The sequence below is a fragment of the Lepeophtheirus salmonis genome, chromosome 11 (genome assembly GCF_016086655.4).
Source record: "Lepeophtheirus salmonis chromosome 11, UVic_Lsal_1.4, whole genome shotgun sequence".
NCBI classification, from domain to species: Eukaryota; Metazoa; Arthropoda; class Copepoda; order Siphonostomatoida; family Caligidae; genus Lepeophtheirus; species Lepeophtheirus salmonis.
Window position 1 is genome coordinate 6,249,757 of NC_052141.2, and position 144,179 is coordinate 6,393,935.

At 33.1% G+C, this 144,179-nt stretch overlaps 1 protein-coding gene across 1 annotated transcript; it reads right to left on the reverse strand.

The window, feature by feature from the left end:
• Positions 1–33,116: 33,116 nt before the first annotated feature.
• On the reverse strand, positions 33,117–104,864 carry LOC121126102 (uncharacterized). Its single transcript, XM_040721405.2, has 3 exons — positions 104,512–104,864; positions 41,077–41,644; positions 33,117–33,731 (listed from the first exon to the last, which is right to left on the reverse strand). Exons 1-3 carry the CDS (start codon positions 104,673–104,675, stop codon positions 33,282–33,284), a joined length of 1,182 nt encoding a protein of 393 aa, XP_040577339.1. The 5' UTR covers positions 104,676–104,864; the 3' UTR covers positions 33,117–33,281.
• Positions 104,865–144,179: the final 39,315 nt, after the last annotated feature.

Sequence of the window (144,179 nt, forward strand, 5' to 3'; positions counted from 1 at the left end):
AGTATAAAATTCTAATTTATCTGTTTACTTCATATTAGTGATGGGACGATTAATTGGGAATAGGAGAATCGGGTGTGTTTTCTCGAATCGAAAATGGGATCTTTATCGGGAAATTAATGTTTAATCTGTAATTAAACATTCTTTTGTATTACTATTTATTAATTTTCTAAGTTATAATAAATAAAAATAGCCACGCTCCAAATTAAGGAATTTTTGCTTATTTGAAATTTGAAATTTTTCTCCTTAAATTTATTTTTTCAAAAAATTTTATATTTAAAATTTAATTTTTAAATGTTTTGACAAAAAAAAATATTTTTTTATGAACAGTTGTAGAATTTGGAAATAATTTCCAATAAATAAATGTTTTAACAAAAAATTTTAAGTTTTGGAAAAAAATTTAAATTTTTAATTGTACATTTGAAACTTTTTTTTAAAAATTTAGTAGTATAAATTCTTTTCCTACAAATTTAATTTTTGGATTTTTTTAAAAATTTTTTTAATTTTTGGATTTTTTTACAAAAAATTTTTAATTTTTGGATTTTTTTACAAATATTTTTTAATTTTTGGATTGTTGAAAAAAAAAAAAAAATCCAACAACCAAGCCTACTCTAAAATAAAATTCTGTGGATGCCTCTCATATCAAAATTCGTGTTTTTAAACTATTATTTAAATTATTAAAGAATTGGGTTAAGAATTTTTTTGGAATCGCCCCATCACTACTTAATATATTCATATAACCCAAAATTTTAATGACGTATTTGAGCCAATTATTAGCTTAATATTCAAATTACTGGAATGAGTTGAGATATTCAAGAATTTTATCTATAGTTTAACACCTTTTTAGACTTAAGAGGCTTAAACATACCGGCCAAGATATGATCTTTCAAAAAATCAAAAATAATTGATTATTTTTTCACTGTGACGATCAATTTTTGCCTATTATAATTGCAATTTAAGACACATCCAAGGGGTTCATCAAAATAATTTGTCAATAGAAATCGACGAATATTCGTCTTAGAATACAAATACATATAATCCAGACGCAAGAAGCTGGCTTTTGTGATGACAGACCATATTTTATTTACATTAGACCATATATCTTTTCAAAGTATGTTAAATTGAAGGTTGAACTGATGGTATCATCATCCATTCCTTCTGCACTCAATGAAAAATATTTAATGATATTAAATTCCGTGAAATAATTGAAGCATAAATATTTCATGACGAAATGAAAATACATAAAATTTATTATTATATACATGTATTATTACAACAACTACTAGGGGCGGTAACATGATACAGTATTTAAAATTTTGTATCTAATTTTTCCTAATTGATCCTTTAATCATGGTTATTGATCCTGTATACATGATCTAGACTGCACACTCAAAGAGCAATACCCTCAAATTACACTTAATATTACGAGATATCATTTTATTGCAAAATGTACACCCCCATTGTTTTAATATGAACCATGTTTAGATATCAAAATGCGAGATGTGACAAGGTTATGACTTTATTTACCAATATCATACATATTAACTAATATTGGCGTTCCGTCTGGAAGTTCCAAGACCGTTTTAAGATTTGATGATTTTAGTGGGCTAATTAACAGCTATAGACTGATTCAGGATTGTCGTGTACATATAAATAAACAGCTGTTATGCGAGTATGCTAAAAAAAGAAAGTGAAAATAAACGTGGTCACCCAGTCAGTTTGAATAATGTTTTGGAGGAGATCAGCTAGGCTTAGCTTCACTTTACGGAGTGGAGATCCCAAAATAACATGATACATTATTTCCTATACATTATATCCTCTTTTTTTTTCTTTCCTGATACCGTATAGGTATACAGATATACATCAAGAAAAACTATCTACAACGAACCCTGCCTACACGCTCGATGCTTCATGCAGAAAGCCTGCGATATTCCATCAATATAACTATATTGTTAATTCTTAAATTAAAAAAACGGTGCACCCGGTATACTGTCATAATGTTTAATTAAATTATCTGCAAGTAGCTATGTGAACTACTTTGTATCTAACAATAACTTAGGCAGAAGAAACTCCAATGCCAATCGTCAATTCCACTCGGAGTTAAACAATTACTTATTCACCATAAGCAGAGATTCTAATAATATAAAATGTAGATATAAAAAAAAAGAAACGGAAAATTAATGTGCTCACCCCCCTGACAATTTGATGAAAGTTTGGTAGGAGAACAGCTTACTTGTTATAATGTTTCATTAAATTAACTGCGAGGAGCTATGAAATGGACAAAATACACACAAACCCTACTTCGTACCTAACAATGATTTAGTCAGGATTGACTCAGACGTCGATCTTCAATTTATTTTGTAAAACTTTTATTACAAAAAAATTATTACTTATTTAATAAAAATTAGTTCTATAGATATTTGTCTATAAATAGAAGTGGTAAAAAGGTCATATCAGTTGAATTTTTGGGCTGGGATAACCTGAAGAATAGACAGATGGGCGGAAAGTTCCATTTTATTTGTCTATACTTTTGAAAAAAATAAAAGGAATTATCATACAAGTTTATAAATTATTGTTTATAGAAGTTCTGTATATAGCTATTTTTTTGTATTTTTTCACAAAAAGCTGTAATATGACCAAATAGATGATATCAAAACGAAAAACCATTTTTTCCCCTACAAAAATGAAACATTTCAAAACTTTCGAGCCGTTGAGCTACCTCTTAATATTTTCCAAAAAGTTCAAAGCTTCCCAATGATATCTACAAAGTATACTTAACTAAAAGGAACATTTTGAGACCCTATGGACTTTGTATATCACACATTTAATTAATAAGCTCCATTCTGAGAAACGTAGCTGTCTTGACGTTTCATTCAATCATCTGCAAGTAGCTTTGAGATTAAGAAAATAAATAGAAAGCTCATTAGCAAGAACATAGACAGATGTGTAGCGATAGCTTAAAAGCAAGCTGTGATACTTTTTTTCAATATAAACGTGTCCGTTGTTATGAGTACTATGATCTATATTTTTTATTATAAAAGTGATCAAGTCCATAGGAGCCGCGGTTTTTAAGGCTAACTGAACCTGATAAAAATTGATTATTTGGTAATACTGATTATAAAAGATATTGAGACGTCATATCGTCAAAATTATTCTTAAAGAAGAGCGTTTAAGTATTATATTTTCATTGAGTTGGTAGACTAACAAAGAAATTAAAGGGGTTGACTTGTTCAGAGCATGCACCACCAACTGAAATTGATTATATTAATGATATCAAAATTCGATTTAAAGCTCAAATACCTCACGATCAAATTGACTGAACTTGTATATAATTTGTTCATGTCAAAAATATCAATCATATTAATAACTTGTTGAAGAGTTTTTCAGTGATTTAATATTGTATTTGACTCTTGAAAAATCCTCTTTGGTTTTTCATTGAAGTAAAAAACTTATAATGCTTTTTTCTCTGTTTCATAAAGAAAATCCCAGCTTGCTTTTATGTTACCGCCACACTGATATTCTTCCATGTCAATGATCAATTTTATACCAAGTTCAACAAAGGCTTTATACTTGTATCTCAAAAAGCCCCAAGATGTGGAGTTTCTTCCAATTATGATGCAATTTATGACCTCAGTGAAAATGTTCTAAAATCTGAATTAGTGTGATTTAATAGACTCGTACTATAGTGGTACAAGTCTACTGAATAATGGAAAACTGTATTTACATGACGTACTGCGTTAAACTCTTCTTGATAAAAGAATGAAATTATTTATTATTATTAGTTAGTCGAAAAAGTATCAAAAAGTACCGAAATATCGGTAACTGAACCGGTACGAAAATATTGCAATAGTGACTACACGACATTGATGCAATTTTTTGGCCTTTTTTTATTCATCCAGCCATTTGATGAAGTTGAATCAAGATCATTTGAAATTTTGTTCATTTTAGTTAGTAAAAACATCAACAACTTTTAGGCCCAATAATATGCCTTTTTTAATTAATGGGAAATTTATGTCATCAATAAAAAGGTTTTAGTAATGCTGATATTTTTGACTTTGTTAAGTATAAGTTACACTGTGATTTGCACTCCGTGCCTCATTTTAAGTTAAAATACACAGAGTTAAATTATCCGTAAATACATAATGAAAAAAAATAAGTCATTTTAATATATCAAATGAAGTAATTTCATTAATGAATAGTAGGTAATTAAAATGATTCATAGTATAATTGTACATATGTATAGCTTAATGAGTCGTAGAAATTGATATTTGTACAATCTGCAGATTAAGTATCAACTTATACAGAGATTTAGTTTATAATTCTGTATTCATATTGTGTCAGTCAGTTTGTCTGTATGTGTCCTTTATGAATGGACATAAGATGGTGAAATTTTGAGTGGGTGTCTCTTTTGATTCTTGTCAAGCCTAATTTTTGGGTGGCTGGGGGTCATATAAAGCGGTCTTATTCTACACCCAAAAAGTTGAGTTATAAATCAAAAAGTGACTGGCATTTTAAAAAGCAACTATATGAATAACGTCGTTTTCTAAATTTATTCACAATCAAAAGAGTTATAAGCTAAAAAAATTATCCGTGAAAAGTGCTGTTTCGATTTTTTTAGGTGATAAAAATGGATTTCCAATGAAATATTGGACTTGTAGATCAAATAAAGGTTGTAGAAATTTGTCTGGAGATTCGTTTGTACATAAATTTGACCCATAAAAATTTTATGAAACATAAATATCTGTCATGATCTGACTCATTTTTTAATTTTTTCCTCATTTTTTCATCAAACGTCCATTTTCAGTTTCTAAGTAAATATACCACAATACAATGCTTTTTGGGAATACAATTTTACACTCTAAAAGTAATGTGGAGTATTTTTAATTTCTGGAACATTTAAAATACAACTTTTTTCAATATTTGCAAAAATGAGCCACTTATCAAAGGTTATTTTGTCGACGACATTATTCTTCATAACTTGTTTTCTTTTGCAAGTACGAAAAAAATCTTTGTAGGTACGTGTTTTTCTTTATAATTCCGATGATTTATATTTTCTACTTTTTTGCAAAATTACTGCAGTTTTTTTGCAGTTTTCTTTGCAAATATCAATTTGGCTATTTTTGAAGTAACTAAAAGATGCATTTTTTTTCATGCAGATGTTCATAAATATGGGTATGTTATTTGAAGTTTATAACACTTTTTTTTTTAAATTAATGATAATAAATGTATGATCGCTTGTACAAAGGGGTTCTAAATATTACCAAGAAATGACCATTGTCTATGTGACTTCCCGCTTCTTCCTTATCCCGAGCGACGCCAGGTAAAACATTGCTAGTAATACATATATTATAGTCTTCCCCCGCGCTGAAGACGTCTCAAAATTGAGAAGAAATTACCATGTGACCATTCTCAAAGTGATTTGCCACTCCCACCTTGGCTCAAGCAACCTTTTCTAGTTCAATACAAATTTATTAATTAGCATAAACTTTTGTGAAAATGATCATATTGAAGTATCAATTAATTTAACTTTTTTTTGTTCGAAATAGCCACTCAATGACAGGATAACATATGACAGAGATGAAGAGGCACTTGGGCAGAGACAATTGACCATAGAAGCCATCCACAACTCCCAAAATGACTGTGTTTTAGTCAAGACCATGTGAATAAAACCTCTCCCGAGCGTTTTCCGTAGCCACTAGACATGATCATAAAACCTTTGAATACCAGTTGAAACGCTACATTGTATCTTCTAATCTTCAATGATGCCCTCCCTGGCGTCCACGATGGCCCCAAAACGCCTACTGAAGGCTTGTCACGTCTTTTCTACGTATTATTTGGACATATGGGCCCAGTATTTGTTTGCAGTGGGCTTGATGGCCATGATGTTTCCGTGCATAAGGGTACATCCCCTGAACTCGAAACACGAATAGAAAGGTTTAGTTCAAAGGATAATGGAAATACGGAGCCGTATTTCTTTTACCCAGAAATTGAAGCTATTGATCAACCATCTTTGAGCATTTTCGGGGAGTGTGGGTAGTAGCTCCTCCGTATTGTTGCAGAACCGTATTATCATTCTGGAAGTGAGCCAAGCCCACGCACATTTTAATTATCCTCATAAATATAAAAATAAATGCTTTAAAAATTATATGAAATCAATTGAAGTTAATATATGTTCGATAAATCAGCTAAATACAACATAAATTACTACTGCAATTGTAAAACTCAATATATGTCAATCTATATAGTTTTGGCCGCTTTTTAGGGGCATAAAGGACTATGCCACGGTAGGAAGTGATCCTTCAGATTTATTTCCTGCATCAAGAAGCTCGCAAATTTCCATCCAAATGTCACGTTCATACACCATTTTCTTGATAAGTTAGAAAAAGATAAAAAAATGAAATTTCTACAGCCTAATGCCATTAAATGTTCAACGTCTCTGAAAAACTCACCAGACCTTCTCAATTTACCAATAACCAAGCGGTCAGATTTCAGCGTAGAAGGTGGAGCAATAAAACTAAGTTTATCTGTGTGTATAAATCTATCTTGGGACCTTTGAAAAAGGCATGTTGGATCTAGGACATAAAAGTGTAGTCATATGAATATATCATTGGGTGTGTATACCGGATGCACTGTATAAAGTGCTCCCTAATGTATATCATACACATATTTTTTATCCAAGAAATAACAATTAATGAAATAACGCAGGCGTTTTGCATGTAGCATCGAACGTGTAAAAAGAGTTCATTAAATATAGTGCTCCTTGATGTATATTATATACTTCTATTATCCAAAGAAAACAACAACAACAAGATAAAACGGGTTAACCCGTTTTATACGAGAAAACAGTTTTATACAGGGATTAGTGTATAATATTGCTTTCTGATGTACATCATCATGCATCTACATGTTCAGTATATGTTAAGAATTGTACAAAATATGATACCCTGGTATGTCAAAATAAATGAAATCTTGGAGGCGTTTAGTTCAACTAATACTAAAAAAAGAATAACAAGAGGGTAGTACTTTATATGTATACAATTAGGAAAGTTACTTTTGATAAGATTGAGCAACAAGTTAAAGTACTCACTGGGTCATCAAATCATATATATAGTTTCAAATTTCACGCGGTTACTATTTTATTTATTCGTTAGGAGAAAGGGTCTAAGGATTGAGTAAGTAGCTACGTGTGAGTTTGCTCATAAAAAATGGAGAATAACATTGATGATTCTTCGGGGAGTTTATTTTTACTGAATAAAATTTTGTCTGTTTGTCAACGCCTAATAACTCTGGGCAATGGCATGCACTACTTTTAGTTTTATATAATATTAGACTGTATGTAACGCTTGGGCTAAAAATTCCACAGCTTCCTACTTAGATAGAGCTATTTTTTTAAAATTCACTTCATTCTGAGTTAGTGGGAACCTTCAAAAGACAGTTGTTCCTTTGTTTGTGAGTTATTTTGCTAAAAAGTGAGGCTACTTTTGTTCTTTCCAAATCAATGGATCAAAAACAATTTTGTGTTTTCATCCTACACTGCTTCTTGAGTGGAAAAAATACCTTTGAAGCTAAGCAGTGGCTTGAAAAATAAAATGGGGACTCCACTCTCTAAAACGAATATAAATAATAATTTACAAAAAAACCATTTTTGAAAGGAAACCGTGTTTTCTCTGTTAAGCCCCGTAATTTTGAGCCCATGTTTTACCTACATATACAAAGGGGATGTTTGTAAAGAAAAAAACTAAGTGTATCGATTAGAAAAGGAAAAAAAATGGTGTAAATTGATCAGCCGTAGTTCAATTTAGCCCTCCAAAATCATATAAAAGAGAGCTGATATGGCCAAGAGTCCTAATTCAGGTGTACCATATGTATAGCCCCCCACCTTCTCCTCGTGCTCATACAAAAAAAACCATCTCTAACTTTGTATAAAGTAAAAAATAAATTGAAGTTTTTTCCTATTCTTGACTTTTGTTCAAGAATATGTTTTTATGTTGACGTACAATCTATCTCTACAAGTATCCTAATTTCAATATGAAGGCCTGCAGTTAGGGTCACCTTCAACATGTCCACCATCTTTTTACTTCCTGTATGAATATTATTGTAGCATATTTTGTACACATATACAAAATGGAGATATGATAATTAAGATACATTGATCGACTGTCAAGGCTTGACTCCTTTTGTTTGTCAGTGCCTGATATATGATAATTTAGATGGATATATTTTTGATCGACGGTATATCCTTATGCTTGTCAACCAAGTATACGGCAATCAAATTCTCTCAGACAAATAAATACAAGGGGTTTTTAATATTGTTCTAAAATTTAACTATATAGGGATATTTCTCCCAGATGGCTGAATGTACAATAGGCCAGATAGTTTTTCAACATTTTTTGAATTTCGATTACGGTAATTTTGGAAAAGTTGGGATTTGATACGGCAATCACATATGCAAAATTTCATTCTCCAACGACATGATCTTTATTCGTAGTTCAATGTTTGAGTGGAGAAAAAAGTATACGCATATACGCATTCATTCTTATCTGACATAGTATTCAAATAATTTGATGTGTGTGTCGGGATATTCGTCCCGCTTATAAAAAAACATGATAAAAACAAATTTATTTCAAAAAGAAAGACATATACCGATTTTAAACATAAAATAAAAGTTATTTCAAATTTTCAGTTACGTACGTAAGATTAAGTTTCGTTCTGATCAGACCAGGTTTACTGGCTCTTGAGGGCTAGTTTGTTTTTTCGCTAGTAAGTTTATTTTTTTCATAAAACAAGATCAATTCCCCATGTTACAATGTTTTTTTTTAAGGTATGCCTTGGCGGTTCGAAAATGCACCAAAAAAACAAACATAAAACCAAAAAATGAATGATTGCACAAACAGAAAAAAGGAAGAACGTATATTAAATACGAATTATAAAAGGGAATTAGGTAAATGACGGAAGAAGAGGATTAGTAAGTGAGTCTTAGTATGCATCTTCATTATGATTGAAGAAAGAACACGGCAAACTAGCAATGACAATGAAGATAGGTCATTGATTTGAAAAAAAAAAAAGAGCTTAGGTTTGAGCAAAATCAGTACTTTCACATGGTGAGTTAAATGTTGCATTTTCAAGAGTGTTTAAAGGGGGTGCAGATTAGATTATATTTATATCAAATGGATAAATCCCAAAATAAACTTGTATAGAAGGAGGTGTTGCAATAGAAATGTACCTATTAAATAATTATAGGTTATAGTAAATCGTTTTAGTTTAGAATTTTAACATAAATAATCAAAAATAAACAAAATCTTTTTAGTTTTTTAATGGCAATTTTTGATATAGGGTGTTCACGCTAATCCTGCATAAAATAATGAGGATAGATATTTTTCTAACCTATAATAAACATTAGTAAAGTTTTTATCTAAAGCCACGCTTTGGAGCAAAAATTTTGATCGTACCTTTCTGAAAATGTAAAAAAATTGCTGATAGTTTGATTACAACTTGTACACGACATAAAAACATGCATATTGTAACGTCACATGGAGTCCTCACGATTTTTGCATGTATTTGTTTATTTTTGCAGGCACGTGCAAAGACATTATTAATGCAATGGTGAAATAAAAATAATTTAAACGTTATATAAATGTTCATATATGTATATAGTTTGTGCTCCTGGTTCCTACGTTATTTGACCTTGATTTCTCCTTCAAGAATGGGTGCCCTACGTCACACACAAATAAAAGTGATGTCTGGGGATGTTTTGATTTCTTCTCCCTTTTATATTGTATGTTTACTCTTTGGGATGTTTGTAGAATTTTTAAGGTAGAGGTTCTTAGTTTTTGAAATTTTTTGAAAAAATTTCAAATATTAAGTTTTTACGAAAAAATACATCCATACGAAATCCACAAAAATTTACAAAAAAATAAAAAGTTTGGAAAAAAAATCCAAATTACATAGTTATTCTTAAAAAAATAAAATTTTTTCGAAAAAAAAATTCCAAGTGTCCATTACTATTCACAAAAATTTCACAATTTATAGCTATTCACTCAAAAAGCATCAAAAATCACCAGCTGTATAAATAAATATAATTTTTTGAAAAAAAAAATTATAAATTTATATACAAAAAATTTCAAAAATATAAGAAATTTAAATTTTGTTTCGGAAAAATTTGATTATTTATAAACAGCTGTGGATATTTGATATTTTATTCCTATTAAACTTAATTTTTTGAGACTAGTCATGGGTTTTCAAAAAAAAAAAAAATCCCAAAAGTTTCATTTTTTGAGAATAATCAAAAAAAAATCCAAAAAGTGTCATATTTGTGAAAAACATAATAGTACCAAATTATACATTCGAAATTTAATTTTTTCCCCGAAAATTTAATTTTCCAAATTTTTTTCCACAAAATTTCAATTTTTGATTGTTTTGTCTTAAAACCAAAGTAGCCTCCTCTCCTTTTTGGACGCCCTGATAGCAAAATTGCACTTTTAAACTATTTTTTTAAAATTATAAGAAATCGGAAGCGTCATTGAGATTTTTTTTTGGAATAAAATTGTAATTAAATAATACATTTGGTGGACGAAGAAATTGCAACTTCTACAAATTGCTTAAACAAGTAGAAACTTCTAGAGACATTGCAACTTTTACAAGATGAAGCTCTGAGCAAAGAAGTTCCTTGTATACATATATATATAGCTCCATTTCTTGAGGTCAATAGCCCATCTTTCATTTTCTTTGCTTCCTTCCCTCTCAGTCAACCACATGGTGCAAGGAACACCCTCCTTCAAGCCAACAACATCGTCGTCTATTCAATTGGCTTTAATTTATATTCTTCCTTAGCCTATTGGGAAGGGAAAAGGAACTTAAAGTATTTATGTATAGGCCGTCATCGTTTTTCAAAATGCATATTTTTGTTCGTTCACATACACACATCCGGAACTGTTGTATCTAAGCTAATAAATACCTGTGGTGCGTCTACATAAAAATAATCATGAAATAAAATCAAGACAAGAAGAAAATCCAGGAGAAAAAGTAATTTAATTTCCACCGCTTTTTTTAACTAAGTTTATCTTGTTCATTATTGGGCACATGGGATCATACGATAAGACGCTGTCAAGATGTGGTTGTGTACTACAAATGCATTATGTACATTATTGAGCTTAGCCCGCCCAGTCGTGAATTATCGTGCGTTGTGTTCTCAAAAAAACATATTCGCCATATATCCATTTTAGCAGAAAGGGAATGAATCTTCAACGTGACCAAAAAAAATTCCAATGTATACGGGCCGATAATCATTTCGTTCGTGTTACACAACAGTGTTCCAGAGATTATTTTGCAGCTCAATTCTCCCCTATACTGTGAACAAATCGACATTATGAATCTGACGGTGGAATATAAGCGGGTGGTATTAGGGAATAGGAGACAACAAGTCATCATGAAGACAACCTTAGGCCCCACACATCTTTGATTACACGCCAGAAGCTCTGGGTTCTCGAAAGGGAAGTTTTTATGTATCCACCCTACAGTACAGATCTGGAAGCAAGTGACTACGATGGGTTCATGTTTATACCCAACGCGATTGGATGTACAAATTTGGTCTCAATTGATATGCCTGTGAAAATTGGTTGTCCAATTTTTTTTCTATTTAGGACGAGAGGATTAATGAATTTGGATTCTCGTTGACAACATGTTATCAAACATAATAGGTGGTACTTGGCTTAAATCAGATGATTAGAACACTTATTTACAAAATTAATTTTTCCTTTACCTATTACATACGGACAAATATTTCATAGACATACATATTTGAGTCGATTATGGGCTTAGTATTCAAATATATGGGATGGAAAAATATATTCAAGAGTTTTATCAATAGTTTAGAGCCTTTATTTGATTTAAGTCTCTTAAATTGTTTCTGATATTGATCCTTTCCAACCTGAAATACATATATATAAATCCAAATGCTGCTTGTAATTTGGCATTAAAGTATTAATTAACTACATTTCAGATCGTAGTAAAATATTCGTCAAGGAATACAAATGAACACCAGCCTCATATTGTAGAAAAATCATGCTAACTTGCTTTTCTGTGGACAGGCCACATATTTAACATTGAGATTATAAATTTATGGGCCACTTAGAGTGTAATTTAACACACATGTAAAGGATGTAGATTAATAATGCTTTGTTGATAGAAGTTGACGAATATTCGTCTTTGTAAAATCCGGACTACATTTTGATAAAAATCATTCTTTTGTGTTGACGGGGAAGTTTTTACTAACTTTCTGGGATGTATTCAGATACCAAATACCTTTAGCAATAGTTTAAAAACGTCGTTTTACTTCAGATACTTATATTGGACCCGATATAGCCCCTTTTATTGGGCCGATGAATTTGGGTTACCCTAAGTGGAATTTGTCACATACTCAAAAGATGAATAAGAAATTGACGAACATTATGTAGAATACACAGAAATACTCTTTTGAGAAAAAACATTCTAGTTTACTTTTGTGTTGACGGGCCCGGCCTATATTTCTTCACCTGACTTAAGGATACTATTAATAGAGGGGATAAAAAATAAGACGAAAATAGTTGCATTCCATTTCAGCTTGGTTTTTTCTCTCTCCCTTCAACTATAAATATTATAAATTGTATAATATATATTTTAAAAAAACCGTTGGAACTTTTTTTTACTTTTTCTTCCTTCATTTCTATTGTTGCTATAATTTGGGGTGTGTAGCTATAGGTAGGGTTTTACCCTACCTCTTTGAAGGTCAAGGAACTCATTGGAAGGGGTGGAAAAGGACAATACGAATGTGTGTACAACTCTTACGCACATATTACATACATAGGTGGTATTGACTCCAGGGAGGGTTAAAAACGTTGTATAGTGTTGTACATACATACTTAATGAGTAAATATATGGGACGGGCCTTGTACCCGGATCCGAAGTAATTGTCTCCTTCCATTTCGATGGAGCCGACATCTTCCATCTTATTTAGGATTTCCAGAAGGCAAAATGACAAAAAAAACAAAAACTGCCTTTTCTTCATTTAATTCTGATCTCCTAATCCCAGAGACAACACAAAATTATCCCATAAGGTCCTCCAATTTAGACATAAATTATAATGTGTTCCTCAAGCTGAGGTGGAGATTTTATAAGTATTTTCATTTCTTGATTTATTTTCGTGACACGTTCAGTATGCCATATCTTTTACAATTAAACATTTAAACATTTTTTCCACCATTTCAGAGTGTTGCACATCTTTTTTTTTATGGGGACACTTCAAAAGCTTGTTTTTGCTGCTCTTCCATCAAGATCATCATCATTGTCATGGTTGGATCATCCATATTATTTTCATCAACCGATGTTAGATTTCCTTCTAACATCTTGACCTTCTCTAACAAAATTCGGCGGCATCTTTCACCAAGATTGGGCCCTCCTCAAGTTGTGTAAATTACTCAGATATTATTAGGCTGCAACATCCCTTTCTGGGACAAGAAAATATGGGCACAATATAGTCCAGATATCAATCCCTTCGACTACAGCATCCTTTCCCCAAACGTTGAAGATATAAAGGCCTCTGTCGACGAGGAGTGGGATGCTATGAATTTTAACTCCATTTGCAATATTTGCATCTATTTTTTGCAAGAGGATTGTCGCCATCTGTGAGGTCAATGGTGCCCAAATAGAATATATCCATATGACATTGCCTATGTACTATCAGACAAAGATGAATAAATATTATTTTCTTTGAATAATTAATGAATGACCGTATATATATGTTTGTTTTTTTCCACGTGTGTAATTATCAAAGTTCTACACGGAATGTTGTGATTCATCTACTGATTATTTATGTATACAGGTGGGACTGACCCACCTTAGGATTTTTATAAATAATTTTCTCATCTGCAAAGAATATATATATATATCAATATAGCTCTTCAAAAATTGTAACAGTCATAGATCGGTCTAAGATTTTTAGAACACCGCCCAACACTAGATGGTGCGCTGATCATGCTTGCATATGTAAATAAATGTTCAGACATGTAGAATGAGCATATAAAAAAATCAACATGGTAACCCTGACCGAGAGATAGAATAATGCTCGTGAGTGACACCATTTTAAAAATGCTTCATTAGATCAGCAATAATCAGCTGTGACAAAGGAGGAAGGAGAAAATGACATACAGAAGGACATTGCTATAATTATTCCAATGTCTATCCCCAATTCTACTCTGAGTCCAACAAGGACTTAGAATTATATCTCCGAATAAAATCGTCAGGGTTATTCTCCGTTTTTTATGAGCACACACACGAATGTTCAATCAGGTTGTGAATAGAATTGAATATATTTAGGAAAGGATGCCCACTACTCAGGAATTAAATAATAATGACAACTGGTAAGGAAAATCCATTATTCAGATATCAAATGAATATAGGCTGATTATACCAACAACGAATACATTATTATTAATATTTTAAATATTATTTGTGGTCCGTATAAAATGTCATCATGTGCCATACTTGGGCTGCAATTCCTGTTGAAGATATACAAGTATATTTATATCTTTATGGATGAAAGTCAGACAAAATGGGTCAACTATTGGTATAAATAAAAACGTTTTAACTACGAGCTACCAAATATTTTTATGTATGTATGGTTTTTTTTTTTGCAAGCCATTAAATAATAAAAAATAGATAACGATGCGAAAAGATAACATATGAGCTATTTCAAAGGAAAATGATTTACAGGTCCTTATGTACACAATGGTATAGGTGTTTATACTATGTCTCTACTGGGTGTTTAAAAGTTGTATCTACTGAGTGTTTAAAAGTTGTATCTACTGGGTGTTTAAAAGTTGTATCTACTGGGTGTTTAAAAGTTGTATCAGCTATTTAGGCCAAATTAAATACTCTTAAATGGAAAATGGAAGCTATCAGAAAGAAGGTTACCGTTCTACTCCGCGCCGATCACACCAATATCAACATCAGTATGTATCCAGACGGTCTGGAGGGTCAGAAAACGACTTCAAGCTAGAAATGACATTGAAAACAAACCTAGAAGTGCTCAATCAACCAAACTAACTCCAGAAGCTTCCTACAAGTCCTTTGGATTCAATCCAAAAACGAAAATGACATTGCCGGGCAAGTGAAGAGTCATTGTTATGTTTTGAGCGTCAACAGCTGTACAAATTATAGGTTGCAGGCTCCTAAGGCTTTAGAAACGATATTTACTGGATGATGTCTAAAAAAGCAACAACACTTGTTCCAGCGCTGTAAACGTATGCTGAATGATCTTAAAAACCATGAAATCAGAATTATTTTCTTTAGTAACGAAAAAACCTGACCTGTAGATCCTGTTTTTAACAGGGAAAATGATATATATTATAAGGGATGATACTGATTTTTTTTTTTTTCCACTTGCGTATATCTCAAAATTTAGAGGCCTATTTGTATAAGGATCCACAATAATTAAATTCTATTATGTCTGTAAGTGCATATGAATGGCTGTTAAGTACTTTTTTGCTTTATATTTTCAGTCATGTTGGTTCTAAATATATATCCATAAATATCATCAATGTATTAGGACACTAATTCGATGATAACCCTTGATAAATCCCGAGAAAACGGTATCGCAGGAGATAACCCCATTTCCTGACCCAGCAAACAGTCAGGTTGCTGACTAATAGGATATTTATGATGTTGGTATGTGACCGGCTCGGACTACAATAGGAACTTCCTTCCTTTTGCCTTCCGTTTTTCCAGTAACGAGTCCATAAACTGACCTAAATAGATGACTTTACTTCTAAAAATATCACACCCAAAAGTTCGAACCGGATGTTCACAAAAAACCCTACGAAGCCTCTTAAATTTTCATTTTAATAACATTCCAAGACTTTTTGAACACCTAGTACATACTCTGTATCTCCTTTGAATGAAGAAAATCTACGCCTTGTAGGTAGATATATTTTTCTTATTATTTAAAATCAAATCAAATTCTGCTAATATTATAGGCCTGTACATGAAACTCCCGTATTTTATTCGTAAATATATAATCAAAATATGAGTCGAAATAATTTTAACTACAAGGGAAAATTAGGCATGACTTGACTGATTCGTTTCTATGTACTGTGTTTATTTCAAGGCTTCATAATAATATGCTCCAAATATCGGTCTACAAAAAAAATGTATGGATTACACTTGTATTTATATAGGAATTAGAGTCAATTTCTTTCAACCAATTACATTTATTAACCCTTTAGAACGGTTGCAAATTGCACTGAAAGCCGGAAAAATTGCTAAAATGGTTTGTCACTGTCGAATAATTTGATATATTTTATAATTGAAAAGAGTCATATTGAGGATAATATAAGTACGTTAAGTCAAATTAAGACTCTAATCGATAGCTAAAATATTTGGGTATCTGAACTCATCCAAGTAATTTATATAATAAGCCCATAATTTACTCAAATAATATGTCAATGAAATATTGGGCTGGATTTATTCATAAAGTACGAAAATAAATTGGGACTTTCTCCTTTACTTAATTTTTGTTGAATAATGTTTTTATGTTGAAGTACAGAACTTATATGATAAATGAGGTTTATTTAATGCTCTCTTTAGACACGAGTATAAAGCGTTTTCAAGTGATGTCCGTATTGTTGATGTTGAACATCTTGGGGGACTACAGAACAATGTTAATTAAGAATAATGTCTTTTTCCGAAGTATATTATGTAAAGTAGTTGTGTTGTGTACTTGGAAGACAAAATGGAGTTGCCAATTAAAGGAATTAAACCTTTCATGTCTATCGAAAATCCATCAATCTAATATGATTATAGCAAGATTGCTCACAGGAAGATTGCCTTCAGAGAGTTGCCTACAATTACAATATATAGGGTTTATCTTATCGTGTTGTACAAATTTTATTATTTCCTATTTTTCAAGAGTAAAATGTAAACAGGAGGTTTTGTGAGGACATTTATGAAACAAAATCATCTGAAAATAGTGCTCGACACAACTTTTATTTTATATGTGAGCTAAAGGCTCACATGATTGCTTCAATATAAGACCTAAATCCATTGCAGACCTTCATAATTTAGTCAGACTAGAGGTTTTTCCACTTTTTCTTGATGGAAGAACACCCCCTCCTTTGGATGTGCCTAGATAGATTAGTACAAGGGACTCACGTTTGGAGAGGAGGGCGCCACATGTTGAGGTTCCAACAGTCCGGAAAGTTGTCTCTCAGGAAGATCTGGATGTTAGCGGCGCGATGTTAATGAGATTTGTCTTGAGTGGAAACAAAGTTGTCCCCGAACTTTTCTCTGGCAAAGGTCCTTACCAAATCCTCTTGGTAAGGTGTAAAACCTCTTTTTTTGTCCCTAGTTTTGACATGATCCAATAGTTTATTATTTTTTTCTTAATATATATGAAAAAGTGTGTTGTAGTCTTATTAAAACTGAATTGTTTAGGCTTTTTCCAAAATGGCAGACAATAATAATGCTGACGTCATATTAAAACGCTCTAAATATCAACTATTCAATTTTTAACGAAACTGAAAGTACACAATTTGTACTGGGCCTGATAATGATATCTTGTGTAAAAACAAGGACTTTGTAACAGTTGTAACTTGTACAAGTAAATTGATCAAGTTGAAACTCGTTGAAAGTTAAAAAAAAATACGGTAGAGTTACATTTGTATTTTGATGTTCCTGTTATGTTTTTATTTGATAATTGCTTTTATTTCTTCCAATATTCAGTATTTCTATAATAGATTGTAGAAGAAGTAATTGTTTGTTTTATTTCAATACTTTAAAAGAAGTGTCACTAGATTGATCAAATTGAAGTTAAGTATGCTCCGTTCTGTTCGAAAACTTGTTGCCAACGAGAATCCAACTTCATAAATGCCTTTTAGTAGAAACTCTGGTCCTATATGCAAAAAAAAACTCGGTAAAACAATTTCACAGGTCTCGATTGAGATGGTAATCCCTTGTTACCAGGTCTGGACTGTAGGGTGAATGTATCAGAACTTTCTATTCGAGCTCCCAGAGCTTTTTACGCGTCATCAAAGATGTGTTCGGCCTGATGTTGTCTTGATTGTGTATTTTTTCTCATATTTGCTAATACTGACCGCTTCTGTTCAATTGGCAGATTTTTTTTTTGCGAGTTGTTCACAAAATATGCGGTAGAATTTAGCAGGGGGAAAGGAATCGCTCGAACCAATGTCGTGCAACACGAACGAAAAAAGTATCGTATACATTGTAAATTTTCTTGGTCGCCTCGATGCGTTTCTCCCTTTTATGTTGTAAAAATGTAAAATATGGAGAATTTCTTCTTCTTGGACCTCCATACTCGACGCACAGTAATTCACGACTGAACTGTCCAAGCGTAATACTGTCCAAAAGCGTTTGTAGTATACCCTCGCCCCTTTAGAACGCCTTATTGTATTATTGGATGTAACCAATAATGATCAAGACATACTAAGCTTTAAAAAAAAGGGGATGGAAATACGAAATTACTTTTTCCCCGACCCAATATGTTTGTAATAAATAATATATTTACAATATGAATAAAGATCTTTATATTTAAAAAAAAGTTAGATATGGATTCAAGAAAGATGGTTTATAAGAACTTTGATTTGCCAAGTTGGGTTATCACATGATTTTGAATCGTACGCATTTGAATTATGTAAAAAATTCTGAAAATTAACATGGTTATCCACATAATTTGAAGAATCCAGAATTTTTAAATGAAATGCAAATTTCACATTTAGATATTAAAACTTATGTGGTCGCCTACAAAGTAATCCCTATTGGGCGCAATACAGATATGCCAACGTTGTGTTTAGCCCTTGAAACATTTTTTATAGACAATTCTTGGCATGGTCTTTAGCTCCTACCATGAAATTTTGTTTTATGGATTTAATACACTCAAAATGGATTCAACAGAGTGCCAATTTAAGTTCGGGGAACAAAAAAAGTCACATGTAGCTAAATAAGAATTTATTGGGTGTTTGGGCATGAATTAGCTCATTATCGTGGGATTGTCCGATGGCACGTTATCGTCGTGTAAAATCCACGAATTGTTCTTCAATAATTTTGCACGGTTTTTACTGATTTTCTCACGCAAACGCGATTGACGATTTTTCAACATAATCGATGGACAAAGGATGTCTAAAATGTGGTATGTCTTCCACGATCTCACAGCCCTTCTTGAACGTTTTATAGCACTCATATACATGGGATTTTGATAAAACTGATTCACCAAAAGGTTTTTCCAACATTTTCAACACGTCAGCACATGAAATTTCGTTTGCAGCAGAAATTTTAAGGCAAACTCTTTGTTCGATAATTTCGTTCATTGTAAATATCGTCGATCAGTAGTGAGGTGGACTGAATAATCAGCTGATTCAACAAGACTAGTCTACAGATTGTGCTTAAGCTTGGCATGATAATGACATACAGTGTTGCCGACCTAGAAAAAAATGTTTTTATATCCTTTCAGCCCAAGCAATTTAAATTAACAATTCCCCGTGCTTTTTTGACAGAGTGAATATTAATTTATCATTATTTTACTGTAAGAATCCATTTTGGCTACTTTGAAAGCAGACCAATGAGTTAGTAAGAATAGTTAGTTGATATTGATATTTTTGGGAAAAAATTATTCGAGTTTACTTTAGTGTTAATGGCCATATATCCTACGATTATTTTTTTTTTTTTTTTTTTACATCATGTAGATGTACGCGTATTTAATATTTTATACTTTGAAAATATGAGATTATTTGGTTCATTAATTTTAGATTGGGATATGGGTGTCTAAGGATAGCAAATATTTATTTTCACATTTAAAAAAGACAGTGAGATTAAACTACGCCCTCACTGAAACATCAATGACTACCTCATTTTTTATTCAATTATAGTTGGAATTCGTTTTTATATTAATTAAAACCTATTCATTCTATATAAGTACATTTATTGCTTATACAATAGAGTAGTGCTCTTCTGTCTGTAAAGAGGGTTCTGATCCTTTTTTCTCAATCTATTTTGTTCATAAAAAGCCACATACAAAAACACAATACCATACCCATACAGATTAATGGTACGTTAACTAGTGCCTCAATGTTTAGTTCCACCTTTGAAGTGGAGCAGTACAAATCAGATTCAAGGTCAATCAGGCAGTTTCGCGCCTTGATTTTGATCTCAATCATGCTCCAATTGCTGACTCACACATACTTTTCCCTGCACAAACAGCCTTTGCTCTAGCATCAGGATAAGAAACTTGTCTTCGATGGCTTCTGCTTCCTTCGGAAAGTTGTCAACATGAGAGCTGAAGGGATCCCTTGTGAACACCATCATTGGGGAGTCGCTTGTGAAGTACAATAATAGTGGTGAAACTTGTCCAATGGCCTGTTGAGGTTCCTGATGGGTTTGTTCTTACATTATCTGACGTCCCTAGCACTCTCACTAATTTGCAACAACGGTTGACTCAGTCTCGAACTTGCCTCGCTTTTTCCTGGGTATTCATAAATCCTAACCCTTCTGTCACTACACACACACCCACTAAATCAAATAACCTTAAGGATATATAGATATACACGTATGAGTATTTAATTAATAATAGGAACTCGGTTACCCACCTTTTGTATTAATGAGAGACGCGAGAGGAGTGGTTTGTGGGGACCTGCTGTTCACATTTCCAAACACTGTTACTTGGGAGGGGACCTCCCAAGCAACAGTGTTATCCTTTAACTTATACATTACTTACTATACCTCATACTTTGGTTGTTTTTGTAATTAAAACAGTCTGTAAATGGTTGTGATTTGAAATTTGGTTGAAAGTTTGGAAAATTTTGTTGATATTGGTGAAATTTTGAGACAGTCTGTCCAACCGGTTATTCCCCCCTTGGTAAATTCGACAATCTTCACCGTTTGGTAATTCCCCAGAGATTAAAAACCATTGGTCTAAGAAACACTATTAAATGGCGTGTCTTTGACTTATTTATTAAATTTCGATACTTTTAACCAAAATAACTTATTGTTAACAATTGGCTATAGAAACTGTAATGTCAAAAAATAAAAGTAATAAGCCAAGCCAATTGAGGAATAAAACGTCATAACCAGTAATATTGAGCAACTCAAAGCTACAACTCTTGAGCTATCTGTCCGTGGAAAATAATTATTGATGGTGATCAGAGATCTCTCTAAGTGCTGGGTTGTAATTATTCTTTCTTGGGTGGTTGACCACGAGAAGCTTCTACAAGGTCCAAATCAAAGCAAAACAGAGGCATTTAAAGTCCCCATTAAAAGCAAAAAAGGGAAAGTGACCGTCAATGTCCTTTCTCTTGAATATGACAGAAGCCAGACCACCATGCACCGCATGGGGAAGCAAAACTTAAGCCTTAACGTTTACAAGAAAAATACTTGCACGGTGTTGAAGCCTTAGGGTTAATGAAAGCGGTGATCTACTGTAAAATCCTCAACAAGCTTGAAACTCAAGATTCTTATCCTCTTACAGCTTCAATGGTTCCCCCTGGATCTTGTTATTTTCGGACACATCAAGAGGATATTTGCAGGAGTCGTTAACTTGCGAGACGCCCAAGGGAAAAATACGAACAATTTATTGATATAAGTGAACGATTATTGCCCGAACAATGCAAATGAATTCCATACTCAAAACCCAGACAAGGCTCTCTCCAACCACTTTTTTGATAGCTCTCTGGATTGTCTGTTGTGAAACCGTGATATCTCTTAAATGGGCTCTCATGGACTTGAGGGGATTGGCCCAGGCTTTTTTTACTCCCCGGTCCAGTGCTCCCTTTTTGACAGAGACCTTCTTCCTCTCGAACATTTCGGATTTGCTGTCGTAGTAGACAGTGGTCTTGGAGTGCGCGTATGGAAATTCGTCGTTCAAGTGTCATTTAATGGACTTGTACGTAAGATAGAGAGTTCAGGTTTATTTTGCATTGTAACAAATTGTTGATGCTTTGATATATCGAAATATGAATCAACTTCAAGTTCTCAACCTTCTTTTATGACTTAATTAGTAATTGTTCATATTTTAATGGACCACTCCGGTATGTCACTCAATGAAGTATCTGTTGGTCTGTCCCGAGCTTCATACATGCCCTGGAAACTAGAGTCCAATTGAAACTATTTCATTCTAGGAGGATGGAGTCGATCATGAACTTTTTTTGTGGTGTGAGGAATTATGTTGACCATTTAATCAAGGTAGCTCTAGACAAAATAACCAATCAGATTTTGACCGGGGAAGCCATGAGACAAAATTTCACATCACTTGGACATTTATTTCTTTGTGATCACTCCCCTGCGGTAAATGGTCTACAAAAATAGGGCCTTCCCCACTCCGCAACCCTTCTACTCTCGATAATTGTCATCCTAGAGAACTTAACGTAGCTAATATCCAGATCGTTCCAAACCAAAAGTATCACATCAACGCACCTGCATTCTCCCTCTAGGATTAAAATTTTCTGTTGTACACTCCATAGTGGTTTTTTTAGTTATAGTTTAGAAACATTATAGTTTGTTGTAAATTTATTCTAATAAAAATCATCTTAAAAGAATGATAGTTACACATTTATTTAAGACTTGTTGATTATAAAAATATTTTTGTATATTTATTAAGCTATCAAGGCTTATCGATAGTGTGTAAAATATTGTTCTCTGTAGACCACAAAAGCAGAGGTTTGGGGCTATAAAGGTTATTTTCATATTTCTCGAGGTAAAATCAATCAAGAACACACCATTTTAATCCAAGGATAAACATTTCTTTCCTTTTCCAAGGAGTATTAATATCTAAAGAGTCTAATTCAGCACCAATATGGATTTGAATGAATATTCATTCTGGGATTTTTTTAAATTTCTTAATATTTGTGGAGTGTCAAAATAAATGTAATCATGAATAAAAACCAAGTAAAGGTGAAAATCCCAATATGTTTTTTATAATCCATTTTTACATGCAGTCCAATATTTCTTTACTAAGTATTCAAAGTTTCTGGGATGAGATAAGATACCCAAGGATCTGTGTCCTGGTTTAGAGCCTTTATTTCATTTGAGAAACTTATATTGCACCCGATATGGGTGTCCTTTTAACCATAAAGTCCATCAATCTATCATTTTTTAAGTTGACAATGAATGTTGACTTCTTTAAATAAACCAATTTGCAAGAGAGCCTAGAAGAATTTATTGATGAGAATTTGAAGAACAATTTTGATACGTCAACATAAAAACAATCTTGAAAAATATCCAAAGGATCCACATTTATACCAATACAGTCAAATTATTCATTTATATACATATTTGAGTTAATTATAGGCTTGTTATTCCAATTACAAGGATGAGCTAAGATACTCAAGAATTGTAGTTAAAGTTCAGCACATTTTTTATTTATTTAAGAGAATTAATGGACCCAATATGGGCCCTTTCATCCATTAAATCTATAATTTCTTATTATTCTATGGTGTAGATCAATATTAGCTACTTTAAGTGGGCAAAATAGAGGAAAACTGACCAAGAAAATATATTGTCCCCAAAAATTTAATTTTTGAATTTTTTTTTGAATAAATTTATTTCTGTGAGAACAACTGGAGATTTTAATTTTTTTTTTTCCAAAAAAATAATATTAGCAAATTTTTTTCCAGAAATTAAACTTTTTGTGAACAGCTGTGATTTTTCGATAAAAGAATTCAAAAAAATTAATTTTTTTGTCAATAGTTGTAGATTTTTGAAAAAAAATTTGAATACAAAAATTGTATATTAAACTTTTTTTTTTAATATTTGAAATTTAAAGAAAATATAATTTTGCAATTTTTTTTCAAATAATGTTAATTTTTTGATTTTATTAAAAAAATAATCAATTACCAATCAATAATATTAAATAATTGGAATCGAAATTGTTAACAGGGATTTCTTATTAGAATTGCAACAGAATCAGGATTATTTTTGGAACTTTTGGTGCCATCAATAAACACAACTTTTTATAGACGGGTTTGAGTAAATTATACGTTTTGTATCCAAATTTAGGGGAATTTATCCATAGTGTAAAACATTTATTTTATTTAAGGGGCATATATTGGCCAATTTCTCTTTATTTTATGGTACAGATTAACTTTGAGTACTTTAAATGCAATTTGCAGCATATCCAAAGTTTTTATAAGAATTATTTGATGATAGAATTTGAGGATAATTCGACGTTGACAAACGCAATTGTTTTACGCTCTATTTTAAACATTTTTTTAAAACAATAAATAACTTTAATTTATAAAAAGACTATATATTTAAGAATGAAGAAAGTGGTATATGAAATAAATATTTTTTGATGGATACATTTGATAAAAATCCTTTGGATAAAATTTTTGAATGTGTCTGTACTCATTTTCATAAGCTGGAGTAATACGTTCTGTTTCAGGGCCCCAATTTTTTTTGCATAGAGATACAGCAACTCCTGTTTCGAACCTATTCAATTTATTTTTTGAACAATGTAATCTCACTTTCTGAAAAACCAGGTCGATTACCTTTTTATCTGAGCACCACCTTGAAAATGGATTAATATTATTGTCAACTTTGGATTGAGAATCCTTTCCAAATTTTTAATTTGCCCATTTTCCAGAAACAAAGTTTTCTTTTTGAAGGATTATTAGTTGAAAAACACAAATGTTATATTTAGGAAAGTCATACTAACATGCCCTACATTTATTTATTAGGGATCCCTTGTGAATAGATCAATGATTATAGGTATATTTTTGTATGGGCCCTTGAAGACTTTGATGGATATATTTCACTCTAATAAGATTAAACATAATAGGCTTTAAGTTACATTAATTTCATTTTTTGTTATTATTCTACTTACGGATGTGATATCGATTTAAATAAATTTATATCAAGTGTATATGTATATATATATATACAAGGAATTGATGATATAATTCGGTGTATATACTACAGGTAGGTATGCTATAACGACCAAGGACTTGTTGTATTTTCTAGTAACTATACATTATCCAACATGTTGGCCCGTCAACACCAAAGCTAGCCCAAATTGAATATTACAATGAAAGAATTGGAAAAGGACATATTTTATTTATATAAAGGCCATATTGGGCCAATATAAACCCCTTAAATCAAGTAAACGTTTTAAATTAAAGCCTACACTCTTGTTTATTTTAAATTATCTCAGTAATTTTTCTAATAATAAGCCCATAGTTGACTCAAATATATGAATAAAATATTGGGCTGTTTGTATAGGATATGAAGGATCTTCCTTAAAGTTGACGCGCTACATGTTGTGGTCTTTAAAACAAGGTATGACTGTATTTATGGAGATCAATATTCCCTTGTCAATTTTTGATGTATTGAAGGTTAAAATAATCCTCTATGTAAGTAACATATGTAATCTCAAGGATTTTTTCGTCTACTATTATGTATTTTAAGAAATCACTTTAATAATATTTTATTTTTTTTAAAGTATCAGATTTCAAAAGCCAAAAACCCCTACAACCATTATTGACTCTAATAATTATTATTTTGAGTTAGAGTTGAACGTTTCTGGTACATCAACACAACAGCTTGAAAAAATTGATTCAAAAAAGCAAAAATCAAAATTAAAAAATCATATATTTATAGATTTTATGGTTGAAAGGGCCAAATTAATTATCCCAAATCATATATAGGTTTTAAACTATAACTAAAATTCTAACTCATGCCACATAATTGAATACAAAGACCTATCATTGACTCAAATACGAGGGTCGTTTGAAAAGTCCGGGCAAAGTCCGTTAGATGGCACAACTGTTGCTTATCGAGATCGTGTTTAGTTAGTAGCATCTCTTGGAAGAACAAACAACCAACTTTCAGCTGGATAAGTCTATTTCTTTCTGTTTGGCATTCGTTTGAATCGAGGAAGTTGACTGATTTTCAAACATGGACAAGAAAGAATTTCTGGTCTTGATTAAACATTTCTTTATGAAAGATAAAACACCTCAAGAGACTAGAAAGAAGCTTGATAAACATTATGAAGACTCTGCACCTTCAATTAAAACAGTTTATAAGTGGTTTCAAAACTTTCGGAGTGGTCATATGGGCACAAGTGACGCTGAACGTTCTGGACGCCCTGTTCAGGGTACTTCTCCAAATATCATTTATAAAATACATGATATGGTGATGAATGACAGAAGTGCGAAGATGCGTGTCAGGGAATCTCGAGTTAGAACGTATAGGGAAGAAGAAGCCATATCGAGGCCCATATAAGTGTCTCAAATCAAGTACAGGCTCTTAACTATATCTCAAAAATCCTTGGGTATCTTAACTTATCACATATATTTGCTTACAAAGCTTATAATTGCCATGAGTTTCTCAAGGTAATATTGGACTCTATGTACAGTGTATAACAACGAAATTTGGGCCGTTTGAAGCTACTTTAAATTAACTTTAAGTAGTCCTTTTTTACATTTCTATCCTTTGACGAATAATTATTGTCAATTTCTATTAACAAATTATGCTTATTAGTTCTTTTGTAATGCTGCAAATTCAACAAAAAGCAGTCAAAAGTGATTTTCACAATTAAAGAATTAAATTGACATATTTTAATCATAATATTTGTATTTTAAATATTAGATAGGTTTGAAACAATATCTCAAATTCTTGGATATTTATATATGTGGACCATCAATTCAAAAGCAAGCAAGAATAAGGATTACATTTGTACTCTTTGACAAATAATGGTCAATTTCTATGAACAAATTGTTCTTGTAAGACCTTTAAGTGTACCGCATATTGCATTTAAAGTTAACAAACTTGATCCTCATAATAAAAAAAGGATAAATTAATATATTTTATGATTTATAAGGGCCACATCGGCAGAGTTGGGCAAATTAATGCAACTTAACTTGCCTTAGATAAGTTAATTAACTTCTAACTCAAACGTTAATTATTTTAACAGCGTTATTTTGATTTCAACTTAATAAGTGCATTTTAATTTATCAAAATAAAGTTATAACTTAACTTGTTAATTTTTTAAACTACATTATTTTAATGTTAACTTAGCTTGATTAAGTTAGTTAGTAAAAGTTAAATTTATTCTGTTATTCTAAGTTGAAATACTAAAAAAACTGTCTTGAAGTAACCGTTAGTTCTGTGTTAGTATAACACAATTTTGACACTACTTGTTTTAATAAACTTTTCAACTAGTTCATTCTACATCAAATTTATAAAAAAGATATTTTCTCAGTGTCTTAGAAAATGTTGTTTTTATATTATCTCCGATATTTTTATAAGTTTACATATAGTTTGAAAATTGATACAAGCTCAAAAATCTAAAATTTTAGCTGTCTTTGACTTCCATTTTTGTAGTAACTTGAATTGGTATTTTTTCTTGATTGCTCAATTTGAAGTCGAGAAAATTTCAGCCAGAGAGACCGACATAATAAGCCTTGATAAATCTCTCAACGGACTAACTTAAATACTTATTTTTTAATATCAAAATTAATTTTAACTTAACCATGGTTGGGTGAGTTAATTTAACTGAAATTACTCAAAACTTAACTAGTAAAAAAAACAACAACTTGAAATTAACTTTAACTAGATACTTTTCATGGAAATCGAAATTAACTTTAATTCAACTAGTTATAAAAAACTAAAATAATAATTAACTTTAACTTAACTAGTTTAAAAGACAAGTTAAAAGGCCCATGACTGCATATCGAAGCCAATATAAGTTCCTTAAAGGAAACAAAGGTTTAAACTATAAATAAAAATCTTGGGTATCTTAATTCATCCCATAAATTTGAAGAAGAAATCCATAGGCTTATGAAATATTGGCCTGTATGTATAATTGGGGTTTTCTTTATTTTTGTCCGAGATTGTTTTTATATTGACGACGACTAACATTTGTACATGGAATGACTCACAAATGATTACACACTATTTTATTTTGAAACATTCTTATTGGATTGAAAATAAATTAAATATATTTTTTTTCTTTATTGTCAAACATTATAAATCGTCATCTGATAAAGAGATTATTCTACCATCTCTAAAAGTTTTTTCTCTTAAAAAAATAAAATTAATATTATTTGGAAACTGGGAGTTTCTCATGTCAAATAAATTATTTAAAAAAGTTGAAGATGGAAAAATGTTTATAGGTACAAATATTATTATTATTGTGTGTTTAAAATATAATGTTTGAAAGGAAATCAAAGACTCAAGAATATTTAATCTTTGTAATCATCTGTATTTTTTTATTTTTTCCATACAAATACAAGACTAAGGTTTGTAGAATGGCTACTAATCACCAAGTAACAAAATGAACACCACGTGACGAACATGCAACACGGGTGGTTTTTGTTCATTGAGTAATATTCTATAAGTAGAGTGCCACACTGGCAAGGAAAAGTTTAGAAAAAAATGGAATTTCGCTTATTTTCCATCTACCAATAACTTTATTATCAGATAGCAAAATAATTAAGCTATTGAAATGAAGGAAAATTAAGGTTCAAGAGGGGTATTAACGTTTATTTGTAAAGAAATCAAATAATTTTTTTTTTTTCAAATTTTAGCTGATCAACTGCTTTACAGACTTTTGGCATCCTTGCTCTTCATTTTTCAAGATGGTCAGGTATGATATAATTTCAAGCATTTTTTAGAATGTTTCACAACTCATTTTTGGTCACCCAATAGCTCTATTGGATACAAATCATGGAGATTCAGCTAGGCATTGCATCATAGATAAGATGTGAGAGGTTTCCATCTTTTCCAAGAAGTCTTGGGTCGTTTTCTTGTTAAAAAACAAACTTCCTTCCTGCGTCTTCAGGATAGAATGATAACCATTCTGTAGAAATTCCCTACCAAGATCTACTACTTGCCAGAGACAAACGTTACATATGCAATACAGCCCGGACAAAACAGCTGGATTCTTACAGACAAATAAATTAAAATATTTTAACTAACAAGAAAATACACCATGTATTTTGTTGTCGGCTGTTGATTCCTTCTTCTCCCTTGATATGTCATGGCTACATATGCTCCGTCTCCAAAAGGACGGAAATACAACTTCTTGTTGATCCCTTGTTGTTTAAATACTATATATACCGGGCCAACCATTATCATGATACACATCTCTATTATGCAAATTTTGAGAAGCTAAAAGTCATTTTTTGACAATTTTCCTTTTAAACAATGTTGTAGAACTCAATATTAGCTCTCGATTGCTAAGAAAACCTTGTCCTAGTCGCCAGCATAAGCACACAGTACGGAAAGAGGATTAAGATAGCAGCCCTCCTCCGTACGGGATTGCCCCAGAAGACGATCCTATGGAAGACATTGTAAATAGTCCCCGTCTGCTCCACAATGACTTTCTGGGACAATCCTCCGCGGAAGACTGAAAATAAAAACGGTTGGCCTAGTATATTGGCATTTTATTATTTTAAGGAATAAAATTTTGGCTGTCATATACAATTGTAATTGTACTTTTGTGTAGTAAGTAATTTTATAATACAGTATTTACTAAAATACCAAGTATTAATATGATACATTTAAGTAATTCATATTAAAATTTGTGAATAAAAATTATGACAATTATAGTCAAGAGATACTTTAGAGATAAATAGGAGTTCTTATGATTGACTTATTTTGCTAACTACCAGATATTTTTGGGCGTTTCCTCTGTTTCTTTTTGAATGAAAAATTACGTGATGCAATGAAGGAAACGACGTGTTAAATTAAGAAGAAACAAAAAAATGAATATGATGACTTAGGGATGGGACGATTAATAGGAATTGGAGAGTTGGGTGTTTTTTCTAGAATCGGAATCGGGAAAATAATGTTTAATTTGTAACTCCTGTTTTTAATTATTTCTTTTCTAAGTTATGAAAAAATAGTTCTCCTTCCGAAAAAAAAAAAATAAATAAAAGTATTTTTACTTTTTACCAGAAACTTTGATTTTGTAATTTTTCCCGAAATTTTTTTAATTATCTACAAACCCCTTTGTATTTTTAAAATTTTCGTCAAAAAATTTAATATTTAAAGTTTTTTTTCAAAAAATATAATATTCAAAATTTAGTTTTTGAAGTTTTTTTTAGAACAACTGAAAAGTTTTAATTTTTTTTATACCAAAAATTTTTAATTTTTTGTGAACTGCTTCTGATATTTTGAAAATTTTTTCCTAAAAAATTAATTTATTGACAATGGCCATTGATTTTTGAATGTTTTTTTCCAAAAAATTTAATTTTTTGTGAATAGTTATTGGATTTTTAAAAAAATTTAAATATCAAATTGTGTCTTTGAAATTTTTTCCCCAAAATTTAATCTTTGAAATTTTTGTGAAAAAATTCCATAGCAAAATTGTATTTTTTAACTATTATTTAAAATATGAAAGAATCAGAATCGGTGTCCCGTATTTTCACGAGAATTGCATCGGAATCGACCCATCATTAATAATAACTCTTACAATTTTAAGATTATATTGAAAGAGAGTAGCTAAGCTATCATGACCTTTCATTAAAGTACTTATAAGTTTTCATTAATGGAGGGAAATTAAGGCAAGTCCCTCTCCGTATCAAGTAAGGAGATTATACACGCAGAAATGACGCCATTTTTATAGCAGTAAATTATGTTTTCTCCAAATAATATAACAGGTAGCTGATGTTAACAAGAGTCTTTGTTCAGTAATACCATATGTCTTGTATACACTTCCTTCTCGCACTTTCCAAAAAAATATTTTTATTTATTTTATGATCAATAGGGAAAATAAATGGTTATTTTTCACATCTCTAAATGAATACAACTAAATTACATCTCTACACCCTTGAAGTCTAAGAGAAGGCAGCATTCCTATGTCTTTTTACTACGAATAGCAACTAGATAAACAGCCACACCCGGGGTAATTCCTTATATTTGACATCATTTATGATATTACACGCTTGTTTTAACAATCAGTTATGAGTAGTATTGGCTCTGTCTATAAAAACTACAGCCCTAATAAAATTCGTCAGTCGTAAGACCGGTCCTTATCGGTCTTTTGTAGAAAGTACAACAGCTGAAATGATGAAGTTACTACCAATGTGACTATATACAGGGATGCACGTCTAAAAATGAACACTCCATTAAATTTTACGCCATGCACATATTCAGGATTTTATTGATCTGAAACCGGTTGCTACTTCGAGGCAAGGGTCTTGACTAGTTATAAACAAAACTCCAGGAAAATTTAAATAGCAATAGTGAAACAACAGCCGATAATATGGAGAAACGTCGAGTCGCAATTTTGACCCTCCCGCGAGAGGAAAAGCTCCCACTGAAATTGCCAAGGTTCTGAACTGCAGCCGCACCACCGTTTACAGTCTGGTAGCCATAGGGACTCCTGAGGCGACCACATGATCTAAGTCAAGGCCTCAAAGGTCGGACGAAATGGTTGCTGCCGTGAAAAAGTCAGAAATGTGATCTCATCTTCTTGTCGGACCACGAGAGGCTTAACTCCGAGACATACTACCAATACTTGAAGGACAAAGTGTTCCCTTGGGCCAGGCCTACTTACAGGGACAGGTGGTAGCAGGACGGTGCCAGCTGCCACACTAGCAACTTTACCCAAGAGTTCCTTTAGATCGAGACTCCAGCCTTCTTCGATCCGAATTCTTGCCCGCTACACTCGCCTGATTGTTCGCCACTTGACTTTGCAGTGTTTGGGCGTTTAAAGGAGATACTGTCGGGAGTCCAATACAAGGTCAAGGACCAGCTGAAATCTGCCCTCAAGAATGCCTCAGCCAACCACGACCAGAGCTTCTTTGCCAAGTCATGCAGCGAGTTCCGGTCCAGGCTGGAGTTGGTAGTGGAGAACATGGGCGGCCATATGGAATAGACATGTGTCTAAGACTCTCATCTTTCATGTTAAATAAATTAATTGGTCGACCACTTTAAAAATTACAGAATTATTTAACTAATTAAAATTTTTTTTAGAGCGTTCAGTTTTCCACGCGCACACATGTATATAGTCACCATGGTTACTAATAACTACGTCATTTGAGTCCTTGAAGTTACATCTTAACCACAAGCAGTAAGCAGTATGTTATACGATATTAGAAGGGTTCCATGATGCGCAGAGAAGCGGAGGATTAGCCGAATATACATATAATTGTAATGGAATTACACACGATATACATTGTCCGCAAACTTTTTACCACAATTATTATATCAGACACAATGGATCTTTGATAGATACGAAGGATCAAGTCCTTTTATCTGTTGCTCAAATTTTGAAATGATTGAATAGTTCACTATTTTCCATAATATTAATGAAAAAATAGCCGACATCAACTATGCTGATGACGTAACATGAAAACACTCTACAGAGTGATATATTTTTGATATACAGTAATGTTTAAGTCCTTTTATTTGTTGGTCCCATTTTTACATGACTCAACAGTTGACTAATTTCTTTAATACTGATAAAAAATGCAGTTTTATTTTTTTATAAAAGAGGGTTCTTTATGCTTTTCTCAAAATGGCCGACATAAATCATGCTGACGTCACGTGAAAACGCTCAATAAAGGGATATATTTTTGATGGAGGGTGAAGCTTAATTCCTATTTTCTTTGCTCCCCTTTTAAAATGACTATTTTCCTTAGTATAAATGAAAAAAAAAAGGTTTTCTTTGTTATAATACTTCATTGTTTATGCATCTCCCAAAATGGCCGACATCAACAATGCTGACGTCACACGAATACGCTCTATTCATATATATGTAGGTATAAAAGAAATAAGACATATATTCAAGGATATGAATGAGAGTCTAATGGGCATTTGGCAAGGTTTCAATGTCCTTAATTCAAGGAAAAGTATAAATATGATAAATAACGACCCTCAGGTTGCCGAAAAATGAAGGAAATGAATGCCTGTATTACTAAAAATACATAGGTATATAATTTGGGCTGTACATATTGTTCCGAATAATAATACAAGCAAAAAAAATAAAAGTATTAGGCACTATAATTTACCAGAAGTGATATACATTTTTAACATATTAGCAAATTATATATATATATATATTTATAAATGTTATTTAATTAACAGTTAAAAATATTGCAGAGATTTGAATTAAATAATAAAGTATATCAAAAGGACAATTCTCATAAAAAGGATTTAAAATTATTTATTAATATTTAGATTATTACGAAAATCATTTAAGTCAACCGTTGGATTCTAAATTACTCCATATATTTGATCAAATAAGCAAAGATTTACATGATTAAAAGTGTAGAAAAAGCTCTTTTTCAAGGGTTTAATTGAGTTTATACTCTCAAAACAAATGCTCCGATCCGGAGGCTCAATACTGAAGTCACAAAGAGTCTCCACCAAAGGACGATCCCACTTAAAGGAGCACTCCCATTCATATGAAAGCAATCCATCATGCGAGTAAAATCATTCCCATATTTAAATATAATCCCTCCGTGATCCACAATTTCTTTTAGTCGAGTCTCTGCAACATCCTGCGAAATTTCCCGAACACCCTCCTCTACAAGAATGGATGGTATCCCGGATTTTAGAGCGTCCAAAACTGAGTAGCCAACGCAATAGTCCGTAGCAAGTCCCGTGAATACTCCCACTTTGATGCCCTGCCTCCGTAGTTTTTGAAGAAGTCCCGTTCCGATATTGTCAGAGTGGAGAATGTCGAAAAAAGCGGAGTAGGACTCCACAACGGGATTGGTTCCTTTTTGTATAATAATGGAGCCATTTTTGATCTGAAAAAGAGAAATTCATTATATTATTTGTTAAAGTAGACAAGGACATCACTTGATCTTGACATAAATTATAAATGGGTCTTTCATGCTATGATTTATTTTTGGCAAGGAATTTGCATTGTGTTCTACGCTTGAAAGATATTCTTTTGTGCCTTATGGGGAGGTAAAAGCAATTAAAGAATATGAGCCATTGAGATTAGCACAACAAAAATATAAAATATGCTTACATAAGTAAATTATTATTTTATGATTTTGGCCGATCCTCTGATTTTTCGTGTAAATTGCTGGAAGAAGCATTTTTTTTTTTTTGACACGCCCTACATGATTTATATATTCAAGAGTGGAGCTGTATTTTAACTAATGTTATTAAAAGATTAAAAAAAATAAACTTCTTAAAAAATAATCTGGCACCTAATGAAGCATTCACCGACAGGTAATTCAGTTCCTTGTTCCTTCCAATACATTAATTTCACATCTTCCACTAAATGGGTAATTGAAAGTTGATTTCAATTTATTGAACAATATATATTTGTATTAGTACAATCCTTTTTAATCCCGCAACAAAATTAACCATAGGCAGAGTAAGGCGTTTACGTATCAAAAGCGATCCTCTGTACCTCTGTTTCGATACGGAATCATAATATGCTACAGATACCGAACCATCTGAAAAAAAACAACCGGTACGAATATACGATACATACTAAAGTGAAATTAAGTCTGTATCAAATCTACAAATATTTCATTTTACCTATCAAATTGTATACCTTTATATTTGTACCAGCAAAGAGCGTTGCACAGGCCAAGGAAAAAATGTAAAAAAATATGAAAATGACAGATATATTAGTTAAAAATCAATTTTATATGTCAAATTTATATGCAAACGAATCTCCAGACACATTTCTACAAACTTTATTTTATCGACGAATCCAACATTTCATAGGAAATCCATCTTTTTTTTGTCCATAACTTTGTTGTTTATGAATAAATTTGTAAAACGTCTTTATTTGTATAGTTGTTTTTTTAGATGCCACTCACTTTTTGATAAATCAACCCCATATCTAGTCTCCTTGAGCTGTGTTTTGGGTATAGAATAAGTCGCCCTTATATGACGAATTACACCTTCCAACAAGATAGTGCACCGGCTCACAATACCAAGAAAGAGTAAGATGTCTTGCCCACAAAATTTCCTTCTTTAATACTTAGATTTTTTAGATTATACAGATCCCTTCTTCACTCCTAACTGATTTATCCATTATTCTCATTGCGAGTACTCTGTTCTTTAAGCATTCCCTGTTTACAGACATTGAAGAGCAAAGTTTAATTGATTCCATCCTTTTTTCTGATTGCATCATATATGTATATAAAATATCGTAGAAAATATCAAAATTTCTAAGCGTATTATCCAATACTAATACGATACGGATATTGTATATTTCAGTTACCTCATTTCGATCCAATATATAATTCTACATCGAGTAAAATAGACGGTTTTGGATATTACATATTTCCGTTTACGTATTTCAATCCGATACATCAGCCCACGTCTAGTATATAGATGGTTTTTTAAGGCTATCAATGTTGTACAAGAGTTTGAAAATAGTTCTAAGGCAATTTCTCAATTAAAACGTCGAGGAATGACTCAATTCAAGGTTTAAGTATTTTCAACAATTTGTTGAGTTCCCTTTAATGCACTAAATAATATCCTTGATTGGGTAGAAAGTGTAACGAGCAGTAAATGATTTGATGTGAACGACAGTGGAAATTGCATTTGATTTTTGATTTTATAAATGCAATTTTAGATATATTGTAGTATATCAATATTAAATAAGTCATACTAAACTTTGTCAAGAGCATCCTCGATTATCTTCTTCAAAATGGCAAATCATGGGTGTGCAAGTTTATTCAACAAAATAGGTGCAGTACAGAAAGTGAATTTATTAAAGGGTCATATTTAGACAAATTCACTGTTGTTAAAATTATATTAATTTTATATTTTACATATATTAACACAATCATATGGTCAATTTTTGGTAGAGCAAAGTCCAAAGCAGAAATATGCTTGACGGTCGTATGAACCCTTCTCAATTGTTGTATCGTTTGTCCTCGAGTATTTAGATCGGTTTTTGGAGGAGTATTGGGAAAAGTGTCCAAATAGAACCATGAAATCATACCCTTCCAAATCCACCAATAACGATACTGACAATGGGGGAAGTGTGCTTTACTTTGCCGGTTGATCCACCAAAAATTAACCTTTTGAATATTTCTATGAAAAAGAAAAAAAAAAGATATATATAACAATGTTATTCTCAAATAACGATGTACGAACATACATTTTAGGGTCAAATGTATTATAAAACTAAACAATAGAGGGATACATTTTTGATAGACAGTAAGGTTAAAGTTCTTTTATTTGTTGGTTCCATTTGGACATGGTCCAATAGTTTACTATTTTGCTTAATATGAATGAAAAAAAGGTACTCATTGGTATAATACGTGGTTGCATAGGGCCTTTCAAAATGGTGGGTATAAACAATGCTGACGCCAAATGAAAACGCTCTACAAGGTGTCCACGATAAATTGGAACTACTTTAAACTTCATCCAGATCCATAATGTGGATATTCGGGGTTAAATCATACTAATATAAAAGGTTGCGTGAACAATACACTATAACTTCAACCACAATTGTTTTGACAACAAACAATAGTCACCATGGAACACAATTGTTTTGACAACAAACAATAGTCATCATGGAACAAGCAAGGAGAGACTCCATCCTCGAATTGGCTCGTGCGGACACAAGTCCTCTGCTATCTACAAGCTTCTTAACTACCCCGAGACCACGGTGTAACGGGTCTTCAATGCCTGGGAGGTTGAGGGGAAGGTCTGCTGCAAGGCCCACAACATGAGAAGTGACCGAACCCACACTCACCACTTCCTTGAAGGCCTCCGGAAGTCCATCACGCCGGGGACTTCCTTGTCCAGGTTGGCCAAGATCTGTGGAGTGAGCAAGCAGCTGGCCTCCAAAGCTGTGAATGAGGACCTCGGGTACAGGTCATACCGAATGGCCAAACAACACATCCTCACGGCATTCATGAACGCCACCAGTCTCACCAACGGTAAGCGTCTCCTCAATGACCTGAAGAGCCATGGAGGAAGAATCATCTTCTTCTCCGACGAGAAGAACTAGACTGTTGACAAAAGCTAAAATGTCCAGAATGACAGGTGGCTTGCCAGGGAGAGAGAAGAGGTCCCTGCAATCTTCACCACAAAGTTCCCGGCCTCCGTGATGACCCTGGGTGTCATCTGCAGCACCGGTGAGGTGATGCCTCCTTTCTTCTTCAATCCCAAGGAAAGGGTTAACGCGATAAGGTACTGCGAAGTCATGGAGGAGTTCGTCATCCCCTGGAGGAAGGATACGGCCGCTGGGAGGGAGTTCATATTCCAACAAGACTCATCGCCCGCACACATCGCCATGAGGACCACTAACCTCTTCAACTCCCACGACATCATTTTCTGGGATCGCAACACCTGGCCCTCCAACTCACCGACCTCAATCCGTGTGATTACTACTTGTAGGGGAAGTTGGAGAGGGAGGTGTGCAAGGTCAGCCACAAGAGCATTGCGGCCCTGAAGGGCTCCATTACGAGCGAGTGGAATGCTGTCGATTCCGCGGAAGTCATCAGGGCCTACAAATCCTTTAGGGGCAGGATGGAGAAGATGGTGGCTGCTGAGGGAGGACATTTTGAATAAATTTATTGTTTAATATCATGTCTAACTTTTTCATTTTAACAAATACACTCCAAATTCCATTTGTATCAAGTAGGTTGAATTTTAAGATAGTTCCAATTTATCGTGGACACTCTGTATACTACCCTTGTCTGGCACAGCAACGTATTTAACTTTAACCAAATTTGACAAAAGATCCCACAAACAATTATTTATCCTTTATTTTTCATGGGTTAGAGGTGAAATTGTATTATTCTTATATATGATGGGTCTTGGAATGTCTCAGGTAGTATTTTAGCGCTTACAATTTTAGCTTTTACACGTATAGATTTAAGAAGAAGATAATTACTAGATGGGAGAAAACTATTTTATAGTACATATATCACCAATCAAATAAATCATTTATCCAATGATTTATATGTAAATCATTTTTTCAAAATGTTGGACCTCCTCAAAAATATTTAAATTTATACCAAAAATTGAAAACTAGTCCAAAGGGGGGGATAATTAACTGACTAACCAGGTAATTTCAATTTTTTTATCATTTTTAGACACTTTGATGTGTTTTAACATGCAGGTTTTTTGATTGGCTGCATGCGGCCTGCGGACTACAGTTTACATATTCCTCCATTAAATTGAACAAAAGTACAAGAAAAAAAAAAAAAGAAGAATTATAAATATAATTGCTGTTTAAGAAGGTTTGTCTGTTAGGTCTTTATCATTTTTGTCTTCCTAGAACAGGGATCAGCAACCCACGGCTCCGGAGCCGCATGCGGCTCTTTCAACCTTATTTTGCTGCTTTGAGATGGGGTTCAGTAATCAGTAACATTTCAGTTCAGTGAATCATTGTTTCTTCGATACTCAGGTCAAGGTTCCGATGCACGTCTCAAAACGCAAAAAAGAAAACAGCTAACTGCATTTTTTGTTTGATACATCTATAATTGTATAATTCATATGAAAGAAATATGTCCCTAAAATGGTTTTTTTAGTTTTTTAAGAGTAAATCGTCCAGTTAAAATGAGTGAATAGTTAAAATTATAAAACAGTGTTTGCTTCATTTTTGATGTCAAAAAGTATTTGTCGATGTCAATTTTATATTTTTCTTGGTAAACGTGTTCAAAAGGCTTTTTATCTGTAACAGGTTTACAGACCCCTTTACTAAAAGTATGGTCCACTTTAATGTATATTATATATGTAATATTTTATCTAAGTATTTGACCTTCTACACAAACTTATGTAAAAAGAAGTTCAAGCCTCATTAATCGTCTTTTTAATCATGACGGCGTAAATCAATATTTGTGTATCTACATTCTACAGCTGTGAGTTGTTTTTGACATTGTTATACTCCTTTAAACAGAGCCTCATACGATTGAGTATTTGATTATGAGTAGCCATAAAGTATCTGGAGTTGTATGGAACCTTGAAATACGAAGGAATTAAATGAGGAAGGAATATCGTTCAGAATTTATGTATATATTCATATTTTCCTTATTCAAGGAACTTATATTGATTCAGGGACGTCAACAATTGGTGGTGGGGGGGGGGGTTGTAGCCCTCCAAAATATTCAAATTTCCAAAAAAACGAAATTATTAAAAATAATTTTTCAAAATATTTTAATTTTAATTTTTGGAAATATTTTTTGTCAACAGGAGTGAATTTTTAAAAATGATTAAAACAAGTTTAATATTTGAAATTTAATTTTTAAAATTTTTTCCTAAAAGTTTTACTTTTTATAAACAACTTTTTATGGCTAAAGTGACTGTAGCCCCTCTAAAATCTCCAAGTTTCCACACAAAAAAAAAAAAAAAAAAAAAAAAATTATGAAATTTTTTTTTCAAAATATTTTATTTTTAATTTTTGGAAATATTTTTGTCAACAGGAGTGAATTTTTGAAAGTGATCCAAAAAAATTTAATATTTGAAATTAAATTTTTAAATTTTTTTCTATGAACAGCTGTTGATTTTTGATTTTTTTTGTCAAAATTTAATGTTTAAAATTTTTTTTTATTTTTTTCTCAAAAAAAATCAAATTTTGTTAACAATTATAAATTTTCAAATAAAAATTCAACCAGACGGTCCTGATGTATGTTCGTACTAGGGTCGGATTTCGGCTGAAGATCCCAGACCAATCTGAGACATTTACGATTTTTTTGGATCAAACAAAGTTTTTCCTTCAAAGAAGTAGAGTTTGGACCGGTCTCAAAGAAACATTCTATGTTGATCCTTCAGAGCAAAAATTCGCTTGTGATCGGTTTTACAAAAAAATCTATATGGATTAGTATCATTTAAAATTCGGTCTAGACTGGAGGTGGAGCAAGATAAAAAACGTAGTGATTCGAGCTATGTCAGGCTACGAAATGTGTCCGGGTTAGAGCCAGCTTGGAGGCACAAAATATGAGAATCTATGCTTTATAAGTATTCCAATATAAACTCAAAAGAACTATATTATGATACAAAACAGCCCCACTCCCCCTGGGGACCCCCCAGCAAAATATAATCCCCGTCAATTTTATAAAAAGGTATAAATTTTGAAGCTTTAGATATTAATAAACTTATTTCAATGTGTTTATGACTTTTTACGGAAATTTTCCAATTGCTAATATTGGAGTTTGGTTTATTAGACATTTTAGTTGATATTCGTTGTTGTACTAACTCAAATATAAAAATACGATCTAAAATAACATATTTGTAAGCGTGACTTCACTATATTTTTATAGGTTGTCAAATCCAAAAGAAAGTCATCGATTAATTGTAATGTAATTATTTTACATTAGAAATAAATGTGGGGCTAAAAGGTTCAGGACACGAGCTTTTCGGGGTTGGTAAAATGAGGTTCCGACGGTGGGCTTACGGGATCTGGATAGATCGAATCCACCTCTAGTATATATAGATTCTAAATATTAAGTTGTATTACAAAATTTTGAACATTGACTATATAAACGTCATATGGAACTTAAGGGGCTTATAAATCATATTTGTATAACTCATAAATCCATATATGAAAAAAATTGGTCCATATATTGAAATCCATAATAATCGATCCCTAAATTCAGATCGAGAAAAGTCAGCCTATATATTAGACTTAATTCTTTTTTCACCATTTTTAAATTATCCAGTTTCAGTGTACGGTTTAACATTGCGGTTTGAACCGAAATATCGGTGCAAATCGATCTAGAAAATATCACGTATGACGGAACGGAAACAAAAAACCCGGTCAAAGACTACAGAGTACGTACGTACATTACCAGGGCCGGAAAGTATTTACATGTAGAAGGGCAAATTATATTGTGACGTTATTAGGACCGTGACTAAAGGAAGTGTTGGGGTTTTTAGACAATTTTAAAGGATTACTTTATATTTTCTTATCAATATCAAATTTGGGGCAAACAACTTTTTGTAAATGCTTAGATTAAGTTTAACAAATAATTTTTTTATTATTATGGAAAACACATTTTTAACAAAGGAATATGTTTTCAAAAATTTAAAATTATGAAACCAGATGAGTTTTTCTTAACGCTATTAATTTAAAAGTTTCTCAAAATTTGGTCGTGGATGGCTCCTTGGCCTCTTTGGTTCTGGCTACTAAAGTAATTATACTTATTGGTATAGGTAACTCACCTCCAGATCCTCATGAAACTCTGCTCCCCATGATCCTTGCACACAATGCTCCGGCCACAAAATTTGCTCAAATGGCTCAAATGCAATTCCATCAAACGTCACTTTTGTATAGGGTTCAATCTCATCTAACTCCATGCTTCCATCCCGTAGCTCCACCACATTCCCACTACGCTCATGCAAATTGGACCAAAAGGAAATGTGATTCGGAGGATGCCAGTCTTTAGAGTAGACGACGCTATGGAACCCATGATAATTGACTAGGTAATTAATGGGATGTACCACGTCGACTGCATCAGGGAACTTCAGAGATCCGTTAATAAAGTCATTTTGAACATCAATGACAAAAAGAGCTACTCTGGCAGCGAAGAAGGGCCATATTTTATGGCGGAAGTTGTAGCGGGTCAGAGGGAGATGCGTTTTAAGGAGTCGTTTCAAGCCACTGGGATTGTAGTTTGCTGTACGTGGAAGTATGGCGTTGGCCATAATTTGTATTTCATTTTCGTTGAGACAGCCATCACCCTTATCCGTATCGAATAGATCAAAGAAACCATCCGGAGATGTGGGAACACTGTAATGAAAATTAATGGAGTTAGAATTAAGTTTCAAATATTAAATTTTGTAGGAAAAAATTTCAAAGATCCTCAGCACTTCTCTAAATTTTAAATTTCTAATTTAAAAAAACAGAATTTTTGGAGAGTAACTTCAAAAATCCATAACTATTGAAAATTTGGAAAAATAATTCCCCAAAAATTAAATTTTTGGGGAGATTGTTTTTATTTTATTTTATCAAATATTAAATTTCCTAGTGAAAAGCAAAAGGTTTTGGAGGAGAACAGATAAGTCGTCGTGATAGCTATGACATGAAATACCGTATTTTGCAAGGAAATAACAAATAAAGATGAAGGAATGGATACATAATTGAGACAGCTGTTGACTGAAGTCATGTCAAAGAAAAAGGACTACGGACAACAGCTGTTTCATTTCTTGTTCCAGCCCTTTCTTCTAATAGTCATTCAACAAGAATATAGAAAGAAGTTACTTCGACATCAATCCTCAATTCTACTCCGAGTCAAGCAGGGATTTAATCTTATGACTCCTTAATAAGTTATCAGTGAGGTTCTATCATTTATGAGTAACTGCACAGGGGACTAAAAAATTTAATAATAAAGATGACTTCTGTTTAAAATATTAAAAGAAGATTATTATTGTCCATTTAAATCAACAAATCCTTCTTATAAACGCTCTGGAAAACCAGGAAATCAAATAAAAGAATGATGGGTTGACATAATTTATTTGATAGGTGTCATATCGAGTGAGACTAATCTAAGTCTCTCGTATCAAATATAGGTTCTAAAGTATAGCTACAATTTGTTACGAGCTTAAGAATCTCATATTTGAGATTCAACAGTCAAAGTTTAGATGTAAAAATATGATTGCAAATTGTAGTTAATGAAGAATAAAGTTAAAGGACTATAGTCAACAGCTGACTTAATTTTCTTGCAAGTATTATTTTTTGATAGTAGTCTTTCCTTTCAACACAGGAGGGGGTAGTGGGGGGAGGGAGGTGCTTTTCGTGGAATCTGCAAACTCATTTAAGTATTTCTCTATCTTAGTTACAAATGATCAATCCATCATTTTGAACTAGACAGGCTTTTTTTAAAGAAGAAAAAATCTATTTGGAGGGAAGCCAAGTGAAGTATTCACTTGCAATAATTTATGATGTATTAACAATGAAATTTCACACAAGCCATATGATGATAAGTGGATATGTAGTAGTGATTCAGAGAATTGCATTACCTTTACAGGAATGATTCAGGGAAATTGTTGGTACCATGGAATCAAGGAAATGTTTTGTTCCATCCGTCTCTTTTCTATGAAGGTTAAGGTAGTAAATCCTAGGTATTTTTTAGCGTGGCTTGTTATTTTTTATTGGCAACAAAATTAAATTTCCTATAACTAAGCTCTTTGACTGCCTATTAGAGGGCACCCAAAACTTGCGGTAGTATTTAATGACGATTTTATGACGTTATTTTCAAATATGAGGTTTGATTACGGAACCAATTGACAACTAAAACATCAATAAATAATTTTTGTTTTTATACTATGCCCCTAAGTGTAAAAAGCTCAGAGGAACAAGAAACAAAGAGAACGCGGTTGCAATCTCCTCAGTGTAGGTTTTCAGTAACGAGAAGGCTGAAGACCTGCGGCATCTCCAATCAGACTGCCTACTACATCAATAAGTCAATTATAGCCCCATACAGTCAAGAAGAACCAAGACTTCTGCAGGAACAATATGGATGACTTCTGGCCTGCCTCCTCTGCCCTCTTCTATCCCTGACCTGATTATCTCTATCCCCTCAACTTTACAGCTTAGGGCGTCATAGAGAAGAATATCTGCTACACCTTTCATCATCATATAAATTCGCTATGAGCTTCCATCATGACAGTGAGGACACCATGGACACGGCCTTCATCGCCAAGGGCAGAAAAATGGTTTGCCGGTGTCGCTATTGCTTGTGAAAGAGGATATAGGGAATCGAAAATATAGCTAAATAAAGTATCTAATAATATCATTATAAGTGATGATGAAAATCGATCGCATTTTAGGCATGTTAAAAAAAAAGGTAAACAAAGTCAACATGTCTACTCCAACCATTTGAAGAATGTTTTTGAGTTTATCATTCATTAGATCATCACCTACAAGCACCTGTGACGAAGGAAGATAAGGAAATATAGAAGGATATAGATAATAAATATTCTGATGTGAATCCTTAATTCATCTCTGAGTCAAACAAGGAATTACAATTATAACTCCACAATGAATCCTCAGAGTTACTTTGCGTCATTCATACGCAAACACACTCGTGATTACACTTTATATATGGATGCTATTGCACCAAGTAGAAAACTAAGTTAACTCATAACTAATGATATATTAACTTAAGAAAAGAAAAAACAACTCTATTGAGATGGACAAACCCAAAAAAACAGCCTGGCCAAAAATTAGCATCACTGATTTTAAGTCTAAGTCCCTGTTGGACTCAGAATAGAATTGATGGTGGAAAATGGGGTAATTCTTCCCCATATCCTTGTTTGATACTGAGTCAGACATGTATTTCTGAAACACTTGCTTGGACTACACTGTGCAGGCGTCTTGGTGATACAGAGAGTCCAATAAATGTACACAGTACTCTCTCGACTCCTTGCAGACTTCTATTCTCGAGGCAGTGGTCAACATGAGCAAGGGATGTACAATGTTATCCAGCTTCAATTTTATAAAATCATTCAAACTTGTTTTTTGTGTCGATAGGCCACATATGTGGATATTAATGGACTATCAGTCGCCAAAGGATTTAAATATAATAAAGAGACTCAATTTTGAGTATTATCATTCTAGCTTGTTTTTTCGTTTTTTGACAGGCTATATCTGGGTGCTACCTTTTCAAAATAATATTCATAGGTTTTTCCACCAAATTAACAAAAGTGAAACTTTTGGCGTGGATAATTTAATTTATTCATTCGAGTTTTGCAATAATTTTTTTTAAATAGGTATGACGATTTGTACCTATGCTATATTATATATCTCTGTATATTGTAATAAATCAAACAAAGGAAAGACCGGGAGATAAAACTTTTTTTTTTTTGTATATAGAGGGCCATTAACGAACTATACCAAAAAATATACATAAGTTACAATTGTAAGTCCCTATGGGATTCAAAGTAGTATTGGGGATCGATATTGTAGACATTCTAGCATATGTCCTTGTTTATATCCTTTTCTCATTCATCTCTTGTCATGGTTGATTGAAGCTGATCTAATGAAACGGCATGAACATGATTATTTCTCTCTTCCAAAACATTCTTCAAATTGTGTGGGTTATCATGTTGATTTTCCGGTTTTTTTTTTAAACATGCCCATTCTACGCTGAATTTTCATCATTTTGAATGAATGTCTTAAAAACAGTCATGGGGTCAATTGTATTTAATGCCCCTGTTTTATAAAATAAAAATCTCAATCTAAGAAATAACAATGTAGTCATGTTAATGATATATTGGAGGCGTTTGCATATAGCATCGAGCGTATACACAAAGGTGCACTGTATAAAGTGAACCCTGATGTATATCATATGAATATTTTGTATCTAAGATAAAAACAAAGGAACGACGTAGCTTTTTGTTGGACCGAATTCTTTCGGTCCAACAAAAACCTCGGTCTAGTTCGGTCGAAAGGAAAAGTTCGATCTAGATTGGTCCAAAGGAAAAAATGGGTCTAGTTCGCTCCCAAAAAAATCGGTCTATACCGATTTGACAGATAAATTGTTTATAACATCACATCATAATTTTTTTCAAGTACAATGACGTTATACGATGCTTAAACAGAGATAGCTCAGATTAATTTTGATCCTGTCGTCTCTTATATGTATACAGTATTTATTTTCTAGAACTTATAGTGTACTTTTGAGATTTTGGGGGAAAAATGAATGACAGTTGATCTAGAAATCCAAAATTGGTCTCTCAATATATATGAGACTGAAAAAATCGATCCATAAATTGTGATCGAAAAGTAATTGGTACATTAAGTGAGATCGAATCAATGCCATTTGTGCAAAAAACCTTCCCTTAATGACATGGCAGGAACCCATATTAAATAATCAATGTTTTAATTTTTATCAGGTAAGTTCATCAAGAAGAAGCTTTACTTTGTTGGATAAATTTTTAATTACGAACTCAAAATGTCATATGGTAAGGAAATGGAACAGAAAAGAAGTTTTAAAATTAATTACGGTGCGTAGAAGACAAGTTGGGCGAAGGGATTTTTTGTTCAACTTTATAAGAGGAATGACCGACAAGTCGACTCGACTTATACAAATTGATGAGAACGTCAAAATTCAATACGTAAGACAAATAAATAGAAAGAGGGATTCAGAGAGACGGCTAACATTTACAAGATTTTTGGGGGTATGTCTAACAATTTGTTCGAGTTTTCAAGATATTCGTTCCAATACAGGGTGATTACAAACATGCTTTCTAAGAGAACTATATATGGAACTACCCCTAAAGATAAGTTTTGCATCTTTTGTAAATCTGCCAGGTGGAAACTGGAAATAATTTTCTGTCTGAATGCAGTGTCACAGAAAAATGCAGAGATAGAATATTACAAATAGTATTCGAAAAACATAGAATAATTTGAAGAACTAGCCATTTTGCTTTTCCTTATATTGCCCGTATCAAAACAAAATCAACTATTTTATTGCAACAGTTTGTTTGGTTTTTTATAAATTTAAATGTACGAAAACAATTTGACATGCTAAAATATGTATAAAATATGTGTTTGATTTAATAACCTTGGAGGTGTTTTAACTTGTTTTTTTTTTTGTATCAAATGTTTATATTGTATTTACAAAATTTTAGTTAATTAGAATAGAGAGGTTGTAAATCTGTACAAAAAAGAAAAAAAAAGGTGACAGTTGATTTAGAGAAACAAAATTGGTCCCTCATAATATATGAGACAGAAAATAATCGGTTCATAAATTGAGAATGAAAAAAAATTGGTCGATAAAGTGAGATCGAATCAAAATCCTTCCACAAAGTGAGTCAGAAAAAAATCGGTCCACGGTCTGAGACAAAGATCTGGACCGAAAAATCGGTCCAAATTGGTCCAGAAACAATTACTTAAGACCGAACCGAACAAAAATGTCGGTGCTGGACCAAGTCTCAACACTAGTTAAACTGTATTCACTTTCACAAACACATTTTGTATTTATCAGACGGGGAGCAATGGTTTGTTCTTTTCTTTTATGTTAGTGAGCACTCTAAATACTATAGTACTGATAAGTCATTCAAAAATATGATTTTTTTTGTATTTTTTCCGGATACAGACCCTGATTGATACTGGAAACAAATTTAAGCTACATACCTTATATGTTTAAAAGGGTACGGATTTATTTAATCGACCTTTTGTGTTAATATGGACACATATAGCTATATATTGCTAAAATACTACTAAACTCCCCAATAAAGTACTCACTTAAAGATTAAAAGGAAAATAATGGAATATCTTCTATTTACTTCTATCCATGTTTGTAATTCCACCTTTAGATTATTACGAATAAAAAAAACCCCAAGGATTCTAAGGAGTTCAATTTATAAAAAACCAAAACATTAGGTAAAAACTGTCAAAAAAGTGCAACGGCCCATCCTCTCCACCTCAAAAAAACTACCGGTCCCCCTGATGATCTAACTATTATATCATTTGTCCCATCCCCTACTTGCAGATACATTCCGCCCCCGGTGTACTGTAACAAACACTAGAACTTACTTTTATAAATAAAAAATATTTATGCAATGATCCGTTAGCAATGTTATTTATGAACTAATGGACTTTTTCTATCGATGGTACTTTTTGCAAGAAAAAAATTATATGTTTAAAAATGCACAATACGTGTATATCCATATTTCACACAAAAAATCATGAACATAACTTTGATACTGATCGAATACATAATCAAATCCTTGAATGGTTATCTGTAAATTTGACCTCTAAAAAGGTTGATATTTTCATTTGATATCAGATATGCTAATTTTTATTATATTCTTACTTTCATATATCGAACTTCTAATACTCTTTTGTTTTTTTTATTAGTTACAATCCACAGGTACAGTAATGATCCGAACTACGAATCTTATATTCCTTTAGATAATAACATGAGTATTTAATTGGGGAAATAAACCACCACCCCGTAAACAATTTTTCCCAACTAAATGTACATGAAAACTACTAAATAACTTGTGAATTTTCCTACTCGTAATATCAACTATTAGACCTTTAAAAACAAACAATTCTTGTGAAACAACAATTGAATTCTTTTTTTTATATATAGTTTATTCCGACATAGACATCCCAATACATATCTAATTTTATTTATTCATCAATATATCCAATTAAAGATTTATATTTTAAAATACAAAAAAAAAAAAAAATTATAATAAAAACAGAGTTTTCTCAAGTTATTCTAAAATGCATTAAAGATTTAAAAGTTATTAAGAGATGGGGTAGAATTGAATTCCCCTTTTTAATATAAAAATGTGATAGATAGTGTAACAGTCTAAAAGTCCATTGATTCTAAAAATCTATCAATTGTTGTGTTCAGACCTGAAGGAAGAGGAATTCGTTTTGTTTTGCAAGCATAAATTATCGTGAGTCTTTAAGGCATTTTCTCCTCTTCTGGCAAAAGCAATGAACCAATCTGACGGAGTAAGACTAATACCAAACCTTTCAGCAATGGCACTCTCCACCACAGATAAGTGAGGTCTTACTCGATCACAGAAATGAAATAAACAGAATAAATCTTCCACTGGTTTGCTGTGAATCAGCGCTTTTTGGCATAGGAATGAGGTAAGACGAGATCTCCCGTGTCTATGCCTACTTCAAAAGTCTTATTAGCTAGATCAAAAAGCTGAATACGACAACAAAAGCCTCGAGAGGCCAAAAAAGACCCCCCCAAAAAAGGGCAAAAGTGGTGGAAAGACAGCTCTGCAAATTTCTGTCGCAGGTCAATTTGACATTTGTCCACACTCTTCCCTATGATATCTGGGAGAGTATGGACAGGAAGGCCTATAGCACTCTTCATGTTAATATGGATGCCGTAAAGGTTTTTTTTAAATTATTATATACAATCTACAGATACAGAAATTACCTTAATTACGAAAAAAAGTATGAGAGGTTAAATCGTGACCTTTTCGATAAACAAAAAATAGGATGAACTTTTGCAGGAATGAAAATAATTATGAGATTGAGGCATTATCACACAATTCTTTATTGTTTCACCATTTATATTTCAGTTTAATTTCATTTAAACTTATCATGGACTACAAAATGGTCTAACGCCGCCACAATACTTTTTGATTAAGGCCTCAGACATTACCGTTCACTTCTGCTCTACGGAGGCCTTGATGTCGTCCAAAGTTCAGTGAGGGTAGCACATGTTCTCTTCTCAACTACGCCAAAATGCAGGGGTGTCCCCAGAGGGGGACAGGAGGGGCTATATCCCCTCCCAAATTTAGGAATTAATGTTTTTAACTAGAAATAATATATGAAATTTAATTTAATATATCAATTTTGTTTTGTCAAAAAAATAACATTCTGCAAATTTTTTTAGAAATTTTTTATTCTCTGTGAATATCTATGAGTTTTGTAAATTTTTCTCCAACTAATAACTGACGTTTAAGCTTTGACCAAGTCAACAGTTTTTGGCCTTTATTGAGGACGTTGGCTATGGTTACTTTTGAAAAGAGTTGCCGATATCTTCGTACAGAAGAGACCTTCCCCAAATCGTTGACACACCTCTTCAAAGTCCAATGACTTATATTGAAATCCTAAGCATCTTTCCTCATCGATTTAGCCGGTCTTTGTAGATTAAGCAATGTCCTTGCTTAATGCAAAGTGGGACTTGTGTTTATTTCTTTTATCTCACGGCTGATCAAACATAATTCAATTATACGCTATGACAGCTAACTATTCTACTCTCAAACGTTATTCAAGTTGTGATGGTTACCATGTAAAAGGACTTAGCCTTAAACTTCCCCACAAATTCTCAGGGGTATTTTTCATTATCTATGATACTTAGATTTTTTAGCATATTAAGAAGCTACAATTTTACAATTGACAAGGGGAAAAGTCATGTTATGACAGCCAAAGGATTGAAGGTGTGAACCATGAATAAGTTTTTTGATGGATAATTCTTTTTCTCAAAGATGTTTAATACAAGTCAAATGGCAATCAAGCATTGCAGTCTACAGAGTGGAGCGCTCAAACTTGAAGGTGCATCACTAAGTAACGAGGAAACCTGATTTTTGCTGAATCAAATAAAACCAACTCAAAAATAATTTTTGTTATGTTTCAGTACTATAATTAGTAATATCTTTTATTCACTACCTGCTCCTTCACTAACAATAACAGCCTCGACAAGATGGTGAACAGATTGGCAGCTTTTGACGATGAATACCATGTCCACTGCATACCACCCTGATGGTAGCTCTGAGCAAATCCCAATTTCGATTAGAGGCGCAGTAAACATTCTTCTCTAAGACACCTCAACCGGCAAAGTCCAAGGGGTTGAGGTCAGGGCTCGAGCAAGCTCCATGGAGGCAAATCAAAAGTTCGCCATGTTTGGTTCTTCTTGACAAATTTAACAAAATTATTGTATGATATTTCTAAATATGAGATTCAACTGTATTGTTATTCAGTATGCCCACCTTCACAAGTAACAACAGCCCACACGCCGGTGAACAGATTGGCAGCTGTGTACGATGAATGCACTATCCATGGCCTACCACACTGGCATGATGGTAGCTCGGAGCAAATCCAAATTTGGATGAGATGACTGGCAGACATTATTCTCCAAGACACTTTGTAAATGCAAACACCAGGTGGTTGAGGTCCAGCTGGATAATGCCAAAAGTTACATACATTCTGGTTGGATAAGTTTTAATTCTTCTTAGCTGTATGGGCCTGTAATGTACTTCTTGATATTGTAAGCTGTATGGATGGATATGTCAATGCAGACCCTAGTCTGACGACATTGCTCACGCCATGGCTATTTTGTTGTTACCCCGAAATTTGAACACTTACAGACCTGGGATTGAAACAAACCTTGTTTTTTTTTGTTTCACTTGTGGTTTGGTTGCATAATGACATTTCATACTTAAAAATAACGGGGTACAAAATGTGTTTAAATGCTAAAGTTACTTTTGAGTACTCACTCAAAAGTAAAGAGGAAAATTAAATACTTTAATGCACAATATTACCAATAATTGAGAAAGAGGACTTATTAAGACACTCAATATTGGGCAATTGATGTATCTGGCCAACTATTATTATTTATTCATTTCTGTTAGGCAAATTTTAAGAGGTTAAAAACTAAATTTTTAACAATGTTCTGATTAGAAATGTTGTAGAAAACATGATTAGCTGTGGATTGCTATGAAAAATATTGTCGTATGGGCACACAGTACGAGAAGAAGATTAAGATTGCAGATCATTTCCGTGCAGGATAGTCCAAAAAAATCAATCTGTAAGTAGACTGGGGGTTCGAGGAATACGATTGACAATATCTCCATGCGTTTATAGGTCGGGGATAACCTCAGTCATTCTGCAGTAGCAGTCAGGAATCCTTCGTCAACCGCCTGAAGTCGGCCTTAGAGAAAAAAGTGAATTCCTCAATTACTGACATGACCAGCAAGATGATCAAGTCACCATCAATAGTGCCCAGGGGTCTTAAAAAGAAGGAAGAAAACCTCTGCTGTGCATTCTGAGGCCTCTGTTGACAGACCAACAGAGAAAAGTCAGTCTGGAGCGTACAAAAAAGATGTCAAACCACCTCAAGGGAACCTTTGGGCTATTGTGATCTTTTCTGATGAAGGGACTGTTGATCCTGTCAGTATGATCAAATAGTGACTATTTGGGGATGTAGGAGAGAATCACTGATATTTCTCAAGCACCCAACATTCTCCTTCATTGATAATGTTAGGTCTGGTTACATCCAATGGGAAGGCAATGAATCTAGAGTGGTTCCCTGTAGGAAACATGCTGAAGGCTGATGAGTACATAAAAGTTCTCCCATGGATCAAATCCATCATTGGCAATTTTCTTTGGATAATCCAACAAGATGGATCCCTTACCATCATTCCAAAGAAAACCCAAGAGTGGCTCCGGGCCAACATGTACTTTTTGGTAAAGGAATTCTGGCTGCTGCAGAGGCCAGATCTCAAGTACCTAAACTATTCCATCTCAGCGCACGTGGAGTTCTAAGCCTGCAGGAGATGGCACAACCGTGTCTTCCACCTAAATAACTTTGTCAACAAAGGCTTGGCCTCCATGAGTGCCAAGTACATCAAGAGGATCTACAGCAGAAAATGTTCTTTAAGTTTCAATTAATAATTAATTGTAGATAAACTTGTTTCCTAACCCACCCAGGATCCTCCCATGGACTTAAATACTTTGTATGTTAAAATGGCGAATAATAACGGCTGGTCTGGTATTAAGGTTAAGAACTACTGCTGTATAGTTTTACAACTAGGTTCTTGAAAAAGTATGTATTTCATAACAGGATCTTATACAAAAAGAAAATCCAAGTCACTTGCAAGCCAAGGTATTAGTGCGTGTAAGTACATTTTCAAATCTAAAATGTATTTATGTGCAATAATTATTATCGAAATTTCATCAAAAGCATCAAATATATTTTTTAATTTGATAAACAAATATTATTTCTGTAAATAATTGCACTTGATTCAAATAAATTAGACATGCATTTAATGTAATGATAACTGTAGGAAGGAGAATTATACATATATGTGCTTCTGAATGGTTTTGTAGAGTACAAGTTATGTATCTTTTTTAATCCAATTATTACATACTTCTACAAAAAAAAACTTACCTAGCCATACAGTGACTCAAGGCTCAAAGAACTTCGAGACAGACATATTATTCTTACAATATGCATATTTACAAAAGAATATTCTAAGAAAAACTGCATGGAGTAATTTTGCAAATTACAAGTTAAGTACTCGTAGAGTTATTATCAAATATCTACTAATTCATAATAATATCAGATTATATTATTATTTAAGAGATTACAATTAGTGGTGTGTCGGTCCTTATATCGGATTGAAGATTGCACTCCTGACTAGTTCAGTGACGATCTGGTCCTGTTTAGTCCTACATATCAGTCCTAAAGCTTATAAAGTTGGGCCCTGGTTGACGTCACTCAACTTTACTTCTGATTTTAAAAATCCGTGTGAGTACTGTGATACTGAAGGACTGACGGTATTAAGGGGATATACAACTTTTTAATGGATGATAGTGTAATGAATATATGTCAAATTATATTAGAAATGTCTCCTTGTTAATTAAAATTATACTTGAATTGTAAAATATAAGACTTTATACGAGGGAAATCATTTTTTAGTAACAACTTGACTAGTGTTTCTAATTACTTTTCATTCTTGAAGAAATAACATATTAGCATACCGAGTAGGAACTCAAAACTTGAAAAAGCATGTATGATATTTTTAAATAATTGATTTATGATTATTTTGTATGAAATATGCCCTCCTTCACAAGCAACAAGAGCCAGCACACGCTGCCAAACAGATTGGAAGATCTTGACTATTAAGGCCGTGTCCATGGTATACCACACTTTCATGATGGTAGCTCAGAGCAGATCCAAATTTGGATGAGAAGTGTAGCAGACATTTTTCTCCAATTCACTCCAAATGGCAAAGTCCGGGGGGTTGCGGTCAAAGCTGGAACAGGACCACATGGAGACCGGCCAGTGTGGGACTGTAATGCATTTTTTGATGCCCGGAGATGTCAGCAGTCTTTGCAGCCTTTTCCACACTGTTGCCATTGCAAAAAATATTGTAAAAAGGTTGCCATTTTTGTTGCTGTCTTACAGTTTATTCACTTGTTTATTACTTCCTCGTCTTTCCAACGGTGTTATGGTCTTCTAAAATAAATTTTTTGCTACTCCAAGTGGAATTTGCAAGGTTCTACAATTTTTCATCTCTTTCTTAGATTTTTTGCTGAATAATGAAGAAATTGGCATCCTATAGCGGATCCCTTTCTCTTCGAGACTCGTGAAGGGTTTTCATAGATTTGGCCGGAGCCTTCAAACATATTTTCATTAGCAAAGGATCCTAAACGTTGTAACCTCCTCCTTAAACATCCAAGACAGTCTTCAAATTGATTCAACCCTCATGTTCATTTTTTGGTTTCTAGTTGTATACATACTTGCGGATCATATTTATCACAACTCAAACTATAAGTTCTACTCTCACATTTAAAGAACACCTAAATTTGCGTCTTTTCGTCATCCCACTTATTTACGTCACCATTTTGTCATATGGTTTTCTAAAGGAATTTGTAGATACGACAAAAAACCATCATTAGTGGAATGACGTTGAGAAATTTATTTGTATTTTGGGCCATAGATGTAACCGAGTAAAATAAGTCAAGAATATTTAAAATATTCGTTGACAATCGTCTACGTGTGTCTTTCCTGATGCCGGTGTTTCTCTTCTGTAGATATACGTTATACATTGTTTAAATCAAATATAGAATAAAATAAGTTCAACCGACATATTTTTTTTGTATCCTATGTAAGTACATTCTCCTAAAAGTCTTTTTCCATTAATAACATGATGATATCTGTAGACATGTCAGAGATTCATTTTCAAGGTAATGAATTTTATAGTTTTTATCAAGGGTTTTTTTTTTGACAAATACTTTTTACTAGGGTTAGTAGTTGGTCCTTTAATATGGGTCCCCTCGTTGTTATTGGTCCTTCAAAAAATTACTCAAATATAGTATAGCCTCTACAAGGAGAGACTGTGAGCGGCTTAAGGCAAATATATATTGGATTGTAAGTCGTAATCATATGTATACGGTATTTAAAAAGAAAATGAAAATCATCATGGTAACCCTGACAATTTGAAGAGTGTTTGGGATGAGAGCAGTTTAGCTGTTATGAAGGTTCATTAAATTAGTTGGGAGTACCCTAAATGTTGTAGTTTTTAGAACTACAATCTTGGCCTAAGTTTGTATCGCATAATAGGTATCGTCCTTATTATTGGTGCTTCAAAAAGTCTTAAAAAAAATAGCCCCCCCCCCCTACAATCAAAGCCGGTTTTACTGGGAGTAGTGCCTACATCAAAGATCTATAGGTCTGTATATCTTAAGTATTTTTAGTATTTCTAAAAAAAATAATAATTCAACCCCATGGTTGTATCGTGCCATATTTTTTTTAGATCAACCGTCATTCATTTTTTTTTTTAAATCTCAAAAGTACACGATATGTTCTAGAACAAATACTGTGTTTATATACGAGACAACGGGATCAAAATCAATCCAGGCTTTCTCTATTTAAACTTCGTATGCCATCATTGTACTTGAAAATACAAATGATATCATGTTATAATCAATTTATCTGTAAAATCTGTCTAGGCCGAATTTTTCCTTTGGCCTGATTTCGACCGAACTTTTTCTTTAGACCGATCTAGAACCAAATTTTATATATGTTATCGTTCCAAACAGAGCTTTTCTGTTGAAAACAAAAATATTACGATCTCAGACCGGTCTAGGATTTTCATACCGAAACCCAACACTAGTTACTACGACGTCAATCCTCAATTCTACTCCACGTCTAACACAAATTTAATCTTATACTCTTAAATCCAATATTGGCTCTAAAGTAAAGCTACAATTCGGTCAGAGCTAATCAATGTCCTTTTTGAGATCGACACTGAATGTACTGAACACTCAACTAGACGCTATTTGTTTGATTAATATCAACTGAAAGTTACGTTGTCATTGGTGAGTCGGACAATTTTGTGTGTGTGCTTACATCTACCTCAAAACACGGTTAATCGAAATGCAAGGTTTTAACAGAACGCTTTTCCTACAAACGTTTGACTTCAACCCCGCACTATAATAGTGACGTCAAAGAGTATAACTATTACTAAGAGTAGCTCTATATCGCCTTCCTCGACTGTTACTGTTAGAGTACCGCTGTTATACTCTATGACGTCATAACTGTTTGACTTGCCCAGCAGTCGGAACGGTACAGCAAATTAAAAATTCTAGCAAGCCTGCCTACATGATGGCATAACTTTGTATTACTATGAATTTTACCCTAAAACAATAATTATTTCCTATCTTTGTTGTAAATTGATTTAAGAACGTATCATATCATGAATAAATATGATTTTATATATATTGACAATATTTTCCTACCATTAATATTATTTTAAATATAAAAGTTTCTCCTCTGTATATCCTTAATTCCTTTTCTCCCTCCCAAATCATACAACAAGGAGCTAATATTTACAAAGGTCTTAATTCAGAAGTACCATATATGTCGCTCCTGCCTTCCCGTCGCACTCATACAAAAAATACCATTGATAGATATGAGTAAAAACAATAGGATTTACGTAAATTCGCAGGTGTAATGATAATTAAGAATGAGTTAGTAGGAAAAATACTTCTAAAAACTATCCATGTCGAAAGAAAAGAAATTTCCAAATACATTTTCTCATAAATTTCCAATATTTGAGTGTTTTTTTAAAAATAAATTTACGAAACCAAAATGCCACACAGGGAGCCATTTTTTAGAGAGCTGTATAACAGACCTTCTATACATAGAAGATATCTTAATCAGCATAAATATTAAAGAATTTGAATCCTTCCGATAAATAAAAGTAAATAGGTACATTCAAGTCATATTATGTAAAGAGATGATGCCTATCAAAGGATGCACTTTATAGTTTCTGGGCCACCCTGACATAGCGTCGACTACTTTCACTTCCATATCATATGAAAATGCATAAAAACAAATACAAAATATGCAATACCTTTTTGTTTGCATGAGTATGTCTCTTGCTTCTTCAAATATCATTGGGTCGTCACGAGCCAAAAATGACTAACTCAATTGCATTTCCAGCACACTGAAAGGGTGTTACAAAAATGAGTGGATTCACGGATATTAGTTGCATAAAAAATGGTCTGCGGGTATGTAAAAATAAAAGAAACGGAAAATGAATATAATTTCTGTGACAATTTGAAGAACGTTTTGGGAAGAGCGCACCTCTTCTGTCTCTACGTTATATTAGATCAGCTGGAAGCAGACGTGGGAGAAAGAAAATAAAGAAAAATTCCACTCCTTAGGCCGAGTGGGCAATAAAAAACTGAACATTTTTAATTTTAAACTTCAACAAAATAAATTTTTTTAATGAACGATAGAATTTAAAAAGAATTAATATTAAATAAATATGGGGGTCTCAGCTCTCTTAATAATTAATGTAGCTTCCCTTAGAAGCACGTATGCATCCAGGAGGTGGCAGAAGGTCTAATATCCGCTGCTGGATGTACTCCTCTTTCATGGTTTCCAAGTGCTGGCTGACAGTGGCTTTGAGGGCCTCAGTGTTCGGATGACAGAAACAACAGATCTTCTTCTCCACAGGCAACCAAAAGGTGTTGTGGAGGTGGTTAGCATCAGGGCTGTAGACCTTAGGGGGCTAAAAGTGTCAAAAGACTCTTTTTGCTACGGAAGAGATGGGTTTATTTCTTTGCTGGTATCAAAAGTTTCCTCATGGACTTTTTTGATATCTCTCTAGACAGTCTGGTATGAAACCCCAAAATCTTTTATATGGACCTCCATATACTTTCGGGGATGGACCTGGGATATCTTCTTTGACTCATCCAGGTCGAGTTTGGGCTATTTGACAGAACCCTTCTTCCCCTCTAACGGCTCGGACTTGCTGACGGTGTAGGCGGTAGTCCTTGCGACGCCCAACTGCTTGGAGTGTGCCAAGGGATATTCGTTTGATCACGTTCAAGCGTCATTTTCTCGACTTCTACCTAAGTTATTGAGCTCATATTTGCTTTATTTTGTATATAATTGTTTATCATTTCATATATATGAATATGAATCAATTTCAATCACTCAACCTTCATTACTTATTAAATCAGTAAGTGATCAGATTTTAATGGACCATCCGGTATTGTAATGTCATATTGATTAGAAACACTCCAATGTCGATCCTCAATCATACTTTGAGACGCAAACACCAAAGTGTTTTTGCAAGTTGGGCTAAATTGTATAGGGTTACGTCATCAGGGAGGTCTGCATGAACTGGAGGGGGAAAGGCCGATTCTAGGATTTGTCTTGAAGGGGGAGGGGGGCTCTAAAATATAAAAAATATATATTTTTTTAATAAGAGACCAATTGAAATAAAGGAAACTTGTACATATTTTTTGACTTTTTACAAAACCGTTTTTTGTAATTTTTATTAGGAGAACTATGTAGAAATAAGAGGGATCTTCATTTTGTCAGATGCAGGTCTGCTTAGATATATATACGTAAATATTTGAGTACCTAAACTCTCGGATTCAGATCCAAACCATACTACACGGATAGTTGTTTCGAATTTGATGGACCCACCTTTATTTATAGAGTAATTCACTTTAGTTCAGAAAAGAATAATTGACTGGACCTTGAAAGAAACATGAAAAATGTATACCCATTAGTAATTTTGAAAAATCCCTTCAGCGATTCTCACCATAAGTGGCTTAGGTATAGGTTAGGAACAGCCTTACTTTTTACTAATAAATCGAGAGCGATTCCGGAGGATGGAAAAAGTTTAATCAGTAAGAAGGTGACGGAGACCTCCCTTCATGTTTTTTACTTTTTACCATATGTATGTACCCATGTTGAGAGTGGTGTAGTACATAGTATTGCAACACTTCGAAGTGAGACTCAATCAGGTGGATTGGCTTGTCGTCATGCATCTTTATATGGTAAGTATCTCATAATAAATAACATTATTCCCAAGGTCCAAGAAAATCTCTACGCGGCAAAGTACACGAACGGGATTATTCCAACCAGAATGACCTTACATACCCAGAATAATGACCCAGAATGACACTATAATGAATTATTAATGTATTCATTGAAAAGATCATAGAAATGGTCTGTTTAATTGTCAATATACATAATATACGAAAGTGTTATTTTAAACGTAAATATTTGTATACCTAATAAGATTTAATAAATGCATCATATCTATAAAAAAAAGTACTTCATAGTACTCACTGTGCCTTTAACGGGTAAATACGTAATCTAATGGCCGAATTTATTATTATAAAATAAATCATGTGATCGTTGTTTAGCCTACGTGGCTGTTAGGAGTTTATAAATGAATTTTTGACGACTTCATCATTCTGCTCACGTTATAAACATGGGTACAGTGACGTCATATGAAGTATTTCATATGTATACAGCTCGTACAGAGCAAAGTAAGGGAGGAATTCACAGATATATTTTGAATTGAAGGAGTCGTTGAACGGAGTAGTAACATCGATGACTGACCAAAAACAGTTATTAAGAATGCTGATACGGCCGAAGAACTACAGAAGGACACTGTTGACTGCACTATGTATGACTCAATTTCTCGAAAAGTACCACATTCAAAAGGATAGAGGTAGCAGCTGACATAAGGAAGGAGTTCGACTAAAAAGACAATCTAACGAGGCATTATACCGTTGGGGACTTTGAGACGCGGCTTTTCATTTATTTCGACCGTGTCCAAGGTCCTATCAGTTATAAAAACGTATCAAATTTGATCCTTGATGACGTAAATCAACTTTGATTATTATTTATTAATCAGTTTTTATACTGAGAGATCTAGGGACGGGTCCTTTAAGACAGATAGTACTGGTCCTAAGGACACTAATTAGGTAGTGATAAAGCAAAGTTTAATAATGTTAGCAAAGTGTTCATCTTTTTGCCTGTTTATCGACGCTCAGTAACTCCAAGCAACGTTGGGTACACCTCCTATTAATCTATATATCATCCACTTACACTCCATTTCTCTCTTTTTCTCGGACATAGATCATTTAGAAGGTATGTTTAAGTCTACCCTGGGGGAAAGAAGCTTTACTTAAAACTCATTACTGAGAAAAGTTGGGAATTAAATAAGAAACAAACCAGTAATTAATTATCATACAAAAATGAAGAAACTATTAGAGCTTATAAGAAGTAGAAAAAAACCCTACATTTGACGAGTTTATTTAAGAAATATATATATATTTATGTAAAACCGCTCTCAGAACACATTGTTAAAAAAATAAGTCATCATTATTAAGTTAGTATTCGTAGTAAGCTTATAATATGTACGAGAGATGATCAAATTTAGGAAGGAGATTGTCCATAGTTTCATTGTTTGTCCATTTTTAGTAAGTCAATAAATTTGAAGATTTTTTTAATATAATTCCTACTAAATTTTTTATATTTAATATTTTGTATATCAAGACTAACAATAGCGTAAAAACATGTCAAAGTTGATGAATCAGCAAGACCCCTAACAATATTTTTGACTTCTCAATATCTGCTCAGCCTGGCCTCATCAAATCCTATGTCTGGCGGGCAAATCTGGAGTTGAAACTTATAAATTACTGTTGGAGGGCCTATGGCTAGCTTAATTTTAGTCGATCTAGGGGTTTCAAACTTCACAAGGAGTTCAGGCTAGGAGAGCATTGAAGATAATCGAGGAAAATCTACTCAGCAAAAAAAAAAAAGTAATCAAAAGAATTCTTCTGGCGGACTATATCAGCTCTGACCGTCTTGTTAAAATCAGAGAGATTCTCATTGACCTTAACCTTTTTTATGGTTTTGCACTCAACTTAATTCATGATAACATTCACCTCAGCATAGGGTCAGCACGTTAAGTTCCTCACCTTGTTACAGAAGAGCATAAAGACACTAATCTGAATCTGGAATAAGAAACTTCAAGAAACAGTATTTTGACGATGGAAAAACCTTTTTGGAGAGTTTGGTCACCATGGACGATTTATCAGCTCTGTATTCAACCTCGGGGAAAAAATGAATCCTCTAAATAATGGCTTCCATTTACTAGGACTACATACTAAAGGCTACGCTATCAATTCAGAGTACTATTTTTATGTCCCATAAGCATTTCTGAAACATTTGAGAAAGAAAAGACCAGAGAAGATCGTCAATGTAAGGCTTTTGCAGATAGATAATGCTTGTCCTCATGTATTTAAGTACACCATGGACTTCATGACTCAAAAAAACCTCTAAATTTACCTCTAACATTGGCTCATGATATCCATTAACAAGGAAGGCTTCATGCACGCCATTGTGCCATGGTTAAAAAGAATGGACAAGTGAAATGAAGTCATGGGGAATTATGTTGAAAGTAATTTTTTTGTGTTCCTCTGTAAGACCTCAAATTAAAAAGTTCTAATCTCATTCTTGCCTAAACCTCTCGTAGATAAATAAATGGAGTGGGGGGGGGGTAGACTCATTAAATTTCCATCATGCAAAAAATTAAAATATGTTTCCCATTAGAAAAACCTTGTTTCATTAATTATATAATTCAAAAATACAAATACTAAGATGATGTTTCATTAAGAAAAATAAATGTCTGAATAAATTATACTATTATACAATATATATTAAGACAAGAAATTAAAAATAAAGATAATTGATCTGGAATTAGTAAAAAAAGATACATGTCTCGGGAAATTCATTTATATTGGTATCCCGGAAAACTTTTTTTTAGTTAAAAAGACTATTGCGACGACGAAATAATATCTTAAGGCGAGTATGCAATACCATTGTACATTTATTATAAGGTTTTATAATAGTTCGAGTTATTTTTTTCCAGACGACCCTTTGCACATTTGAGTTAAAACGAATAAATTCACCTGAGCACTTTGTCCCTTGAGCTATTTTGTTCCATTATCAAAAACGGTTAAACGGGGAATTTTCCGGGCAAAGAAGTAATCCCAGATAATATGATCCCGAGAGAGAATCCTTACTACACATATAAAAAGACTCCTTGGATTTTTACCCAGAAGGAGAGAAAACATTCTACAATCTACAGAAATCATTAAAACAACAAATGGATAATTAATTATTGTCTGCTTTTATAATACTTCATTATAATAATAACAAAAAAAAAAGTAGGTCTGTACCAAGTATTAAGGCAACAATATAGAAACATTGCTCTTGGACTCGGGCTTATTTTTTAAATACATATATTCGTTAGAAAATAATTCATAATTATGTATACATTTATTTGACAAAATATGAATATCAAAGAACAATCTTCACGTAATATCCCAACCTTTCCTTTAAAAAGTAACCAAATAAAAACAATGTCCGAAATAAAATGATAACCAAAGTGTTGAGACTCGGTCCAAGACCAAATTGTTTTCCGGGTTCCGTATTAGGAGATTTTTTTAGACTGATATTTCCGTCCAAATTGCGATTTCAGACCATAAACTGTTATTAAATAGTTTTAAAATCGTGAACCGATTTTTTGGTCCCAATCTATGGCCCAATTTTGTCTCCTATTCATTTGATTTACAATGTGTCAGTACCGAGTAGGCTGCAAAGACTGTTGGCATCTGACGTCTCAATCCAGACTGCCTGCAACACCACAAATAAATACATTGTAGCCCTAAACATACTAGAAGAACCAAAACTACTGCAGCAAGGATATGCCTTACTTCTGGACAGCCTCCAATGTGGCCCTGACCACAACTCCCTTGGCTTTGCAGTTTTGAGAGTCTTGGAGACGAATGTCCGCCACACATCACACTCCAATTTGGATTCCTTCTGAGCTGCTATCATGACAGTGGGCTACGCCATGGACACGCTCTTAATTGTGAATAGCTGCCAATCTGTTCGCCGGTGTTTGTAGGGTGTTGTTGCTTCTGAATGTGCAAATAATGAATTAGAAGTTAGCTAAATGTAGTATTTAAAACTATGTTAACTTTATGCCCTTGCGATTTTAATTTATGGGTCTGAATCCTTCTAGAAACTACTTGATTGATTCCGTAGAAAATGTGAAGGGCAGATTTGTGTCGTTTTTTCCTTCATTGGGCGATAACAAGAACTACAAATTCAAAATCAAAAGATTTCGCCTCATCACTTTGTCTCATAGACGTACAATTAAAGATATGATTACACTACACCGAATTTTAAGCAAAAAGATTAGCCTATAACTTCCAATCTGGATACTAAATTAAGGCTATCTGTCTCCACTCAAAACACAATCTACCAACCAAAACAAAAGATTGCCATTTTTAAACATAGTTTCTATTAGAAATCTATTATTCTTTGGAACACAATACATTTTTGCTTTCGCCAAGGAAGTGAGGCTGACCTCAAGCGCTTATTAGTAATTTTATTTTTGTGTCGACTTTTAAAGGCTTTGTTTATCACCGCTGGTCGAAATAAACAAATGAAAAATATACCACAAATTGTTTTTGACTTGTCTTTTCCTGATTCCATAAAAATCAAGTTATTCATAATTTAGTCATGCACCTTCCAGTTTTGGGTCCACACTCTTTATGAGTCGCAAAATGATGATTTGTGCGAAACATTTAGATGCTTGTGACGTTATTATCGGTCATGTGATTATTTATCTTTAGTTCCAAGTCCTGGCTAGAGGGTCTAATTTTCAGTTAAAATGCTTATTTATGTAAACATAACGCAATTCCTCCTAGCTATTCATATCAGATTATTTTTCTATTTTGAATATATCTGTATATTTATTTACATATTATAAATATAATAACAAAATTGACTGCTGATTACGTAACAAAACAAACATCCTTACTGGGTAAATCCTCTCTCTATTGACGATGCATTTTTGGGACAGAAACTTGATTAGAAAGTTTGTACTACTGATCAAAGAAACATTTAAAAATTAAATGGTACAGTATAAATATTTTAAAGCATATTAAAGATAGGTAGTGATGCAAATCGTCTGTGTTTGGGCCTGTTAAAAAAAAACGAAAATTAATTCAGTAACCCTCACAATTTGAAGAATGTTTTGGAGGAGAATAACTTGTATCAGCTGTTACAAGAGAGGTGAGATGGAAGGAAATAAACCAAGAGATTGTCAAAAATTACTCCAATTTCGATCTCCAATTCTACTCGTTGTCCAAAAAGGATTTACAATTATAACTCCAAAACAAATCCTTAGGGGTACTCTCCGTCTTTCATGACCACATACAAATGTTCAATCATGTTTGAATTTAATATAATTGAATTTAGTAGCCCAAAAGAAAGTTCACTAGTCAGGAATAAAATATTAATGACAACTGCACAGGTAAAGAAAATTCATTCTTCAAATAACCAATTCCTAAAAGAATGACCAGCAAAGAAATAAGCACAATTTACAACAATATAGATAAGTCTAATATTATCTAATGAAATCTTTTATATTGGTGTTGTTTTCCTGGTTTTTAGTCATTTATATTTGTGATAAATCATTCTCGATCTTATTATTGAAATCATTTTTTTAAAAGTTTTAAAAATACCCAGGATTTTTTTAAATGTTCCTTAAATTGGTTAGATGGAGTTGCACTGATTAAGTATATGTAAGCATAATAGTATTACTAACGGATGGCCCATCTAGCGGTTTCATTTTAAACTACCACTTTTTTGACGTCTGACAGCTGTAGTAACATTTTCATTGTGTCTAATATTTTGTAAAAGGTCTCCGGTTTACGAAATGGTTAAGTTTACGCTCGAAAAAAATAGGGAAATACCGAAGACATACTTCCAAAATGGAGAGTCTTCAAACGAAACTGCAAAAAATTACGTCGGTGTAAATAAAGCGCCTTTCAGGCAGTTTGTGGATAAATTTGTGAAGCATGTCCGCGAAACTGGTTCGTTAATGGATAAAACAACGCGTTCCCGCGTTCGTCCAGTGCGCTCAATCGAAAACATTGCTGCTGTTGCTGAAAGCTAAAAAACGAGCAAGGAGCTACCGTTAGGGTCAATGTTGAGCGCTATCGGGCCATGTTTGAAGATTTTTTGTTTCCCCCAAATGGAAAAGGAAGATATCGATGGCATTTAGTTCCAACAAGGTGGCGCTACGTGCCACACAGCCAAAGTTACAGTGGATCTTTTCCACACTGTCTTCGACAATTGCCTCATAAGCCGAAACGACAACGTCAACTGGCCACCTTGTAGCTGCGATTTGACTCCGTTGGACTGTTTTTTGTGGGGAACCGTCAAGAATAAATGTTACGCCAGCCATCAAGAGACGATTGACGATTTGAAACACGAAATTGGAGTCGCCATTGCAGCTCACACAATCGAAAGTATATTGCAAAATTGGGTCGATAGAATGGGCTATTGTAAAGCCATCCACGGCGGCCATATGAATAAAGTGGCGTTTCATCATTAACCGGAATGTTGAGGCTTTCAAAGCAAAAAAAAAGTTATTGGAAAATATCCATGCGTCTGTTTTTTATAGCGATATCAAAAAGAATAAAGTTTCGTGAGCCACTCTTTAGCTAATCCAACTAACCTAAGAACATTGTGTGAAGTCCATATACATCAAGTATGTTTCTTAAACTAGGAATCACCTGAGCGCGAACTTACAAAAATTTTCTTTGATTTATTTAGTGCACGTAGCTTTTTTACTATGACGAGTAATATATTTCTTTAATTTTTGGGCTATTTCATTCTTCTTGTTAGTGTGTATTCCACACATCGTGATAAGACGTCATTTTGATATACATTTAATTACAAGGCATATAAGGGAGTAAGGGATAAAAAAAATCATTTAATTAATTAAATTAATGTTCATAAACTTAAAAAATAATCATGAGGGCAGTCTCAAATGACCGAATCCACAAAGCATATATTTTCCCTTTTTAAACAAAGAAATTAATTTTGTATTATCAAAATATCATCAGATTCGTGGAGGGTCTTATAATATCCTTGCCCCCCTAATGCTTATACCTTTGATTTTATGTTTTATTTTTTAATTATTCACCCTAATGTTTCAGGCATTTTTAAACAAAAATATTTTAAGATAGCAGAAGAAAAAACAACTACAAATGATTAATAATTAATAGACCATAAGATAGATTTAAAAAAAGAGGGCTCAGGAGGATTCTCTGCTTCTTCTGAAACTCTTTGAACACAATTATTGGTTCTTTAAATAGCTTATTAAAATTGAGCCGTCAAGTAGGAAGCATATTCTTTCATTAAAATATCCAATTGATATGAGGTAAAAGACCAGGTGACATTTCAGCGGCTCCAAAGGCCTCGTGCATCCATCAGTTTAATGAATCATTATTGATTTTTCTATTAAAGCAATACGTGTCTTGCTACGGCCTCTTCCTGTCTCCTTCCATGGGTCCAAAAAGGGAAGTCGATGCCTTTTCCTTCAATTTTAATTTTGCAAGGATCTTAGACGGAAGATACCTTCAGTATTTCGTCATTTATCACGACGTATCAATATCAAGTTGTATGTCGACTTCACCACATTTAAAAGAGGACAGCGTTTCTTTCCTTGGGTTTGCCAATAAAATTGTTGGTTAAAAGTGTTTTGCAGTTTATATGAGCTAATAGTTTTATACATACTTTGTCTTTGATACTTTTTAAAGATCTAAAAATATACAATATTTATTTCCTCTCCGACTTTCTACTCCAGTCCTCTGCAGTGCAATCTATAATTTCATGTTATTTACAAATATGAGGTACATATAGAGCACCTGCTCAAATTACTTTTTGATAAACAAATACTTTTGTATTGATAGCCCTGTTTTTTTGAAAAATAAACAATCTTTCAAAAATTTTAATAGAATTTTATTCTAAATTGATTTTTACCTTCCATATATTTCAATAGTAGAAAATGGATGAGCAGACCAATGTACGTATAACTTTTTTAGCGTGCGCGGAAAACTGCCTGGGAAAAAATTGCCCGTGGAAGATTGCCAGTTAGGGAAATTGCCCGTATTTTGCTCAAACTTCTTGATGAATAAGAACACATGAAAAATTTGCGTAATATTATTTATGAAAAAACATCCAGACGAATTTATTTGTTCCATCCACAGAGGGAGTAATATTATTGCAATATAGAAGGAGGATGAGGGAGGGGGGGTTAAAAATACATAGCTTAATGCCTCTTAAAATATGGTTGAATATCCTCCGCCCTCGGATTGGCCAGTGTCTACCAGGTAGTGTCCAATACATCCAAAAGCAACCTCTCACACAACAAATTATTTCGAATCTCTGTGGTTGGCTGGGGTACCGGAGGTAGTATGGGATGATGTAGAACCCACTACCAAAGCATCACACATCCACAGGACACATCTAATATCAAAAATATAGTTACAAGCCCTCAGATTGGGCGTGGACGTTTTGGTAGTGTTAAAAACCAAGTGTCGTTGACCGAATACACAAGGTTGCATGTCTCAGAATTGCTAATTTAATAAATAATATTAAGCGAATTTATGATGTGTTATAATTCATCAAGAAGCGATAATATTACCATTCTCCAAATTCTAAAATAACTAAATATATAAATAACTTTAATTTTGGACATTGGATATACCAGGCGCAAGAACCATTTTTAGCTTTATTGTTGACGATTTCTTTTTTAATGTTCGAGTATTCAAGATGTGACGAGATTGTTTTAATTGTAGCTTGATTGCTGACGATTTCTTTTTTAATGTTCGAGTATTCAAGATGTGACGAGATTGTTTTAATTGTAGCTACCTAGAGTTTGGTGCTATTGCATTGTTTGTAGTTTTTTCATATTCTTCACTTATTTTCCGTGTTTTATAAGAAGTGTGACAATCATCCAATTTATGGCATGTATACCCCGTTCTGTTTGATAACTAGCTGCCAACGAGAATCCAACTTCCGAATGCCCCTCTCTTAGAAGCCCTTGTCAAAAAAAACTGCACAACCGAATTTTCAAAAGGCCAATATTGAGGCAAAATTTGTCACTGCAAGCGCGTTGGCTATAGACAAGAATAGGTGTTAGTCACATGGTCCCAGGTCTAGACTGTAGGGCAGAGGCATAATAACTTCCCATCCGAGCTCCCAAAGCTTCTTGCACGTCATTAAAGATGTGTACAGCCTGGCGTTGTCTTGATGATGTTTTTTTGTCTCCTATTCACCAATCCTAGCTGCTTCTGTTCAATCGCCAGCTTCAAACGGCAGAGTTTTTCACAGTAGAGGGCAGAATTGAGAGGGGAATAAAATACCTTCAGCCACTGTTGCGTAACACGAACCAAAAGAGTATCGCCCTCGTATATTTTGCAAATTTTCATGGTCGCTTTCGACACGTTATTATCTCTTTCATATAGTAAAATGTAAAATTTGGTGAATTTCGTCCTTTGAGACCTCCATGATACGCATTCAAAGGGGAGATTATTGGAGAGGCTAGAGATGCCGCTTGTAAAATCCTACATATCCATTACATATATGAATGAATTGGAAAAAATGTTGCGAAAAATTAGAAAACTTAAAAAAAAATTTAAAAAAATACTCAACATAATAGGCCTATAAAAAACCTTTATCAAACCTTTTGTTCTACCCATAATCAAAATTAAGTATGTACATTCCCATGAAAATCACTGAGTTCTTTGTTGAAATACGACTCAAAATATATGCATGGGTGGGTATTGTCTGATTTTATATCTTGATAGGCCTAATGGTTATTTATCACAGGATATTAGTCAATGTAAAATTTTGTTAACCTTTAAATTAGACTATTCTAGTTCATGTGTCTCGTCAATAACACGTATACTTTTAATTACATGCATAACCTGTGGTGCGTCAAAATAAAAACAATCTGAAATCAAAATCAAAAATAGAGAAAATCCTAAATTGTTATTTTTTCTGTATATATTCATACTGTCAAATATTTGTAAATCAAATCAACAAATATTAGAGTCCTTGCATTCAAATTAATGGGCTGCATTAAGATACTCAATAATGATGGCCATAGTTTAAAACTGTTATTTGATTTCAGAGACATATTCATAGTGCTGAAAATCTTGCTAGTCCGGACAATTTGAATAATATTTTGTAGGAGAGACAGAATCATGTTCATGACGTTTCATTAGATCAGCTACAATCAGCTGTGGCAAGAGAAATGGAGAAAATGATATAAACCAGGACACTTGCAAGAATATCTACAACGTCGACCCCTGATTCTACTCTGAGTCCAACAAGGACTTACCACTCTGTAACAAATCCTTAGGTGCACGCTCCGTCTTTTATGACTACACACGAATGATCAGTCTGGTTATGAACATCATTGAATTTATTAAGGAAAGGATGTTCACTATCTGGAATTAAACTGCTAGGGGAAAGGAAATCCCTTGGTTTTTAGATCACCAATTCCAAAAAAGAGCTAGCTAAAACAATCACTGGATTTACATCCCTGCTTATACAGTTCCCTTTCTCTAAAATACAACAATTTTTTAAACGGGGCGCCTTTTTCCTATTAGTTATATTTCCATGTTTAACCCCTAAATTGGTAATAATTGTCTACAGAAACTCCAATCAAAAACCGAGAAATAAAAGCGTCACAGCCAACAAACATGGAACAACCCAGAACTGCAACTTTGGAGCTATCCACGCGTGGAAAATTACCGTCAGAGATCTTTAAATTGCTGGGCTGTAACCACTCTATTGTGCAACAAGTGACCGCGGGAGGCACACCAAAAGCTTCCACAAGGTCCATATACAGTCCAAGACGGCAAAATAATTTTTTGAGGCAGTTAAAGGCAGCATTGAAGGCAGAAGAGGTAAGGTGATAATAAATGGCCTTGCTTTTGAATTTGGCATTAGCCAGACCGTCCTGCACGGATTGGTGAAACAAGAACTAAACTTTAATGCCTACTAGAGAACTCCTTGTCATGGTTTGAAGCATTTAAATCGAGTAAAATGTGTGACCCGGTGCAAATTCCTCCTCTACAAGCTTGAAAGGCAAGCTGAAGACCTCCATCATCACTGCTTTATCGCCCTAGAGCCAAGCTTTGTTTGAAAAAAAAACCCTATGCAAAGCTCTGTGCCAGGCTGGAAATGTTCATTAAGGCAAAAGGAGGTCATATTGATTGAGAGTGTAAATAATGTGTCCTTTAATTGTATTTATGAGTCCAAAGTTGATGATATTTTATAAAATATAAGAACTTTTTGTAATTTTCAAAAGTGTTACATTTTAGAAACTGAAGACAAAATTGATCATTACAATGAAAAAAATAAAATTGATAGATTTGATTTGAGAGGAGCCATATCGGGGCCCATATATATCACCTAAACAAAAAGAAGGTACGAAACTATAGAAAACAGCCTTGGGTGTCTCATCCCATCCCAGAAGTTTGAATATAAGGCCTATATTTGAGCAAAATATGTATATTAGGCTGTATGTATATATTTGAAGGAAAAGGAAATTGCTTTTTTCCTAGTCTTTATTTGTTTTTCCAAGATTGTTTTTGTGTTGATGCAAAACATATGTGTTTTCAAACTATAGTAAATTAAATTTGATTATCATTTAAAGAGTATTCAAATAGGGAATAAAATGTACAAAGACGAATTGTTGGATATCAGAGAAAGAAAATAATCCTTTATTTGACGTCATTGATTGCAGTGTGTACCGAAAGTGACGTCATCTTCATATTAAAAACATCCTATTTCCTCATATAGTAATTTTATTTATTGGGCTCATACCTCCAAGATGTTGTACTTTAAAAAAAAAACATTTCTTTTCTGGAAGCCTTATTTTATTTTTTTGCAAAAAATAATAATATGACTGACACTAACCAATCAACAAATTCTTTTAGAGGTCATTAAATCGTCGTCGTCCAACAAGAGAGATTCAATAGAATCGTATTTGGTATGAATTGATCAAAAATCCCTGAAGAAGTCGCCTAAGGAAGTTTTCCAAAAATAAAAAAATACATTAAAAAAAAGAAATGACCTCGAAATGGGTGTTTGTTATGTGTTTGTGAGTCTCTACACAGACGTTAAGCACAATATACATATATATATATATAAGCAGACAATTGTGCCTTCCAACCCATGTACCTTTAAGCCTCTGCAAAAATTAAAAAAATATATCAGAAGTCGCATTCTTTTATTTTCTTGTTGTTGTATGAATTGCTAATGGGCCTTGATTTGGCCCACGGAATGTGTACGACGACCACTTCAAGTACTTGAAAATCATGAATGTCAAAATCAAGGCCTTTGCTATTGTCTATGTGTTTTTTTTTTAGCAATAAGTATGGAACGCTAAGCAAAAACGATCATGAAATAAAACAAGGGTAGAGTACATGTTGACGGAAGTGTAAAGACGTAGCTTTGAGAATATCTAAATTGAGGAGACTCTATTTGACGATACGTTCTTTTTGTGAATGTATTGCTTTTCCTTCACCATTTCTTTAAATCCCACAAAGACTTATTTTTTATAAAATTAAAAGTTGTAAGCATTTTTCCGCTTTATTTTGACAAAATAAAATTTACATAGTTTGGATTATCGCATTTAGATGATTCCAAACGGGTTTCCATCTAATCTTTAGATTATTAGAGCTGAAGAATCATATCTTGAATAAAATAGTGGCAAGTACTATTTTCAGATGATTTTATAAAGTAAATGTCCTTACATAACTACTCTTTTAAATTGACTCTTGAAAAATTGAAACTAATAATATGAGTACCCCTCAATAGGGTGTACCTTGTATAGTATTCATAATTTTTGGGGGATTTATAATCCCCATTATGTAGTTCGACTCATTTATTTGCCAAAAATTGACATAATATCTCCAAATATATTGATAAATTGCTTTTAATTAAAAGTGTAAAGTCATGGGATCATTTACGCTTATATTATTACTGATATGAATCTTCTAAAAAAAAAAAAAAGACGACTTCTACGTTCAACAGAAGACAAAGCTAATAGACTCCAAAAAGGACTTATACTCTGCCTTAAACATATATATTTTAGTGCTCACATGTATTATTTTATAAAACCTCATTATGTTATCATTAATTGCAAAATAATAACAATAATAAAAAAGTAATTTTATCATGATTTGCAAATAATTTTGCCTGAGTGAGAATTAATCAGAGTTGAATGTTTTTGTTATTTTTTTCCTTAGCTTCTCTAATTCTTAAGATTACACGTGATGGCCCTGAAGAAAAAGTTCATCTTCCTAATGGTTTTGTAGATATATTTGTCACCATGTACTTAAAAGTAGGGATGGGACTTTTGGAGAGCGCAAGGAGAAGGCGGGAACAAGGCTGATGTTATTGTATATAAAATTAATTATATTAAATATTTGTTATATAATTTTTTTGGGGAGAAACAGTGATGTAAATCCTGTGTACTTTTTAGCAAGCTCGTTTTTGGTTTTTGTTTTGAAGCTGGTAAACGGTAGAATTACTTTTCTTCTCCTTGGCTACCAGATACAATTATATTATATTCGAACCTGATTGAACATCCATGTGTGCTCATAAAAGACGGAGAGTAACCTTGATTATTTGGTGCAAAGTTGTTATTGTAAGCCTTGTTTGGACATCGGAGTAATTCTGACCAATTTCCTTTTTATTTCATTCTCCATCTCCGCACTCGCTACAGCTGATTTTAGCTGATGTAATGAAACGTCATGACAACAAAACTGTGCTCCTTCAAAATTGACAGGGTACCATGTTTATTTTAGGTTTTTTTTTTTGACATCTCCAAAATACCCACAATTTTTATCACAAGGGAAAAAATGAATTAATATTGACCCTAATATGGGCCTTTGAAGCATAAAATCAAAATCCATTGTAGGTACTTTAAGTAGCATTTGCAGTACAGCCAAAAAGTAATGGAAAAAAATTGTTGATCGAAATGAACGATAATTATTCGTCGAAGAATGCAAATATAAAACATATTCTATTTGGGAAGAAAAATCATGGTAGCTTTTTTGTGTGTTGAGAGGCTACGATGACCCATTAAATAATGAACACCAAAGAAAAAAAAAGACCCACCTACTAACCGCTTTTCTTTTTATGACCGCTAAATTGTGATTTTTCTCTACACCAATCCCATCATACGTTATAAGGGATTACCCTGTAATTAAAAAAAAAAACAAACAGATAAAACACAATATAACAGATGTTCCCAAATAGATTTTTTATAAAAATTAGAATCTGTCCTAGAGCGAATTGTTTTTTCTGATAATAACCAAAATGTTTTTTTTTGTTACAGCTGATTAAATCAAATAAGTGTGTGATTATTTCTCTGTGTAAAAATGCTTTAGGCTTTCTCATTGAAAAAAAGGTTGGTAATCATTGTAATAAAAACTAAAATGGCATAGCATCCTTTGGTGCTCAAGCACAGACACTGTGGCGGTCCAAGCTGTAATGACAACCTAGACCAGGGATGTCCAATCCGTTAGCTGTATTCCGGCCTGCTTAATGTTTAAGTACACCTCACTACTCATCATTCTCACTTCAAGTAGTATTTCTTGAAAATTTTGTTAAGAATTTCATTTTTAATAAAAAGGTCATTCGATCAAATTATGCAAAGGAGCAAAAAAAAAAAACAACACATACATATATTAGACATTTGTTTTATAATATCAAAATGACACATGCATGATGATATATTTTGTAGAGACATGACAATTTAAAAATAAAAGCTAATGGTGAAATAGTATGCTCAAAATGCAAAAAATAGAAATGAATTCATTAGTGATGATAAGAAAGAATATGAAAAAATAGACGGTTGCAAAAAATATGAAAAAAATACAACACATAAATTAATAAGACATCTTTCTTCTTTTTATTTTTTAAAGCTACCAAATAAACAGTCAAAAGATTTTACAAATCTTCATACCTCAATGAATAATGAAATCTACATATTTTGTATCAAGTGCCTTAGCTTAAAAACAATCTGTAACAACCATCAAGAAATGGAAAAAAATTTGTTTAGTTTTACTTATGTCATATATAAATATAGACCAATATTTTGTAGGCATATTTGAATCCATCAAGGGCTAATCATTCAAATTACTGGAATAAGTGTAGAACTTTAGGAATACCCTAAAATGTCATGACTGGATCATTCTGCCTGTTGAAGACAAGGTCAATAGTATAGTTTTTATTATCAAAAAAGATAATAAAGAGTCCACAGGTTCCCTGGAGGTGGTTCAGGATGTTCATTGACTTTTCTCTGATTTTCTGTCCATAAAGAACACGGAATCCGTCGTAGAGACTTTCCTCCAGCCTTTATTAGAGCATTTTATGAGGAATATGGTTTTTGTTGAAGGCCAACTTGAGGCTGTTAAAGGGCACAGAGTGTTTCCTGCCTCATGTATTCATGCACTCGTGAGTTTTGGTTCACTAATCTATAAGCACCATTTGTGACACCTTCCAAGGTGAATAATTATAATTTTTGTAGAGAAATAAATAAATATTCTCGGAAGAATACAATTGTAATCGATAATCCATTTTGTAAACTATCATTCTAAATAGAATTTTTTTTGGCTAATCGCGCCATATCTATATATTAAATGAAAATGTTTGTGTATGTATTTGATCCGGGAATCACGCCCAAACAAAGGGATTTTGCTGAAATTGGTGTAGATTTTTAAGGCTCAAAAGATGGTTTTAGTAACGGTTTTTTTGGTGCTCTTTAAATAGCATTGGTGTAAAAAATCTATTTTCTGACAAATAAACCACTTTTTCATATAATACAAAAAATAAAGACCCTAAGAATAATTATAGATGCATGTTGGTATCTATCCTTGGACACTTTCTGGAGATTCTATGATTTAGAGAAGAAAGAAATAAGACAAAAGATTTTTGACAATTATATGAAATATGAGTGAACAGTAGTTCAGCTTGAATATTCCTCCTTCTTTTAACCTTAAAATCTCCTTTTTTTAAAAATAAGTAGAAGAGCTCTTAATTAATTTTAATTTCTTAATGTCCGGCAACGTCGGGGATCCCTACTATATATCCTTATAAAAAAAGGTTGTTTCAAAGATACATACCAATAATTCTTCATATTTTCAGTTTGTTTTGATTTAATATTAAGTATAGAAATTATTTCTCAATTTTAATTTCACAATGTCCCGGGCAGCCTATTTATTATGAATCATATATACCAAAAATAGGAACGCCTCTTGGAATATTATATATCTTTATTGAGCTTTTCTTTTGACGTTATAATTGTGGCTTGAGTATACATATACACCTATCTATGTATAGGGAGACAAATTTATTATAAATGTCTTATGGGTTTGAATGGGCTCCATATTTGGCGGGGTACAAGAGATTTTATGAGAGTACATATTATTTAATACACATATAGGTAATAATAGATTCTCCAGGTGCAAGATTTCCTTATTTTGTTGTTTTCATTTTCAAGGCATTAACGTTCTATATATGTGCTTATATTTACTATTTTTCAAATATACTTACTTAGTCAAATGATAGATTTAGATTGATAAGTTTTAAGGATGATTAAATATTGAAAATTATTTTAGTATCGATACGAAAGAAAAACGAAAAAAGTAATCAATGTGAAAAATAAATAACAGAATGAAAAAATATCATCTTTATTAAAAGACAAAGTTTTTCATTGGGTCTGTATCAATATACAGGGTGTCCACGATAAATTGGAACTACATTAAACTTCATCCAGATCCATAATGTGGATATTCGGGGTTAAATCATACTAGTATAAAAGGTTGCGTGAACAATACACTATAACTTCCCCCACAATTGTTTTGACAACAAACAATAGTCATCATGGAACAAGCAAGGAGAGACGCCATCCTCGAGTTGGCTGGCGTGGGACACAATCCCTCTGCTATCTACAAGCTTCTTAACTACCCCAAGACCACAGTGTACCGGGTCTTCAATGGCAGGGAGGTTGAGGGGAAGGTCTGCCACAAGACCCACAACATGAGAAGTGACCGAATCCACACTCCCCGCTTCCTTGAAGACCTCTGCAAGTCCATCAAGGCTTCACCGGGAACTTCCTTGTCCAGGTTGGCCAAGAACCGTGGAGTGAGCAAGCAGCTGGTCTCCAAGGCTGTGAATGAGGACCTCAGGTACAGGTCATACCGAATGGCCAAACAACACATCCTCACGGCATGCATGAAGGCCACCAGCCTCACCAAAGTGTAAGCGTCCCTCAATGACCTGAAGAGCCATGGAGGAAGAATCATTTTCTTCTCTGACGAGAAGAACTGGACTGTTGACATAAGCTACAATGTCCAGAATGACAGGTGGCTTGCCAGGGGGAGAGAAGAGGCCTCTGCAATCTTCAGCACAAAGTTCCCGGCCTCCGTGATGACCCTGGGTGTCATCTGCAGCACCGGTGAGGTGATGCCTCCTTTCTTCTTCAATCTCAAAGAAAGGGTTAACGCTATAAGGTACTGCGAAGTCATGGAGGAGTTTTACACCCCCTGGATGAAGGATACGGCCGATGGGAGGGAGTTCATATTCCAACAAGACTCGTCGCCTGCACACATCGCCATGAGGACCACTAACCTCATCAACTTCCACGATATCACTTTTTGGGATCGCAACGCCTGGCCCTCCAACTCCCCGAGCTCAATCCGTGTGATTACTATTGGTAGGAGAAGTTGGAAAGGGAGCATCGCAGCCCTGAAGGGCTCCATTACGAGGGAGTTGAATGCTGTCGATTCTGCGGAAGTCACCAGGGCATGCATATCCTTTAGAGGCAGGATGGAGAAGATGGTGGCTGCTGAGGGAGGACAAGTTGAATAAATTTATTGTTTAATATCATGTCTAACTTTTTCATATTTACAAATACACTCCAAATTCAATTTTTATCAAGCAGGTTGAATTTTAAGATAGTTCCAATTTATAGTGGACACCCTGTATGAAAAGAAGTCACCAGGTGCACTGTTTATAACTCTTTATAATGTATATCGTAAACATATTTTGATATATGAAATAACAATGTAATCGTATTAATGAAATATTTCAGGCGTGTGTATTTAGCATCAAATGTGTGTACAGGGTGCACTTTATATAGTGCTCCCTTACGTAAATCATATAAATATTATTGATATAAGAACTTAAGTGTATTCCAATCATGAGATATCGCAGGCTTGTGCATGGATATTAAAAGCACTGTTTCTGTTCGCTTTTTATTGATCCCTTATGTATAACATAATTGATGTGTGTATATGTTCAGATTGAATTAAATATAAACACTAGTACGTTAAAATAAATTTTCTTAATTTTTATAAGTGAGCGCTCTACAGACTAAAAAACTTATCCGTCATATTTGTTTTTCTTAAACTCTTATTATTTTATTTTATTTCTTAAGGAGAGAACTCAGATGAATTGATATGAGTATTGAGTAGTTACGTATAAGTATATTCTTGAAAAATGGAGAGGTTGACTGAGGATTTCTTGGAGAGATATCTTCTATATTATTAAAGCAAAATTCTCTTTTATCCGACACCTAATTACTCGGGAAAATGTAGGTACTAACAATTAGAAATACTTCCGGATACTTTTGCCACGTAATATCTCACTGACAATATCTCATTTCAATCATTCAATTGTCCTTGTTAATCGTACTTTTATGTCTTTTGTTATTATTTACTTATTTTTTTTAAATTTCAGTTATACATGAAAGGTGCAACATTTCCATTTTTCATCCTTCCTTGAGGAAAGGCCACAAGGCTAATTTATGATCCATTTTCTAAAAAAATGGCTAAAAATACATAAAGGGATGTATTCACCTTCCCTCTGTAGTCATGATGTAAAAGATATGTTTTCAATTTTGAACACGAAGGATATCTCTCATACACGCACAAAATAACAAGGTAGGTAAAATAGATATTTTTTTTTATAAATGTCATAAATATTTTGACAAATTATATATTTTACAAAACGTTTAAGTCTTACTTATTTGTATCATCATAGCCACCAGATGACTCCCATCAAATCCAGTTCCATGCTTCATCATTTGAGTTCTAAACAACAAAATATATAAAGAATATACTTATATGGACAACGTTGAGCCCCTATCCGTGATCTTAAAGAACACGAAGCACGATTCTACGTACCTCTTTACGACATGTTAGGAATAGTGGATCACGATTAGTATGTTGAGGAGGTGGAGACTGACAGAGGTGGAACATTCATCAAGCTATTGGAAATTTTCTGCACGATTTTCTAGGCGCTTCTCTCCCAAAATATCTTATATTTACATTAGTTAATCGAAGGTAAGCCCAGCTCTCAATGAATTGAAATGTTCATTGTAGGACATATGACAATCTGATACCTAATATATTCAATGTAATATATGTAACTGAGATTTTGCCTATGGTCGTATAGCTAGAAGGGATTTGTTTTTTAAATAAGTACATAAATAAATAAAAATGGGGAAAAAACTTCAAAAATCCATATTTATTCACAGAAAAATAATTTTTTGGGGAAAAATTTTAATAATAAAATTTTTTGGTAAAAAATTCAAAATTTATAATTATAATTTTTTTCGACAAAACTCCAAAAATCTACAGTTATTTATAAACAAATTTAAAATTTATATTTCAAATTGTAATTTTTTTAGGAAATGATTTCTCGAAATCTTCAGTTAGTCACAAAAAATTTAATTTTTTCCAGAAACAAATCAAATATAAAATATTTTGAAAAAAATTTTAGATATAAAATTTTTGCACATGATAACTATAGAATTTTTACTGACGTCATAAATTACATAATGATTAAAGGCGCCCCTCTGAAAAGTTAGATCCAGGATCATGAGTCGATTTAAAAGCACTTTATTGATTAGTGGTACCTCATTTATTAGTATAGTCATAATGAAATATGTCATGGGGCAAAATCAACAGGCGGCGAAAATATATTCTGCAAAAGTACCAATGGAAAATGGTCCTTATAAAATCACCTAGAAATCCCATGCCCAAAAGAAGAAGGCACTTAATTATGAAGTATATCTAGAAGATGATCGATATATTATTTTTAAATAATGACGTCATATCAAAATGCTTCATATCCTCAGATTGTATATACACAAGCTGAGGATTAAAAATCCTGAACAAGTTTAAACCACAATATCTGGAGAACCCTGAGATCTATGTATATAAAAGTGTGCTCTTCAGATTCAAAAATACGAATACCGTGCTGCCGTTTTTGTGTGCCTCCATACTGAAACCACACCCACAGACGTAAATAACTCAATAGATAATGATGATGGAGAGGTTAAGTTGATATTGATGGATCCAGTATCATTCTAGAATAATAAAATGATGTGATTTGTCCAAATCGGGTAATTTAAAACGGATTTATTCAGAAAAAATAGATATTTTTAAGACTTTTATGTTATGGGCAAACGAAATATGACCTCTTAGCTACCAGGACCTGATCTCCTTGGGCTAATATGTGCTTCATGTCTATTGGAGACAGTCCAATTAGCCGTGCACATAACACTGTTGATTTTATGCATATTTCTATTCTTGAGGCAGTGCCCAATATAGACATGGAGTTCCTCATCAAAGATTGTACCATGTTCTGGCCCATTTTGGAGGCTGTGGTTGACGCTGAAGGTGGTTAGTTTGAGTGAGTAACTTCACAATAGTGAGCCCTAAATGTCAGAGCAAAATATACGTGAATTGCTAGATTAATTTTTGGAAAATAAATTGTAATATACAGGGTTAGCAGCAAAATGTGGACTGTCTCATTCATATAGAAAGGTTTAGTGATTATTTTCGACATTCTGGTTCAACCATTTTTTGCTCATAAACAAACTATACTAAACATTTTATCATTTTGTCATAATGAGTGAGCCAAAAGGCAAAAGACAGTGTATATCAGATATATTAGATGCTAAACTTGAGTTGGGAAGGATTATGGACACTATAAAGTGCTCCAGGAGCCTGATTTTAAAGGCCCCAAGAATAAGAATGATGAGAAAGACCTCATCAGGAAATCAGAAAATGGACGCACAATTTAAAGAGGGACCTGAAGTTCATGTCCAGCATTGAGAAGAAGATCAAGGACTACCCCCCCAGTCGATGAATCACCTCGTCAACGAATTCTCCCTTGCTATTAAGGGCATTTGGAGAGCTGTTAAGGGCGACTTGGTACTGTCCCTATACTTGAGGACCCCACCCCACCATCTGACTCAGATTATGATGGCCAGGGAGACTCGAGAGGTGAAGAGGGAGAAAAAATGTGAAGTCATCCAAAAGCCTGGTTTTCAAGGTGGTCAAGATTAAGAATTATGAAGAAAACTTCTTCCGGAAAGCAGAAAGTGGAGGGAACAATCTAAAGAGGGATCTAGAGTTCCTGTAAGGCTTGGAGTAGAGATGATGACCTTTCTTCCCCAGATTTGAACCCACTGGACTTTGAAGGTACATTGCAGAGCGAAACCAACAAAACTCCACAGCCTGAAGGGTGCCATAGTCGCTGCGCGGGATAGCTTGTCTGAGGTGTATGTCATCTACTCCTTCAAGGCCTTCCGGAGACGTATAAAGCCTGTAATTGAAGCTGAAGGATCCCATATTAAGTCATCAATTTTGCAAAGGCCTTCTTTAAAAGTTTTATAAAAAAATATTTTTTTGTGTTATTATTCAAAATAAAAAATTATTAAATTATTTCTAATAGAATCTCTCAAGTTCACGTTTTGCTGCCAAACCATATACATTATTCTATAATTTTCTAGATTTGAAATCTACACCCTGTAATTTTACAATTAATATATATCTACATACCTTGGTCCACCGACCTTATATATCAGACCAATTAAGGATTGAAAGCGTTCTACATATATATGAACACTTTTCATTGAAGAGTCTATGAATACATTCATAAAAATATATAGTAAATGAACTACAGGGCATCATTGTCATTTGATATACACAAGCGTCAATCTCATTACATATCCTTTTTGTATTTATATATATTGTGTACAAATTGCTATGTTTATACGGGCTACAACTTGTATAAGCAAACTGTACAAATTACAATTTTTTCGTCTTTGAGTGCATTATTTACCAATTGGTCCATTAAAATCTGACCACTTTGAATTTTACAAATTCAACAAGATATAATTTATTTATTAGCAATAGAATTTCAACAAAATGAATACTTTAATAGATTTGTGTCGGAGCTATCTTATTCATCAATGACGCCTCCCTTAGCGGCAATGATGGCTTTCAGGTAGGGGTGGAAGACCTAGCACCCACTGTGTATGTAAACCTCTGTCATGGGATCTCAGTGCTGGCTGACAATAGCATTGAAGGCCTCCGTGTTTGGATGACGGGCACTGCAGGCCTCCCCTTCTCATGTTTACCTAAAAGATGTAGTGGAGAGGGTTAGCATCAGGGCTATAGGAAGCCAAAAGTGTCGAAAAAGACTTCAAAAGAATTCAATAGAGTTTTGCAAACGAAGGAGAGGGTTTTTTTTTTCATTTCTGGTCTCAAAATTGGTCTCTACCATCACAAAGCTATTTCCACTCACTTTTTTTGATAGCTTCCTTGATAGTCTGGTGTTAAATCCCAAGATCTCTTGAATGAGACTCATGGACTGGAGGGGATTACTCTGGACTGTTTTTTTAAGCTCAACTGGATCCAATTTGGCCGTTTCAATTATTATTGATCTAGTTAGTGTTCAGATTTCAATGGACTTCCCTGTAATTACAACATTTTTCCTTCTAATTTCGAGCTTTAGACTAGTGCTATCATATCATTTGATATTTATTAACTAATAGTAGTAAACTATTGCATCATGTCAAAATGGGCCCATCTTATAATATAACTTAAATTTTGCATTATATCAAAAATATTAAGAACACTTTTGCCAAAAACAGTTTTCCTGAAGAAAATTACCATTTGATATATTTGGATGAGGTCCATTTGGGACAATGGGCCGAAAGGGATATTTAATATGTTCATTCATGGGATTGTATATTTTAATTTAATTCATATAATAGGTATTGTGTCAAAACATGGACTTTTAATTAATATTTATTAACTCATTTTTTAGAAAAGGTTTCGTGATTATTTATTGATATTATGTTTTCACCGTTCTTTTTACTTAAACAAACTACACTAATCACTTTGTCATTTCATCATGATGAGCGAGCAACAAGCCAAAAGGCAGCACATCTCAGATCTCCTAAATGCTGGAGTTGATATAATGAAGATTACATACATTGTGAAGTGTTCTAGGAGCCTGGTTGTTAATTTAACCAAGTTGAAAAAAATTGAGAAGGTCTCTTCAGGATGTCAGGAAGTAGAGGACATAATTTAAAATGGGGTATTAAGTTCTTGTTAAGTTTGGAGAAGAATATAAAGGTCGATAAATCGCCTCACAAATGACTTATATGGCTTTAATGGCTCTTAGGACCATTAAGAGGGATATAAAGCACAACTTGGGATTAGTTTCTTTTTTAAAGACCCCATGCCACCTTTTGATAGAGATCATGAAAGCCAGGAGGCTCGAGATGTGCCAGAAAGTCCTCCCATGGATCAAGGCACGTTTTGTGGGAATCATTTCGCGTTGTAGTACTTTAAATACATTTAATATGTAATACTAAAATACGACAACAATTCTAATGGACGAAGAATTTATCACTCCTTACTATCTATTAATGATCATTCGCCATGATGGATTATTCATAATGAAAAATACACGTGGATTGCCCAACAATCATAATATCAGGCCATGACAAAGGCAATCGTATTTGTATAATAATATATTATGCATGCCATTTTTGGATTACAACTTGTACAATTTGCTTATACAAGTTACAGCTTGTACAATTTGCTTATACAAGTTACAACTTGAGCACATCTTGTATATAAGCTGTTACTTGTATAAGCAAATAGTATAGTTGTACTCATAATATGAGATGAATAATTTTACATGAAGGATTTGAAATACTTTTGATACAAATAATGCAATAATTGAATACTCTTTCATGATTTTGTATTGACAATTGTCGAGACAATGACCCCTATGGAGTATTAGACACAATAAAATTGGACTGTAAGTGGGAATTAATTGAAAAATGACTACTTAGGCATAGATAATAAAACGTCATTAATCAAAGTATCGACAGAGTTAGGGAAAATACCATTCTATTAAAAATGAATTACATTATTTATGAAGTAAAGCCTATTTTTTATAAGGAGATTTTTAATTTCTTCTTCTTTTAAAGTCCCGTGTTGTTCAAGTTGAATGATTTGAACAATCAAATCCCCTTCCACCAAAATAATATTACTAGCACAGGTCCTGACTAGAATTGATTAGTAATCTGTGGCAAATTACAATTTTTCAAAATACCAACAGTTGTAGAGTTGAGGCCAAAAACAAGTTTTGCTTATATTTCATGTCTCTAAGTTTAAAAAGTAAGATACTCATTACTAAATATATTATATTTTCCTTTGTAAGATTTACTTTGTTATCTTCAATGTGGAAATAAGATTGTAACACAATGTAATAACACATTTTAGTGTTAAACATACAGGGCGACCTATAAGTCGTAGAATAGCAACTTCAACTTAAGGTTTCTCATAGACTGGCGTATATTTTTTAATTCTGTTTAAAGTAAATGATTGAAACAACCTCCATCCTGGTTTGTTATATAACAAACTTTTTTTCTAAAACGTGTTCTTGAGCTTCTAACGACTAACTGATGAACTGGAAGGGAGCAATCATTTTACTTCATTTAGAGGGGAAGAGCTGTAGGCGATTACCAAAGGCCAACAAGACCTCAACGTGTCTAACTTATCGGTCCACTATACGATCAAGCGAGTCAAGGAGACTGGGAGTGTCTATGACAGGCCCAGGAGTGGTCGCCCGAGGCCCATGAAGACATCCGAGTTTATCGGGATAATGTTGTCGAAAATTAACAGCAAAAAGAAGCGCTACATGAGCCATGTGGCTCATGGAACGGGGTGTCTCGAGAAAACCTGTGTAGGTTGGTCATGGGAGGACCTGAGGATTACTATGTATCGTCAACGAGAACGGTAGCTTATCAGTGAGGACACAATGGCCTAGAACCTGGTCCATTGAAGGTGCTGTTTAAATTTTTCAATTCTTGTACGCACGTTTTAATCATTTGTACTAAGGAGAATATCTTTACCCTGAAGCTGGTTTACAACAGCCAGAACGACTTGGGTTCTTGTTCAGAGTATCAGTTGACCTTCCCACGCTCCTCAGGAATGGAAATCAAGAGTGTCTTCAACCCTCAGGAGGTGACACCCGTCCAGACCGTCACAAAGGGCTGCTTTTGGCCCCTAAACACATAAGTGGGATTTATTTATATTTCGTTTTATTTTTAGGCATTTATTTGGTGATCCCATTTTGACATGGTACAATAGTTCAATAATTTCCGTAATATTAATGAAAAAGGCAGTTTTATTGTTATAAAATATGTTTGTAGATGCCTTTCCTATAATGGCCGACGTGAACAATGCTGACGTCATGTTAAAATGCTCTATATGTATGAAGTGAAAAAAGAAATAAGGGTTTTCTCCCTTTCTTGCTATTGTTCAAGATTATTTTTGTCTTGACGGGCCACATATGTAAATATGTACATTTAAGATGTTGGAATGTGTATCTATCATGCATAGATAGGTGTAGACTGTCCATATATACTTAGGTGTCTACCTATGTGACCTAGCTTCCTTGTTTCTCTCCCCTCCCGTCTTTTGAGACATGACGTCGTTCTTGCCATCATTTTGAAATTTGTTTCAAGTTTATAAATACAAAGTCCAAGGATAGTCTTTTGACAATTACAGCAAAATAAAAAATTATATCACTTCCTTCTTTCATAGAATGATTAATTATATGCTAATTCATTCCCAAGACAATACACAAAGTCTGGCTTTTTTTTTTTTTTGATAAAAACGAAAATCACTCCAAAACCAGGCCTTTAATTACTAACACTATGTTAATGAAGTTGTATATAATTATCCATGACAAGGATGGATGATAATGATATCATTATAACATATTTGCAAGCTATTTTTAAAGTCACAACTATTAATAGGTATATGTGGTGAATCAATATAAAAGAAATCTTGGACAAAAAAAAACACTTTATAAAAACAGTCTGGGGATTTTTAATCTACAAACAGTTAATACCTTATTACTTTGCAGCCGTAATATCTATGTCGATATGCGTGTAATTATCAAATTCAGCTGACATCAGAATATACAAAATCCTTGAGATTTTTTCCTCCGAAACGAACGCCGTGTGGTTATTTTTGTGTTGTTCCGTGACGGTTGCACACCTAAAGAAATGATTAAGTATACGAAACTGCACAAATCAACTGTTTACGATGTCTTCAAGGCTTTAAAGGTGGAAGATGGGTCAGGAACAACTGCAAAAAAGACTCATGATCGTTTCTGGAACAAAAAATACAGTCCAGACTCGTCAATTCTCTTTGTGCCCTCCTATCTACTCGGATCGGAACCCCTTGTCACAACTATGAATATACATACCGGCTGACATTTCAAATTATTCTGCTAAATCAATTTGATTTGTTAATCTTTAAGTTATCAAGACAAAATGTCTGAGGTTGAAACTGACGTAAAGCTCCAACCTCAACTTGACGCAGGGATGAAAATCTAGAGGCTCACTTCCTCCTGTGGGTTCGGGCAAATCATAATGTGGGCCTACAACCAGACGATGCTCCAGTTCACAATGTCAACCCGTTGGACATCCCTTTCTGGTCGTGGTGAGAGTCCAGGCTCTGTATCCTTAGATAAAAATATCACGGCCTTGAAGGCAGTGGAAACCAAACACTTGCCTGATATTTCCAAGGAAGCTTTAAGGAGACGTCTTGAGGGCCTCATGAACGCCAAAGGTGGCTACATCTAAGATTGGATGATATAACATGACGTTACAGTTTGTCTCCACATATTTGTTAGCATGTCTAATGGCTACGAAAATATCTCTGGTTAAAGTTAAAAGTATTGATTGCTCACATTTCGATTTTGCAGCCAGTATATGGTGCATCAATATAAAAACAATCTTGAACAAAAAAAAATAATTTACAAATAATCTAATATATCATAGACACAATGTCTAAAATTTTAACTAAAGGTAAGAGCTTCTGTTGATTGAATGCCCCTTTTAAATATAACCTGTGAATTTTTCTTTCCTTCATAGTGACGATCAATTTTATCTAATTTGAGGGTCATTTGCAACACTCGCAATGGCTTAATAAGCACAATTTGTTAAAGAATACTAAAGCTATGAATAATAAATTGTGAAAATTATTCTAGTATGCTTTTATGTTGAATTTGATAGATGCTTTAATTGATAGAGTTTTCTTTTTTAAGCAATGGTATAACAAAAAAAAAAAAAGCAAAACTACTACCTACAATCAGATATGATTTAAAACAATGGGATTTGCGTTGATTTGTAGGTGTAATGATAGGTAGGAGTGAATTAGTACAAAAAATTTGATATACATGGATTGAATATTTATTAGTTGTCAGAACTAGCCTTTGAGAATGAAGAGAAAATGAGTATTTCTCCATTTCTCATTCATTTTTGAGTCCCTGAATCTAAAAAATAAAAGGCGTATATTTTTTGAATACATTTTTTATTGCAGGTTACTTTAAGTTGGTTTAAAGCATATGCAATTCAATAGGGGGGTTCTTTGAAGTGGCAATAGTCTTTTGAACCTGTCTTAAGGTGCCACAGTTATCCTACATAAATCCAGGGGCCTCTGGAGGAGGTAGGCTGGAATTTTTTTTCTCTTCATTTGGGCAAATTATTCAACAAGTAAAAAATTGATAGTTGAATTTTTATTTTGAAAAACTAATATAAGAATAAGGACGTTTTCTAAATTTATACAAAATCAAAAAAGTTATGGGAAAAATAGAAATCTGTGAAGATACAATGTAGTTTTTTTTTTAAGCGCAAAAAAAAAAAAGGAATTCAATTGAAATATTGGATTCGTTGAAACAATAAAGTTTGCATAAATTTGTCTGGAATATAAATTTGACTCATAAAAATTTATGTTTATTGAAATATCTGTCGTTTTTTGAATAATTTTTCAATTTTTTTGTCTCATATTTTCATTAAACGTCAATTTTGGTGCATATAAATTGATGTTTACTGAAATATTTGTCGTTTTCTGAATAATTTTTCAATTTTTTTTTCTCATATTTTCTTTAAACGTCAATTTTGGTATCTTTTTTAAATGTCACAAAATTTTGGACATAAAATTTAAATCTTGAATCTTACACTTTAGTATTATCAATTTCCAGAACATATTATAACATAATTTTTGGAATATTTGGAAAAATGAGCTAATTATCAAAGGTTATTTTTTCAACCACATTATTCTTTAGAACTTTTATTTTTTTTGCGAGTACGAAAAAAATATTGCTAGTTTTGAATTGTTCTTGACAATTACAATAAATGCTATTTAGAACTTTTTTTTCAAAATTAATACAAACTTCGATTTGGGGATTTTTTGAATTAAATAAAAAATGGACTTCTCATCTAGACAATTTTTTTTTTTCAAATAACAAAAATGTTATTTGAAATTTGTCAAACAATATTTTTTTTCTATTCATAATATTACTACTACAAGAGCCAATAATAAGACCTTTTTTTTGGGGGAGGGGGGCTGCGTTGATGAAACTTTGTGGATTACCTTACTTAACCGGATTAAAATACTATGCAGGTTGCAAGGTACAGCTTCTTTCCCCGCCCGCCAATCAGAGAAGAAAAAGGTGGTCACTTTAACCAAGGCTTTACTCAACCTAAAACAGAAGTCTCCCATCAAAGATTAGAACCGTCTGATTTTTATACTCAGATTAGAAAATTTATGTGAAACCTTAAAGTATAACTGGGGGAACAACAAAGGGTTACGCAAAAAGTCCTTAGAACGCCCCTAGGATTATTAAGGCAATGTAACCACGGTAAGTATTGGTTTTGCCGTTGTTAGCAGCAAAAGTGACGCTATTCCGCCCTTCAACTTCAACAATAATGGTATAAGACATACACAAACTATAGAAATGAGTTTTAATTTGGGCGTGCCAGTGGATATAACTCCGCGTGGCAATCTATGGCACGCATGCCATAGATTGCCGACCCTTGGTCCACACCAATGTATATATCAGTGTTTCTGCCCAAAAAGGTCTTTCTCTGGATCGTACGACTCATATAAGACCTGCCTTGGATCTAGCAGCGTGACCGGGAAACATATCATTTAAAAAATAAAAAAACACTCTGGATTTTCTTGATTATGAGGATATGCTGTACGTTAAACTGAATTCTTGGCCTCATAAATCGCTAGATTTGAACCCTTTATACTATTTTGTCTTGGGCGGGGTTGAACCAGTTTCCAATGAAGCACTCCACAGCACCACAAGATCCCTGAGAGCTGGGATAAGGAAGGCATTCCGGACTTTAACCCAGTGGGATGGTTATGAGGACAGTGGGGCGTTTCCGGCCACGTTGTGAATGTGAGGTCTGAGCCAATGACAATTTCAATGATGGAATGTCAAATGTATGCTATAATGTTGTTTTTGTAAAAGTTTTAATACAATCAGGTAAGAAATAAGGTCATAGCAACATTTTAGTTTTTATCTCGGCTTGCTAACATTTAGATGAAGTTGCGAGATACTCCTTGCTCCGAGTTGCTAAGACATTATTTGTTATACCCATCCCTAGATGGGGCAAATTTATCAACAAATCAACATAACTACTCCCAATTTTCCCGTTAAACAATCCTCCACGCACAATTTGATATATCCTTATTAGAGGAAAGTGGTTTTCTCCAAGGAATTCAATGCAAAGTGCAGCATATTCTTCTTCTTGACGTTGTAACTTTGGGCAACACCCAACTCATACGTACATTACCTGAATACTACATTTCACTATTAAATCCATGGAGCAACAACTTTCTATTCTAAAGTTCAATACACTTTAAACAGTAAACACCATAAAACATGTCATATATGAGTGCTTGTATTTTTTGTAAGTCCTTGAATATCATGTTAAAAATAGTACCTAAAAGTGCTATGAATGAAATAACAATAATAAACCTACCTAAATATAGGTATATCCGTTTAAATCTTCTAATATGTTTCTTTTTTTTTTTTTTTTTTTGCTTTTGTGGAGTCACGGAAAACTAATAAAGTTATTGCAAAAATATGCAGAACCTTGTAGACTTCTTCTCTTAGTACTGATACATAGTTTGGAATCATTGTATAACCTTATATGTTTAAGTTGATTGAAAGTAAATCATATGATTTTCGAGTAGGAAACATGATTGCAAAAGGTTAGCAAAGGTTAGACAGATCATAACCCATTTAGATAAAATGATTATACGTCAAATGACGAGACACATCCTTTTACAAATATTGATCGCCTCGTCTTTGTTTCCCAACTTTATTCTAATGTTTTATGTCGAAGCATTACCTTACTCCTACAATAATATACAAGGTATTTCCTAATCAGCTGTCAGTTTGCACAGTACTTTTCCTCCTGTCATTGTTCTGAACAAGATGACATTAAATATTATTTTTTGAAAGAATAACTTATAAATATATTCAAACACTAGTTTACATAGAAAAGCTTGTTACGTAAAAATTGTTGTGTTATCTCAAACGAACTCAGAGTAATTGAGCCAAAAAAAGTATATTGTGGACAATTATTTTTCAGAGAAAAACGCAGAGTACTACAGGGAGTGGGGATCAGATTGTCGCCTACTTTAAACCTTGATAACTTGAAGACGACATTATCAAATAAAAAACCGGTTACCAAACAGGAAAGCTATTCTCGTCAGCTGACAATACGTAGTTCAGTTAGCATCATGCCGTCATCATATGAGGAGATAAAGAGCTATAAGTGGAACGATGAACTTTCGAAGTCCGCCGTAGTCATAGCATTGGTTAATAATGAAGGTGAAATCTCCAATTTAACGATTGCTTCAACCTTAGGAGTGAATTTACGGACTGTTTAGCGTATCCATAAGAAGCTAGGGGACACCTGGGATGTTGATGCCACCATAAAGAGGGTACCCAAAGAGGAGGGCGCCAACAGGAAGGTCAGGGACACCGACTTTGTCGACAAGGTGAAGAACATGGTTGAGGATGACCCTACCAGGTCCATGAAGGCCATGGTGAGGGATCTGGGCGTGGCAACAGGACTCAGCACCCTGCCATGTGTCCAAAATCTCCATACAGTGGTTAGCCGAGAACTGTTATTACGTCGTAACCAAGGATTTGTGGCCTCCTAACTCTCCCGACCTTAATCCTTTGGACTATTTTGTCTGGGGCTAGGTCGAGAGACATACCGACATACATCCCCATAGTACCAAGGCCAGCCTGATGGACTCCATCAAGGATGTATTCGGCAACATGGACAATGAGATGGTCAGAAGAGCCTGTGGCCGGTTCAGAGGCCGTATTGAGGCCTTTATTGATGACAACGGTGATTATATCGAATGAATGGCTAGTCTATACCTATATGCTCGTCATAGTTTTGATTTTCAATAAAAAAGTTAAAAAATGTATATTTTGTGTTGTTTTTTGTAAAAAAATATTTTGCCAACAATTTGATCCCGCTCCCTGTATTTGAACGGGTTACTGAGATGGGAGCATCGCTGAGAGAAATTTGTAATTACAAGCTGAAATTTTTGTGAGTAGCTGTCAACAGATTATAGATACGTCTCTCGTCCGTTTTCATCGTGACGTATGCAATGGGGCATGTGAGTTATTTACTTTTATCTACTTTATTTACATGCCCATGGATAGTTGTGCCATCTTGGATTTATTACTGTTTACTCCCAGCTATTTTCAGAGGGTGTTAAGATCAAATCGGCACAATTACATAAATTTTAAACTGTCACTGAGTCCACAATTTTCTCCAGATTTACTTTTTAAAAATTGGCTTGAATTGTACATAGGGCGAATGTTGATAAAGAGTTGATTTGATGTACCCGTCTCCAGCATCAATCACAGCCTGGATCTTGTCCCAGAAGGAGGAGTAAGTTATGACGAGAGTGATCCGTGGCTTGGTGGTCATTGTCTCTTTGATGGAGGCAATCATAGAGTCTTTGATGGCATAAAATTTCGATATGTTTTAGATGCAATGTTGCTCTACACAAAATTTCCATCCGTTTAAGATCTGGACTTTTGGGGGAGAGCATATTTCCTTCTCAATCAAGTCATAGCAGCGTTCACTCAGCTACATCAGTGACCTGCCTGAGACATGATAAGGTACAGAGGAGTCTTTACAAATCTTTTGGGATAGGGACGTCGGTCACATTTGAGAGGAAACGCTGTGCTCTACATATTACCTTCTCATCCCGAGTGTTGTATCAGTCCTAGTAATTTCTTTTTTATCGGTCTGATCTTTTTACCATTCAAAGGTCCTAAGGACCGATACTCCAGACTTAAGTTCTAGGGTTATTGCACTTATAGAACTCATGGTTGAATAATATAAAAACGAAAAAATAGTAAATGATAGCTAAACCATATAATCATTGAGTATAGCCGCAAGTTTACTACTTTTTACTTCAGCTTTCTTGTCTCTTGAAATGCATCAAGTTGAACAGGTGAAGGGACATAGTTTGTAATTATGTAATTTCAGCTGTTTTAGTGCCCATAAAGGACCGATAAGGACCGGTCCTAGAACTGGCAAACTTTTCTAAGGAGCAGACTGATAGGACATCAGTCTTCCTAGTTTTTTTTAGACCGAGCCAACACTACTCATCCGTGATGAAACCAAGAACCAAGAAACACCTCCGTATGTTGTACTTGTCCTTGAAAAAAAAACAGGCAGGGAATGTTTGATGAGGAGTCATGTGTCAAAATTAGAAGACGCTTGACTGACTCAATTCATCAGGAAGAAAAAAAAAATTACTTCCATATCATACTTTATTTGGTAGTATTTTGAAAAATAATTGAAGAGGTGTGTATTTTCCATAGAATGGGTCAATTACCCCGAAATTACCCATAAATTTCTAACCATAAGGCTACTCGTACATAAAATATCAAAATACCATAGGTCAGCAATGTAGTAGACGGAAGAATTTTGTATTGTATGTACTCTAAGAACGTTTGACATTTAAAAAAAAATAACCACATATTTTACAACTTGTAAATATAGTCACCTATTGTAAAAACAGGAAGCTGTAAAAACGAAAATATTTTATCAGCAAAAAGATCTTCTTTTTGTTGAAAATTTATAGCGGTAAATGTAGTTTTCTTAAGATATTTCCTCAGATCTACCTATAATAATGACATCTGTAAAAATATGTACCTATGTACATTACTATCAACGAATATCGACCATAGTAGATCCTCCAATAAATGGAGTGGATTTTTAACGTAACTTGTATCACAAAAGAATCTTTATAGCCCCTCTAAACCTTTCATTCTTGATAAACAGATCCAAATTAACTGGTAGTTTGTAGTGTTGGAGTTTTGTCTGAAAATCTTAGCCCGCTCTGAGATGTTATGATTTGTAGTGGACCGAAAAAATCGGTCCTCTAAAAAAGTTCGGTCTTGACTGGTCTGACAGGAAAATTTGGTCTATATCAATCCAAAAAAAAAAGTATGGATCGGTCTTTACCGATTCTAAAAAGGGTACTGTTGATGCCGTCAGTTCTTTATTGAAATAGATAAAAATCAACCCACAATAACATCATACAATGTTAAATGTGTTGCATACCGTGTGTCCCATTAAAATCTGGACACTTACTAACTCAAAAATGAATAAGGGTTGAGTAATTATAATCCATTCATATTTCAATATATTCAAGCATAAACAATTAGAGTTACAAAACTGTTCTATAAGCCCATGAAGGCTATTGGAGAAGATCTTGGGACTTCACACCAGACACTCCAGAAAGCTATCAAAAAAGGGAGTGGAAAGAACCTTGTGAAGGTCAAGATAACGCTTTGGATACCAGCAATGAAAAAAAAAACATTTCCTTAGTTGGAAAACTCTTTTTAATGATTCCTCTGAACTTTTTTTTAACACCTTAAGTCCCCTACAGCCATGATACCAACCCCCTCGACTACACCTTTTGGGTATATGTAGAGGGGAAGGCCTTCAGTGACCATCATCCAATCACCAAGGCCCTCAATGCAACTGTCAGCCTGCACTGGCACACCATGACAGAGGGATACATCTGCTGCTGGTGACGAGCCTTCCAGCACGTCCGGGAAGCCATCATTGCTGCTAAGAGCGGCTACATTAATGATTAAGAGAGTTCAGACATACATCTATTTAAAGTATGTATTAATTTTATTAAAATGCTATTGTTAATTAATCAATTATATCTTGTTCAAGTTTAAAATTTAAAGGTTTTACATTTTAATAAACCATTCAGTATAGCATATTTGTATAGCACATAGATTAGGTGGGTAGTGGAGAACATCCGTTCATAGATTGAGACCAACAAATGTCTTCTAGGCGGAAACGAAAAAAAACTCGATCTTGTCCCGAGTGGGGTTTTGGCCAGGAAATCTTTGAGCAGTTTAAACTGTTATAACTTTAACTAATTCAGTCAAAATATATTCTTAAATGTGTCATAAAAAAACTAATTTACAAAATACGGAATTTCAATGAAATTAAGACCACAAACATATTTTTAAAGCTACGGAGTCAGATAAAAATTGACGAACAAGGCCTGAACTACTAGGTTAGGGAGAAATTTATAAAGTTATGGTTCTTCTTGGTTTTATGGGGCGAATTAACTTCTAGATGTTGTATTTACTCCAAATAAAGATGCAAATGGTATTTGCAGCTTTTTGACGCTGATACTGTCGTTGAGAGATTCCTCACGCGTTACCTTATTTGATGCTCCTTCGACATTTTATAATTAGGTACATTTTGATACAGACTAAACTGGTTTATTTGGGTTTCAGCTATCATTTGGTTGTGTAATGACATATCATAATTTAAAAAGGGGGATAAAATTGTATTTAAACTCTTCTACAAGTTTTGAGGCCCCAATCCCTAAATAAAATATAAATATATTTAAATAATTAAATGGGGAAGTTCCTCTAGATGTAAACCCTCGATAAATTCCTGAAAAATGTGATTCTGGGAAAGAAACCCTAGTAGGTAACTAATGAGTATCTATTATGTACAAATAAGTAAGTAATATACCCCTATATTTTCGTGATTTAATTGACTTCATGTACACAAGGATTGATCCCAAATTGACCTTATTATGTTGAAATGTTTATGCTGCAATAATCTATATCTGTTCTACAAATACAAAAAGCAACTGAACACTATTTATTCAACGGGAAAATACCTTGAATATACATGCGTATGTATATACCCTTGTAATGTTAATTATTACATGTTTATTGCAAATTCAGGAAGTATTTATGTGTCATGTTTTGCAAACAAAAGTATAATACATCAATTTCTTTAACACTCCATAAATGTCAATCATATGAGAAGGAAATATGTTACTTAATCGAAGGTCAATGGATATATTTTAAAATATCATTTGGATTTTGAATGATGAGGTTGCTTTTACCGGATGCGTAGAGGAAATTTGGACACTTATATAAGAGAGGAATAAGAAGAGCCCAGTGGTTTGGTTTGGTGAGATGGAGTTGCACTGATTATGTATGAATAAACATTATAGTATTATTAGTAATCCATCTGAGCTGGGAATCTTCTTTGATGTGCATATACATAAAGTATATTTCCTCGTCTAGGAACAACCGGGGTGGGAACCTATGCACATTGTGTTCAAAAAAATAATTTATCCAGAGTGTGTTGTCTTTGAGCTACGTTGTTCCACTAATCTATATTCATAAATGAAAGTGTATGTTTATGAATAAATGTATGCTTAGAATAAAACTTTATATATGATCCAAGAAATATTTATATTATTGTGTGTTTGACAAATCCATTTTGAATTTAATTATCCCCACTCTTAATTGAACTAGTCCATTTTGAACATAACTATTACCATTTTGAATTGAATTATTCCCGTTATCAACTAGAATTTTCTGAATTGGACTATTACCATTTAGAATAGGACTCGTCCATTTTGAACTGGAAAGTTCCATTTTGAATTTGACTGATCCCATTTTGAACTAGAATATAGGCATTTTGAATTTGAGTATTCCCATTTTGAAATGGACTATTGATAATTTGAATTAGACTATCCCCATTTTAAACTGTACGATTCAATTTTGAAATGGATCATTCTTATTTTGAATTGAATTATTCCTTTTTTAAAGCTGATAATTTCATTTTGAATTAGACAATTCCCATTTGGAATTAAACTATTCTCTTTTGAACTAGACAATTCTCATTTATAATTAGACTATTTCATTTTGAATTGAACTACTCTTAGTTTGAATTAGAAATGATATAAATCAAACCAAAACAAAACATTGTATCAATTTGCAACTTTTGCCAGGAGTTAAAAACTTTAGTATTATTTTATAAAAGTATATATATTGACTAAGTATGAAGTAAACTTCATATAAATTTCTTGGAATTAATAGATTAAACTCCAAGGACAAAGTATATTTATATATAAATATTATGTACTTTGTATGCAGGGGTTTATCTACGACTCTAAATAATAAAAAATAAATGCTCTCTGGAAAATATTAATCACCATTCACCCACCATCACTAAGGCTAAACTCTATGAATCTATATCACTTGACCTTCAAGAATATGTAGATATGTATATTTATGATAAGTTAGACAATGATTTGCGTCTCTGATGTGGAGTTTACTCTCTGCCAGCCCTATTATTATCGTTCATAATAACATACTAGGCCGAATCAAATGTATTCTTGTATGATGATGTCTACTGATCGAATAAAACATCTTCAACTCAAAGAATCTTGTGTCTAGACGGTGATATACTTATCACATCACCCTCTCATATAATGGAAGGATTTATACTCCTCTAGTAATGTTTATATACATAATTACCATAAGATTTGTAAATGCTTTAATACATAATTTAATTTTGTAGCTGAATATTTTTCAACTGGGGATAAGATACTCATCAATTATAGTTCATTCTTAGAGTAAATTAATACTCTAATTCCAGGCGTAACTTAATTTCAAAATGGATTCAATAGAGTATTTATTCAGAATTAGTTGTAGTATCTGGAGAGGGATTAGGCCTTGACGAACGTACAAATCTTGTGTTAATAATATAAAAAATAAGTCCTTCACAAATTTTGGGAGTTCATCTCTGTTTTTTCTGAGCACACCATCACGTAGCAACTCACTCAATACTTATAGCGGTGGTTCTCAACATCTGGTACTTGACACCCTCTTAAGTGGGCGTTAATTGATTTTGAACTGAATGGTGTTACTATATAAAACACTGTGAAAAATCCAGTAAGTGGGTTACCTAAATTTATACTATGAAACTTGACAGCATGTTGTTGTTTTTTTCTTTTATTCCCTTAGGGGTTAGATTTAAAAAAAAGAAGTAATAATACCGTCTACAACAGCTGCGAAGAAGTCAAAAATGTTTGTTTTAAGGTCATTCTTGACTTTAAAGGATCAACAATTCCCTATGAAGCGTTGTAGACGTCTGATGAATGACCTCAAATCTCCAGGCAACCGATGAATAATTTACGGAATTGATTATAACTTTACAAATAAATAATAAATAATTCATTATTGCATTATAAAGATATTTTCAGAATTAAGTGGAGATCACAGACGCGTTTTTTTTTTTTTTTGTTCTTCCTCAGACATTTTTTTATCTAGAGACTTTTGATGTAGCTCTCGTTTGGTTGCGCTATGAAACATCTTTATTATAAAAAAATGGAGATGAAATCATAACTAAATGTTATTATATGCTTTGTGTCCAAACAGCTTATAATTTAAAAATAAATTTGAATCAATTATTCCTTTGGAAGAATTACAATATCAATTTTTTGTGTCTATATATCGATTTGTATTTTGATTTCATGTGTGTGAATACCAGTAGATTTTTGCCAACTTTTTGATTATCACTGGATTTTTGAAAAAAAAAAATTCTAAAAAATATAAACTTTTTTGTAAAATTTTTTATTTTATGTGAATAGATGTGGTTTTTGAAATTTTTTTCCAAAAAGTTTTATTTTTAAAATGTTTATCTGAAAGATTTTAATTTTTGGATTTTTTTACTAAAAAAAAAATACAAAAAGCAACTCCCCTTCAAAAAATGTATATATAACCCTACGGTTGCCTCTGTTTGTATATACAATAACGAAATAAGATTGTATAACGATGTAATAACATATTTTTTTATATAAAACTAGGCAATATATTTGTATTAGAGGGTAAAGGTTTAAGTCCTTTTATTTGTCTGCCCCATTTTGACATGATCAAATAGTTCACTAATCTCCTTAAACACGCTAGTCATGTAGTTAAAATAGGATGGATATCCATTTACTTGACTTTTTGCTTCCTACATATAATATACAAGTGTTTGTGAAAAATGAAGAGAATAGATCCATAAATATGTAGAAACATATCTAAGTTATTAATAGACCTATGATGGATGAAGATAGGTTCTCTCTCCATGGGATTCATCCCACAGTTCCTTGTATGAAAATCAAATACAATATTTATTAAGTTGAGCGTATTTTGAATTTATATTCAATACTATTTATTTATACAAATACTAGGTAGTGTTGGGCTTAGGACAGAAAATCCTAGTTATAATTTTTAGTGGACTGAACTATTTCGGTACTTTAAAGAAAGACAGTCTGGATTATGGACAAAATCCACAATAGAAGTGTCATTAGATATTTGTTTTTGAAAGTGTAATTTCGGAATAGATTCAAATAATAACAGACATATAAAAGCATGTTGCGTTAAAATTTGACGCGTCTATGTCAATCCCACTCGGAGTAATTGAGCCAAAAACGAAAAAGTGTCCGATAAATAATTATTTTGTAGAGAAAAACCCTATCAAATAATATGGTATATCCTTTAATCATAATTCAATGTATGACGTCAGTGTATAATCTATATTGTAAGAAAATAAAATGGTGTTATAAAAACCGTCTGGGGCACAGTCTGAACACAAATAAACAAGATTCTGCCTGTTTTTGATTCTGCGGTTCTATCTGTCCCAGTTTCAGTTCTTTCATATGAACATTTTCGGTCTTGGGTAAATTTTATGCCCCTCGGTTGTTTTTTGTAGAGTCTCACTTTAGTAAGAGGTACTAAAAACAAACGGCGTACCTACTAAATTCGGGCCCAGGAAAGGATACTAGATACAAACAAGGCATCAACTACCTTATTTGCAGAGTACGCAGTACACCAAGTTCCAGCAAGGGCCCTAAAAACTAAAGTTGCTTAAGACAATAGTTTTCAAAGTGGGGGCCGTGAGGGGAGGCTAAGGGGCAGCGGCATATGAAGATGGATAATTGAGGATTGCTTCAGTCTACACATTAATAGTACACAAGTTTTGTATAAAGGAGGCCCCATCTAAAAATGTATTACTGTAAGGCCTTGGGATTGTAAAGTTTGGGAAACCTTTGTTTGGGCAATATTATCGCTAATATATTATGGGCCCCTGACAAGCTTAGTAGTGGACCTGGATCCATCATCTACTCCACCCCATCCCTCTTCTATTTACGGGGCCTGGTGCCTAAAACCACTTTTCCAGTTCTATAAGAAGCCCTTAACTATTTGGAATTCAGATATAGCTGTATCGCCCTAGGGGCGCGAAAAAAATCATTCGAAAACACGACCATAGTACTTACAAAACTCAGAAAATTGACTTGTTGATTAAACTTCTTTTTTTTTATAAAATATTTTGTCTTTTCTTTATATGTTCTATAAAGGAACAAAAGCTTATGAACCAAGACCCATAAGCAATATATTGCAATCTGGGTTCTACTTTGTCTGGCCCGGTTCTAGCAGCTACAAAGCCGAAATCGCCTCTAATGCTCGAACCACTAGACCGATAAGGGCACAACCTTCCAAATAAATAATTACTTAAAGGACAGAACTAGGAAAAAATGAATAGATTTTCAATCTAAAAATCAAATAACTTAATTTCTAAGCTTGACTATGGTGGAACTGTCATTTTCTTTTTTTACATGATGGATGCCCATGATTTTATTACATCTACCTATACATTAAAAAATAGGTATATGATAGGAATTTGATTAAAAATATTTATTTTTCTTCGTTTATAAATGATTATTACCTACCAAGGTGCTTTTGTCACGACGGTTGCCCGCCAACAACAACAACAACGAAAATCAATTCAATGTCACAACCAAAAAATAGATTATATTATTTATAATATCTAAATTATATAAAGGAATTGATACAATCTCTAGTACATATGTAAAGTGAATAAAATGATGATCAAAAATTGATGTTGAGGAACGCTCTAATCCGTGGGAAAATGTATCAAATATTTGACAATAAGATAACCTTGTGCTTGGTTTGGTTTATGAAGGGGCAAGGTACAAATGTTCAAAAACCTAAGTTTGTTTTCAGAAATTGATCTATATTTTAAACCAAAACATGTCGATATGAATATATGAAAACGAGTCACTGGGTACAGGCTACAGGTCATTGAAGCCTAAACATTTACTAATTCAATTATTAATGAAGGTTGAGTTATTGAAATCAGTTTATATTTCGATATTTTAAAGCATAGACAATTAGTGACAAAAAAAAAAACTTGAGCTGTCAAACTTACGCACAAGACGAGAAAATGACATTGGAATATGATCAAAAAGTTTCCCTTCGTGCACTTCATGTATTTGTGCGTCTCCAGAACTACCAAGGGCTCTATCAAAAAGGTCAATCTGGACTCGGAAGATTTACAGAAAATAGCACAGGCCAATCTCCTCTAGTCCATGAAGAATCATGCAAGAAATCTCTGGGTTTAACACCAGACTGTCCAGAGAGCTATCAAAAAAGTGGGGTGAAAGAGCTTTATAAGAGTGGAGAGACCACTTATGACAACAGTAAGCCAAGAAACCAATCTCCTTAGTTGTAGGACTCTTTTGAAAGAGTTCTGTTTATAGTCCTCAATAATGTAAATATCACAAACATATTTTGATCTCAGAAATAACAATGTAGTTGTATTAATGAAATATTGCAGGCGTGTGTAAATAGCAGACAAACTATATACAATAGGGGGGACTGTATATAGTACTTCCTGATGTATATCATATATAATATTTTTATAAGAAAAAATAATGAAGTCGTATACATGAAATATTCTAGGCCTACTGTTTGTTTTCGTTATGAGTCCCTTATGTAAATTATAATTCATATTCAATATATGTTAACATTTGAATTAAATATAAACGCTAAGACAATATTATGGTGTGAATTTTCATTGCAATTGATAATCATATTATGTTTGGGTAATCAAATTATTGAATGTTAAAAATATTCCACTGCATTTCCTTCCTTGAGCATTATATATACCAGTGGCGTCAAGCTGGGGTAGGCTGGAGGGGCTGTAGCCCTCCCCACTCCAAAAAAAAAAGCTTTTTTTTAATACAAAAATTAATATTTGAAATTTAAAAAACAAAAATTATATTTGAAATTGTTTTCCAAAAAAGGTAATTCTTTTTGAACAGCTATGGATTTTTGAAAAAAATTCCAAAAATTTTAATTTTTGGGAGAGTTACAATGATTTTTTGAATTTTTTTTTACAAAATTTGATTTCAAAATTTGTTTTCTGAAAAGAAAATCGATTTCTTTCCCAAAAAAAAAAGTCCTATAACCAAGCCTCCACACCCCAAATATAGTCACGTCCTTTTTTCAAAAATACAGCACAGCTCTCAGGTGAAGTGCTGGCCATCACGTTACCTGTCTATATATATATATGTAAATTTCTTTATAGAATGAACGGATATAAATTAATTAATAATGTCTTTAAGGTCGAAATATACGAATAAATGTTAAAGGTTATCTCTTAAACTAACTACTTATTCGAATAAAATAAGTCAATTATTAAATGAATTAGACAAAAATATGTAGGCGATTGATAAACTATAAAACGTACAAGAAAGATGAATTGGTTTTGCCAAAACAATTGCTTTGAAGTAAGAGTGTTACTTGCATGTTTTGAACAGTTCACACTTCATGGATTCTAAAGAATTAATTGGATATATGTATATTTGATGTATCAACCTAAAGAGAATCTTGAGCAAAAAACAAATAAAGGAGAAAATTTCATATCTACAGAGTTGATCTTATTTAGGGGTTCACATCCGGAATGCCATTGGTGGAAAATGACGGAAGAGCACAACAAGACATTTTATCTCTTAACAGAGCAAACTGATACACTTCAAAGGAGCAAAGAATATTCGAAATTTTCTGAAGGGCAAAACTAATTTGGGTAGTGTTTTGGTCTTTTCTGATGAAAATTGTATCACCTTTGATGCCACTGTGAATAAACAGAAGAGCCGCTACTTCCTAATTTCTCAGCTTCAGTGGGAAATGTCTAAAAAAAAAGTCCAGTTGCAATCACAGAGAAAAAAAATTCAAACTTTTTATTTGTCAAAAATGCACCATTAAAAAAAAAATAGTTTCAATTAAAGAACTCAAGTGAAAGAGTTAGACACTCAGTCGATGAACAGCATGTTTTTCCTTCTCTTTGCTGATTGGCTTAAAATTGTCAGCTGCTATAAAGTATTTTTTAAAAGGTCTTGAAGGTAATTTATCTCCTACTTTCTGGGTTAATTATTTATCATAATATGCCAATACTTATGGATTACAATATATTTTTCAAAAAGGTAAAGTTTATTGGAGTGTACTGTCATAAAAGATCAACTTTGAGTAAAAAGTCTCTAGGCTTTTCGCACATGAAAATCTTTAATTTTTCCGGAAGACATCATTTGAAGGAAGTTGTGGATCAATGCCATCAACGTACGAATCCGGCTCCCACCAAAGACTCAAGAGTTTGTCAAGTAATGTTATCTAATATTTTTTACTATGGGAGTGATGAGAAAATGAATTTAGTGGGTTTTTTATATAAAGATGTCACTGGGCTCCATATTATAATTATTCACTTTAGGCTCACTTTGAAGAATCAATGTTTCTGTGGAAGTGTTCAAAAGGCCGGTATAAAGTACATAATGCAATAACTACTTTATTTAAACATTCTAAGATAAAATACAAACAAAAGCTCTTGTTTAACCGAAACAGAAAAAAAGTGGAAGTATGCATGAAATTGTGTAACCCATGTCTTAATTATTGCCCCCATTAACTAATAATTAATTATTATTATAATGTATTATAGCCTTTAAGTGATATTATTTAAGTTTTGAACGTAAAATTCAATGAAGTGATTCGTATTTAAAAAGTAAATTTGGTTCTTTTTAAACATTATATTTATTTTTTTAATTGAGTTCTTTAATAAAAATAATTAAACAAAATATTAATAACTACTATTTTATTTAAAAAACAACAACAACATTTTTTATCATGAATAATTAGAGAATACTTATCAGTAAGTGCTTAACTACTTTAATTAATTTTATTTTACAAATATATCCACCTCCTTTAAGTAATCTTAAGATATCTTTATAGGACCCCTAAAGTTTGATCAAATTACTATCTGCCATATAATGTTCAATCTATGTCAAATGAAGCATTAACATAATTTGCAAATATATAATTTATTTACTATGCAAATTATCTAATCATTGTCAAATAATCATATAAAATTGCATGTGATTATGTATGAATTGTTTAAGGTATCCGTGAGTGTAAATCAAAAGGAAAAGTATAGGTTGGTAATTGTATAGACAACATATCAACTGACAGAGATCACTATATACCCCCCCCCAACTCAACAATAGTGTTCTTGGCTGATTTGAATTTTCAAAATAGGGGGAAAAAATTACTAAGAGTGACCAACATATACTTTTTTTGAATGAATACTCACGAGAATTACTAGATTTGCAATACCGTTCAGGTCAGTCTTTGTCTGGCCAAGTTCATTCCTGAACATCAGTCCTACAAACCTGTTAAGTTAAATCCTTGATGACGTCACTCAATTTTGTTCCTTCTTTTTTTAATCAGTTATAGTACCGAGAGTAGAAAGGATAGAAGGTCTTAAGGATCAGTCTGAATCAAAAATGAAGCAAAGGAGAAAATCCCAATATACTTTTTTTACTTCATACATATAGCCAATATTTCATAGGTAAATTATAAGCCATTGTAGGCTTTCCTTCTAATTACTGGGATGAATTAAGATACCCAAGGCTTTGAGCTATAATTAATAGCCTTTATTTGATTAAAGTAAATTATATTGACCCCAATATTATATTTTAAATAAAATCTATTAACTTCTCAATTCTTGTATCGTGACAATCAATTTTGTCTACTTTAGGAGTGCATTTTACAAGGCACTCGATGGGTTAATTAGAATAATTCATTGATGGAATTTCTAGATAATTTGTCAAGGAATACTAACGGGCTAAATATATATACTTTCGTCCTAAGGAAATTTATATAATTTATTTTTTAATTAATTCAATGTTTTACATTTGTCTCTCATATAACAGAATATTTAATTAATTTATTTAAAAATAAATCACTGGACAAGTTATCACAAGAAGTTTAGAATCTTTATTTGATACAAGTAACTTACAATTGTCCCCAGTTCATAGCCCATTTGAATCATTTAAATAAATATTTTTTATTATTATTGTAACACAGTACTTATTAATTCTTATTGAGAATACAACTATTAAATAATTATGTTTTGAATCAGAAATAATCTTAAATAAAACAGTGACAAAATTATTCAAAATACCAATGATATAGTCATTGTTAGTTCTTATTTCCTGAAAAAAAAATCGATTTTTTTTTTCCAAAACGAAGGCATATATTTAAAAAAATAAAATGGGTATATATATCTGCCCCCCCCCCTCACCCGAAAAAAAATGTATATAGACCTGCGGGCCCCTCTGGTAATCCGCTATCAATTTTGATAAAAATGTATGGACAGCGGCAGATGTATACCATAAATACAGGGAGCGGGGATCAAATTGTCGCCTACGTTAAACCTTGATAACTTAAAGACGACATTAACAAATAAAAAACCGGTTACCAAATAGGAAAGCTATTCTCGTCAGCTGACGATACGTAGTTCAGTTAGCATCATGCCGTCATCATATGAGGAGATAAAGAGCTATAAGTGGAACGAGGAGCTTTCGAGGTCCGCCGTAGTCATGGCATTGGTTAATAATGGAGGTGAAATCTCCAATTCAACGATTGTTTCAACCTTAGGAGTGAATTTACGGACTGTTCAGCGTATCTGTAAGAAGCTAGAGGACACCTGGGATGTTGATGCCACCATAAAGAGGGCACCCAAGGAGGAGGGCGCCAACAGGAAGGTCAGGGACACCGACTTTGTCGACAATGTGAAGAAGATGGTTGAGGATGATCCTACCAGGTCCATAAAAGGCCGGAGACAGGCCCTGGGTGTGGCAACAGGACTCAGCACCCTGCCATGTGTCCAAAATATCCATGCAGTGGTTAACCGAGAACTGTTATAACGTCGTAAACAAGGATTTGTGGCCTCCTAACTCTCTCGACCTTAATCCTTTGGACTATTTTGTCTGGGGCTATGTCTCTCTACATAGCCCCAGACATCCCCATAGCACCAACGTCAGCCTGATGGACTCTTTCAAGGAGGTATTCGGCAACATGGACAATGAGATGGTCAGAAAAGCCTGTGGCCGGTTCAGAGGCCGTATTGAGGCCGTTATTGATGCCAAGGGTGATTATATTGAATGAATGGCTACTCTATATCTATATGCTCGTCATAGTTTTGATTTTCAATAAAAAAGTTAAAAAATGTATATTTTGTGTTGATTTTTGTAGAAAAATATTTTGGCGACAATTTGATCCCCGCTCCCTTTATATCAGTCAGATTTTGTACAGGGCCGTTTGTCTCTTATACATATAACTGGACATTTCATGAATTTATAACAAAAATCCTGGGACAATATAAATAAAGAAGACATGTTCGGTAAACAAAAAACAATTAGTCATTCTCACACAGCATAATCAGTGTCTTATAAAATTCATTTATTTAAAATATCCCTACTTTTTCGAAGAGTCAAATCCCACATGTGACTGCCAACAATGTGATGTCGAAGGTACTGGAGTTTTCATAGCTCCCGTTACGAGGATATCCAAGTAAGTGAGTAGTAAAAAGGAAAACACGTGGATGGAAGGCACAGGAACTATAATCAAGTTCATGATGGTCATGAACGAGAAGAGGACTTGAGGTTTAAGACTGTTTTTTTATCCTTCAACAATAGAATCTATTAGCCACTTTCTAGAGGGAATGAATACAACTACTACTCTGTACTTGAATAGTCTAATACTAATAGCAACATACAGCTGATGAATATGGGGGAAATATGTGTGTAATTATTTACAATGGACACAATGACTGATTGTGAGTAAGGCACTCCCCTCGAAAGAAGGAAGGAGAGCGTTGTGGAATCATGGAGGGAGAGCTCTGTACTATTGTGTCATCATTTGGAGTCTAATTAAGTCTAATTTACAAAATTATGATCATTAAACTTACGTAATGAGTCAATTTGAGCTTTTCAATCAATATCACATGTGTGGCATGAATTTCCATACAATTGATTGTGAATTACATTTGTATTCTAAAACGACGAATTATCGTTAATTTCGAGCAACAAATTATTCTTTTATGTCCTTTGGGTGTGTCAATAATTGCATTAAAATTTGCTCTAAATTGATTGTCACAATAATACAATGAGGAATTGATCTATTCTTTTTGAAATATCGTCCACATTAGGGCCAATCCAAGTCTTTTACATAAAGTAAATGCCTTTAAATAAAGCTAAAATCGAAGGATATCTAACCTCATCCATCATTTGAATACAACGTATTTAATTGACTCAAACATGCGGATTAAATATTATGCTGTATGATATAGAATTTTATGAAGTAAAATGATTAATTAGGATTGTCTACTTTTTTTATTTGAAGTTTATAACACTCAAAACATAAAATATTAAGAGTACACCAATAAAATACTGAAATTAATACAAAACATGACGTCTAAAAATAAAATAAAAACGGTTTAAAATAAAATGAACTTATTACAAAATAGAATTGTAGGTAAGATCATAAACCTGTTAGATTTTTAAGAATTTTCCCATTATCATAGTTTCATTATTTATAAGGGTGATGCTGCAAGTGGAAAGGGAGACTATGTGGCATCCCGCCGAATTTGTTGCTGTCGGAACCTTTGAAATGATTCTTTTCATCTCCATTCTGTTGTGATAGTTGGCTTCATTTGAGACCAACCAGTCTCTTTTAGAGAGGGAGTCTCTAAAGTTTTATATATCAGGTTATAAAAAGATATCTATAAAGTTGTGTGCGGCCACTATACTTGAGATTTGATGTACTTTGTATTTGTAAACTTTTGTAGGACTCTAAATTAATCTGCTTTGATTGGCGCCAGCTGTCCAACTGTTGCCATATAGTTCCCACTCCTTCTAAGTGGGTTTTTGTGAGAGCTTTCTTAGCCCGACACAAAGAATTTGGGACAGATACTAGTACCAGTAATAAATAATATTTCTGAGATGTTGCTGTTTATATTGACAAAGTACAAACCTTCCTTTGCAAATGTAAAAAAAATATATGAATAACTAGTATGCTAAAAAAAGAAACCAAAAATTAACCTGGTAAGCTTGACAGAGTAAATAATCTATCCCTAGAGGTATTGATTTTATAATAGTGTATGCAACGGATGATGGATGAATTAAAGCTGTCATTTTGGATTATTTTAATAAAAATACAAAAATATAATTATTCTGTGTGGCACATTATAAACTTCAATTACCCACAATTATATTATACATAATAACCATTTAATTTTATCAAGAAATAGTTGGTGATTAGCTCGCTCATGTTTGTAAATAAATAATACACTTAAGACAGAAAAATTATAACTTGTGCAATTTGCTGAAATAAATATTCTTCAAATTGACAGTCTTGCCAGGTTGATTTTTTTTAGCATACTGGTAGTTCATATTTTCTTTTACAATTCACAAGAAGGTATGTACAAACTTAATAATGACTCTTTTATAAGATTGAAAAAACTGCCTCATTCGGATGTGGCAAGTTTTTTCTTTAAAAGAACTATGTATAAGAAATTGTAATTTTACCAGAGAAAAATATTTAAACTAGAAAAGGCACACAGCAGAGTGCAAAACCTCTCCCTAAAATCAAATTGTGTTCTGTATGGCACGAAAAGGATTTTTTGGACGACATGTTTATCTCCAACCCATTATCAAATTAAAAAAATAAAACTACATTCTGAAGGCTTCATGGATTCTAATTTATTTTATTTAATACAATCATCTCCAATATCAATTATAGTCCCTATACGAGACGAAAAGTGCATGCAGGCCTTCGCTATATTGCCCTTTGGCAAATCATGGAATTCCTTCTTGACACGAGTATTGTTCGTCTTTGGTATTGCAGGAGGTTCAGTTGGTTTGTCGTTTGATTTCGCTCCATGGAAGTAATCCATTGAATTCAGATCCAGTGAGTTTGGAGGCCAAAAGTGTAGCTACATGAAGTCGTCAAAAGGGTCAAATAGCCATTTGAGACTTTTGATTAATATCTGTAGCCTCAAAATCACCTTAAAGGGCCTCAAATTTCCTCTTAACATATTGAGCAATATGAGCAAAAGAGTTCGAACAGTTTTGATATTGTTGCCCGGGGCCAGATTCTCAAGAGATCGCTATACCTTTTTAGTAATATTAGGAATAAGGAATTCGTCAATCGATTCATTTTTTTTTCAACTGGTGCAAGTTTGAACAAGCTATTTTACAAAATAAATAAATGAGCTGCCTAAGTGACCTCGTTTGCCCAAGAGAGAGTGCCAAAGCATTGTGCCTATATAAAATTCGTACAAAGTATGATCAAAATCGATTCGAAACTAACAAAGAAACCAACATTGCGAAAATAAGGGAAACAAGTGTGTTTTTTTTTGTATTTTTTTTAACTTTTATTTTTTAGCACATAAAATTAACTTAAATACTAGGAAAATGCTTACCTCCATTTAAAATTCAATTGTGTTTGCGTTTCTACAAACGTTTTTGTGTGGGGGGCGGGACTTTTTTTTTTTAATTTTGGAACAGTCAAAAAAATTTTAAAAACATAATGTTTGATAATAAATTTTGTAGATAAAATTTCAAAAATAAAAATAAATAGTAAGTTATTTCAAAACTAACAAAAATTCTTCATATGTTCAGTGAAAATTAAATTTTTATATGAAAAAATTTCAAATTTCAAAAATAAAATAATAAATATATAATTTTAAAAAAAACTGTTCAAAATCCACAAATTTTCAGTTTTTTTTTGAAAAAAATTCAAAAATTTTTTTGTATAAAAATTTTTGAAAAAAATATCAAAAAAAATTTTTTAAAAAAAAAACGATTCAAAAATCCACAGTTGCTCACATAAAATTAAATTTTTTGAAAAATTCAAAATATAAAATTATAAATATTAAGTTTTTCAAAAAAAAATTCTTCATATTTTGAAAATTAAATTTTTTGGAAAAAATTTCAAATTTCAAAAATAAAATAATAAATATATAATTTTTAAAAAACGTTCAAAAATCTACAAATAATTAAATTTTTTGGAAAAAAATATTTTATGAAAATTTTCCACAGTTTTACAGAAATAAATTTAAAAAATCAATTTAAATATTAAGTTTTATGAAAAAAAATTAAATTTTTTGGAAAATTAAATTTTTTTCATAAATAAAATATTAATATATAATTTTTGGAAAAAAGTTCAAAAATCCACAAATTTACAAAGACAGTACATTTTTTTGGAAAAAAATATCAAAAATAAAATTATAAATACTAAATTTTTTATCTTAAATATTCAAAAATCCACAGCTGTTCACAGATAATTAAATTTTTGGGAAAATCTTTCAACTACTAAATTTTTTAGTAAAAAGTAATTCATTTTTTTTGGAGGGGCTACAGCCCTCCAGCCCACCCTCTACAGATGCCCCTGGTAGAACCATGATCTAATACTTCTGTATAAGTACCATCATTTAAAACACAGATAAACAGGGAGGGATACAAGGTTGTTATTCCATCAACTTAAATTGTAGAAATCGTTAATTTGAATGGCCCTGAGTGAGGATAGAAGTATACATAGATATATTCTATAATCATGGGCTCTTCCTTATCGGATAAAATGTATATTTCATTTGATTGAGTGATTTTATCATTGATGATGCATTTGAGGATTTAATGAGTTAAATTATAATCAAATTGAGGACAAATTGATTAGAATATACAAGAGCTTGTGAGATTCTTTATTTAGTTCAACCCCTAGAGAGAGAATTATTTGACTCACATAGAACACGTCGTTAGATTTATTGTATCACGCAATCTTCATCTCTCAGAAGAAATAGAAAAAAGGCTGCAAATCATCTGGGAGTTAGTCAAACATGCCAAAGTATTATTATCATCTGATTTATTTACAATTTTTTAAATAATATTAAAATCATACACAGTATTTGATTCGATACGTATTAGGTATAATATATAGCTTAGTAATAGTTTATAAAAAAATGTAGTAAGTGTGAATAGATACTGGAATAATTTTTCGCAATATTGCAACAGTATGATAAACGTATCCGTTGATATGAGTACTATAATTTATATTAATTCAAAAAAATGTTGAAGTCCTTCGGAGCCACATTTTTTAAAGTTAACTGAACCAGATAAAAATCAGATATTTGGTAACACTAATCATATAATATACTGTGACGTGATTCTCTGAAAATGATCATTAAAGAAGAGCGTATAAGTATTGGCGTTGCAAGAGTAACGCAAATAAGAAAGAGATTCGCTTTTTAAGAGCATGCTTCACCAACTGAAATTGATTATATTGATGATATCAAAACTCGAGTTAAAGTTCAAATACTGCACGATCAAATTGACTGAATTTGTATATAATATGTTCACGTAAACATTAAAACAAATATGAATCAACTTAATAACTTGTTGGACAGTTTTTCAGAGGGTTAATATTGTATTTGATTCTTTAAAAAATCCTCTTTGGTTTTTACTTGAAGTAAAAAACTTTTGATACGTTTTTCTCTGTACAATCAAAAAAATTCCAGTTTACCACAGAGTAGCCAAAATTTCTTCATAAAAAACAAAATGTGTATTAGATAGTAAATCTATACAAGGTTGGTTTGAAAATTTCCAACCTCAACGTAAAAATGACAGCACACGTAAATTGAAGCTAATCACATTAGTCTAACCTCTTTTTACAGTTAATCACCAAAGTTTCAGCCATTTAGGCGTGGAGTTGTTATGTAACAGTCGTTTGAGTGAGTTGATACAAAATCGAGTACCCAGCTGTCGTTAATTATTTGTTTATGCAAACAATACCTTTAATTAGAGTAATAAAAAAATATTAATAATATAAAGGCTTGCTTTGATAAAATTTGGCGCCCTTAAGTCAATTCAAATCAGAGTCATTGGTTCAAAAACAAAGTGTGTCACGTGAACAATTGTTTTGCAGAGAAAAACGCCGAGTACTATTTGGAAAGGTTACAGAGATGGGAACATCGATTGGAGAAATTTGTTAAGTTATAAGGATACTATGTTAAAAAATAAAATTCCGAAAAAATGTCCGGTATCTTTTGTTTGTTAGGCAACTCTACAGACCATCCTCGTCTTTGTTACTTTGGGGGGAGGGAAGGGGCTGAAAATGAATTATTATTGCAAAGAGGAGCCCCTTCTAAATTTAAAATAACATTAATACAAGGAAAATATTAGAATTATATTTAAATTTACAAAAGTTTATGTTACTTTGCATTTTTCAATCAATTTATACCAAAGATAGGAGATAATTCTTCTTTCAGAGGGAGATGTTTACACACCACGACTAATTAAATAATGAACAAAAAAGAAAATAACCCTGCATCAAACGGTTTTTCTTTCCGAATCGCTTTACATAGTTTTTTCCTTTACATACATCCCTTCTATACTTATATATACGACAAAGGATCAACAGGAACTTGTATTCTGTCTTTTTGATAATAGATCATAATTACATTTTAAATGATGACTTTAGTTATTTTTCAAAAAGTATAAATTGTGAAATAGCCATGGCGTATCGAATGAGGCGACCAAATCGATCGCCCACAAAGAATTAATGTGGTATTTCTGTGTTCACGAGGTAACGCCTTGAGAAATGTACAGTGACCAAGGCTAATATAAATACAAGGATATATAATAACGTCTGTACGATAAATGTTTGACTTACACCACGCTTTTTAATAGTGACATCATAGAGTATGATTGGTTTGCATGTTTTGACAAAATCTGTCTGTCTTGCTCAGCAGTTGGTAAAATACGTCAATTTGAAAACTATAACTATTTTGACGTCATATTGGATGATTGGCTGCGTGTTTTATCAAAATCTATCTCTCTTGCCGAGCAATCGGTAAAATACATCAAATTAAAAACTTTAGCAAGCCCAATACATGATGGTCTAACCTTTTATTTCTATTAACCTTGCAGTTTAATTGTCAGCTGCTAAATTTTCAATGCATTGATTGTTTGAATTGGAATTAAGCTTTGTTGAGACTCAATTATTGAAGAATGATGATATAGTAAGAATAAATCAAGATACAGTAAAGAACACAAGGTCTTGAGTGTTGATGGGGACAATTATTGATCAGACAGAGAGTTACTCCTATACTAAGTTCAAAATGATACACATATTTAGAGTTGTAAATATATCAATATCTCGGATTTTTACTGTTCCTGGTATCTCACTTTATATAACACTGATTAAATTTCAGTAAACATTATTCTATTATACTGAAACCATCTAACCTAGGACTCCTCTTTGAACAACTAGGGGGCGCAAACTTATACACATTGAGTTAATTAGAGAGGAAAAAAAATTCAGAGGGCGTTATCCAATGTGCATTGAGCAACGTCGTCTAATTTTTTCATTTTTTAGATCCCAGAACTCAGAGTCAGATTGCTATCAATGACATCACATGCTAAATTACAGTCGTTACTCTGCGAAAATACATCTTGGAATAATATGTCATTAGATAAGCTACAAGCAATCGTTATGACACTTTGTATCTATCAATAGCCCAAAAATTACTCCATTTTGGATGTTTAATTATACTCTGAGTACAGCAAGGACTTACTTGTTGTAATATATCAACTAAATATTATACTCGAGTTTTTGCAATATATATATGCCTGGCTTTTAGATTTGAGCATCTAATTAGAATCGAATACATCTTTGAAAACTTAAAGTATCTGTTTATAATATATTACAAATTAAAAGATTAAAAAATTTAGGGAAATTGAAAATAGACATGTTTCATTATTTTCATAGGTCAAACTATTAACCTCGTGACTTTATGGTTTGAAACTCATTTTGTTGGCTTATACGATAAAATATAACAAAAGGATAAAACAATTACTATTAAATACTTTTTAAAGTAGGTCAATATCTTCTAAAACGTACGTTCAAGATACAGTGATTTAAAAATAGGGTAGGTAGCTTCTAGGACAAAACTCTGGAAGCCTATCAATCTTGAACTGAAGGACAAATAAGGCTGAAATAATGGATTTTTGAGTTTTTAACTAATTTTAAAATTTGCGACACATGTGACAAAAAAATCTGTGATGTTGCTTGTAAAAATGTCCTTTTTTGATTGATTTCACTTGGAATTATTCATACTTTATACTTAAACATTCCCTCTTCAAGAATAAAAGAATTGTCAGAACAACTTTCGTAAATAAAAAAACTATGATCAGGTTCCAACTCCAAAAAGACTTGAAATCATATTTGGGCATATTTTACACAACTCAACTCATTCTGTCTCAATTTTCTCCAATAGCTGTAGTGTTTGTTTGCGTACTCAAGGCAATTTTTGAACAAACTTGTCTTTGTCTCTTTAACATGTGGACTTGAAGCAAGAGAAGGGCAACTCACAACAGATAGACTCGAATAAACCTCCAAACTTTTTCAAAGGAATATTATTTTTTTTAAATGAGATTATCAGCGCGAATGAATTTTTATGTCTATGAAATATCAATTTGAAATAGACACTCTGGTATTTACCCCTTATTAAGAAAAATACTGAAGATATATTGTAACAAAAACATGACAGTTTTTCAGAATAAAGTACATTTAATTTAATGAAGTTAAGGTGTATGTCCATCCCATAGAAATTCCTTTAGCCCAGAGATAGCCTAACCCTAATCCAACTCAATTCTCCTTTGATAACTACTTGACAGCCAAGTCTAGAATTCAACTCCCAAAACTGTACATGATCCAAGTCTTATTCCTTTATGTGCTCAGGGAGTTTACAACATACACATGTCGTGCAGTACATGCCTGTGATGCATGACTCTTCCTGATCTCTACCATGACTTTGAGCTAAATTTAAGAACTTATTCCCAAATTTTTCTCTATCTCCCTCCTCTTTTCCCGCTTTGGTTATGATAGTTACGTTAATTATACGATAACTTCTATCTGATCACGAAAACGGAGGTTGTTACATTTGCAAAAGGACTCTACCTTTACCTAAATATGTCAAACTAAACTTTGATACCGTGCATTTCAGAGAAACTTTCCTCATGTTAAATGACTATTTAAAATCTTAATCATTACTTAATTGAAAAACTATCAAATTTTATTAGTTCAGTGACATTTTCTTTACATTTTTTATCAAAAAAGAGCAAAAAGGATACCGTTATAACTCTCTTCATTGTGGGCATAAATCACGGGACATTGCAAAGCTTTTAAATTTCTACAATCGAACTGGATCAAAATTGTGACTGCTGGGAGGCCTTACAAATTCCAGCAAGACATTACATCAGCACACAAAGGACGGAGAACAGTTGAATGGTTGAAGAATATACATGACTCTGGTCCACGTTACGTATACATCCAAAACTCCCAGATTTAAAGCCATGGAATTACTATCTTCAGAAAATGCTGGAAGCTAGTGCCTGTGAGACTCACCATGATAATATTACCTCCTTAAAAGCGATCCATCACCTCAGAGCCAGGAATCTTGATACTGTGGAAATAGTTAGGGCATGTTCCTCTCGTATGGAGAAAGTCAGTGACCAAAATGGAGAACACATTGAATAAAAGATTTTGGTATAAATTTCGATTGTAAATTTTATAATTAACATGTAAAAAGTTTATTTTTTTAATTCTCTGAGGACAATTTATATGAAACAGTCAGTAGTCTTGAATCCAATATGTATACAGGGTAGGGAAGCAAAACTTGAACTGTTAAATAATGTGTATTATCTCATTACCATGAAAAGGCTTAGTGACTATTTTTTGATATACTTTTTTTGCCGTCCGTTTTACATAAACAAACTAAAATAATCATTTAGTCAGTTCATCATCATGAAAAACCAAAAAGGCAGTGTATCTCAGATCTCTTAGATGAAGAGTTGAAATCATGAAGATTACCTACATTGTTAACTGTTCTAAGAGCCCGGTTTTTAAGTTAACCAAGATAAAAAAAAATGGAAAATACCTTTTCAGGATGTCAGAATATGATTTAAAGAGGGATCAGGAGAAGAATATAAATGAGGAATAAGTCGATGAATCGCCTCGCCAACGGCTTCTCTGTGACTCCTAAGGCCATCAGGAAGGCTATAAAGCACAACTTGGGACTATTTTCTTTCACAAGGACCCCATGCCACTTTCTAACAGAGGCTATTTAAGCCAGGAGGCTCAAAAGGTGCAAAAAAAAATCTTTATATGGATCGAGTAATACGCAAATAGAAAAATAATGGAAAAAAAATCTAGAACAAGAAGATTTTCACAGTTGATCAATACTTCATCCACCAAAACAACCATTGGATTGAGGAAACAAAAGAAAAGGCCCTAAGAGTTTACCACACCAAATATCCGGCCTAAACAATGGTCCTCTGCGTTGTGGCCTCTGATTGAAAGAAAATGCCTCCATTTTTTTTCAAGGCTGGACAGAAAATTGGCCAGGAGGCCTACTGTAAGTTGCTGAATTATACCATCTTGCCATGGCTGAAGACCAACTACCCTGAGTGTAAATATGTGTGGACTCAGGACGGTGCCCCACTCACACGTCCATCAGGTCCCAAAATTTATGCAACGATAACATGGCTCAATTTTGGTACAAAGATCCTCTTCCCCCCCAAATTTGAACCCACTGTACTTTTCTACATGGGATACTTTGGAGAAGGAAACCAACAAGACCTCACACCCAAATGTGAACTTACTGAAGTCTTCCATAGTGGCTGCATGGGACAACTTGTCAGATGAATTTGTCATCAACTCCTGCATGGCCTTCAGACGACGTGTAAAGGCTGTGATTGATAATAAAGGCGGCCATATTCAGTGAAAAAGTTTTGCACAAACCTTGTCTGCCTCTTTCTTTAAAACTATTGTTTGTCTAATATTGAAAATATAGAATTATTCTTGTATTTCTAAACCCATCTCTCGAGTCCACGTTTTGCTACCCTACCTTGTAAGTCTCTGTTTCCTTATTTGGAGAGATTTATTTTAATCTAAAGAAGTGGAATATGCTCAAGAGTCAACACTCAGTGAATGAGTGTGTTAAATATGGACTTTTATCCTATTTGTAGATCTATTTGACTTCTTTTGACGTGCTAATAATTTTATTGTATGTCGTTTGACAAAAGATAACTTATAGTTTTACTTAATGTGTTCATAAATATGTCAAAATCTTTCAAATTTACTTTGGATAGTGTAGTAGTATTTTATCTGATTTATCGTCTTCTTTATAATATCTTTTTTCTCTGATTATTTTCTTAATTGAAAAAATAAATTTGATTTTCAAGGAGTTTATTCATTAAAAATAGAAATAAAAAAATAAAATAAAAACTGGCCAAAAGAAAGAAAAAATGATAATACATTATATATATTTAAAAAACACGATATATCTTATTATTTTCATCATCTACAGGGATCTTGGAATGACCTTATTTACTACTTATATACCTATGATATCCTTTAAGATGTTTTATTACATCATTTGTTCATGGACACTTCCTTATCATTCATACCAACTGCCTACAAAATCGAAGCTAAATGAAATATTAACCTTATTTAAAAAAAATTAAATTAATTTGGAAAATTAAAAACAATTAAATTTAAATTAATATATCTCTTTTTTTTTAATTTAAACGAATATATCTCTATCTCTTTAATGTGATTTAAATTATCACATTTTTCAAAACATAATTCAAAAGTTCACAAGTATTCACAAAAAATAAAAGCTTTTGGCAAAACATTTCAGAAATATACAGCTGATCACATATATTTAAATTTTTAGGAAATAAAAATTCAATAATCCCAAGCTGTTCTCAAGTAATTAAATTTCTGATGTAAAATTTTTTGGGAAAAAAATCAGATATTAAACTTTTTGGAGAGAAATTTCAAAAACTACTAGCATTCATATTAAATTAAGGTTTTTGAAAAAAAAATTCAAAACTTCAAAGCTGTTTATAAAAAATAAAATTTTTTGAAAAGAAAAATTCAAAAATCTAAAGCTTTTCTCAAAGAAAATAATTTTTTTAGAAAATACTTTTAAAAATTTCAAAAATCTACAATTATTCACATTAAATTAAGGTTTTTTTGGGATTAAAGTTCAAAACTTCAAAACTGTTCATAAAAAATAAAAAATTGTGAAAAAAAATTCAAAACTTCAAAGTTGTTTATAAAAATAAAATTTTTTGAAAAAAAAAATTCAAAAATCTAACAGCTTTTCTCAAAGAAAATAATTTTTTTGGAAAATACTTTTAAAAATTTCAAAAATCTACAATTATTCACATTAAATTAAGGTTTTTTTGGAAAAAAAGTTCAAAACTTCAAAACTGTTCATAAAAAATAAAAAATTGTGAAAAAAAATCAAAAATGTAGAGTGTGTCCCAAAGAAAATAAATTTTTGGAAAGTACATTGAAAAATCTGAAAAATTAAGGAGAAAAAAAATGAGATATTAAGTTTTTTTGTAGAGAAATCTCAAAAATCTACAAGTATTCAGATAAAATTAAGGTTTTTGGAAAATAAAATTGAAAACAAAAATTCAAAAATATATATATATTTTTTTTTTAACTTCCAAAATACCCAACTGTTCACAAAATATAATTTCAAGACAATTTCCTTGTCGTACTCAGAGTAGAATGGAAAATGGACTTTGGAGTTTGTCTTGCCAAGGTTCTTTTTCATTCCCCCCCCGTCTTTTTTCTCGTCAGGGCTGCTTGTAGCTGATTTAACGAAGGACTATGAAAACTAAACTGTTCTTATCCAAAAAATATTCAAATGGTTAGGGCGACCATATTGATTTTTGATTTCTTTTTTTCAGAGATGAGCATTGCTTATCATATAGATGTATAGTGTTGAATCGTTCCTTATTTAGCAACAATTACCGCGGGCCTGTCCAGTGCCACTTTTATTGGTTCCTAAAGAGGATAGAATAGATCCCCTGGTCACGCCATGAAAGGTGGTTTTCTTTTCTTTTAATTAAATAATATAATTAATTATATACCTAAGTAAAAATTTAATTTGTTTGTTTTATTTACCATTATAAAAAGAAAAGGTTAAACATATTTTTGGCAAAATATGCTCAATTTTCGTAGTCATATATTATATTTGCGGTAATAAAATATGGATATTTTAAAAAAAAAATCCCAGAATCACACTACACTAGAAGTGTGTTTCCAAATTCATATTGAAACTCGTACGTGAAAAGCTGCCCTGGAGAGAGTTGAAAAAATTACCCTTGTGGAAAATTGCACGTAATTTGTTCAAACGTCATAATGAATAATAACCCACTATAAATTTGCTTAATATCATTCATGACACATATCCAAAAAAAATTTGTTAGTTTCATCCCCCAAGGGAGTACCTTCAAGTATGATTTGTTTCCCAAAAACCATAAACACTATTAATCATTCATCTCCATCTCCAATGGACGATCCCTCACTATTCATCTCCGGTGTCAACTGCTCAGGCCTCCTTCTAAACCAACACACAAAAGCTATTAATTGTTTTAGAAACATTAATCGCATGATGTCACTCAATATCCCTCTTCAAAGTGGAAATGAAATTTATTTACTGGGAATAAAATATGAAATAAACTAACATCAATAATTATTACAGACCTCAAGTGGAATATTTTGTAGTCCAATTAACATACATAAACATCATTAATTTAATAATTATATATATAAATAATATGTAGGGAGTAAATTCAGGCGTTCTTTTCACCCTTCAAGGAAGGGCTCTTCCCAGAAATTAAAATGAAGTCTTACACTCCACACACACACCAAGATATAAAAACTTGTTTAAAGTTATTATCTATAAATAAGCTTCATAAATAAGTGTACGTACATATGTACATAAAATAAATAAAAAATAATCTTAAAGCATTTTCTTAAATGAATATAAACTACATACAAGGCCGTCCGAGTCGTTAAACATACTTATAGCATGTTGTTAAACAATCTTGTTACATCCATACATACACAGATTGATTCTAAACGAGAATGTCGTGTTGCTTGATGTTACATATCATATCATATTATTAATATAATCATTATTGCTCCAACAATTATCTCCACAGCATCTAACAGATGGATTAAAGATGGAAAACTTCCTTCCAAGCCCTATACAGCGAACAGTAAACATTGAAATACATAATCACGGAATTCTATGCATAGTTTAGCATTCCATGACATAATGCAATTCTTTTATTTGATGACTTCGTGTAGAAGTGAGGCAAATCTAATTCATTGTAAGTGAAGATTTGAATTAATGATGCTACTAAAATATGATCAATGTTCAAAAAATTAATTTTTTGAATGTTTATTTGTTTTTTTAAATTTATTCTACAGGGTGCGTGAACAAAATCTGTTGCATTTTAAACACGACATTACTCCATCAGCTGATGTCTTATCAGTCTGTTTTTGGTGTTAGTTATTGTTCACCACTTGTAGCAAAAGCATCATGTTAAGTGCCAAAGGAAAGTCATTATGTTCAATGAGAGAGATCGTAGGTGCGCTGCTATTCAGATTATGCTTAGTGATCACATGAAATTTAGCAATGCTGACATCTTTTGCCTTCTGTCAATCCCAGTTAGAACAGTCAGAAGTCTCAGGAAGCAGCTGGAGAAGTCATTGGACACGATGGACGTTGTTGACAGGAAGAAAAAGGAGGAGAAGAGCACCAGGATTGTCCGGGACGACACCATCATCAACGAGGTCAGGGAGATCATCAACAAGGACCCCCAGCGTTCCATGAGAACCATGGTAAGTCTGTTGTCAGCAACAGGCCGTGGATGTGGCAGCAGGACTCTGCTCCGGCCTACAAAGCTAAGTGGATGCAAGAATGGCTGAAAAGCAATGCTTTTGCGTTCGTACCCTTCTCCTCTTGGCCTCCCTTATCACCGGATTTGAACCCGTTGTACTACTTTGTCTGGTCCTACGTGGAGAACATGACCAACTTCTCCTCCCATAACACCAAGCAGTCTCTCATCACCTGCATCAAGGAGAAATTCAGTATGATAGAAGCAGCGCAGATCCAAAAATGCCTGTTCTCGGTTTCGTAGCCGTATTAAGTGGGTTTTGACCGCAGACGGCGGCTACATTAAATATATAGCTCCTTTATATCCTAATAAAGATATTCGTTTTTATTTTATTCATAAATATTATAAAATAAGCTTGTAGTTGTTGTTTTTTGAAGCGGCAGATTTTGTCCACTCACCCTGTATTAGATTCCGCGGATATGGAAATTAATAATGAAAAGAAAGGTCATTTGAAAATATAAAAGAGTCCAACCTCTACTTTCTTGTAAGAAAATCGAAGATTTGAAATCTGTATATTATTATGCAACAACCTCTTGACATTCCAAATCGATTCCTAATACTACAAGGTCGTTCAGGCTAACTCTAACTACTTATAAATTTATCCTGATTATTGATTAAGGGAAGAAAGTAGAGGTTCGAAACTTTAATTACAATTTCTAACTATACAAAAGAAAACAAAACCATTGGATGGTTTTACCATTTTCGCCAATCATTCGCTCGATACATGAAATAAAGAATTTGCAAGCCTTGACCACGTCTGCGAGGTAGACTTTGTTGGAGTAGTTAATGATGGAGGCCTTCAAAGAGTCGATGCTGTTTTATGGATTGACAAAGACCTTCATCTCTAACTCCACCAAACAGAAAAAAATTATGGGATTTATAAAGGGTGAGTTAGAGGCCCAGGTGTGTCAAAATTTGTCTTTGTCTTCTTTCAACAAGTTTTGGGCCTTGCAAGCGTTTTGAGAGGGAGCCCAGTCTTGTTGAAACAGGAACTCGACACCATTGGCCTAAGCTTTCAGTCAAAATATCACTTAGTCAGACAAGAGTTTGCAGTAGTTATCGACATCTACCCTCTACTTTCACTCATGGAAGATGGGGGCATAACCCTCTCATTCCTCCAAATGACTCCAAGGGGCATGCTGCTGGCCATAAACTTAGTTTTCTAGACGTAGGGGAAACAATTGAATGAAATGTTACATTAATTTATGACGTAGTAATACTTTTATGGATTTGGGAGAATATCTAATTAATTCTTAGTTGAGAGTGAGTTATATGGGTCATGTGACGTCATAACACATCTACCCAATATGGAGTCATGTACCTATATGACTCCATATTTTATATCATGTAATTATTAATAACCATGATGTTTATCATCTTGATAGTGATCCTTTCCTAGGCACATGGTCACATATGATTTATGATAAAAAGTCCTTGAATTCTTAAATTACTAAACAAGTTATTCTTGGGATCTTATGTGGATTGCATCACAAGCAAAGGGTTTCGAGAAAAGTGATCATGATGGCAAAGAATTATTAGTTTTCCTATGTATAAATATGAATCAGTACATAAATTACTCAGCATATGATGATCAAGACATATATAGATATAGGACAACGATTTCAAAGAGGTACATTTAGTGTTGGATCGTCAAAAAAGACTGCAGTCCTATCAGTAGAGTCCTCATAAAATTTGTCAGTTCTAGGACGGGTCCTTGTCGGTCTTTTGTAGAAACTACAACAGCTCAAATTACGTATTTACTATTAACTACGTCACTTGACTATCGGAAGTTACATCATAATTTATAACCACCTTCAAGGAGACAAGATACCTGTAGGAGATGTGTGACTTGAACGTATTAGTTCATACATTCTTCAATCCTAGCAATGAGGGAAGAAAATACAAAGATAGCTAGGACTATATGGCTGAAGCCCGATGTATTAGTCCTTAGAACCATTGAACAGTAAAAAAGACGGAATCTATAAAAAATAAAAGACTGATAAAAGGAGGGAAGGGGAAAGAATTGAGAGGTGATCAGTCGTGGGACTAATCCAATACTTGATACATTATATAAGTTTGCCACACGCCATACTTTCTCTTTCTATCTCGAAAATGGAGACAGCGACAGCGGATAGTTGAAATTCGATCCTCCCAACCTTTTAGTAAAGAGTGGCCTACAAAACTTTATTTTTTTGATATTGCTATAAAAAAAAGACGGATGGATATTTTTCAATAATGTTTTTTTTATTTGAAAGCCTCAACATTCTGGCTAATAATGAAATACTACTTTATTCATATAGCCGCTGTTGCTGACCTTACAGTAGCCCATTCTGTCGACTCAATTTTTCAAGACATTTTCGATTGTGTGAGCTTCAATAGCTGCAATGGCGACTCCAATTTCCTGTTTCAAATCGTCAATCGTCTCTGAATTGTTGGTGTAACATTTATCCTTACAGGTTCCCCACAAAAAATAGTCCAACGGAGTCAGCTCGCAGCTACAAAGTGGGCAGTTGACGTTGCCGTTTCGGCTTATGATGCGATTGTCGAAGATAGTGCCCAAAGATCCATTGTAACGTTGGCTGTGTGGTACGTAGCGCCATCTTGTTGTAACCAAATGTTGTGGATGTCTTCTTTTTCCATTTTGGGGAAATAAAAAATCTTCCAACATGGCCCAATAGCGCTCACCATTGACCGTAAAGGCAGCTCCTTGCTTGTTTTCTCGGTTTTTCGCTTTCGGCAATAGCAGCAATATTTTCGATTGAGGGCACAGGACGAACACGGGAACGTGGTGTTTTATCCATTAACGAACCAGTTTTGCGTACACGCTTCACAAATTTATCCACAAACTGCCTGGAAGGCGCTTTATTTCGACCGAAGTAATTTTCTTGCAGTATCGTTTGACGACTCTCCATTTTGGAAGTAAGACTTCAGTATTTCCCAATAATTTTCGAGCGTAAACTTAACCGTTTCGTAAACCAGAAACCTTTTACAAAATATTAGACACAATGAGAATGTTATTACAGCTTTCAGACGTCAAAAAAGTGGTAGTTCAAAATGCAACCCCTAGATGGGCCCCCGTTATGAAGGAAATAACTTTGCAAAGTGTTGTACTTTGGGCATGAAACTGAAAATCAATATGGTGGCAACCTGAAAGAATCTTTCAAAGGAGAGCAGGTTATCCGTCATGACGTTTCATTAGATCAGCTACAACAAAGAGGGCGGGTAAAGCAAAATAAAGAGGGACATGTGGAATAATTACTCCAATATCGATGCCAATTTCTACTCAGAGTCCAACCAGGACTTACAATTATAATAGAGTTACTCTTCGTCCTTTATGAGCATTCAAAAATGTTTAATCAGGTTTTTAGTGTAATTAAGTGTACTTAAAAGGTTCTTTACTCCTTATGAAAGTTAAATAATAATGAAAACTCCTCAGTAAAAGAAAATTCATCTCCTTCAGATTACCAATTCCAAAAAAAAAACCAGAGCCAGGTACAAAATACAGAAGATTTATATCACTTAATGTATGATGGGAATAAGCAGATTAGGGCAAAGAACAATTAGCACCTTGGTGGATCATACAAGTTAATAGAAGGTATTATGATGTAAATGAGTTAATAAGTTTGTTTTGAATGAAATACACGGGAGAGGGAAGATGGGAGACTCGGCAGAGTCCATCTGTAGACTAAGGGATAAGGTGAGGGGAAATCACATCTCACTAACTAAAGCATTGCAACTTTTTCTTGTATCTACCATACACAATTACAGTATAATTATTAGAGGAGGAACGTAATAGGTATCACGGAGAGAGGAGCTTGTATGTCATCAAATCCATTAACTCATTAAACAGAGAATTACTATGAACATGTCTGTACAAACTCCAATGACTTAATAATCCTACGTGAAAACTTATTTTAGCAATTGTGATCCATTGAGTCGAGGCCCCTCTCCTCCAATAGTATGTTCATCGCGTAGGAAAGTTATTTCGTTAATAGTATAAGGTTGTGATGCTTGAATTTCAACTATGATCCGCTGTCAATTTCGAGATAGAAAGAGATTTTTTACGTATGCAAATATTATGTAATTTACTCATCTAAAGTTGACATATTTAATGATTTTCGGAAAAAGCTGTCATACATCCCTTTAAGTATACAATATACTTAACGATACAGCACTTATAATTTTATACCGGGCCGTGCAAAATTATTTACCGGTGATGTAAATATACTTTTTAAGAGGTTTTGTGGCAACCAATCTGATTGTTTCGTATTTTTACTGTTAAAATAAACAAAGATCCTTTCTGTGAGAGCGTAACAACTTCCACACGTGAGACCATGTCCAATCAGGAAACAAAGAGGATCGAAATTGCAGCCATCCTCCGAGTGGGAGTGCCTCATAACAACATTAAGGAACAGGTTGGGGCCTCGTTGAAGACAATTTACAACGTTTCCAGGCACTTGGAGGCTGGGGTGATCTCAAGCATTCCCCTGGGGCTGGCAGGAAGCCCACTGTCTCCACAAGGCAAGTAAAGGTAGTGTTCAAAAGGACTCCCAACAGGTCCATTACCGACATGGCCAGAAAGATGGGAACGTCGACATCAACTGTTTCAAGGGCATTGAAAAGGGCTGGAGGAAAGTCCCTAAGGCGTACTGAACGCCCTCTGCTAACTGAACGTCAGCGAGAAGTCAGATTTGAGCGTGCCAAGAAAATCTTGAATGATATCAGCTCAGAGCATCATCATTTTTTCAGATGAGAAAACTTTTACAGTCGATCCTGTTTTCAACAGACAAAATGACCGTGTTGTGAGCTTTGGAGATGTTTGGAGATCCAACGGGAAGGCCATGAAGCCGGTATGGTTCCCCACTGGCTCAGATTTACAGCAGAGGATTATGTGAAGATTCTGGCGTCCAAGGTCCTTCCGTGGATCAAATCCATAGTCGGCAACTCTCCTTGGGTTTTTCAACAAGATGGAGCACCCGCCCACGCTTCCAAGAAAGCTCAGGAGTGGATCAAGGACGACATAAACTTTTAGCCAAGGACTACTGGCCCCCTCAGAGCCCAGATCTGAACCCACTAGACTTCCCTATCTAGGCGCACGTGGAGACCAAGGCCTGCAAAAAACGACACAAGAATATAAATGCCTTTAAGGCTGCTGTCAACAAGGCCTGGGCCTCCATGGACCTCGATTACATCCAGCAAGTCTGTGGCGGCTTCAGACGTCGCTTGACCAGTGTCATTGAGTCAAATGGTGGCTACATTGATTAAATTTGATCACAAACTATTTTTAACTTTCTTAAAATGTATGAATAAATTGTTTCTCAAGTCATTCAAATGTCATTACTGTCCGCGATATGTTCCGAATAAAAATCAGTAAATAGTTCTGTACGGCCCGGTAAATATTTTATTTCAGGACTTGATCTTAAAAAAACATTTTAACAACTATACTGTTAAATCAACTACTCATATTCAGAGAGGCAAAACAAGTTGTAGATTTCGTTTATTGGGTACTGTGTATGACACAAAATACATTTGAGTACTCGAACTTGAGAATGCAAAAAATTTTTCAAGGACACAATGAAAAAATTTAATGCTTGGACTTGGATGTTGAAGATTTTTTTACTAACTCAATATTTTTGTTGATCTAGCAGTCCGTATCTTAATTGGACCGATTAGTTTGTTTAAGGCTACGTTGAATCTAAAACAAATGGAATATCTAATGTCATCAAGGACTCTCACATCGCTTCCATCAAGGAGACAATGACCAAGATCCTGAGGAACTATTTCGTCAACGCTTGCTCCTCCATCCGGGTACAGATACAGTCTTGGATAGATGCTGGAGGTGGATACAACGAATGAGTTCTTTACTCATATCTACACTTCTAGCCAGTTTTCAAGTCTATCCGCCGAAAAATGTTCTATCAATGACAATTACAAGTTTTTGGAAAAATGTGTAGATCTTGATTGATCATAAAAAGTCTATACAGATTAAGTACTAAAATAAGAGGTAGTTAAAAGGATCTTCTTGTAGTGACGTAGTCATGGAGTGAGGATTAGAGAGGAAATTACTGAAATCTTTATTTAAAAAAATAATATATATTACTTATGAGGAAACACTAAATGGACTTGTAGCACGAAATGTTTTTTCTAATTACTTCAAAAAAATAACAATTAAGAACTGGAGAAACGGACTTTAGTGATTTTTTTTTTTTTTTCTAAATCCTTCTTCACAACAAAAGAATTAGTAAATGACCATTCATCAACTTCAAAACAATTCTCAGTAATCCAGTTCTTGGTTGAATCATTTATTTATTTGCAAATTTCATAAATAATAATATCTCAAAAATCCTTCACCATTTAAAATACCTTGGTTTGCAAAAATGAAACAAAAAAATACACATAGTCATAATCCACTCCGGATATGAGTAATTCCTTTGTCCCTTTTGATGGTTTCTTTCAAAAGATTGTGAAATCTTGTTTTCAAGGGTATTCAAGGTCATACTATGAACCTCTAATACATAAGTAGGCGCTAACATAATTGGAAACCACGGATATGACATATTTGTGGTTTTAATACGTAATAAAAAAAATAATCCGTGCAAATTTTTTTTGAAAAAATCTCTTAGAGGCATTTTTATAAAGGAGGATTAGAAGGGTCAGAGGATCTTCACTAGATTTCAGGCTTTTTTATTCACTCTCAAATAAAAACAAAAAGGCCCAGGTGGTCTCGGATCTTTAAACGTAAATATTTGAGTAAATTTTGAGGGCTCAAACTTACAGATCCGGATGTGAGACCTACAATTAGACAAATACCTGTTTGAATGTTGTGAGCATATTTCCCCCAGTTCGGACCTTAATAAAATAGAATCCGGATTAGGGTGTCTTTTTTTGCTAATTATTGATGTCGAAACAATGAATAACCCTATGTATATTAGAACATAATAGTAAGTTACTATTTGAATTATCGTTATAATAGTCTAAGCACACCAAGCCACTATTTATGTATTTGTCGCTCCAAGCACTCATCAAGATCAATGGAGATGCTTCGTTCTATATATATAATAATAAGTTGGGGTAAAAGTAATTTCATATTTTTCGCCTTATTTCAATGCTGTATAGTTTAAGCCCAGCCTATTCTATTTAATATCTTCTTCCCAACGAGAATACAACTTGATAATTCCCTTTTTGTAGAAGCCCTAGTCCCTATTGGGGAAAAACATGGGCAACCAATTTTCACAGACGTCTATTGAGGGCAAACTCACACCCCACAACGCGTTGGTTATAGACAGGAACAGGTTACTTGTTGCCATGTCTGGACTGTATGATGAATGTATAAGAACTTCCCCTCCGAGCTCCCAGAGCTTGGGGCACTTCATTAAAGATATGTGCGGCCCGGCGTTGTATTGATGATGTCTTGTTGTCTCCTATTCACCCATAATGGCCGCTTTTGTTCGATCGCCAGGTTCAAATGGTCGAGTTTTTTACAGTTGAGGGCAGAATTGAGCAAGAGAAAAAATTGTTCGAACCTCTGTTGTGCAAAACGAACACATAGAGTTTCGGGCCCGTATACACTGCAAATTTTCCTTGTCGCATCTGTCTTTTTATTTCAGGAAGTAAAAATATGGCGAATTTCTTCATTTGAGACCTACGTACTGAACACATGATAATTAACAAATGAACCGTCCAAGCACAATAATTTGTAAAAAGCGTTTGTAGTATTTACTCACGCCTTTACAACACTACATCGACTGGTTCGATGTGACCAATAATGAACAAGATATACATAGTTAAAAAAAGGGCAGGAAAAATGAAATGACTTTCGCCCCAACCTAAATATTTCCGTAAGAAACTAGGATTAAGCATTTAGAAATAAGCTTTTTAAGGTCCGTACCCGAAGTTCCTTCGGATCCTGGATAAAACAAATTTACTTAAGAAAGTACATGAGTACTTCAGATCCAGATACAAGACATGGTGAAACTTTATTAAGCACTTTTATAAGCTTTTTATTGACCTCTTACTATGACCATATATAATCTTCGTACCAAGTTTGATCAAAATTGATCCTTTATCTTTGTTGTTACCCTGATGATCAACAAACAAACTAATCAACAAACAAACAGAAGCAAAACATAACCTCCGTTCAACTTCGTTGCAGAGGTAATAACAATAAATTTGTAGAAAATACGTGTTTTCCATGTAAACTTTTTGACATTAAATCTTAAAAAAGGTACAAAACCTTTAAAAAACGTTAAAATACTCAAAAATTGGATATGTTACGAAAAATACTAATTACCTATTCGTGATCATTACATAAATGTCATTAATGCTACCATGATCAGATATCGAACCTATTACGATTGTTTGTTCATAGTTATTGTTGACTTGTGTTATCCATGTATGTTGTTTTTTTCTGATTTTCTAAGTAAGTAGCGAATGAACTTTTGACCTTGTCATGGAAATAAATAATGATCCTTCATCGAATTTCATGAAATCAAAAATCCAAAACAGCACTCCCTAACTTAATAATAATCGATTTACATAGCTTTAATCTTAACAAGATCTTCAAAATAAATTCATACAGTAAATATGATGATCATAGTTTAAAAAAAAAAAATCATAACAAAAATAAGGCTTTAAATCCTAAGCATTTTTTACTGCTCAAGTTTTGTTGTTTTTACCAATCTGAGCATTGCTTTTATTTTCGAATTTTTTTATGACTATTATTTCATTCTCTAGAACAGCCCGTCTAAGTATCTAGTGTAAGCATAAATGTGTTTTCACATGAATGGAGGAGAGTTTGTTAGGAAGTTATAATTGTACATTTTGTCAAAAAAGTATCAGGATTAATTAATTTAAATTACCCACGCTGAAGGGATTTAAAAATCATTTTTTCCCCTTGGTCACCAGCACAGTCTTTCATTATGATGTCAAGTTTGATCTCAATCTATAGACCAGTTTGCTTGCAACAGCTGGATAACTCAGTCTACTTCACTAGGTCTCCACGATTTTTACAATGAACGACATTACTCAACAAAGAGTTTGCCTTAAATTTTGTGTTGCAAACGAAATTTCATTTGCTGACGCGTAGAAAATATAAGGAAAAGCTTATGGTGAATCAGTTATATATAAAAAAAACAAAAAAACATGCATATGTGTAGTACAAAGCCTTCAAGGAGGCCCGTCATAAACCACGCCAAAGTCGCTCAAAAGTCAAAGTGATGCTCATTGTTTGTTTTTATATATATATGTGGTCTGGTGCATCACGAATTCGTTTCAAAGAGACAAGCGGGCAATATGGAATATTACTTGGGCGTGCTCAGGTGTTTGCATGAGAAAATTCGTCAAAAAAGGCCATAGTTATGGAAAAACAACTTCTGGATTTAACACGACGATAACACGCTATCGCAGATAGCCACGATTTTGAGCGAATTCAAAGCCAAACACGAAATAAAAAATGTTCCCAAAACTTAAATAACCACTCCGTGGTAACTTCTTCGAGTTTATTGAATCCATAAAATAAAATTTGTAGAAGGAGGTATAGGCCATGGCAAAAAGTCCCTATAAAAATGTGTTGAGGCCTGAAAAAACGTTCGCATATGTATATTGCATACTATGGAGATTACATTGAAGGCAAGAAAATAAATTCTATTGATTCAAAGCGAAATTTGTGTTTTATTTAACAACTCCCGGTACTTTTTTTGACAGAATGTAAGCCCTTGTTGGACTACGAATAGAGTTGAGGATCGACAATGGAGCTTATGTCTTTTTTTATTTCTGTCAATCCCCCTAGACTACCCCCCTAGACTAGAATAGAAGATCCACATCGGAGTAATCTTATCTCCTCTCAAACATGTTCATTTTTGGTTGCTGTTATCATTATTATTTTATTCTTGAGGTCAGAATATCTAAGTAGAATGACTGTCTTTTCCGTGAATGACAAGAATTGAACCTGAGGATTTTTGAGGGAGTTATATATGTAGTTGTATCGACATCTGAGTAATTCATCTCCTCGTTTATCCCCCCAATGTCACAGCTGCTTGTAGTGGATTGAATGAAAATACATGCCATATAAGCTGCTCTTTTCCAAAACATTCTTCAAATTGAACCACGAGTAGAGTTGATTATTCAAAATAGAAGATTAACTCCTACGTATGTCCTTGTTTCATACGGTGTGGAATTTGTGTTATCTCTTGTTTTTATTTGCTTCTCTCCTCTACCCCCTCCCCCCCCCATGTCACAGCTACTTGTGAAACGTCGTGACAGCTAAGACATTCTTCAAACGTCCTTTTGTCATTTTTTATATAGTTTCTTAATAATAAGTAAAGTAACAAGGGTTGAGCGTTTTTTCCCCCTTTATTTTGACAATCAAATTGATATAATTATGATTATTCAATTTAGATGGTTCCAAACGGGTTCAGGCTAATATTCATTTCCTGGGAAATAGAATAAGTGCTCAAATGTCAGTCCAACTTGAATATTTCTTTTATTTATACGTTCATTTTCGACGTTCATATTACGGAATTGTTGGAACCACTGATTTGCTTTTGCATTCTATAATGTATTGGGTCCATAGTCAGCGCAGGTTTTTTATCCATCAGCTTCGGTTTTCACCTTGGACGTAGTAGTGATACTGAAGAATACATCCAATTTTCTCTTTTTTTCCCTTCCATTTTGGATCGCTTGTAAATCACAACTGTCTTCAACAAACACAAATCTGTAAATGAACTTTTTTTTAGGTGTATGCTTAAGCTTTAAGGATTCTTTAATCTTTTTTTTGATGCAATATGTTAATCGTGAGATATGGGTCATTAAAGACATTTATCCAGAAACACTCAGAACTTTTTACTTATCCTAATACATAATATTCATAAGGGATTGGAATCGGCTGATCTTAGTGTCTCAGTACATCCCTAGTTGATGTATTTTATCTCACAGCTAATTTAATGGTATAACATGCCATCTAAGCTTCTCTTTTCAAAAACATTTGTAACATTGTCTGGGTTACCAAAATTGCACACATTTTTTCTTAATGTCTTTTTTTTTAATATACCATAAATGCTTACTATTTATACTCTTAATGATAATCCTTCATCGATATTCATCAAACCTAAAACAGCACACCCTCAAAACACATAAATAGATACACATACCTCTAATCTTAACAAGATCTTTAATATAATTCCTTACATTAGATATGATGATGATGATAGCTGAAAAAAAACATAACATAACAAAACGTTTATTAAAAGTCAGACTGATGACTATCTCCTTATATCTTTGCCTTCGTATATCCACATACAATCCATGCAACCACTACTACACCTAACAAAGATGGGTGTATTCAGATATTGGTAGGTAATTGTGAAATTAAAACGTGGTGGTTTTTTTTTCTTTCTTACATATCTCCAATTATATTTATATTTCGGGAATACATTATTTTGAAGGACAAGGATTGGAATATTATCATAATAATAATACTAAGAGGCTGGTCGCTCCTATTAGGCTATTACATGCTGTTCAGATGGTAGTGGGAGGGGGGCTGAGGTAATGTCCAAGAGAGGCATGATTCTGTAAATCTTTCCTATTCGTAATAATTGATAATATTTTTCAAGTATTAAAACATTATTAAATACCTGGAATAAAGTAAAATGAACTAGACGTACTACTCAGTTCTTAAATCGACTCCAACCACATCATTGGTCACTTCCTCTTCTTTTTTCCCCTTTAGCTATCATTATCCTCCCAGCAGGTGTCCACAGGAGTCGTGAGCTGGTCACATTTCCCTCCAAGAGCGTCAAACAGAAAGTGAAACTCTGTTCTTACAAGGTCTGTGAGAAACGTCTCTGTGTTGATGATCGGAAAAACTGGCTTGCCTTTTCTCTAACCCTCACGTCTCTTTTTTTATTATAGCTTGACTTGGAGCTTCTTCTTTGCAGACTTGTTTATGCTGGTATGTGATCAGAAAAAAAATGAATAGCAACAGTTATGTTAGACAGATACAATAAGACCAGCAATTTCGACACGTTGGAGAAGAAGAAGGCTTAGTCAAAAGGCAAAACTGGACTCGGAGGATTGAAAGAAAACAGCCCAGTCCAATCCCCTCAAGTCAATGAGGGCCCATGCAACAGATCTCGGGGTTCACACCCAACTGTCCAGAGATATTTAAAAAAGTGGATGGAAAGAGCCTAATGGGGGTAATTGAGGACACTTTTGACTTCAGCAATGAAAGAAATCCATCTCCTCCGATACAGGAAGCTTTTGATTGAGTTTTTTGAGTTCTTTTGAACCCTTTTGTACACTTTTGGTCCCCAGAGTGGTGTGTTTAAATGTGTTTAAATTTAATGGACCACTCGGTAATTCAATATCTATAAATATATTAATATCCTTGTCATTTCATGTATATATGTCTCTGTTAATAAACTAATACCGAATACATCACAATCACATTGTTATTGGTGATGTGCCACGTGCCAAACTCTTTAATTGATACTCGAGTTTGATGAAGTAACTAAAAAAAAAAAAGATATGAAAAACTCGGCTCGGGTACAAAAAATGTGAGTATTTACTCGTAATTCGTCAAAACTTATAATTCCTCCTGTTTTATTTTAACAAGTGTCTTATAGTATGTTTATTTTTAAGATGTATTTTTGTATATTCGGATTCAAAAAGTTTGGTGTGTACACGAGGAAGAAATTTGCCTTATCCGAGCTGGTTAAGAATGTTAGTGTAACAAATGGCAAACATAGTAATATTACTTATTAGAGATAAGAATAATTTTTTAATAATTTAAAAAAAAATATTATTTTTAGACTGTCCACAGACGTCTGCAGGATTTGACATTTTTTTAGAGGGATGTGGACTTTATTTCCAAATTTTTGACAAAAAATAATTATTTTGAAAAAAAATTTCAAGATTAAATTTCAAATGTTAATTTTTTTCGAAAAAAATTAAAAAACCAATAGCTGTTTCCATTCAATTAAGTTTTTTGGAAAAAAAATTCAAAAATTAAATATCAAATATTGTATTTTCTAGGAAAAACATTCAAAATTCAAAACTATTCTCAAAAATAAAAATTTTAACTTTCAAAAATTTAAAATTAATTTTTCGGAATTTTTTTCAAAAAACTATAGCTAATTACAGAAAAAAATTTACAAAAAAAATTGAACAATTAAATTAAATTTTTGAAAAAATATTTCAAATATTATATATTCTCGTAAAAAGCAGAAATTCCTTCATTTGGAGAGGGGAAGGCGGCTACAGCCCCTCCTTCCAACTTCTGAGGTATGCCCCTGGTGACAAATATGTTAGCGTCGTGCAAAAATTATTTGAGAAATTTATGAGTACTTAGGTGAGTTACGATTATTCAACCGCGTAACTATTTTTCTGGCAAGTAACGAATATTAAGGAAAGTAACGAGTACAACTCGTGATTCCTTCGATGTTTTTTTTTAAGAAACTCAAAAATAATCAAACAGCAAATTCATTTACCGACACATCACTAAATTAAAATAATAAATTAATACGACAGTATTTCTATTATAGGAAGTTCTAATCACTTCTCTGTAATCATTTAATTATCATTCGACGTGATCGATGGATCCTTCACATTGGAAAATATTCATTGAGGAACCAGCATTTTATTTAATTAATTTAAAGATTCGAACTACATTCGTACCACAAACCACTTTATTGTGTTTAATTAAGACGGAGCTATATTGCAAACACCAAAACTACTCTATGTATTTGGTTGTCAGCTGTATATTACTTGTTTCACTTCATACGTCATGGCTATTTCATAATTTATTATTTCTGATAAATAAACGATGTAATAAGTGATTTTATACTTATACTCCGTTTTCAAAATGACAGGATTATATTTTCTTGTTGATCCATCATCGTATATCACGTCACTACTTTTGTTGCTTCACGCAACCTTTCCTCCAAAAAGAATCAAGAAAAAAGGCCCGAAATCATCTGGCAGTTAGTCAAATAAGTCAATCATACCAACTGTTATTTATCTCTAATACTCTCCCAGACAATCACTGCCATATTATTTCTTCGCCATTTTTAAAATGAATTATTCATTATTCAAATCTCATAGTATTTTATTCAATACTGTTTTATAATATTTTACTAAAAGAGTTGTTCTACATTCTTATTGTTCTATACTGGCCAAAATGTCTTCATATAAATAATAAAAAGGCCCATATATATATATTTTTTTAGAGGACAAGGGATCATCAAAAAAATTGTATTCCGGTCCTTTTAAAAACGGAGCATTAGTATAGAATAACGTATTTCTTTGTTTACTTGTCAAAACGATTACATTATGCAATAGACATAACTTATTAAGGGAGAAGAGGAAATCGACAGCTGTTTTTTTTGTGTTAGTGAGGTAAGGGCGTGATATATATCCACATATATATATATATAGGCCATATTATTATTTCTATTAACATCGTTTGACCATCATATACAAATGAACAGCTAGGCTTTTAATAAAATATTAATCAGCAATATTATAATACAGTATGTAATATCATTCATTGTAGATTTTAAATATTATGAAATTTATATAGGAGTATGTAATTCAATTAAAAAATTGGTGAGACATTATATGACAATGATTGGCCTTGTTTGGCTAACTATCAAATGATTTCAGGCCATTATACTGTTTCTGTTTGGAGGAAACCTTGCGTTATACAATACAAGTAACGACGTGCTAATGCAACTGAATGAATATAATTAATAAAAAAATATTTTTCTACAAAAGAACACTCTCATAAATTAACCTATATGACATACGAGTATATGGTATATGAACATTACCCATTTAACACACTATCATTTTAAATTGAATTCAAATGTACAATCCAAAAAATAAAATATCATTTTTGCTCTTTTTGAACGTTTGGGGCATGAGACTTGCTTGAGCGAAGCATGTTCCGAAACTGCTTTATTTTGACCAAAAGAATCGTCGTATGAGCATTGCTCATGAGCTATAGACAAACGTCAATGATGATCTTGATTTGTCAAGAGGGTCATAGCTGAAGATGAATCATGGGTGTATGGTTATGATATCGAACCCAGAGCGCAATCGTCCCAATATCGTCAAGAGGAAAAGATCATCCAACACGCAAAATACTTCAAACTGGTATGCATCTAAAAAACTAAATATACAGGGAGCGGGGATCAAATTGTCGCCAAAATATTTTTCTACAAAAAGCAACACAAAATATACATTTTTTAACTTTTTTATTGAAAATCAAAACTATGACGAGCATATAGGTATAGAGTAGCCATTCATTCGATATAATCACCATTGGCATCAATAACGGCCTCAATACGGCCTCTGAACAGGCCGCAAGCTCTTCTGACAATCTCATTGTCCATGTTGCCGAATACCTCCTTGATGGAGTCCATCAGGCTGGCCTTGGTGCTATGGGGATGTCTGTTGGTATGTCTCTCGACATAGCCCCAGACAAAATAGTCCAAAGGATTAAGGTCGGGAGAGTTAGGAGGCCACAAATCCTTGGTTACGACGTCATAACAGTTCTCGGTTAACCACTGCATGAAGATTTTGGACACATGGCAGGGTGCTGAGTCCTGTTGCCACACCCAGGGTCTGTCTCCGGCCACCCCTTGGATCCAGGGCAGAACCACCTTCTCCATAACATCCAGGTAGACCTTTGTATTGACCTTTAGACCCGTTTCAAACATGTGGGGAGGCATAACAGGACCTTCACTGCTGACCACCCCGAACACCATGACCGTTGCAGGGAACTTGGTCTTCATTACCTTCCTCACATGGCTGGTGCAGGTGGCTATCCACCTGTTGTTCTGCTTGTTGACCTTCTGATCTTCTAACAAACTAAGTATATTATATAGCTGAACTAATGTAAAAAAATAAATAAATAGAGAATACCAAATGAAACCATGAAATTTGAAAAGTCTCCTTACTTTTTGAACAGCCCTCTTATTTATTGAGCCTGTCCGAATCTGTTGCTGTTCTCTTACTCTATACCGAGCACCGAGAGCCTCACTAAAATTGTTTAAAATCAAGGCTTCCCTGTGGGTCCTCCAAATAATAGATAAATATGCATCCGACAAGCTGAGTCTAATCGAAAGAGCGGATCTATGGAACTATCTGCTATTATAAATAGGTTCGTGTATAACTGTCAAAAAGTCTTGTGTAATGTTGTTTTTTTTTCGAGGGGGAAATCCATAAGTTTAACGATGAAATATAGGGCTTTAAAAATATCTCTATTATTTGCACAAGAAGTGTTAGAAGCAAGGGAGACACTGAGAAGGATATAACTAATTAAGAATGGATTTAATTACGCTTAATTGTTCTCGGTTGGCTCTCGAACAAAGGGCCTTCATATATCAAACGCTTTGATATCATAATTATCTTTTAAATGCATCAAGTAACAAATTTTATATTACAAAAAAAAAAAAAACCCGTAAATTGTTCAGAATATATATGTGGTCCGTTAACACAAAAGCAATCACAAATTATTTTTCTCAACGTGGAGTGGGGATTAAGTTTTGTATTATTCTACAAATTATTTGGAAACCCCACAAATTGGTTAGCTTTATTAATTAGAAATTGATGGATTTTATGGTTTGATAGGGGTCATATCGGTATAAAACGAAGGATCAAATAAAGTTCCTCCTAAACTATAGCAAACTTTCTTGGGTTTTGAAAAGTAAAGGCTTTACCGGGTGGCCCATAGAAATCTAAACATAAACTAATTCAATTATTAATGAAGGTTGAGTGATTGAAATTTATTCATATTTCGATATATTAATGCATTCACAATCCCTTAGAAAACAAAACAAACCTGATTGGTGGGGAGCAAACTCACGTCGTTCAAACTTCTTTAAGCTGTTACGTTTGTGAACGACACATCACTAAAATATATAAGTGATGTTTTTTGATAGTTTGTTCTTACCCTATAGGCTAATGAGCAATTTAATTTTTTTACCTTACCACCTAAGATATGTTTGAAAGAAAGGTTTCAAGATACATTAAAGATAATATCCTGAAGTATGTACACATTTTACAAATACCTTCTTTTTGTTTGCTCTTTAATCTAAAAATTAATCATCTTTAAGCTCATGACTTGCAAAAATGTGATTTGCAAAATCACATGCAATCTCTAACATGCATTTATTTATTTATAAATACTTGCATTTTTTAACAGTTTGACAGTAATGAGCATCTTCATGCATAAAAACGCTTAGAAGCTTAATTAAATCCAATATTTGAATACTTAAGATATTAAAAATCGTTTGAACAAACTTTTCATGGGTATAAATGCTACAAAATTTGACCATAAACGATATTAAAACTATATATATTGCATTAAAATTGTTTCTTTTTTTTTACTTAATTAATATTTTATTGTAGTTTTTGTTAAATGCTTAGAATGAAATGATTAATTACGGGGAAATAAATTATTATTTTTGTAATTTTGATAATATATTTCCCTAGTATTTCTAATGGAATAATAATGATACTATAGAGCCTTGTCACGTGACGTCAATAATGTTGATGTGGGTAGAACAGCAGATGATAACCACCCCTTTTAAATGGAGGTGGATATCAAAAACGACACGCTTTTTATATATATACTTGAATTTGTAATGATGTAACGTTTTGCAAATGATGATGAACTTGGAGCTTCCTTCAAAAAAATTCCTTGGCTTAAACGGATTAAACTCCTTCTATTTCCTTTTGGTTTCTGCCCGATTGTCTTATACTTGCCGACGACCAATGGTCCTCCTAATAAGTTGGTTTATCTATGTTTCTTAGATGGTAGGATTCGAATAACTTGATTGAATCCAGTCATTTCTTGAAATGTTAAATATACCAATTGGTTGCAAATTAATACAGAATGCATCTACCAAAACTAATAATGGTATTCAACAAAATTACATGCCATCAGGCTTGTCAAAAACTTTAGAATACTCAACAGAATCAGATGAACTTACTTGATTGAAATGGTTGGACATATTCTTCATCCCGTTCCCATTCGAAATCATCACCTTCCGAATCGTAGAACTATGTGAACACAAGCTAATGTCTTATTTCGATAATTATTTCTTGGACATCCTTGTACGATAACAGGTGGAATCCGAAAGGCTATCAATCTATCTTCATATTTATGCAAGTAAGGTACACAATTCCTTTCTAGAGTTGTTCATTCATGTCTGAACTTGTTGGGGCCTATTTATACACAATTGTAAAACAATAATATTCTTAGAAAGGATTGGATACCACATATGAAACCCCCGTGAAACCCCCGTCTGTTTAGGTTGGGTTTACTATATCGACGAAACGATTACTAATGTAAATTTTGTTTTTAGTGGTTCATAATATAAATTATGAAAATTCAAGGACTTATAAAGATATATAATCAAGAAGTTTCTTACAATATTTCATTGAATCTCAATCGAGTATCAAAAATTAAAGCCTCGTCGTTCTTTTGTTGATAAAAAACACTGTTAATTATTACATCAAAATATGTTTTTATGATATACATTAGGGCCCAGTACTTATAGTCTACCCATGACTGTTTTACATACAGACAAATGTACAAACTGGGCTATATTAGTATAAAAGATTACCCAAGATGGCGTCGTCTTGAAACGATGCAATTGGTCATGTCAGTAAAAATGATCAATTTTTACTTTTGTATATCATTCTTTGCCGTCTATTGGAGTACATGTACCAATTATGTATGCAGCTAGTTACATAGATTATCTTCTTTATCAAAGCACCCAAGGAGAAGGAAAGGCTTTCTGCTATAAAGCCCTTATTCACATTGCAATTTATATATGCAATTAAAACTTGGCAAATATTATTTCCCCCTTCTAACTGATAAAACAATGGATATTTTTTGAATATCAGTAAAACCTACCTACATAGTAATTAAATCTAAATTATTCCTCCTCTTAGTGGATAAGAATAAAGGAAGAAGTACGTATTAGTGTTGGTCTTACGTCTGAAAATCGTGGACCGGTCGGAGACCGTTATGATTTTTAATAGAGCAAAACTAATTCGGTCCTTTATATCCGGAAAATTTAAAAATAATGTATGTTATAATATTTTTACCATAATTATTCCGGCAATTCACAAATTTTTTTCTCTTACAGAATGGGGTCCATACTAGTGAAGTCAATCATTCAAACCAATCACCTCCAGCTTTAAACACAGCCACCGACCTGACAACCAAGTCTTGATGAGAAACTCCTTGTTGATGCTGACTAACACCTCCCGAATTGAAGCCCACAGGGAGTCAACACTGTTAATTGCACGTTTATTAAATCATCTTTCCAAGACGCACCACACATAGTAGTCCAAGGACTTCAAATCTGGCGAGCTAGGAGAACACATTTCCTTTGACCTTTGTGCGCTTTTCGTTTTAAGTGCAATCATGTGTCTTCCTACCAGGTGTTCTCGACCCATCAGACTCCTCGAAAGCCTTAATAACATCGTAAACATTTGGGCAGCTTCGTAAACTTAATAATCTACTGGGTGGTGCACCTTGTACGAAGGATCATAGTAATGGGCGCACGTGATTTCGTATTCCCAGGACATTTCAAGGATTTGGTATTTTTTCCTTCACAATATTGTCAGTTAATTGTGAGTACACTTTTATAACATAGATTTCAGGGTCTCCCAATTGTTCAGCCCCACCCTCTAGATCACGTTGATTTTTCTTATGAAACGAATCAGAAAGAGAATAAAAATCTATTGGTAACTATGGAATTAATATTGAATAACTATAAGGAATGGTTTGCGTATTTAAAATAAGTAATTCAAATTAAAACAATCAACCTTCGAAACACTTATTAGGGAGACAAGAAGCTGTGTATCGCCGTGGGATCAGTTCCACACGGAGAAATAGGCTTTGATTGGGGTTAAAGGATTAACTATTCCATCCGATTTAAAAAAAGTAAATGTGTTAGAGAGCAAGAAACGCCACTATAGTTTATAGTGATCCCTAACACCAGATATGACATCCATCCAAGTTGCCATATTTTTTTATGCCAGGCACTCAGACATGATTTTTATACACTTTGTTAATCGTATTGTATCATACAACCTTTCATATGAAAAGAAAGTGTGTGAAAAATGCTCAAAATCAATTTGTAGTTTCGTCAATTATGATTCAATAATTTTTCCGAGCATAATAAGATTTAATTCTAATTTTATTGAATCACCGCTCAGAATATTGAATAAGGAGAAAAGAAACCAAAATATTGACAGCTGATAACAAAATACACTATACGTATATGTGTTAGCAAGGTATCGCCGTGAGATTGGTCCCAAAGAAATGTTCGGTCCAGACCGATTCTATAGGTTTATGAACTGTTAATAAATACAGGGATTTTTTCAAAATTGGAAACATTGGTACATACAATATCATCATTTGAAGTTAAATGACTTGCATAAGTCATACTTGTACAACTCATAAATTATGAGGATATGGGAGAAAATCATTCCATAGATTCTGGCTGAAAAAAATCGGCTTATATATTGAGAGAACGAAATAATTAGTCTGGATGTGTTTCATTTAAAATTTGGTCTAGACCGATTATATAAATTAACTATTTGATGACATCCACCAACAATAACGTGATATGAAGTTAAATCTCAGGATAATTCACATTTTTGCAAGAGGATAAAGGAGAAAATCCATTCTTAGTTAAAGACCGTAAAATCTGACCACAATTTCAATACAATTAAATAATAGTGTACGGTCTGATATTTCGATCTAGATCGAAATATTGGTCACAATATGTCTAGAAAAGCTTGATGTGTGTAAATTTGACACGTCTAAGTCAGTCCAACTCGGAGTAATAAGTCAAAGCCTCGTGAACAGTCATTTTGTACTCTTTGGACGGGTTACAGAGATGGGAGCAATGCTGGGGTAAGTGTGTCAAATTGGAAACAGTGGACACTGGACATGCACAAGTAGATAGTTGAAAATCAATCCCATAACCGTGTAAAAATACGGAAATAACTTCGCAAGGCGAAGAATATATTATTGGAATTGGAACAGAGGAATTTCGACTCAGTCGACCACCATTTTCGAATAAGTTGCCACCCGGGGATAAACGATACATTTTGTTTGTGTTGTGTTGCGTAATAGAATGAATATATTAATATCCAGACCTGTTTTTATCTTTATTCATAATAGTTTTTATGTTGACACACAACATTTATCTATGCTTCACAATCTTATATGAACTATGGCCTACAGTTTAAGTTAAATGCAAAATGAACGTGTTGTAGACGTGATGTGCAAAAAAAACACTCATTAATAATCTTTCATTCTCAATTTATAATTGATTTTTTTTTTTCTTTTTGTAGAAAAAAATATTGAATAACAAGTTGTGGGTGATTCATTTTTCAATACTGCACGTGCCATGTGAGTCTTTTTTTGTTCTTTTTTTTTTTTTTTTGCATGAAAAACTCCTCCTTCAAGGATGACATAGTGTAAATTTCTATATCATTTTTTTCAAATATCATAATTGTACTTACAAAATTTTTGTAGATACAACTCCATTTTTACTTGCCAAAAAGTCAAATAAAATCTAATTAAAACCTCTTTTAATTTGACCTACTGCTGTGTCAAAAATGATTGTATGAGGAACGAAAATGATCTGCAATTATAACATTTTACTTTTATTTAGGTACCTATAAATTTTTATATGCATTTTGATACGTAATGATCAATAACATTGGAAAATTGTATTAAAAAACGTGATTTGACTCATTTGAACATATGTCGACAGACTGGTAGATTAGGGTCATAGTCGCCTCTCAAGCTTTTGCCGGCTGCTCTTTTCTAAAATGGATGGGAAATTTTTTTTTTTGCATACTTGATTAGGGTCTCCTGTTCAATCTGTCAGAGAAAGGACAAATAAAACAAAGATACATTTGCTCTGGCTTTGATTAGTCACAAGGCTTGAACATCCGGAGCATTTAATCACAAGTAAAAATAGGTCACTGCAATTTAGTGAATCTAATTTTCACATTTAAGACTTTTATGGTATCCAAGATATCAACTCTTGGCATACCCTTCTTATACAGGGTTGTTCAGGTAAATCCAGGCCACTGTTTGAAGAACTAAAGGTTTGAAAATATATTTACATTTCATAATAATGTGAAAGAAAAAATCTTTCATTGTGTCCTCCAGCCTTGCAAATCATTTGCTTGATACGAGGCCTACAGGATTTGCAGGGCTTGAACATGTCCTCAGGGAGACCTTGTTCCATTATTTAATGATGGAAGCCTTCAAGGGGTCGATACTGTTGTGTGAATTGACAGATGCCCTCCTCTCTAACTCCCCTAAAACAAGTAATCTATGGGATTCATACCGAAGGAGTTAGATGACCAGGTTTGGACTACCAAAATAGCACCTTCTTTTCTGTCAACCAGCTTTATAAATATTTAAACCCTTGCCAAAGTATTTTAGGGTGGCGCTCTGATAAAGTTTTATTATGGAATTGAGTTCCGGAGACTTACAAGCCAACCATAACCTTAATGTGTTTCTACTTAAGCCACTCCTTTTTTGCATTGACCGTATGTCTTGACTCATTGTCGTTCTAAAAACACATCCTACGCCCCATTGTCAGTGCCCCTGAACTCTAGAAGGTAGATGTCGCCCAAGATTTCCAGAGTACATACCCGTCCATTCTCTCGCTCACTGATCCAGATTTTCTATTGGTTTGAGGTCCATAGACTGGTTAGACCGCTCCCTATTCTAAATTTACTTTATTTTTGAACAACTCCTTTGTTGCTTTGGCTGTTTGTTTTGGGTCTTGCAAGCCAAATTATACAACCCATTTTCAGCGGTCCTGTTCATACATCTCATGTCTCCATCCTTCTCCTGTTCTGTGAGCTCATACTGGCGACTAGGATAATGTTTTTCTGAGCAATCGAGAGCTAACTATATATTCTACAACAATATTTATAGGAAAATTGTAAAAAAGGACTCTTAACTTCTCAAAATTTGCATAATAGAAATTTGTAAATCATAACAGTTTCAAAAATAAGACAATTCAAAAAGTATTAAAGATTCGTTTTTTTAAAAATAAAAATGAATTATATTTTGTTTTTCATAATTCCTTGTTCCATCTTGGATGTAAGGCTTTTAAAAGTATCTAATCACACTAGAAAAAACTTATTTTTGCAACTGTACATATAAGTTAGCTGGATCTGCCCAAAAATGTTAAAGCCCACAACAGTTATGTACTAAATTTTAACGACTCCTCCAATTTTTGAAATCCCTGCAAGCGTAGCAAACACACCTTATAGCCTATTCAAAAATAATGAAACCAATTATCCCTGCAAGAGGTCTTCAGAGCCTCGGTGGCTCACCGAGAAAAGACCACTCTTCCCTGAGTTCTCATGGGTGTCTCTTGGTTCTCAAATCACTAAGATAGGCCCATAGGAAATTAAAGCAGTGTTCAATGAGGACTACGTCATTTCAGGCGTTGTAGTTACCATACAAGACCGATAAGGATCGATTTTAGGACTGAAAAATAATATTAAGTTCGGACTAGTGTTGGAATGGTCTAAAAAACTGATGTCGTATCAGTGGAGTCGTAATACAATATGTTAGTCCATGGACCAGTCTTTCTCCATATCTTAGGATAACAACGACAGTTGAAATGACGTGGTTACTAAGTCATTTGAGCTGTTCAACATAAACTCTTTCATAGAGACAAAATACTTGAAGTTTAAAGTGTGTGGCTAAAGCTTATTAATATAGGTTCTTGCCATTATTTATTAATCTCTTTGTTTTTATACAAATATTTGATCCTAGTTAGGAGTGAAGAAAATTAAAAAATAGCTGGTTTATTTTAAGCTAAATATCTAACACAAAATATACCATCTTTTACCTTTTTTTTTTTTTAAACATTCTTCAAATTGTCAGGATTACCACGTTCCATTTTGGTATTTTTTTAAACATATCATTAGCTCATATATTTTACAACTATAGTACCCAACAACACTTGTCCACATCTCCTTTTATTTTCCTTTGCGTCCTTAACAACAACCATTTACTGCCAATCCATTATTAGATGTGGACCTCAAGGTATCTTTTGGCCGTTACAAAGACCCCTTATAATATACATATACCTTTTTACCTATGTTGACTTAAGGTTATCTGTATGAGCAGACATATTCCATGCATTTACGGGTTTATTGATTAGTGATGGAAGGATGAATGGAATCCGGAATAGGAGTATTATGAGTTTTTTCTAGAATTGGGATTGGCAAAATAATGTTTAAATGTTTTTACAAGAAAAAAAAGAATGTTGTTCATTTTACGAAAAATTAAATTTTTTGTGATTAACACTGTATTTTAAAAAATTTCGCGAAAAATTTGAATATTTTTAATTTAATATATCTAGTTTAATTTCTGAAATTTTTTTCTATTTTTTTTTTTTTTTTGAGAACAACTTTGTATTTTACAAATCTTTCTCCACAAAATTTCATTTATAGTGAATATCTTTGATTTTTGTTATTTTTGAATTTTTTTTTCAGGAAAAATCGAAAAACATAACAAAAAAAAATGATAATAATATACATGTATAATCCAACGCACGCCGCTGATAGAAAAATGGTTTTTTAGGACAATTATGTATTTGATTAAATTTCATGTTTCTCCATAAAATTTCATTTATCAGTAAAAGATTTGTATTTTTGAATTTTTTTCTCCAAAAAATTGATTTTTTGAGAATAATCATGGGTTTTTGAATTTTTTTTTTTAATATATAAATATAAATACGTTAATCGAATGGACGCCCTGACAGCAAAAGTAGTTTTTTTACCAATTATATAATTTTTTAAGAATCAAAATCAGGGATTTTTACTAAAATTGCATTGGGATTTTTTTAGTAGTCGTCCCATCACTAATATTGATTCCCTCAAATCATCAAAGTAAAGATGACTTATTGTTTTTTTATCTTTCTTTTTTCTTTTCCATACTTAATTGACAGTCTATTTTGCTTTATACACAGCTTGAAAGATGGCTTATTTATGCATATTAAGTATATACAGGGTGGAGATTTTAGGATAATGTATATCACATTTTATTTCCCAAAATTAATTCATCAAACCTTTTACTATTACATAACGGGGTCCATTACGACGTCTTCCAGCTTCAACCACAGCCTTCAACATGGTACTCAACCTTGCTCAAGTCTTTGAAGAGGAGAAACTCCTAGTCCACCTAGTCTCGAGAATGGAAGACCTGAATGAGTCAATAGTCGTGTGTACACGTTCATTGGACTCTCCA

Coding starts and splice junctions, on each gene's coding strand:
- LOC121126102 (XM_040721405.2), bottom strand. CDS start 104,675: ATGACCATCATGAACTTGATTATAGTTCCTGTGCCTTCCATCCACGTG. Junction 41,645..104,511: donor GGATTTGACTCTTCGAAAAA/GTAGGGATATTT, acceptor TTTTCATTACAG/TGTTCCCACATCTCCGGATG. Junction 33,732..41,076: donor AGTTTCATGAGGATCTGGAG/GTGAGTTACCTA, acceptor TCTCTTTTTCAG/ATCAAAAATGGCTCCATTAT.